The sequence below is a fragment of the Ursus arctos genome, unplaced genomic scaffold (assembly GCF_023065955.2).
Source record: "Ursus arctos isolate Adak ecotype North America unplaced genomic scaffold, UrsArc2.0 scaffold_12, whole genome shotgun sequence".
NCBI classification, from domain to species: domain Eukaryota; kingdom Metazoa; phylum Chordata; class Mammalia; order Carnivora; family Ursidae; genus Ursus; species Ursus arctos.
In genome coordinates this window covers 1,707,503-1,836,269 of record NW_026622786.1, presented here as the reverse complement: position 1 = coordinate 1,836,269, position 128,767 = coordinate 1,707,503, and the positions used below count along the sequence as shown (strand labels likewise).

General features: G+C 45.0%; 3 protein-coding genes across 10 annotated transcripts; 2 read left to right on the top strand and 1 right to left on the bottom strand.

Annotated features, from left to right (window-relative positions):
* The first annotated feature begins 21,982 nt into the window (after window positions 1–21,982).
* SNX27 (sorting nexin 27) lies at window positions 21,983–84,841 on the top strand. Of its 2 annotated transcripts, XM_057310266.1 has the most exons (13): window positions 21,983–22,479; window positions 44,343–44,574; window positions 59,721–59,913; window positions 61,489–61,553; window positions 63,452–63,556; window positions 69,009–69,087; window positions 70,881–71,044; window positions 73,240–73,329; window positions 78,739–78,795; window positions 79,093–79,242; window positions 79,516–79,644; window positions 80,035–80,094; window positions 80,989–84,841. In XM_057310266.1, exons 1-13 carry the CDS (start codon window positions 22,169–22,171, stop codon window positions 81,034–81,036), a joined length of 1,683 nt encoding a protein of 560 aa, XP_057166249.1. In that variant the 5' UTR covers window positions 21,983–22,168; the 3' UTR covers window positions 81,037–84,841. The 2 variants fall into 2 exon arrangements, with proteins under 2 accessions (XP_057166249.1, XP_026342525.1); XM_026486740.4 differs by lacking the exon at window positions 78,739–78,795 and having other exon boundaries at window positions 21,985–22,479.
* A 4,921-nt stretch (window positions 84,842–89,762) lies between these two features.
* Window positions 89,763–107,784, bottom strand: CELF3 (CUGBP Elav-like family member 3). Of its 4 annotated transcripts, XM_057310269.1 has the most exons (14): window positions 107,659–107,784; window positions 103,443–103,548; window positions 102,160–102,242; window positions 96,981–97,029; window positions 96,428–96,556; window positions 96,211–96,290; window positions 95,191–95,334; window positions 94,887–95,028; window positions 94,523–94,672; window positions 94,088–94,153; window positions 93,656–93,796; window positions 93,241–93,384; window positions 92,414–92,551; window positions 89,763–90,754 (listed from the first exon to the last, which is right to left on the bottom strand). In XM_057310269.1, exons 4-13 carry the CDS (start codon window positions 97,027–97,029, stop codon window positions 92,424–92,426), a joined length of 1,173 nt encoding a protein of 390 aa, XP_057166252.1. In that variant the 5' UTR covers window positions 102,160–102,242; window positions 103,443–103,548; window positions 107,659–107,784; the 3' UTR covers window positions 89,763–90,754; window positions 92,414–92,423. The 4 variants fall into 4 exon arrangements, with proteins under 4 accessions (XP_057166252.1, XP_026342360.1, XP_057166250.1 ...); XM_026486575.4 differs by lacking the exon at window positions 107,659–107,784 and having other exon boundaries at window positions 103,443–103,678; XM_057310267.1 differs by lacking the exon at window positions 107,659–107,784 and having other exon boundaries at window positions 90,008–90,754; window positions 96,428–96,553; window positions 103,443–103,678.
* Window positions 107,785–108,955: 1,171 nt separating this feature from the next.
* Window positions 108,956–116,073, top strand: RIIAD1 (regulatory subunit of type II PKA R-subunit domain containing 1). 4 transcript variants are annotated; one of them, XM_026486579.4, is made up of 5 exons: window positions 108,956–109,053; window positions 109,528–109,604; window positions 114,079–114,125; window positions 115,223–115,350; window positions 115,963–116,073. In XM_026486579.4, exons 1-4 carry the CDS (start codon window positions 108,970–108,972, stop codon window positions 115,291–115,293), a joined length of 279 nt encoding a protein of 92 aa, XP_026342364.1. In that variant the 5' UTR covers window positions 108,956–108,969; the 3' UTR covers window positions 115,294–115,350; window positions 115,963–116,073. The 4 variants fall into 4 exon arrangements, with proteins under 4 accessions (XP_026342364.1, XP_057166247.1, XP_057166248.1 ...); XM_057310264.1 differs by lacking the exon at window positions 115,223–115,350 and adding an exon at window positions 112,709–112,821; XM_057310265.1 differs by lacking the exon at window positions 115,963–116,073 and adding an exon at window positions 112,709–112,821 and having other exon boundaries at window positions 115,223–115,248.
* Window positions 116,074–128,767: the final 12,694 nt, after the last annotated feature.

Sequence of the window (128,767 nt, the reverse complement as noted above, 5' to 3'; positions counted from 1 at the left end):
AGGCCAAAGAAACTAGAAATGCAGCCCCCTTTATCCCTGGCCCCTTCTTTCTAGTTCCCCTTTCTCCTTCAATGGAAAGAATGGAAATTCTTCTCTTAGGACTTTTCTTCCCCCTTCTGCTTGTCAGCTAATTCACACCTGGGGTTTCAGAACGTATTGGAAACCTCCCATTCCAGACCTGCGTTTGTCTTCTGACAGCCCAGGGTTCTCGTCTTGCTCGGCATGGGTCTGTCTAGACTCTGCTTGTTCACAGAGTGTGAAGAGGGTGGAGGCGGGTGGGGTTGCCTGTGGTGCTGAGACGCAAGGCAAGGCTGGAAGGCGGCGCTGCCATACGGGAAAGGGAGGCTCTGGACCCAGGCCTCGAGGGCTTGGGGGGATGAGCAGAGACTCGAACTGGAGATAAGTAGTCTGCAGACTAGAACTGGGGCTTGGAGAGAGTCCTCGGACCAAAACACACCTCTGCTGTGTATTTGCCACAGTCTGGTTGTATCACCACTGAAAGGAGCAGGGGCTGGCCCCAGAGGCTGAGGAGGGACTACGGGAAGAGAAAGCGGTGGGGAAGCTCAGTTATATCTTAGCAACCTTTTCAATGGAGAGCGGAGACCGAGGAGCAGATAGAGCCCAGAGCCTGCGGAAGGGGCGGTGCGCGAGCCGCTCCTGGTCTCGGCAGCCGCCTTGCTGCCTGGGTTAGCGCGCTGGGAAGCCGACTCTTCCCGTGCTACTTGAATAGTTTGCGGAGGGAAGATTGAATCTGCCTGCCTGGGACCTTTGCCTCGAAGGCCTGTTTCTTTGAGCTGGGCGCTGAGAGCTGCCCTGACACGCAGCTCTCAGCAACCAGCTCCCGCAAACCTGGAGCATCAGCCCCAACGCGGGAAGAGCAGCTTGCAAGAGCACCGCTTGCCTCCTGAGCAAGGGCCCCCATTCCCGTATCCCTTCGTGTGGCCCCTTCTGCAAACAGAAAAAAGCCTGGGAGGGACATGGCATTTCAACCAAGAGGTGCATGGCAACTTTTTAAATGTTTACTTATTTTAGTTTCTATTTGAATTCCAGTTAGTTAACATACAGTATAATATTAGTTTCAGGTGTACAATTCAGCGATTCAATACGTCCATACAATACCCAGTGCTCCTCTTTGCACTTCTTAATCCCCATCACTCAACCCATCCCCCTACCCGCGGCAAGTTTTTTAAAAAAAAAACTAAATTTCTAAAGCCCAAAGTTGATACGCGCATCTTCATTTCTATTGAAAAGAATCTTTCACTATGAAGTGTTCCAAGATTTACCCTGGAAAGATGCTCTGATATGATATGGCTTAAAACAACTTAATTTGACCAAGGAGGGCAATGTCCCTTGGGGTGCCTGAGCAGCTTTTCCTCTTTAATGAGCTCTTCAGGACGCGGGGCTGTTTGGGTGGGGCTTCCTCATTCCTCGAGCCAGCGCTGCAGAGCTTGGGCCACAGCTTGTTCAGGCTCCCACCCAGCAGCAGATGGTAGCCTAGGGCCCTTGGCCTCTTTTCCATGCTTCGATTTAGCGCTCTGGCTTCACAAGGAGAGACTGTGTCCTATCTTCCCTGTCCCAGTTCTAAGCACCATGGCCTTGAAACTCAAAGTTGGAGACCTAAATATTCTCTAGACCCTCTTTCCCCAGGCTGAGGACAAAGGAGATGTTTTTTACAGGCACATAATTTCTAGCTCCACGTGCTCTGCGGGTTGGCAGCAGACTTCTTTGAACTTTAAAATGTGCGTGGCCTTTCTGCCGGAATCTCTCTTCCCCTGGAGCCTTTTGGGACATGGGACTGAGGGTGGACGGTGACAGGATAATGCATTTCCTGGGGCGCCTGGGTGGCTCAGTCGTTAAGCGTCTGCCTTCGGCTCAGGACGTGGTCCTGGCGTTGTGGGATCGAGCCCCACATCGGGCTCCTCCGCTATGAGCCTGCATCTTCCTCTCCCACTCCCCCTGCTTGTGTTCCCTCTCTCGCTGGCTGTCTCTTTCTGTCAAATAAATAAATAAATAAATAAATAAAATCTTAAAAAATAAAAAAGGATAATGCATTTCCTGATGAGCTGTTGGTCAGCAAGTTGTAGACCACAGGATCTGACCGCTGAGAGGGAAGGAAGCCATTCACACTCCTCACTTCATCGGCCAATGCAGTGCTGCTGACACACCTAGGGCTTTCCTCCCTCTCCCCAGTATTCTGGGTACTAGGTCTGCAGGAGTTTGGGGACCCTTACACCTGTTTTATGTCTATCTGTACGTGTTTGTGTGTGAGCCAGCCTGTCATCCGTGGGGGGAAAATGTGAAAAACACTGGTGTGCAGGAAAAACTCCGTTTCCTACCTATGTTTCCTCTGTGCTACCCCACCCGCGCAGGGCACTTCACTTCTGACACTCCTGGTCACTGACCAGGTAGGCTGTTCCCCACACCAAACCACTGAGGACACCCGCCGGGTGCCCTGCCATTTAACTCCATTCTGACACCATCTGCCTGGAGACAGCTTCCGATCCCCCAGGGTAAGGGCTCAGCCCATAAGACTGCCCCCACTTCAGACGCCAATAGCAAGTAGCAGGTCCCCAGGTTCCCACAACTTCTGACTTGGCTACAAATTGGAGGTTCCCACAACCCCCTCTTTAGGTCGATTAATTTGCAAGAGTGGATCACAGGACTCAGGGAAGCATTGAAGTTTACAGTTTATTACAGGACATAGTAAAAGATACAGATGGACAGCCAGATGAAGAGATATCTAGGGCGAGGTCTGGGAAGGTCCCGAGTGCAGAAGTCTCTGTCCCCTGGAGCTGGCGTGCGCCACCCTCCACATGTGCACGTGTTTGCCAGCCTGAAAGCTCTTGGAACCCCATACTGTTGGGAGTTTGGGAGGCTTTCTCAAACAGGCATGGTCAGTTATTAACTCCATTTCCAGGCCCTCCCTTCTCGGAAGAATGGGGGATGAGGCTGCAAATGGCAAGCTTTCAATCATGGCTTGATCTTTCTGAGGGCCAGCCCTCATCCAGGAGCTTGCCCAGAGTCGCCTCGCCAGAACAAAGATGCTCCTGGTGTTCTTTTATCACTTAGGAATTCACAAGGGTTACAGGAGCCCTGTGTTAGGAACCAGGGCCAAAAACCAAATATTAGAACAAGAAATGTTCCCAATGCTCTTATCACTCAGGATATTACAAGGGTTTTGGGAGATCTGTGCCAGGAACTGGGAGCTGAGACCAATATATATATCTATATCTGTATCTATATCTATCTATCTATCTATCTGTCAATCATCTATCTACCTATTCTCTCTTATCTCACACCTGGTCTATAGGACAGACCTCTCTCCTTCGATATACTGTAATCTCAGCGTCAGGAAGACAGAAATTGACTACCTTCCAAAATCTCTCCCTATTCTCTTTCTCTTTGTAAAAAGAGTCACTCTCCTCAGTGATTCAGGCGAGAGATCTTAAAGCCATCCCTGACTCCTCTTTCCATTCCTTTGTCCTTTGTGTCCAGTTGGTCAACATGTCCTGACGTTTCCTTGTTTGAAAAATCTCTCAGCCTCGCCTCTTCGTGCGTCCACAGCCTTGTCTCAGCCAGTCTTGAAGGCTGGATTGCCTCGGAAGCCAGTGCCTGCTGGTTCCCTACCTTTTAGTCTAACCTACCCCAAGCCCATCCCCCTTACCACCATCATGTGAATCTTTCCCAAATACTAGTTTCATCCTATCAGCCGGGGTTATTCAGCCAGGATGAAAAAAGGCTGATGGGAAGCAGGACAGTCTCTAAAGATGAAACTCTCTCCTGTAGGAGGAGGCGCAGGTTACTCTATCTGGCTCCAGCGGGCAGAACTCAGGTCTGTGGGCGGGTTTGTAGGAGACAGCCAAGAAACAAAAGACGCACTGACAGGGAGAGAGGCTACTGCACTGTCATGTCCGGTTGCCAAGTTTCCCTGCGGACACCAGTAGTAGCCCAATTAGAAAACACCCTGAAATATAAAATACCTAGAAATTGGGGCGCCTGTGTGGTGCAGTTGGTTCCGCGTCAGACTCTCGGCTTCGGCTCAGGTCACGATCTCAGGCTTGTGGGATCGAGCCCCGCAGCTCGCAGTGAGTCAGCCAGAGTTTCCCTCTCCCTCTCCCCCCCCGCCCCCGCTCACTTGCTCTCAAATAAATAAGTAAATCTTAAAAAAGATACCTAGAAATCACCTTTATTGGAAATGTCAGCGAGCGATGTGAGGACAATGACCAAATACGGGAAAAGTCAATGAAGAAAAATTTCCCTGGCTGGCAAAGTTAAAATTGTAAAGATGTCAATTATTTCTTAATTTATTTTCAGGCTTTGTGTAATTACAGTGAAAATCCCAACAGAGTCCTTTTAGAATTGGATATGATTATTTTAAAATTTATCTGAAAGAATAAACAGGGGAGATGGCAAAGAAAATGTCGAAGGCAGAGCTTAACCGGGAGGAGTATTAGTCTTGGCTGATAGTAAAACATATAGCTTACGCATCAATTTAACAGACTGGCTAGGCAAAAATCGACCCAATTTTATATTAGCATTTACAAAGAACAATGGGGGGATGCCTGTGTGGCTCAGTCAGTTGAGCGGCTGCCTTTGGCTCAGTTTGGGTCCTGATCCCAAGGTTCTGGGATTGAGCCCCGCAGGGGCTCCCTGCTCAGTGCGGAGCCTGCTCTGCCTTCCCCTCCCCTTGCTTGTGCCCTCTCTCTCTGACAAATAAATAAACAAAATCTTTAAAAAAAAAAAGAAAAAGAACAATGGGGAGAAAGGCATTTGAACAGTTGGTTAAAATTTGGGGTGTGGGGGAGGGAGTAGAGGGCTCTATCCTTAAACAGTACACCTAAATAAATTCCACTTAATTAAATATTACAAGTTAACTGTAGGAAAAAATAGAATAACTCTGGGAGGAGATCCATTTAGAATTTTAGCACTAAAGGTCATGAAGGTGTATGTCAATTATACCTCAATAAAAAAATTTAATTCACAAAAATGTGGAATTCTGAATTAAGCTAAAGGAGGCCAAAAGTGAATGAGGAATTATTAGTGACAAAGATGATGAAAATGTAGCATTTTTACTGAGAAGTGCAATGTAACATTTTTAGTGATGAGCGCAAATATAAAAATACGAAGATCGCCTTAGACCACTGGTCGGTGTACGAATGGGTAGTTCATACACACGTTTCCTAAGCTCCCACTCTGCCGCCACCTAGCCTCGGCCTGAGGATTCCAGTACGGTGACAGCAGTACGGGAGACAAGGGTGTCGGGGGATAACGTGGGCTGCAAGTCCAACCGGCTTAAGCAACACAGGATCAGTGTTCAGTCCAGGTGAAAGGCAAGTCAGCGGCGCCGCAGGCCCGGGCAGGTGCTCGCGGAGCACTCTGAAGTCTCGCTCAAGACCTGGGTTTGTTCTGTCTCCTCTCTGCGCAAGAGCTTTGTTGCAGTGCTTCTTGTCATAGAGTAAAACGGGCAGCACCACGAGTTCAACAACAGAGAAATGGGTCCAGTGCGTGAGGATGTGGCCTCCCTGGGATATTATGCATTCACTACGAATGGCCTTTATGAGGACTGTGTCACATCAGGGAACAGTGCTTAGCATGCCAAGTGACAAAAAGTAGGGCACATTTTATGGACACTTACTACAGCTTTGCAAAAGAAGGAATGTTTCTAAAAAGGCTAGAAATAAATACTCTGACCCACTCACCATGCTAGTGCAGCGTGGTTTGTTTTTCTGTTTGGTTTGTGTTATTATTATTTTTTTTTTAAAGAGAGAGACAGCCAGCGAGAGAGGGAACACAAGCAGGGGGAGTGGGAGAGGAAGAAGCAGGCTCATAGCGGAGGAGCCTGACTTGGGCTCGATCCCAGGACCTTGGGATCACGCCCTGAGCCGAAGGCAGACGCTTAACGCTTAAGGACTGAGCCACCCAGGCGCCCCTGGTTTGTGTTATCTTGACCCTTCCTTTTCCAAACTTCCTATGGCACTCATTTTTCTCTCTCCAGCAAGGCCGCTTCCCACACCGCCGTCGGCTCCTGTGGGGATCATTCCTGTCTTTGTACGTGTTCTGGTGTTATTTCCTTCACCTGGAGTGCCTTCTTCTTTTGACCCGTTAGCCTGTTAGATATTTACTGATCATCAACACAAGGATATTGTACAGCGTATGGAAGATAATGTACATGAAAACGCTTTGTAAAGTGCTTTACAGGTGTTAGTTTTTATTATTAGGAATTAAAAAGGAAGAGGAGGAGAAAGAGAAAGAAACCTATTACTTGCACAGTATTGTGCCAGGTGCTAAGGGAGATCAGAATGGAAAAATCCAGAAGCTTACCATCTCATCGGGTGGGTAGAGGAAAAATAACGACGTGTGGAATGCTAACATGAGAAAGGCAAGTAGTGCTGTGAGAGAAGGGTGGAGAGGATGTGGGGTTAGAAGCAGACCCTGAAGGATTCCGGCAGGTAGGTCCCAGGAGGAAGGGCAAAAAGAAAGCCCAAGTTAGAAATAATCAGCCTGTGTGGGGGATGGTGAGCACAGTTGAAGAGTCCTGCTGGAGGAGTAGTGGGGGACTAGCGGGCAGGGGAAGCAGCTAGGGTGGGCACTGCCCCCAGAGTCCGGACTCTAATCTTTACAGCAACAGGTCTCCGATGGAGACTTTTAAAACTAGTGTGTAGGTTTCAGGGGCACAGGGGTCTTCCTCACCTCTCTTGTTCAACACTGAATCCCTAGTGCATAGAAGCATGGTTCCTGGCACACAGTAGATGCTCAATAAATGTTAGTTGAAGGGAAGTGGGAATGAAGGCTAATCCCGAAGAGGTGGACGACGCAGACTGAAAAGGTAAAGGCTGCCGGCAGAGAGACAAGTTAACAGACTGTGAGGGCACCTCCAGGCATGAAGTAATGAGAGAAGGACCTGGGCTAATGGCCACGGAACTGCAAAGTAAGGGGCTGCTGTGAGAGCCATTTGGAAAGACGGGCTAGGTCCTGGTGACCGACCAACTGAACGCAGGACATGGAGAGAAAAGAATCAAAGATAACCTCAAGGAAATTCACTCCTACTTCAAGATGGCCTGGGTTCCTCTGCCAGGAAGGCTTCCCAGAATCCTCAAGCCTGTGCTGTGTGTTCCCTTTCTGAACGCAACACAAATAATCTGTACCACCCCGTTTTCGGGTGTAAACATTATAATCCAGACTTTGCTTATGTTTGTTTGCCCAACTAGACCACAAGCTCTTAAAGGTCAGGGCTATCTCCCGTCCCCGCAGCGCCTGCCTTTACGAAGTTGATGCTCAGTAAGTCTTCACTGGCTGAGAAGAAACCTGTATTCTCCTCTGTGCTGAAGAGGGTGTTCTACTTCTGTTTCTTTTCTTTTCTCTTCTTTTCCTTTTTTTTTTTTCTTTCTTTTTTTTAATTGCTTTCATCTTCTCTCTTGGTTGGTTCCTGGAAATGAGGAGGAGGCACATTCTGAATACTAATACTTTCTCCATGGAAAAGTCAAGTGCCAACGACTGGCATTGCCACCAGCAATGAAGAATTCCATTCATTCATTTGTTCTGATATTGGCTTAGTCGTAGGGGAGTAGTGTAGCACAGAGCCTAAGCTCGGCTTGGGCTTTGGATCTTGCTTATGATCTTATTTTTTTTAAAGATTGTATTTATTTGACAGAGAGAGAGAGAGACAGCCAGCAAGAGAGGAAACACAAGCAGGGGGAGTGGGAGAGGAAGAAGCAGGCTCCCAGCGGAGAAGCCCGATGCGGGGCTCGATCCCATTACGCCCGGATCACACCCTGAGCCGAAGGCAGACGCTTAACGACTGAGCCACCCAGGCGCCCCTGCTTATGATCTTAGATCTCTCATTTACTGGCCATGCTCATTTGGAAAACTTAGTGTCTCTTAGCTTAGATTTCCTCATCCGTAAAATTGAGATGATAATGTCTACCTAATAACATTTACTGCATGCTAACCATGTGCCAGGCACTGCCATTTAATTCCCATTTGACAGATGTGGACATGGATATGCAGAGAGAGTAAGGGTGCACAGGCAGGAAGTGTAGAACCAGGAGCCAGTCACAGGCCACCTGATCCCACAGCTCTCGTGCTTGGTGCTGTGCTTTCTAGCCTCACAGGTGTGGCGGTGCGCAGCGTAAAGCTGTGTGGAAGCATCACGTGCCATGGGTCTGGCACACAGCAGACCCTGGATATGTTAATTATTGTTAATATTTTTGAGCACCTAACACGTCAAAGGTAGAGGCTTAGGCTTTGGGGATGTGAACAGGAAGAGAGACGCTCTGCCCTCAAGTTGCTACCAGTTTGGTAGTGCCACCGCTGTTTGTGGGCCAAGGGGCAAACACACAATCATAAACGAACACCGCTAAAAGAAACCACAGAAAGCACAGAACTTCCTCACTTTACAGGTGAGAGCATTGAGGCCCAAATTGGGGGTGGGGGTGAGTCGCTCAAGGCGGAAGCTTGGATAAGAATCTAGATCTCCTACACTGGAATGCTGGGTCCTCGGCCGAAGAAAGTGCCCCCAAAAGGCAGGGGATGGTCCTTATCCAACACCTGTATGCACTTACAGAGCAGCTTTCCTTGGGGAGCAGAAGATGGGGTGGGGGTGCCACGGACAGGGGCAGAGAAGCCCGTCAGGTCGTCTCTGCTCACCTGGCTCACCAAGTCTGCAACTCCTTAGCATCATCGTGTCCTTCTAAGCTTCAAATGGCAACTCCCTCTTCCTTCCTTGTCTTCCAATGAGGATGGGAGTTCCATTCCAGGCTACTTCTCTAACTGGGATGCGTCCTTGGCCAAGTGACAGAACCTCTCTGATCCTTGGGTTCCTTCTCTTTAAAAAGAAAGCCAAAAAAAAAAAAAATGGGGGTTGGACTAAGGTCCCTTTCAGCTCTAAAATGGTGTGGGTCTCGTGGGGGAACGCTTTCAGAGCACGTTTACTCAGCAAACCTGAAAAATAGAGAAGAATTTTTTGTTTGCCAAGCAGAGGTGGCGCTGCACTGCACGTTGCAGCCACAAGAGGGCAGTAGGTCCTCGAGCACCTGGGCAGGTGGCCGTGGTGGGCCCCACAGGAAGAGAAGAGGCAGGCTCTCTCCCGGACCTTCCCTGGGGTCCCGGAGTTCTCCTGTTGTAAATGCCAAACTCACTTCTTTAGCAAAGGGCAGCCAGCAGGGTTGGGGTGAGACAAGGGAGCAATTTTGCAAATTAAGTCTAGCATCAAAAAGATGAAAGACCAGGGCTAAAAAGAAATTGGATTCTAGGAAAGTAAATATTTTATGAAAAATTGAAAATTTATCCCTGTCCTAGTTTAAGTTGCCTACAGCTCACATCATCAGAGGCAGAGCTTTGAGAAGAGCTGGGAGCATTTTACAGGCTGATAAAAAGTTTGGCAGGCTAAAAGGTGATTTTAAAACCTTGTTTGTGAGGCTCATGTGTTAGACCAGCGTTTCCTAAAGCTACTTGAGAAGTTTCAGTTTATTTTGCTCATGTTTAGTAAGCCCTTACTCAAGAAAGAATTAGTTCTGGAAGCTTCCAAAGAGCTCAGCCAAGCTACCACTATTTTTGTTTGTTTGTTTGAGATAGCGTAAAATAACCCAAACTATCATGTGTCATCGAATGAAGAGCACCAGCCTGGACACATTAATGTGTGGAAAGGAGAGGAAGCTCAGTGAGGATGTCGAGGAGGCCTGGGTACTGGCTTGGCTTATCCTCTTCCAGAATTCCAGTCAGCAATAATCACATTCCAGATCATCACAAAAGCCCATAGATTCCAGATGACCTGCCCAAGGGCCTTTTCAAGTATAAGAGACCTTGATTCCTTGAGAAGACAATTCCCATTGTAAATTACAATCTTGCAAAACTTCTACAGCACCCACACAACAAAAACTTAAGCCTGAGTCTTGTATAGAAAGGGAATCTTGCTTAATTATCAGCAGTAGAGTTACAGCTTCCATTCCTTTTTGCCTCCACACCCAGGGCCATGAAGGGGTGATGGTTGGGATTAAGCTGCTCGCTGCCTTACTCATCGAGCCTCATTTCTGCACCTCTATCACCTTGTGAGTTTCCAGAACAGACTGTGTCCTCCCCACCTCTCTGCTTTTGCTTTTGCTGTTCCCTCTGCCTGGCACTCTCTGCCTTGCCTTAGCTTTCTAACAAGCTTCTATTCAACCTTCAAAACCCCACTCAAATGACACGGTTTGGCAAAGTCTTCCCGACTCCCCAGAGAATCCCCAACAGTTAATCAGTGCTCCCATAGCAGCTGGTCCAAAACTTATCCCATTCTGCAATAATTGTTTGTTTTCATGTCTGCCTCTCCCCCCAGACCTGAGAATTCCTGCAGGGCAGAGCTAATGATTTATCCCTGTGTCTCCAGCCTTGGCCCAGTGCCTGGCCCGTTGTGGATACTCAGCCAATGCCAGCTGAACGGAAGTGGATTCTCTTTCCTGTAACCAGCACAGTGTCTTGCGAGGTGACTGACCAGGCTCACAGAACGAAACAAAATCCTTCTTGAAGGGAGCCCTGGAGCACTGCCTGGTATCAGGAGCTAAATGCAGAAAACTGCTAACATTCGATGTCTGTGCTTTGGAAGGCACACAGCATTCAAAGCTTTTAATGGAGGCTATTTGCCTAGAACCTATTTTAAGAATAAGATGACACGTAAGGAGAAATTTTCTGATCATGTGATTGAGCTCTGGGACATGCATTTAAGGGAGTGATGGGTGCTCCCTGTTGAAGATCTTCATAATCTAGATGTTTTGGAAAAGACTGTTTGGAGGGAGTAGGTTACATATGAACAGAGACTTCTGATTATAAGTTTATGTAACAGAAGCACTCAGCTCTGGGCACTGGACATGGGGTGCGGCTTTGCTAGCTTCCGGTGGAGTGACGTGGCCCTCCATGAATGGTTGTTGGGGTTGGATACACAACTCACTTCTCTGCACAGCTCCTCACAGCTTGGTCTCATTTGCAAACATCTGAGGGATTAGGAAATATTAGTAGATATGTGTTGTCAGTAAATAGGCTCTGTGAGCGCTGCCAGCACCCGCTGGTGCTAAGTGCCTGTGCCTTCCCTAGCCCCAGGTCTTCCTCTCTGCCTCCTTGGCCCAAAGGCTCTTGGCATGGGTGTGGGGAGCCCCAGCTGTACTGAGAGAGGACTAGGAGATGAAGGAAGGGGCAGGTAACCTTCAAGGGGAAAGGAAGTAGGTTTCATAGTTGGTTCCATTCTGTGTGTGGGGGTTCCCTTGCAGGGCACTTTTGGGGGATGGAATTTCTTCATCTGCACGCCAGTCAAGACGACAGCGGGTATGAGAAAAGAGGGAAAGATGAGACATGATGTGGAAAGTAGTGATTGCCGAGGCTAGGAAATGATTCTCACCCACAAATTAAAATGGGCAAAAGCTCAACATTAGGTTATCAGAGAGAACCATGAATTTGTATTATACGTTTGTACCTTTTTCAAGTTGAGTGAAGTTCCTTCATTGTATATCTTAAACAGCCTCACTATTTTATTAAATTTTTTATTGTGATAAAATAGACATAAAACTTATCATTCTAACGACTTTGAAGTGTATAATTCTGTGGCAATAAGTATATTTACATTGTTGTTCGACCGTCACCACCATCCACCTCCAGAACTTCTTCCTCTTCCCCAGCTGAAACTCCGTACCCATTAAACACTAACTCCCCACTTCCTCCTCCCCCAGCCACTGGCAACTACCATTCCACTTTCTGTATAAATTTGAATACTCTAGGAATCATATAAGTGGAATCATACAATATTTGTTCTTTTGTGACTGGCTGGTTTCACTTAGCCCATCTTTCAGATTCATCGGCGTTGTAGCATGTGCCTCATTGTTTTATTATTATTATTTTTTAGAGGCGGGGAGGGGCAGAGGGAGAGGGAGAGAGAGACTCTTAAGCAGGCTTCATGCCCAGCACATAGCCCCATGCGGGGCTTGATCTCACAACTCTGATATCACGACCTGAGCCGAAATCAAGAGTCAGATGCTTAACCGTCTGAGCCACACTGTTTTGTAAGTGTATCCTGCAAAATCTTATTTCTTTAAGTGTCTCCATGTATAGATTAAGTAGGCATCATCATCTCTAGTTTACAGTCGGAGAAACCAAGTTGAAGAGAAGATAAGAGCATCGATATGACAGGCTGCGTCTTCAAATCTATATCCCTCACACCCTTCTTTCTTTCGGCAGAGCCCCGATTTTGTTCTCCTATTTACTGGCAAGCTCTGCAGGGACTACTCTTAGCTCCATGAGTAAGTCTTGATTAGTTTGAATCAATCACAGTAATTTCGGTTCCTTTGCCAATGACTGGTTTAAGTGATACACTTTTGGCCAATGAGACATGAGAGAAAACCGATGCAAGACTTTTAGAAAGAGTTCCTTTGCTTTTACGAGTAGACACAAGAAGAAACTTCCTATTTTCTGCTTCTTAAAGTGGTCACGTGTGTGTGACGCTTGGAACTCAGCAGCCATCTTGCCACCATGGGAGGAGTCAGCCAAATGTTGAAGTTGCAGAGGAGAGAGATGGAAGGAATCTGATCCTTGACGATATGAATAAGCTGCTGAGTTAATCAACACTCGAACTCCCCACCTTAATCTTGCTATTTATGTGAGATCATAAATTTCCTTGTTGTTTAAAGCACTTTAAAATTTTCTGTACTTGCAGCCAAAAGCGTACTGAATGACATGTTAAGGATTACAGCTAAGCAGGAATGCAGAGGACACAAGTCTCACTCCCTTTTTCCACTGGATGATGCTAGTGACTCAGGACTGGTCTTTCTGCTATGCGATCTCCCAACCTATTGTATTATTTCTGAACTGTTGGCTCTGGGAAGTAATTTCTGGGAAAAAGGACCCATGGAAAATTAAGTTTGATTTTGAGGAAAAAGTGGGGGGCATTGGAGAAAACGAAGAGAGACCCAGATAACACAGTGACAACTGCCTTGGGAGTTACAACTGGAAGGACGGTGAAAAATGTTATTTGGGAATGACCCTCTGAAACAGAACAAGTGTGGTGAGAGGGGCTGATGGAAAAAAACCAGCCAGTGTGGCTGTAAGAGCCAGGGAGCTTTTCCTTCCAATAGAAGCCCAGCAAATCTTGGAGAGGTGGTATGTAGCAAAGTGGGAGACAAGGGCATGATATGAAGATGGCCAGGTGAAGGGCTCTGAAATATCACAACTACTGGTTGCTGCTAGAGAAGTAACATAATTATAACTACATACCAAGCTGACGCCAATGGTCACCTAAGTGAAGCCCATGGTAGATGGTACTGGCTACTTTGTATAGTTTACCCACAGCTTTCTTTTGGCTTGTGACGTGGGTGAGTGATCCAGGTTTGGACAATCCTAGTTCTCTGTCCAGGCAACTTTAATTGGTCCAGGTGATGGGCACATGAAAGGGTCAAAGTTCTTCCCTGAGAAATATTTGGATTTTGAGAAAAATAAGGTGTTTCTCACTAATAGATAAAGAGAAGAAGAGATGAACAAAAATGAAAGGCAGATGAGAAAGAATGAGGTGGCCCTGGGTTCTCTGTGTCTGTCCCTACGGCCGTGGTTCCCATAGTGCTTGGCTTAAATCAAGGAGCCATCCCAGTTTGGCAGATTGTATTTTTCAGAGTTGGCCACTTGCTACATCCCATCCCACATACTCTGATTATGTTGCAAAATTGACACTCTTCTCATCTAGTGGTTGTGTCTGTGTCCCCTCCTATTGTACCTGAGCAGACCTGTCTGACCACCAGGACCAAAGCAATATGGTGGAGTGATGTCATGTGACTTTCAATGCTGAGTCATAAAAATTCCATGCATTACTGCTTAATTCTTCCAGGACATTTGATTTTGGAACTCAGACACCACGCTTGAAGAAGCCAAGAAGAAGAAACCACATGAAGAGGCTATGTGTGGGGGTCAGGCCAACAGCCCCAGCTGAAGTCCCAGCAGACAGCCAGCCTCAACTGCCAGGAGTAAAACATTCCCAGATGACCTCAGCCATCCAGTCACCCTTAGCTTTTGAGTCTTCCCAGCTGAGGCCCCGGGCAGTATGGGCCAGAAACCAGTCATCTCTATGTGTCCTATCAGAATTCCTGACCCACAGGGTCATAAGCATAATAAAATGGTGGTTTCATGCCGCTAAGTTTTGGGATGGTTTGTTACACAGCTACAGTTAACATGAATACCCAGTGTCCTTCTTAGTTATGTGAACCCATAAATTCTCTTTGTTTTGCTTAAGCTAGTTTCGATTAAGTTTCTGTGACTTGCAACTAAAAGAAATTTGATTCATATACCCTTTATTCTGCAGGTATTATTCACTCTTGCAAATCAGTGACTCAATTTACCAAAAATAAATAAATAAATAATTTTTCATGTGGTCTTCATGGAGAAAGTACAGAAAAAATAGTGAGGAGGATAGAAGACTCAGAATTAGGAAAAGGGTGTAAAAAAAGGACTCTCTTTTTTGTTTTCTTCAACCCATGAGTCCATGGGTAATGACATGCTTTATTGCCTCATTTAAACCACTTCATTTTTCTTTCTTAGTGTTGAGTTCTGGCCACTGATGTGCTGAGGGACCTCTGACAAGACGTGATACATTGCTCAGTCTATTTGTTTTGTTAGAGAGTGGTAGTGGAGGGAGCTATTTCTTCATCAGCGAAATGAGGGAATGGGGCTAGATGTGGTATCTATTAGTATATATATTAATGATAACTATATGCTAAGCATTATGTTACGTGTTTTCCACATATCACTCATTTTACTCCCATACAGCAGCTGTTATTAGACACTTTCTGGTCCTTTTCTGGACTAAGATTCCATCAATACTCCTTCTCTTGTGCCTCTCACTCTCCCACTCTCTGAGGACACAAGTCACGTGTGACAAGTTCCTTGTTTTCCAGAAACTCACGTTCAGACTGGAAAGGTAAAGCCGGACTAGACGTTAAATGATCACCATTGAAACTGAGTGTCATAAATACACAGGAGTTACATTTGTTTTCTGCTGCCATGCAACAGATGACCACAAACGTAGCCCCTTAACACAACACACATGTATTATTTCATAGTTTCTGTGGGTCAGGAGTCTGGACTCAGCTGGGTCCTCTGTAGGGTCTCACAAGCCTGCCATCGAGGCGTTGGCTGGGCTATGTTCCTTAGGGGAGCCCAGGATCCCCTTCCAAGCTTATGTGGTCAGCGGCAGAACTTCTTGTAGGCACGGGACAGAGGGCCCCTACTTTCTTGCTGTCAGCTGGGGGCAAGTCTCCGTTCTTAGAGGCTCCTGCAGCTCCCTGCCGTGGGCCTTCTCCATAGGCAGGTCAGAACACAGCAGCTTTCTTCCTCAGAGCCAGCGGGAGACTCCTTCATCCTAGTTTGCTGGGAAGTGTTACATAACGTAACTGTTAGCATGGGAGTGACACACGTCACCTTTGCCACATTCTGTTGCGTAGAAGAAAGTCACAAGTCCTGCCCACAGGCAAGGGGAGGAGATTACACAAGCGTGTGACTCACCGGGAGGTGATGGTGGTGGGGGGTGCCCCTGCAAGGTGTGTCTGCCACAGGAATTTAGAAAAAAAGATAAGTCAGAGTGAACTGGAATCCTCAAGGCAGGCTCTATGGAGAGACTTAAGCTAGAGCTTAAAGGAGGAGTAGAATTTAGACTCACAAAAAGGGAAAGAGAAGAGGCAGATTATCTAGGATCAAAGGACCGTACACAGACGAGCAAAGGTGTGAAGGTGGGGTCTCACTTAAGTTAATGCCCACACAAAACCTAATGGAAACCTGCTGACTTTTTACATCACAAAGGGTAGGAGGAATTTCTTTCTTTCTTTCTTTCTTCCTTTCTTTCTTTCTTTCTTCCTTTCTTTCTTTCTTTTCTTTCTTTCTTTCTTTCTTTCTTTCTTTCTTTCTTTCTTTCTTTCTTCTTTCTTTCTTTCTTCTTTCTTTCTTTCTTTCTTCAAGATTTTACTTACTTATCTGAGAGAGAGAGCAAGCGCATGAGCAGGGGGGACGGGCAGATGGAGAGGGAGAAGCAGACTCCCTGCTAAGCAGGGAGCGACTCCAGGGTCAAGACCTGAGCCATAGGCAGACGCTTAACCCACTGAGCCACCTAGGCACCGCTCTTTTTTTTTTTTTAATTTTAAGATTTATTTATTTATTTGAGAGAGAGCTAGCAGAGGCGAGGGGCAGGAGAGGGAAAGAGAATCTTTTTTTTTTTTTTTAAAGATTTTATTTATTTATTCGACAGGATAGAGACAGCCAGCGAGAGAGGGAACACAAGCAGGGGGAGTGGGAGAGGAAGAAGCAGGCTCATAGCGGAGGAGCCTGATGTGGGGCTCGATCCCAGATCGCCGGGATCACGCCCTGAGCCGAAGGCAGGTGCTTAACCGCTGTGCCACCCAGGCGCCCCGGGAAAGAGAATCTTAACCAGACTATGCTGAGCACAGAGTCCCAGGCAGGGCTCCATATCATGACTCTGAGATCACCACCTGAGCCAAAATCAAGAGTGGGATGCTTAATCGATTTAGCCACCCAGGCACCCCAGAACCTTTTTCTCTCTTTAACCAAAAGGAAGCTGGGTAGTGAAGAGAGTCCTGGCTGTGATGTCAGAAAATTTGGGCTCATGGTTCAGTTTGCTATAAACTAGCAGTATGACTGGGGCCTGCTGCTTAGCTAAGCCTCATTTCCTCTGGATGCTTCTATTGACATGGCTATCGTGAGGACTATGGAAGCTCTTGGGTTGGAAGTGCTCTGCATACTTTCTGGGTCCCCTTTCCAAAGGCAGCTTCAGCGAGTTCCAAGACCCCACTCTCTCCAAGGACACCTTGCTCTTGCTCTCGGAATCCTCTTTCTCAGTGTCACCAGGTCTCTCTTGAAGTCTCCTGAACGGCTGGAGGGAGGCATTCTCCAGGTTCTGGCCTTGGCCCCCCTAATCACTTTGTTTCCCGCTCTGCCTGGTGCACTCCTCCAGCACCACGCACCACCCGGAGCCCACGCTCACCAACACATGCTCGGGCAGACCCTTTCCCCAGCACCAGACTCACGCATCCAACCAATTACTCATCTGTCCGTCCTGGATCTCCCCCAGACCCCTCAAATCCCTCGTACCCAGAACTAAACTCTTTGTCCTCCCCTCGAATCTCTTCTTCTTCTGCCTGGTCTTGGGAAATCACACCACCAAGTCTGGGCTCTTAGGCCATTCTTTCCCGCCTTGCCCCCACATCTGAGCTCCAAGTGGTGCCAAGTTCTCTCTGCCTGGTGAGGCCCTCTGGTCACCATGGCCTAAGCCTCCCTCTTGTCAGTTCTTGTGGGAATCAGGGCACCTAGTTCTCAACCGGTCCTCCTGGCTCACTTTGTTCTCCACACTTCCTGCAGGATGAACTTTCTCAAGCATGGATTTAATAATACGTCTGCTCTGCTCAAAACCATTCAGAGGCCCCTAAATACTTGGGAGTGAAATTCAAACTCCTGGACAAGATATTCAATATCTGAAATCCTCTCAGATGTGATTCTTGCCCACCTCCCCTCTTACACCTCCAGTCCTACTGACTGCTGTCAGTTCTCACACTGCACCATGTTCTTTCAGGTCTCTGCATTTCAGTGCACTGTTCCTCTTGTCAGAAACACCTGACCACACCATCCTTCTCTGCCTTGCTGACCCTTCTCATCCATGATTACTCAGCTTAGTGATTCCATTTTCAAGACCCCTCCTATGAGCACTCTTGCCAGCTCGTGCAGACCTCTAGCACAACTCTCATTACTCTGGAGACCCAAAGCCGGTGTTGTAATTGTTTTTTCTTTTGCTCTCTTCCTAGATTGTGAGTTCTCGTGAGCAGTATGGTGTCTTATTTTAGTTTCTTATTTTGATGCTCTGATCACTTTTTCTTCCAATCTGATCCTTTCGACATATTTTATGTATTTATTTTTTGAATAGGTAACACATTCATCTGTCTAAAATTTCAGAAGCTACAAAAAGCTGTATAATGAAAAGTTTCCCTCCAACCGCTGTCCCCACTCCAGCCGTCCCGTTCCCCTCTCCAGAGGCGATCAATATTATTAGTTTCTTGTGAATACTTCTAGGGATATAAATACTTCGAGAGATAAAAACATATCTATGGTTCCCCCTTTACACAAAAATGTCGTCACGTTCTCCAGCCTGTGCTGCGCCTTGTTTTCACTTACGCACTGTACCCAGGAGAACATTTAATTGCAGCACATAAAGAGCTTCTTATCCTTTATTTTCAGTTTTCAGCTTTCCATTGTGGTTGCATCCTAGTTAACCAATGAACATTAGGTTATTTCCAGTCTTTTGCAAATACAGATAAAACTGCAATGACTGTCTTCACAAAAATGTCACTTCACACATGTACAAGTGTGACAGTAGAACGAATTCCTAGAAGTGGAGCTGCCACATCAAGGAGTATGTGCATTTGCAAGTTTCACCATGTCATACTGCCCTTCATGGAGTTTGTAGATAACATCTTATTTATCTTTGTATCCCTAGCCACCATTGCTGAGTCTAGAACAGAGCAGGCATTCAGTACATTTTTTTGTCAAATAAACAAATGAAAAAAATAGCTCTTTCAGTGGAAGCTCCCTTTTTCCTTTCTTTAATGTCTTTAGTGGATAAATAAAAACATCCAGTGGAAAAAAGACAGTCTCTTCAATAAATGGTGCTGGGAAAATTGGACAGTTACATGCAAAAGAATGAAACTTGACCACTCTCTCACACCATACACAAAGATAAACTTCAAATGGATGAAAGACCTCTATGTGAGAGAGGAATCCATCAAAAACCTAGAGGAGAACATAGGCTGCAACCTCTTTGATATCGGCCACAGCAACTTTTTTCATGATACATCTCCAAAGGCAAGGGAAACAAAAGAAAAAAATGAACTTGTGGGACTTCATCAAGATAAAAAGCTTCTGCACAGCCAAGGAAACAGTCAAAAAAACTAAGAGGCAGCCCACGGAATGGGAGAAGATATTTGCAAACGACACTACAGATAAAAGATTGGTATCCAAGATCTACAAAGAACTTCTCAAACTCAATACACGGGAAACAAATAATCAAATCAAGAAATGCGCAGAAGATATGAACAGACACTTTTCCAATGAAGACATACAAATGGCTAACAGACACATGAAAAAATGTTCAAAATCATTAGCCACCAGGGAAATTCAAATCAAAACCACACTGAGATACCACCTTACGCCAGTTAGAATGCCAAAAATTGACAAGGGAAGAAACAACAAATGTTGGAGAGGATGCGGAGAAAGGGGATCCCTCTTCCACTGTTGGTGGGAATGCAAGTTGGTGCAGCCACTTTGGAAAACAGTGTGGAGGTCCTTCAAAAAGTTAAAAATTGAGCTACCCTATGATCCAGCAATTGCACTACTGGGTATTTACCCCAAAGATACAGACGTAGTGAAGAGAAGGGCCATATGCACCCCAATGTTCATAGCAGCATTGTCCACAATAGCTAAATCGTAGAAGGAGCCGAGATGCCCTTCAACAGATGATTGGATTAAGAAGATGTGGTCCATATATACAATGGAATATTACTCAGCCCTCAGAAAGAACGATTACACAACATTTGCAGCAACATGGACAGGACTGGAGGAGATTATGCTAAGTGAAATAAGTCAAGCAGAGAAAGACAATTATCATATGGTTTCACTCATTTATGGAACATAAGAAATAGCAGGAAGATCGGTAGGAGAAGGAAGGGAAAAATGAAGGTGGGGTAAACAGAAGGGGGAATGAACCATGAGAGACTGTGGACTCTGGGAAACAAACTGAGGGCTTCAGAGGGGAGGGGGGTGGGGGATTGGGATAGGCCAGTGATGGGTATTAAGGAGGGCACATATTGCATGGTGCACTGGGTGTTATACGCAAATAATGAATCATGGAACATTACATCAAAAACTAAGGATATACTATATGGTGACTAACATAATAAAAATTTATTATAAAAAAAATTCCTTCCCATTCAGAGCTCAGTTCAAACCAAATGATTGTACAGTATCATTGTAGAGCAAAATTCTTACTCCAACTTGTATTATTTCCCCTATTTGTGCAATTAATTGACTCCCTTCTTCATTAGGTTGGTTATAAAATAAGGTCATACTAACTTTTATGTTCTAACATAATAACTGAATCCTCATCCCACATTTTGTGAGATGTCTTAATTATTCTACTACTCTCCTCCCCCACATCCTGAGCAATTGCTGGAAACCCATACACAGCCCACAAATTCTTTCAGGGGGCTGCTTGTTGCTTTTATAAGTCATCAGACCTGTCTCTGCAACATAACTTTTACTTTGCTTTAAGATTTTATTTATTTATTTAGTTGAGAGAGAGAGAGAGAGAGGGAGAGCGAGCGAGCATGGGGGAGGCAGAGAGAGAGGGAGAGAGAATCTGAAGCGGACTCTGCACTGAGTGTGGAGCCCAACCAGAGGCTCCATCTAAGAACCTCAAAATCATGACCCTAGCTGAAACCCAGAGTCAGACACTCAACCGAATGAGCCACCCAGGTGCCCCACTTTTATTGTCTTTTTAAAACTATAAATCCCTGTTGCTTCTCCTGGATTATTTACTAGCTGTGTGGCTTCTCTATGCCTGTTTATTCATCTATAAGTAGGGCACATTATGGGATTGTGAACATTAAATAAAATTATAGATGGAAAGTCCTTAGAATATGTTTGGCACATAGTGATGTTGAAAGAAACAGTCCTTCATGGGTCTGTCATGCTTCTACTCATCTTCCTGAGTATGCCGAAAATGCAACACCCTGACTGCTGTTTACCAGGGTCAATTCTCAAGGTTGTGTTTATAGCGAGCAACTTTAAGAAATGAAGTAATGTCTCCCTCCAGGACGGAGAACAGGTTTGCTTACTACTTCCCATAGCATGGTAGGCTCCCCAAACTCAGTGTTCCCTCAACGGTGCTGTAAATCCACCAAGTAAGTGCACGGCATTCACGTGAGCCCTCACGTCAGCCCCATAAGACTTGCGGGGAGAGGAATTGTCATAAACGTGCTGAAGCTCATGTCCCTTCCTGTGTCCTAATAGTCCTTTGTCTCCGACCCAGGAATTCTGTGTCTTTTGTCGGCATCCACAAAACAGTAACAGACTAACTTACCAGCCAGTCAGTAGGGTAAAATAAAATACCAGACTCGAGTACTAAGTGCTTAAGTAAGCTATTTTCATTATTGTTGCTCTTGCTCTTTTTTCTGGCCTTTGCCGGGCATTCTGCACACTATCCGTGAGCGTACATTTGGGTAGGTAGCTGAAAAACAGCAACTGCTGCCAGTGGCAAAGAATTCTGCTGTGCTGTTGGGGGCAATAAAATAAATTAGAAAGAAAGGTAACTTCAAAATCATTGCCCAATTTAAAGTACTACTTGGCCCCTCTACCACCCAGGTCTCAATTGTTGAGACCCGAGTTCTCCCTGCAGACACTTTTCGTAGAGTTGGAGCCTAGCTTTTATGTAGTTGCAATACATGGAAGTTGCGAAAAGATAACCGGGCCTCAGTTCCTGTTACCTAACAGCTGGATGACTCTGGGCTCTCTACGGTTCAGTGTCCGAATAAGTGAAAGAGAGAAACAAATTCATGATCCAGTCAGCTCACAAGGCTGTTGGGGCTACAGAATAAAATAATATATGTGAACACAGAAGGTACTGAACAAATGAGTTGTTATAATTTAAGGTTGCAACTTAAGGCTGTCGAAACACAAACATCAGTTTATCCTAATATTATTACGAAATGAGTTATGAAATGAAAGAAGAAAAAACTTGCCCCACGTCAACAGCTGAATCAGTCCGCCGCGCTCGGTGCTGTGTAAGCTGCTCAAACTACAACTCCCGATAGGCTTTGTTCTCCAACTGCGTCACATAACCTCCGCTCCGGCCCGGGCCCTGCCCTCTCCCCTGCCCCCACAGTCCAGAAACTACAACTCCCAAGAGGCTCCACGGGGCCCAACCGTCCGTTTTTTTCCCCCCGCCCCCGGCCTCCCGTTTACCCCCGCCGGCAGCTCTGTGGCGGACTCTGGTCCCGCGGGCGGCGGAGCGGGCGCGCGCGTCGAGGGTCGCGCGGCTGCTGAGCAGGGCAAGCGCGCGCGAGGAGGGAGTGGAGGCGTAGGGGGGCGGGGGTACGGCTCGCTCGCTCGCAAGATGGCGGACGAGGACGGGGAAGGGATTCACCCCTCAGCCCCTCACAGAAACGGAGGTGGCGGCGGCGGTGGGGGATCCGGGCTCCACTGCGCCGGGAACGGCGGCGGGGGAGGCGGCGGCCCGCGGGTCGTGCGCATCGTCAAGTCCGAGTCCGGCTACGGCTTCAACGTGCGGGGCCAAGTGAGCGAGGGCGGGCAACTGCGGAGCATCAACGGCGAGCTGTACGCGCCGCTGCAGCATGTGAGCGCCGTGCTGCCCGGGGGGGCGGCCGACCGGGCCGGGGTGCGCAAGGGGGACCGCATCCTGGAGGTGTGAGTATCTGGGCTGCCCGCCGCCCCACCCCGCCCCACCCCCTCCGGCCGTCTCTGCATCTCCCTCTACCCCTGTCGCCTTCAGGCCGCACCGTCCCCCCTCCCCCCTCCAGCCCCTGAACCGGTGCTCGGGACTCTGTTCCTCTCAGGCCCCGCACCTTCTTGGGGTTGACCCTTTCACCTACCCGCGCCCTGGGTTTTCGTGACCCGCACCTCCCTCCTGTAACCAGTCTACGTCCCTGCGCCCCCGCTGTTTTTACCCCTGCCCCCATTCTTCTCCCTTCTTTCCTGCCCTTTTGCTTCCCCCCCCCCCCCCCCCCGGGCATGCCGCTTTCTGCACCTCCCTGCCCTCCTAATGGACTTCTGCCCCTCGCTGACAGCATCTCCTTTTCTGACCCGGCCCCTGCCGTGTCCTCCCCAAGTTCTCATCTTTAGCATCGTAGTTTGTTCTCCACTGCTGCCGTCAACCCCCATGGACCGTCCCTCTGTCCTCTAGACCGAGTAGGCAGGACCTGTGATCGGCTCCCACTTTTCCTCCGGGAATATCATCCCTCCACTACACTCCTTTTGCTTTCCTTAGTTACCCTCTCCTGTGGTTAAGCACCCCCTGCATTTTTCTATCCTGCCTTGTGTCCCTTTCCTCCCCTCCCTTTTGGATTCACACTCCCAAGAGTGTACCTCCTTCTCTGACCCCTGCTTGCTTGCTTTTGGTTTTGTTTTTCTTTGGTGTTCGGGGACGGTGTCTTGGACACTGGAGTTTCTTTACACTGTTGTCCCGTATTACACCAGGCTTTTGAACCTAGTGTCTCCCATCTCCACATCCCTCTGAAAGCATCCGTATTCGGCCCCCCCCCGCCCCCCGCCTTCACTTCTGCACCATACTCCTGCTTCTTTTTAGTCAGGATTATGGTGGAGCTCTCCTTCGTTCCTGCTTGCCCCCCAAACTATACCCCTCTTTTGGGTCTTTGACCTCTTTACTTTTTCCAGGCATGCCCTTTCCATTCTCTCTCTTAGTTTATCCTGTTGTGATCCCACGCTCGACCTTATCCTATTCTTTATCTCCTCCAGGCTGCTTTCCCTTCTCTTTTTAGGCTCCTGCTGCAACCCATTCTCTTCCCTACTGCAGCCCCTCCCCCTTCATACTCCTCGTCTTTACCTCCCCACTGCATCCCTTAAAGCTCCAGCAGGATGCTGCCCTGCCTTGCAGTTTCTGTGCAGACCTCTGCCACCACTCTCATCCAGGTTTTACCTTGGTGGCTTTGTACTTTTGTATTAAAATTTGTGTAGTGATTGCTGGTTGACTGGTAGGTGGTATGTGCTCTCATAACCTCCATTCTCCTCAGCAGTCTTCGGTCCTGTATCTCTTGCCTTTTTACTGAACCTTATTTTTTCACACTTTTGCCCTGTCCCTTGTACTTGGATTTGCCCTCATGACGTCTTTCTCATTTTTAATAAATGTTATTTTCATTATAATTTCCACAACCTTCAGTCTCTCCTTTAGTAAAACAGTAGGTTTGCTCAAGGTTTCAAAGAGGTTAGTATCTTGAGGGTCTGGCCTATAGAGGAGTCCATTCCTTTTAATTTACCTTATGTCCCTTGCTCTTATCCTTGACACTCTTACTCTGTGGAATTCACTCATTCTGTTGCCTCTTACCTTCCACCTGAAGAAAGAGTAGCTCACCAAAGTAACTGTTTGGAACTATTAAACCTTCCATGTATGCTTTCTTTTTCCATTAATGTTCTATGTGCTCTTTTCTTATTCTCTCGTGATACGTTCTTAATCTTTGGGGGCTAGGGCATTCAGATATAGAATGCAGTAGTGACCAAAATTTTGCTTCATACCTGGGCATCTAATTCTTTTCTTTCTAGATAACTCGGAATCTGTGGCTGATGTTTCCTTCTGATAGAAGCTCTTGGAATTGTCATTTTCCTTTCCCTTTGGAAGTTAACTTTGGATCCAGCTGTTTATTTTTAAATTTAAAATTGAAGTATTTATTTAAAATTATGAATTTATCATAAAGTTCTAAGTAGTTTACTCTTTATAAGAGCTAAAGGAACTAAACCAAAAATAATTCTGTAGATGACTACAGCTAACATGATCAACCATTTCAAATATATATGTATATATATATCAACTAACATTGTTGGTAGCTTCTTGCCTTTATTGTGATTTTGTAACAGAGTCTAGACATAAATTAGGTACTGTAAGGGAGACCTCCGATGATCCCCTAGGACAGGTGGAAGGACTTGCCTCAGGTCCGTGTTCCAGTCTATGCCCATTCCTCCTTCGACAGAGAAAACACTGATTTTGGAGCATACTTGGTGGTGAGCAGAGACTCTGTCTTTGAAATGACCAGAAAGTGGGCAGGACAAAAGAATGCTCTTTACTTAGAGAAACTTACTCTGAAAGGTTGTGATGATGAGACTTCTTCCTGGCAATGGTTTCTCACCTTCCAACTGTATTTCGATTTCCAAATTCTGTGAAGCTTCTTTGCAACTATTGTGGAAATGGTGATAGTTGCAACACAGAGTCAAGCAAGTTGGCAAATTCTCTGAGACCTCAGCTATACGGTCTCTTTCCTTCTTCCAAAGTCTGCATCTTCTCCTTAGGTTTTCAAGTGAGAGGAGGAAATTAGCAAACAGACATGATTCTTGAGGGATATCTGTGTCTGTTACTTGTTTTGATTTTGGTTAGGTTGATGCTAATTTCCCTAAGGCATTCTTCAGGCAGCACTCCTTAGAGCTTTTCTTTGTCTCCTACAAGTTCCTTAAGTCACCTCTCTGTTGTCCCAGGAAAGTTTTGCATGTTATTGAAGTGCCAAAGTGGGGTCAGGGTTAGGCATAGGTAGATTATTACTGTGTGGACATAGTTTGCGTGAAGACCTTGATGATTGCTGTTTAACTAAGACTTGTCCCTTTTTTAGACGCTTTCCTCCTATACACAAATTATTCCAATTTTCATATATTGTAGTCATTTGGACAACTGAGTTGTGGAAAGAACTGAGTAACTTTGAGATTTAAGGAATTAAAAGCTTGGACAAAAGTAAGAGCATTGGCTTCTCTCTATTTCTTTTAAAGTTTACCTTACAAACGCCCTGTCCTGATTGAATCTTAGAACAGTCATTAAACTAAATTCAGTATGGTTCAGTTTGTCCTTTCTCCCTTCAAAAGCAACTAGATTCTAACCGGTTTGGAAAGAGTCATGTTACAGGGCTTGGTAGTAGGTTGTGAACAAGCCCTCTGGGCTCTAAATTTTACTGCAGATGGAAAGTTTTGTACTAGCAATGTTAATCTCCACCTTGTAATTTTTCCCAGTGTAACATATATTGAATGTTTCCCTTTGATGTGTATATACCTGGAGGGATGCTTTCAATAAGTAGAACCAAAATAAATAGGTCTTTGCACTAATTATATAGTATGTGAAGTAACATTTGACTTCAGGTTAATTTTCTTAAGGTTAAAGTATTTCCAAGGGCTCTTGATTGATTTCTTGAGAGGTGCCTTTAGGAGGGTTATAGTTGTGGTACCATCTTTATTTTTAAGGGATTAGGTTTATCTGTTGACTAGTTTGTTTTATCTCTTTGGTATTTGGGTAGTGTGGTCTTTAATAAGCATGGACCCCTAATATTGACGTGAAGCATTTAAATTCATGATATATTTGTACTGGATAGAGTATATGCTTTCCCTCTTCATAGCTTCAAGATAATATACCCATCAACTTTCCTTTGTTAACGTTACACTTGATCTTAGCCAAAAGACCAAGAAGCGATTCCCTTGTTAAAGTTAAACCATAAGAAAAATTAAAGGTATATATATATATTTGTTTATTGGGTGTTCATTTTAATAACTTAGGAATATATCATGGGCATTCTTTTTTTTTTATTTTTTGACTTCATTTAATATTAAAGTTTGGACTAAAGAGGTTGCTGCCACAAGAAGTATTTTTATGAGTTAAGTGTGAGTCATTTAATGTTGACTGCCAGTACCTTCTCAGGAGCTGCTTTCTCAGTTGTAGGTGAATTCTCTTTGGCCAAGATTTTCCAGGTAGATTTTAGAAATGGTGTTTGAAATCATGGTTATTGATCAAAGGAAAATTTTATGGTAGTGATTCTTAAGCTTTAGTGAGAATAAAAATCACTGAGTATGTTTTTTAAAAGTGTGGATTCTTGGACTCACCCTTTAAGGGTTATGTATGATTCAGTAGGTCTTGCATGGGCTGTAGAAGTCTTTATTTTTCACTCCCTTTGCAACCCACATACCCAACCCATACCTGGAGCGACACTGCAGGTTCCAGGCCTTGAATTCTCAGTTCATCTTATCTTCGTGGTTATATTGAGAGTCATGAGCTAAGACTATACTAACAAATAGTGATTTGTTAGGCTCCTGAACTCCAGCCCTTAGAAAGTCAATTCAGTAAGACAGTGGACTATTATATCTGCTTATCTAGACTTTATTGAATCTTTCTAAATGTTGTAATAAAGGTATGTGGTGAAGAGTGAGGACAAGTTAATAAAATCATTATATCACTTTGCACTTTTTTTAAATTAAAGGTTTATTTATTTTAGAGGGGGGGCACGAGGAGGGGAGGGGCAGAGGGAGAGAGAACCTCAAGCTGACTCTCTGCTGAGCACAGATGCACGGCTTGATCTCAAGACCCTGAGATCATGACCTGAGTGGAAATCAGGAGTCAGACATTCAACATCAAGAGTTGGACATTGGGGCGCCTGGATGGCTCAGTTGTTAACTGTCTTCAGCTCAGGTCATGATCCTAAGACCCTGGGATCGAGCCCCGCACAGGGCTCCCTGCTCAGTGGGGAACCTGCTTCCCCCTCTCCTCCCTGCTCATGCTCTCTGTTGTTATCTCTGTCTCTCTCAAATAAATAAAATCTTAAGAAAAAAAAAAGAGTCGGACATTCAACCAACTGAGCCACTCAGGCACCCCTCACTTTGCACTTTATGTAGTGTTACAATTTGCATAGTATTTTTACATTTGATCTTCACAACAGCCTTGTGAGATAGGAAGAATATAAATTCCTTGAGGATAGGGACTATATACATCTGTGTTGTTTCCCTAGCCAAACGTCTAATGGCATATAGAAGGTATTATTCAAAAAATATTTGCTGAATGAATGTATGAGTATTTTTGTCCCTTTTTCATAAGAGAGGAAACTGGGTGTTGCGCTAACGAATATTAACCAGAATTAAACCTAGGACTTTGGATTCTAAATGCAGTGTATTTTCCATTTCTTTGTTTTCTCAGCTATTTTTGACTGTTAATATTCTTGACTGTTCTTGACTGAATACTCACTTAAAATTCTTAAAATTTAGTCACATCCCTATAAACTTGGAAAGCAGTTGAGCTTTGGTTCTGTTGTGAAATGTAACTGTCTTGTATCATTTTTTACCCTGTCTCTCTGATTGTTAAATTGGATGGGTGACAGGGAAAATGGCTGTTCGTTGCCCTTGTTTGTTGATATCTTTATTGGTTATCAGTGAGGAGAGCCTGACATAATCATAATTGCAGCCCCAGGAAGTACTTTTAATTCCCTAGGTAGTTGAGGTAGCAAACAAATAAAACTAAATTTGAAAATAGCATTTATCTTCCTCTTGGAAATCACTGCCACAACAGTGCTGTTATCACGAAAAGATCTGTTGTTAGTAACATGAAGATGTGTCCAGGTCATATAAATTATTGTGAAGAAGGCTTCTTTTCAGCCCCCACTGACTAGTTTGTTTCAGGTGAGGGTTTGTTACCATGCTCTCAAGGATAATTATTTTTTAAGATAAGTCCCATTGGGAGTAATTCTTTTTTTTTTTTTTTTTAAAGATTTTATTTATTTATTTGACAGAGACAGCCAGCGAGAGAGGGAACACAAGCAGGGAGAGTGGGAGAGGAAGAAGCAGGCTCCTAGCGGAGGAGCCTGATGTGGGGCTCGATCCCATAACGCTAGGATCACGCCCTGAGCCGAAGGCAGACGCCCAACCACTGCGCCACCCAGGCGCCCCCGGGAGTAATTCTTATGATAAGCAAAGAGACTCAATTGACAATCAGACACTTAAAATTTATGATTGCTGCCCTGTGCTTTGGGAGCATGATTTGTGGTGAGTTTATTTGTTAGATGATGGCATTACTGACACAGTGGATGTTGTAGGTTTAGGTTAGAGCCAGTTAGGATCATTCTTTTTGACTATCCACTATATAGATGATCTCTGTGCTTTACTTGGGCAGTTCTATAAAAGTGTATGTATGGGTGGTATACTTCTAGCCCCACATGTGGAAAAAAAATATTGAAGATTTTTTTTTTAAGTACGCTCCATGCCCAGTTGTAGGGCTTGAACTCACAACCCTGAGATTAAGAGTTGCATGCTCTACCAACTGAGCCAGCCAGGCGCCCCGAAAATATTTAGGTAGTTTTAAAATATTTTTTAAAAATTTGCAAGTCTCTGTAGGAGATATATTTTATATTAGAACCAATATAAATACAAAAACCCCACCTGAAGCAAGTTTCAGAAAACCATATTTAGTGTTACTGTGCTCCCTGGCATTTTTTAGTCTGTTCGGTATTTCAGAGTTTTTTGTTTTGTTTTTTGAATGCTGATGGTGAGCCACATTAATTTCATGACTATTAGGTTATGATCTACTGTTTGAGAAACAGTGATTTAGGGTATCACTTTTCTGGTGTTGGCCCACTGATATATCACCTAATCTGATTTTGCAATTAAGCGCAAACTATGTGTAAATTATTGTTAGGCCTGTATGAGTCACAGAGTCCCCACATCTCTGTCCTTGAGAAGCTTAAAACACTGTGGTGGGGAAAATGTATAGTTTACTGTGTGTAAAGCAAATGAATTAATGGAGATAAAGGAAAAACACTATGGAGTTTAAAGGAAAGAGTGAATATGGTTGAGATGATTGGTGGGTAGATCAGTCATAGAAGGCTTTTAAACTGTGATTGAAGGACAAGTGTAATTTCAGTAGAGAAGCGGGAAGGAATTTATAGGTTGAGGAAACTAAAGGGAGGAGGATATGAAAAGTTCTTGGGATAACAAGGAATCTAAAGTTGCTATTTGTAGACAGTTGTGCTTGAAGTTAGATCAAAAAGGTCTTTGAATGCAGTGCTACGAAGTTTGGATTCTTTTCTCTTTTTGAGGTCAGAATATAATTAAATGTGCATTAATACCTAGGACTCCCTGTGAATTTAGTTTTTATTTAATTATTTACCCGAAGAGGTTGAATAACTTCCAAGGCCAAGGAGGAAAATCACTATTAGAATTAGAAGAATTTCAGAGCATCTAGTCTCTTGGGCTGTCTTGTACTATATAAAGAAGGGAACTAAGAACAACTAAGCTCTAACACCCAGAGCTGGGAACAGCTGGTGAGGAGTTGGTTGCCTTTAATTTGTATGTGTTTTACCTCACATTCTAGTCCAGCTTGTCGAATATCCACTTCTCTTTCTAAGGTTTTTTTTTTTTTTTAATTTATTTATGTATTTGGGAGAGAGAGAGAGAAAAGAGAGGCAGGGTGAGAGGGGCAGAGGGAGAGATCTTCAAGCAGACTCCCTGCTGGGTGCGGGGCTCCATGCGGGTCTCCATGAGGATCTCACAACCCTGAGATTGTGACTGGAGCTGAAATCAAGAGTCGGATGCTTAACCCACTGAGCCACCCAGTTGCCACACTTTAAGTTTTAAATGAGTGTACTTAACTGTTGTGTTCACAGTTGATAAGTTTGATCCTTATATGCTGTAGGCCCACTGTGCTCTGCCCTATGATGTTCTGTTTTAGCTGTTCTAAGAATTCCTAGCTTGCTCCTCTGATTTGAAGATGCCTCCTTTAATTTAAATCTTTTGTTTCTGCATACAGCATATTGTTGGGAGTTGAGGGGACTGAAGACTGTAGACAGACAACTTTAAATAAACTAAGGTTTATACCTGCCGTCTACCTTCTGAATGAAAATCCATACAAAGATCCTTGAATAAGAATTGGTGATGACCACAAAGTAAATTTTTGCTTTCTGTCAGTAATGTGAAGGGTACTTCAGGATTAACTTGTGTGATATGGTTTTAGTCATATGCTAGGTAGTATGTATGTAGTCTCTTATTTTTACTTAGTGTGCTCCCTGCTAACCAAGTAAGGTTCTCATAATAGTTGAGGAAGTACACCTATTTGCAAGGTATTAAAGTTGCAGAGTAAGGAACTGTATTTTGTTCTTATGGGTACTTCCTTCCATGAACTTAAGTTATTATGAAAACATCTTTTAAAAAAATGATTTATTTTTGCTTAAGCTATCTAAAACTGTAGAGTCTTGCGTCAGACCTCAGAGCAAAACTAGAATGACAGATCTATGTATTCTGTGGACTTGAAGCACAATTAATTTACTTCTCTTTGGAAAAGTACAGAGTGTCTGCAGAGAGTCAGCTGCTTGTGTGGATATTCTCCCAGCTGTGTTCAAGCAGCTGATTACTCTTAGAGAACTGTTCAAGGAGATTAACCAGGAAGTTGTCTTTTTCCCCCCAAATACTGCAGTACTTTTATATTTATATGTCTATCTGGTTTTAGTTATGTTTATTTAGTGTGTTTTAAAAATTGAGAGATTGATTAAAATAATTTTTGGCTATCTTGGAAAATGTGAAGGTTTTGGAAACTTCTTCCACTTCTTTTACTGATCAGTTTAATCATCTATAAAATTTGTAATTTGTAAAGTGTGTCATTTGTCTACTGAATACATCATGGGTTACTTACTTTTTTTTTTTTTTACGCAATATTACTGTCATTTTGATTTTGGTAGGGTTAAAAACTACTTTTTGGATCTGATTTCTCAAGATATGTAACCTGCATCTATCTTTACTTGGAAACAGCGATGAGTTTTGTTCTCTAGCTGGTATTTTGAATCCAAGGAAATGTGACACTTTTATGAGTTATGTGCTGGTAGATTATTTTAGATTTCCCTGCCCTACCCAGTTATTCTTCATATTGCTGATTCAGGAAAGGTCTTATTGTACCTTTCTTCTTGTTCAATGTGTTGAAATAGACCACAGCTTACAGAAACTATAGTCTGTGTTCCTCAGCTTCTGAGAGTAATTGCCCACATTTAATTTGGATTAAAGGGTGGTATTTGACTGCTGAAGGACGTATCCCTTCAAAAGTATATCTGTTGTTAACTGATTTTTATTGTTACAGATTTTTAAAAGCCGTCTCTCATAAATGAAGATATTTGAGCTGATACATCTGTACTTCTTTCTTTTCTTTCTTTCTTTTTTTTTTTTTTAAGATTTTATTCATCCATTTGACACAGAGAGAGCGAGCACAGGCAGGGGAAGTGGCAGACAGAGGGAGAGGGAGAAGCAGGCTCCCCGCTGAGCAGGGAGCCTGATGCGGGGCTGATCCTAGGACTCTGGGGTGGTGACCTGAGCCAAAGGCAGGCACTTAACCGATGCCCAACCGACTGAGCCACCCAAGCGCCCCCTACATTTCTTTCTATACACTCGTGTATAGTACCTCTTGAGAGTAATTAAATATTTAGGAAATAGGTATTAGGATTCAGGGTGCAGGCCTAGAACAAACTTACCAGATCACAGGAGGAGCCATGCTTTTAATCACATGTAGCAGTCCAGAAATAGTAGTGAAATAGAACTTTAAAAAAATTAAGATTCGATGTTTGGTAACTTGTGTCACTTACAATCTAAGATTGTTGATAAAGCTGGTAGATTTTATTCTTTAATTAACTTTCGCTGTGATCAGTATACCAAATTAAAAACATTTGGGGGTTGCATTTAAATTGGCCATGTAGGCAGTGGTTCAAAATACAGCAGATCTCAAACTCTTTGAGTTGGTGTTGGGAAATGATTTAAAACTGAATATGTTTGTTTACTGGTCAATAACTGAGGGAGGGATTCTCAGCAATAGTAGTGTACGTAGGAAGCTATGTCAGCCTAGGGAAACCATAGTGGCTACTAGCAACTTTCTTACCCCTATCTAACATTCATTACCCCACAGTATAAAGGAGTAATCCAGTTTTCACATCCAGCCTTACATTTAAATAGAACCACACGTTACTACATGATGATCAAATGTTTAAAGGCAAAAATTGAAAAACAGTCCTATCAAAACAAAATAAGTCAGTGTTGTATATAGTTTTAGCATCAGAACTTTCTTTAAGACCTTACTGGTAATTCTTTAGCCTCTGTCATGTGAGGGAACCCATTGTGCTTTAATTTTTTCATACTAAGTGTGGTGCATTTTGTTTTCATGAGGTGAACAGTATAATTACAATAGATTTTTCCCAGAATTCACATGAAATAAAGACTTGCTTTTTAAATGTCAGCATGTTTATTTCTTACCTCATTTTGCTATCCTTGGAGTCAGTGTTTATATTTAAAAATTAATAACAACAATTCGTTAATTTTATTTGCAACACATTTGAGTAAAAGAAAACAGCCTCACTTTGAAATTGCTTACGTAATTGAATGCCGTATTTTACTCTTAAGCATTATTTCTACTACCTCCCATAATAGAAAGCAAGATGATCACTAATACTAAAGTTTGGAAAATGTAGAGCTTGCATAATGTATTTAGTACTTCCCCCTAAACAGTGAAACCAGTATAAAAGTTAAAAATAAGGATTGGAGTTATGGAAGTGCATGAAGGAAAACCATTATTTAATGTTTTTCCTGGTAGTCTTAATAATTTTTTCATTCATTCAGGGAGGATTTTTAAAAATTTTTTAAAAGATTTTATGTATTTGGCGGGGGGAGAACAAGCAGGGGGAGCAGCAGAGGGAGAGGGAGAAGCAAGCTCCCCCTGAGCAGGGAGCCTGTTGCGAGGCTCGATCCCAGGATCCTGGGAACATGACCTGAGCTGAAAGCAGATGCTTAACCAGGTGCCACCCAGGTGTCCTTCGGGGAAACATTTTAATGAGTGCTTACTACCTGATGAACATGGGATTAGACACGGGATAGAAAGTTGAATAACATGTAGTCCTTGCCCTTAGGAAATTAGCTGCATATCCATTCCTCTACTGAGGGACATTTGGTTGTTTTAAAGTTTTGGTAATAATAGATAAAGCTTCTTTTTTTTTTTTTTTAAAGATTTTATTTATTTATTTGACAGAGACAGAGACAGCCAGCGAGAGAGGGAACACAAACAGGGGGAGTGGGAGAGGAAGAAGCAGGCCCACAGCAGAGGAGTCTGATGTGGGGCTCGATCCCACAACGCCGGGATCACGCCCTGAGCTGAAGGCAGACGCCCAACCGCTGTGCCACCCAGGCGCCCCAATAGATAAAGCTTCTATAAACATCTGTGTGCAGGTTTTTGTGTAGACAAGTTTTCAGCTCCCTTGGGTAATACCAAGGAGGACAGTTGCTAGTTCAGGCGGTAAGAGTATGTTAGTTTTGTAAGAAGCTGCCAAACTGTCTTCCAAAGTGGCTGTACCATTTGGCATCCCCACCAGCAATGAAGGAGCGTTTCTGTTAATCCATATCCTTGCCATCGTTTGGTGTTGTCAGTGGTCTGGATTTTGTTCATTCTACTAGGTGTGTGGTATAAAATTCATTCTTTAAATTATAAAGTATTGTAATGTGTTAGAGAAAATTTGGAGACAAAGGAAAATAAAAATAATCCCCCATCCTATCATCCTAACGAAACTACTTTTGGTATTTTGGCTGTCTTTTTTTAAGGCATCTTATGTGAAGTTGATTTTTTAAAATTAATACTTTATTTTCCAGAACGTTTGATTTACAGAAAAATCAGACAGAGTTCACATATATCCTTCTTCCACCTTCACCATATACTTTGTTCTTTTATGAACATCTTACATGAGTGTGGTCCATTTGTTTAAATTAATGAACCAATATTGATATGTTATTACTAACTTAAGCCCATAGTTTGTTCACATTTCTTTAGTGTCTAGTCCTAATGTCTTTCTGTTCCAGAATCCCATCCAGGATAACACATTGCACTTAGTAGTTGTGTCTTTTTAAGCTCATTTTGGCTCAGTCTTTCTGTTTTTGATGACCTTGACAGTTTTGGGTATTGGTCAGGTGTAGTATAGGGTGCCTGACTATTGGAATTTGTCTGATCTTTTTTTTCACAATTAGACTGGGGTTTTGTTTTTGGGGGAGGAAAATTATAAAGTACCATTTTCATTCGTTCATATGAAGGGTATGTACCATCATTATGATTTGTGATGTTGATCATCTGGCAGAAGTGGTGTTTGTCAGGTTTCTACACTGTAAATTTATTCTCCTCAGCCCCTCTCCCCTACTGTACCCTTTGGATAGGAGTCACACTCTGTGTGGCCTACACTTGAGGAGTGGGGAGTTATGCTCCCCTCCTCTAGAGTGTAGTATCTGTATAATGTAGTTAGAATTGTTCTGCATAGGAGAAGGATGCCTCTTCTCCCCCATGTATTAATTTATTCAGTCATTTATATCATTATGGACTCATGGATACTTACTTTATAATATGGGTTATATAATCCAATACCGCTTTATTTTATTGCTCCAGTTGTTCCAGCTTTGACCACTGGTAGGTCTTTCAGTCGGCCCCTGTGCCTTTTGCCATACCCCCCATTAATGTTTGGCTTGTTTTGTTTTGTTTTTGAGTATTTCTTTACTCTCTGGCACTACCAAAAGCTCCAGGCTCATGTTGTGTATTTCATGCCCCAATCCTGGAATCAACCATTTCTCCAAAGGGTCCTAGTTCTTTTTATTGGGGAATAGTATTAGGAATCAAGATCTGGGTGCTAGATGTGGTGGCAGCTACTAGGGTATAACTTCTTTCAGGTCCTCTCAGCTGACGGCCAAAGAATATACGTGTGTGTATTAACCCCTGTATGTACAGATGTCTATAACCATTTCTGTATATGACCGTCTGTATATTACGGTACACATGAGTTCTTACTGAGCCTGTAGCGTCACTCCATTACCATATGCATTCTTTCTCGCCCTCCCTTGCAGATCTGTACGTTTCCACTCCAACAGTGAGAAATTTGGCTCCCCACGTTCATCATTCATTTACTTAATTGTTCAATTCCAGTATACACGTATAGCAGTTGGTAACTTGTACCCTGGGGAAGCAGTTTTATCGACTAGAGTACAGTGCAGTCCCTTTTGCCTTTGTCTTACAGAATTCATTCCAGTGTCTTAGGTCTGTACCTTTTCCCCCACTCCCTTCAGTGAGGTTGTTTGATATCCATTTGAAATACGGTTAAATGCTCTTGTCACAGTCTGGGATTCTCCCAACCTACTAGCTGATTTTTAAAAAATTTGCATACATTAAGGTTTATTCTTTGTGTTGTAAAGTTCCATAAGTTTTGACAAATGTATTATGTTATGTTTGTGCTGTTACAGTGTCATACAAAATAGTTTCACTGCCCTAAAAATCCCCTGTGCTTCACTTATTCATACTTCCCCTCCCTCCACGCCCCTGGCAACACACTGATCTTTGCGTTTTCCGGAATGTCATATAATTAGAATCATACAGTATATGGCCTTTTCAGATTATCTTCTTTCCCTCAGCATATGCATTTAAGGTCTCTCCCCCTACACCATGTCTTTCTGTGACTTGATAGCTCATTTCTTTTTGTAGCTGAATATTCCATTGTCTGGATGTACCACAGTTTGGTTTATCCATTCACTTACAAAGCATATCTTGATTGTTTTCAGGTTTTGACAATTATGAATAAAGCCAGTATAAACACTTGTGTGCGGGTTTTCACATAAATATAAGCTTTCAAGTCAATTGGGTGAATACCTAGTAGTGATTGCTGGATCTTATGGTTGAAACTGTTTGGCTTTTTAAGAAACTATCAGTTTGTATTCCAAAGTGTCCATACCGTTTTACATTCCCACCAACAGTGAATGAGTTGCTCTTGTTTCCACATCTTCACCAGCATTTGGTGTCATTAGTTTTTTTGGATTTTAGCTTTTCAAATAGGTGTGTAGTATCTTGTTTTGATTTGCAATTCTCTAATGATGAATGATGTTGAGTAAATTTTCATGTTCTTTTTTCCCCTAGATTTTCACTGAGCAGGGAGCCTGACATGGGGCTTGATCCCAGAACCCTAGGATCATGACCTGAGCTGAAGACAGACACTTAACCCACTGAGCCACCCAGGCGCCCCACTTTTCATATTCTTTTTTTTTTTTTTAAAGATTTTATTTATTTATTTAACACAGGTAGAGACAGCCAGCGAGAGAGGGAACACAAGCAGGGGGAGTGGGAGAGGAGGAAGCAGTCTCATAGCGGAGTAGCCTGATGTGGGGCTCGATCCCACAACGCTGGGATCATGCCCTGAGCCGAAGGCAGACGCCTAACCGCTGTGCCACCCAGGCGCCCCCACTTTTCATATTCTTATTTGTCATCTGTATATCTTCTTTGGGGAGATGTCTGTTCATATCTTTTGTCCAGTTTGTAATTGGGTTATTTGTTTTTTTATTGTTGAATTTTAAGAGTTCTTTCTATATTTTGAATACAAGTCCTTTATCAGATATGCATTTTCCATATTTTTTTTCTCCAGGCTGTGGCTTGTTTTTCATTCTCTTAACAGTATCTTTCACAGAGCAAAGTTCAGCCTAGCAATTTTTTTCTTTCATAGATCATGTTTTTGTTGTTATATCTAGAATCTCTTTGCCATACCCTAGATTATCTCCTGTTACCTTTTAGAAGTTGCATTTTATAATCCACTTTTTTTTAAAAAAAAGATTTTATTTATGTGTTTGACAGAGAGAGGTAGAGAGCACAAGCAGGGGGAGCAGCAGAGGGAAAGGGAGAAGCAGGCTCCCAGCTGAGCAGGGATCCTGATGCAGGGCTCAATCCAAGGATACTAGGATCATGACCTGAGCCGAAGGCAGACACTTAACTACTGAGCCACCCAGGCACCCCATAATTTTGTACTTTTTAAATTGTTGACAAGATTTGCTGTTTATTGGAAAAAGCTCAAACATTTTAGAAACCTTTGGCCATTTACATTCTCTAGTTATACTTCTCTTTTCCTATCAATAAATTAGGTGTTTTAAAATGTAAGATGCAAAATGTTATTATTTCTGAAACAAATTCCAAAAAATTTATTTAGTGGTCCGGAGTAGTAATTTTGTGTAGATGCATCCAAGCTTCACTTCTTTTGGCAATGTTCGGCTTACGCATGTTTGAATCTCTAATCTTGAGTTTAAGGGCAAAGTACAGCCTGATTGCTAAGACAATTAGTCAATAAAAATATTCTCTGACTTGATTGTTTGCCTGAGTAAGATAGCAAGGAGGCAGAGTTAGATGAAAAGGAGCCAATCTAAGCCAGTCAGTTGCTTTAACTGCAAACTTAGAAAGGACAGATCTTCACATTTCAAGAGAAATTCCTTGTTTTTATAGTCTGGTGTCTAGTATTGCTGTGTACCCACTAACTGGGCAATGAACCAGTGAAAAGTCAAAGGAAGTGTCTCTCTTCTGATGTGTTGGGGGTCTGTTTTTCTCCAACTTCTGAGTCTTCACCCAAATTCTAAGAAGATATATTGTGAAGAAAGTAGGGAGGTTGTTTAAAAAGCTTTGTGCAATTGAAGAAATAACAGATATGTAAAATTCTTAAAAACTACTCATAATTCTAGTCACCCTAATTCAACTATTTTCGTATTTTACACATTGTGCCTTTTCTTGGGCAAAAGTATTTTATGTGCTCATAATCACAATAGACAGTATTTTGCATTTAACGTAGTATAAGGACTTTTCCATGTTATGTTACATATAATCTTTGTAGATATTTTTTAAGAATAATTGGTCCAGGGCTGCCTGGGTAGCTTAGTCAAGTGTCTGACTCTTGGTTTTGGCTCAGGTTGTGATCTCAGGGTCGTGAGATTGAGCTCTGCATTGGGCTTGTGTTCAGTGCAGAGTCTGCTGGAGATTCTCTCTCCTTCTTCCTCTCTCCCTCCCGCTGTGCTCCATCCCATGCTCGCTCACTTGCTCTCAAATAAATCCTAAAAATAAAAATCCGGAAAAAGAATTGTATGGTCCATTTGCTAGATGTACTTCAATGTCTTTATTCAGAGTAATCTAAAAGTAGAATAGGGATTATGTTTCACTCTGATGAAGGACTACTATTTCACATTTATAAATGAGGATATTGTATAATAATTTTTTTTAAGATTTAATTTTTTTTTAAAGATTTTATTTATTTATTTGACAGAGATAGAGACAGCCAGCGAGAGAGGGAACACAAGCAGGGGGAGTGGGAGAGGAAGAAGCAGGCTCATAGCAGAGGAGCCTGATGTGGGGCTTGATCCCACAACGCAGGGATCACGCCCTGAGCCGAAGGCAGACGCTTAACCGCTGTGCCACCCAGGCGCCCCTAAGATTTAATTTTTAAGTAATCTCTTGATTACTTAAAATGTGGGGCTTGAACTCACGATCCTAGGAACAAAAATTGCGTGCTTAAAGGTTTTATTTTTTATTTTTTTAAAGATTTTATTTTTAAGTATCTATACCCAGCATGGGACTTGAACTCACAACCCTTAGATCAAGAGTCACATGCCCTGGGGCACCTGGGTGGCTCAGTCGTTAAGCATCTGCCTTCAGCTCAGGGCGTGATCCCGGCGTTCTGGGATCGAGCCCCACATCAGGCTCCTCTGCTGGGAGCCTGCTTCTTCCTCTCCCACTCCCCCTGCTTGTGTTCCCTCTCTCACTGGCTGTCTCTCTCTGTCAAATAAACAAATAAAATCTTAAAAAAAAAAAAAAAAAAAGAGTCACATGCCCCACCTACTGAGCCAGTCAGGTGCCCCAGTAATTTTTATTTTTAAATCAGCTGTATTGAGGTTTAATTTACGTATGATCAGATGCACACAGCTCAGGTGCACACAGCTTAAGTGCAGAGTTTGAGTTTTGACTAAGGTATAGACCCATTTAACCACCACCCCAATCAAGAGATAGAACACTTCCCTCATTTCCGAAAGCTTCCTTGTGTTCCTTTGCATTCGGTATTTACCTCTGCCCCCAGACAGCCACTGATCTGATTTTACCACTGTAGAATAGTTTTGCCTCTTCTGGTACTTCAAGTAGGTGATGGAATCAAATCAATCAGGCCCTTTTCTGTCTCACTTCTTTTGCTCATTGTGTTTTTGAGATTCATGCATGTTGTTGTGGATATCAGTAATTTGGTCCTTTTTATTGCTGAGTAACAGTCCATTGCATGAATATGCCACAATTTTTTTTTTAATCTGTTCACCTTTTGATATTGGGCTGTTTTTAGCTTTGGACTATTATGAATAAAGCCTCAGTGAACATTCAACAGCAATTGTTTGTGTGGATATGTTTTCATTTGTCTTGGATAAATACCTAGGAATGGCATTTATTAGGTCATATAGTAAATACGTGTTTAATTTTATAAGGAATTGCCAGATTGTTTTTGCTTTATGCTCCCATCAGCAATGTATGAGAATTCCAGTTCTTCTACATCTTTGGCAAAAGTTGGTTTTGTCCTCTTTTTTATTTTAACCATACTTGTGGGCATGTAGCCGCTGTGTTTTAATAGACATAATTGAAAACTATATCATATTGCTTGCAGTTATAGGAATTTATTGTCTATTTTTTTACAGGCTGCCTCTGAGGGACTAATTGCCCTTTAATTACTTTCTTAAATGTCACAGGGGGTCAAGATGATATTCTGCTTACCACACAGAATGGCTCCTTGCTATGGTGCATTTAGTGATTGGCTCCGTCATGTTTCCATCCATATTTAGTATATACTGAAACTTCCTTCACAGTATACAAACCCTGACTATTTAGAGCTTTTTTTCTTGCTTTTCAGAGTGTTTATATTAGCTTTACAATTTCCCCAGCTGGCTAACTTTAGTTGAACAAGAGTCTTATCTAAAGCCACTCTTATTAGCTAGCTGAAGGCCTCTGATTGGGCTAGATTTTGGTCTTATGTAAAAAATGAGAATTTTTAAAAAATTATTAGGTATATTTTTATAATGCTGAAAACACAGAGTAAGTTTTAGGTATTATCTAGTTACTTAAACAAAATTTTGGTCTTATTTGTGGATTGTTGCAGTTTTTTACTAGCCTTTTTTTTCCCCCTCACATTTTATTATGAAAAATTTCAAACATACAGAAAAGTTGAAGGAAATACACAGTGAATACCTGCATACCTACCACCTAGATTTTATAATTAACATTTGGTTGTATTTGTTTAATCACATATCTGCTGAAAATGTTTTGATAGTGTGTTTAAGCCGTTCCTTTTTTTTTTTTTTAAGATTTTATTTATTTGACAGAGATAGAGACAGCTAGCGGGAGAGGGAACACAAGCAGGGGGAGTGGGAGAGGAAGAAGCAGGCTCACAGCAGAGGAGCCTGATGTGGGGCTCGATCCCATAACGCCGGGATCACACCCTGAGCTGAAGGCAGACGCCCAACCGCTGTGCCACCCAAGCGCGCCAAGCCGTTCCCTTTCTTTATAGAAGAACATAGATGAGTAGGACGCATTGGGAAGTAGTTACTTTTGTGTGGTGTAGGACTAGGTGGTTCTCTGATGCAGTGGTCTTATGAAGATGATTCCCTTCTTGTGATGGGTCAGTGTAGGTTGAGAGCTTGATCATTTATTTTCAAATGAATTCCAGCTAGATTATATGACAAAGAAGAAAGGCAAGGGAGATCGGTGATGGAAAGGATTTGTGTCATCAGGAAGCCAATATGCTACTAACCTGCTTGCCCAACTGATAATACTATCACATGAATAGCTATCATTTATTGAATGGTTACCATGTTCTAAAGCTTTATCTCATTTTAGTTCTCATTCTGTTAGCTATAGGTATTATTAGCACCATTTTATGGATTAGGAAACTGAGGTTTAGTGAGATTGAATAATTTATCAACATCTCATCTGTTAAATGGCACAAATGGTACTCAAACCCAAGTCTGTCTGACTCTAGAACCCATGCTTTGAACCAGAAGTCTACTGCTGGAAGTTTCCTTTATTGCAGAATTTATAGTTTACATTTATGTCTTTAGAATTGTCCAAATTTGGGCCACACTTAATTAGAACTTGGTATAGTGGCATTCTTGTGGAAAAGAGGATATCATATAAACATTTTTATGATTGTGAAGGCCTCTTAATTCTTGAGGAGGGAAGGCCCTTTTTGAAATTAAACATCCTGGGGTTTTTACTGACCTCATTTCATTCTTTGAAGAATGAAGGAATTTCCAGCCTTGTATTAAATTGTGGAATGTATAGCATTCCTTTTATAGTTGAACCAAATAAACATTAGCACAAGTGTGTTTAGAATGTGACACTGGTAGTTCGTTCCTGTCTTTCTCTTTTCTTTCTTTCTTTCCCTTTCTCTCTTTCTTTCTTTCTTTCTTTCTTTCTTTCTTTCTTTCTTTCTTTCTTTCTTTCGGTTCTTGGGATGATAGTCAATTTGAAGCTTGGTCTTTCTGATAAAGAAGTGAAACTAAGCAAACTCCCTTGCTCCCTGGCTCTTGGAGTAAGCTTCAGTTAAGTTTCTCTGATGACTTTTGGGGCTTGTTTTTTAAGTGATCCAGGAACAGTGTAGTCTAACTTGAAAACTGAATGGGTGGAGAAGTGTGCATTGAAAGCAGTAGTTCTTAATCTTTCTGGTTAAGAACTTTTGAAGCCAGTGGAAGCTGTGGACCCCATACTCAGGGGGAAAAATACGTATATGCACAAATACAGTTATACAGACAAATGCTATAGGTGTTCAGCAACCCCTGGCCTATTGACAGAATACCCCAGATTAAAGATCTTTTAAAGGGGAAAAAACAGGGGAGCTGAAACATAAGATTTGAGCATAGTAGTTAAACTTTTTTTAATAAATGTGTACTTCATAAAATTGATTATACTAACATAAAAATCTTGTTCTAGTATCCAAGATTTTCAGTCTCTTAAAGTGAGTTTTCCCTACTTTGTTAAAAAGATTTTTTTAAGGGTATTCATGAGTAAGCTAAGATTCCTTGCGGTAGATGAAGTTCTCTATGTTGATTTCTAATTTTTGCTTTTTCAATTTTATTTCTTCTGCCAGCAAAACATTTTGTCAGAACTACTAATAAGACTAAAGATTTAGATGAAATCCTTTGGCAATCCCCAACTTCAGGTTTCCATTTCTTCTTCAGCCAACATTTTTTCAACAGCTACACACTACTTTCTTATTATACTTTCTAATGCAAGTGTTTAGGTATTATTCCCAGTGACTTACATGTTTCATTACATTAATCCTCACAACAATCCTTTTAGAGGCTTATTATTGTCCCCATTTTACAGATGCAGAAAACAATGCTAAGAAAGGTTAAATGACTTAGTTAAGACCAGTGCCTGTACCAAAGGCAGGGCCAAGATTTGAACCCATAGCTTTAAAGCCCATTTTTTCTCTGTTTTACTATCTAGCTGTGTGATCAGAGTTGAGCATTTTTTTTCTGATTACTAGTTTGACCTGATCCAAATTTTAAAAGCCCAAATTTCCATCAGTGGAAGGGGTGCTTTTATTTTTTTCTATAGCTAGTCAATTGTAAAATTACTGATTTTTTTGTGTGTATAAGTTAGATTTAGTTTGTGAAATGTCTAGAGTGCTGATTTTACTGATTAGATTGTTAAACCCAAAAGGAAGGAGGCTTAGCAGGGTGATCTCCTGCCTGTTCTGTTTATATAAATGGATGTTTCAGATACCAGAGTTTGACAGAAACAATTCCAGTGACTGAAAAGTTTGTGGAAGGCCTGTTACTAAACTTAGCATCATTTTCAGGAAGGAAAAATCCCTAATGGTTTGCAACTGAAAAAGAGCTTAACTCTAAAGGGTAGTAGATAAGCTTTTATCACATTGACTAAAGGCCAGCCAGGTGTGTGTTTCCTAACTCTCGGGGGATAGCCGTGGAGGGAACCTCCAGGTCAGCTAGCTGCCTAGTGGTTTTTGCTGAGACAGCAGGCAGGGTCAGCATTGTAGGAAGGTAGTTCAGTTTGCTGAGTGAATTTTGTGAAACTCAGCATCTTTCTTGACAAAATTATTGTTCTTCCAAACCTTGTACTTTTCCTAGTTGCAGCTTTTTTATCTAGTGAAACAGGGAAGAGAATGAGTAGGTTGATTTACTATATAACTTCAGATGTAGGTTTTTTTAGTTTGAACTGATGACACAGGGCTTTAAGTGAGATAGCACAGAACAGAAAGAATAGTAGATAGAATGCTAAGAGGGATTAATTGATATAATTGGGAGGACAAAGGAAGTTGGTTCACATAATGAAATTTCAAAATTGCCTTTTTAAGAACCAAGTGATAAAAGAAATTATTTGTATGAAGATATATACCACTTAACTCCCAAGGTGATGAAACTTGGTATAAAGGAAAATTAAATTGCCTGATTTGGAGATATGGGGTGAAATCAGTTATAGATGTGAAAATTACCTTGAGTCATACTTTCGAGTCTTTACAAATTAAAGGAATGCATTTTGTGAAAAATTTCTTCTAACAGAAATTTTAGGAGGTTTAAAAAGAACTAAGTAGAGTTCAAATGGCAGCATTGTTAGAAGACACTTTGATTGTATTGTATACATGCTTGGTTAGGATGAGGAAATTAGCTTTGAAAGCTTTGTTTCCTCTGCAACTTCCCCATGTGCTTTCCTGAAGCTGTGTGTGGGATTCTAGCATAGAGGAAGGGCAGGTTCTCTCACCTGTTTCCATTTTTTCTCCCTGCCATAAATTCACAAACACTTTTTCACGTTATGATCTATAAAAATATAAACAGCTTTTCTGGAACCAAATTAATCTTGATTTTATGGTTCATACTGCGTGACACTGGAGTCGGGGCAGGAGGGTGGAGATATAAGGTGTTTGGACCCTTCTGGTTTATGGGATTTCTTTTTCGCTTTTTCCCCTTAGGAACGGCGTGAATGTTGAGGGGGCGACACACAAGCAGGTGGTGGACCTGATCCGAGCAGGCGAGAAGGAATTGATCTTGACAGTGTTATCTGTACCTCCACATGAGGCAGATAACCTAGATCCCAGTGACGACTCGTTGGGACAATCATTTTATGATTACACAGAAAAGCAAGCAGTGCCCATATCGGTCCCCACATACAAACATGTGGAGCAGAATGGTGAGAAGTTTGTGGTGAGTGTCAGCCCAAATCAATCCTCAAAACATTTAGCTTTTATTTCCCCCCAGCCTCGTCATTTATGATATATATTAGAGCACTAGAAGTAATCACCGCAACCTAGATCAGTTTGTCTACCAGGAAGATGGGTTCACACATAAATAAAAGACACTGACCATAATTTTTTGCAGGGGGTGAAGTACAGTAATGAAGAGGATTTCTATTTCTGCTTAAGTATAATTCCATTTTCTTTCCAGACAGTTTTAAGTTTGCATTCTGGCCTGTTGTAAGCATGTGTTAAGTTGGTTTTATTTGTTTATTCTTTTATTGGTTGCCATATCTTTTTGCTAATAGCAGTCTCTTACTTACAATTGACTCTGTAGAGGTATAGAGGAAGATGAATTTCAGAAGGTGGTGTCTTCCAAAACATTTGGGTAATACAGAATTTGTCCACATCAGGACCTACAAATGCCTTACACTCCTCTCCACGTCTTGTTCTTTTTTGTTTTCTTTGGAGATATCTGCGTGAATTATTAACTTGGTTTTCCGCAGGGTCCTAGTTATACTCTGACTCCAGTTCACATGAACCATTCTGTGCATTTCCAGCCTGCTGCTGTTGTAGATGTGCAGGAAAGCCCACCCTGAGTTCTGGGTGACATGTGCCAGCCCTTTTTTGAGTACCTTTGCTTGTTCCTCAAAACCTAATAGCTGCTGGTAGCCCAGTCTACTTACTTTTTCTCTTGATTGAGGTGTGCTTTATTAGCCTTTGATTATTTGGGGAGTGTTGATATGAGAAATTCATTATTCTTTGTAGAAAGCGCAGTGAGTTGTGTTAGGTATCGGCAAACAGACTACACGTGTTTCAGGCAGCACTGCTGACTAAAGTTGCAGTCTCTGAAACTGGGATTTGTTCCCTGTATAGGAATGAGCCACAGGACATTTATGATAAATTCTTTTTAGTGGAGAGATGAGAAAAGCAAGCAAAGAATTCAGAAAAGTTCAGAAAGATCAAGTGATGTTCGACTGCATCTTTAATTTAGCTGATGATGATAGCACATAGCATAGTTTATGTCAGCTTGGTCTATGGATTCTCAGAGCCATTTACACAAAGTTTACAGTTCTGTGTTTCGAAGGTGCTATACTTTGAATCATAAGGCGTGTAAAAAGTAGAAATCAAGGTCAGCTCCTAAAAGTGGAGCAGATTGGAAGTTGAGACCTTTGGGAATTACCTGAGACCTTGGGGAACCTCTGTAGACTTCAGAAAAGGAATGAAACTACTGATTGTCCCTTTTACGAAAATCAACATTATTGAGCATAATTTACCTACATTAACATTCACCCATGTTGAATGTCCAGTTTCATGAGTTTGGATAAATGTACATAGTTTTATAATCACCATCATCACAATCAAGATACAGAACATTTTCACCACCCCAGAAAGTTCCCTTGTGACCCTTTGCAGTCAGTCCTCTCCTCATAACCCCATCCCTGTCGACCACTGATCAGCTTCCTGTTAGTATATTTTGTCTTTTCTAGGATGTCAAATCAACAGAATCATATAATAAGTAGTTTTTGGTGTCTGGCTTTGTTCATTTAGTGTAGTCTTTTTAAGAGTATACATGTTGCCTGTATCAGTAGTTTGTTCCTTTTGATTGCAATTAATTTTTAATTGGATAAATTTACTGCAATTTGTTTATCCAGTGACTTGTTGATGCATGTTTGGGTTGTTTGCAGTTTGGGGCTATTATGACTAAAGCTGCCATGAAATAACATTAATATATGGGGCTTTATGTAGATGTATGTTTTCATTTCTCCTGAGTAGCTAGAAGTGGAATTGCAAGGTCATATGGTAAATGAAAGTTTAACTTTTTTTTTTTTTTTAAAAAAAGATTTTATTTATTTGAGAGAGAGAGCATGAGCACGAGAGAAGAAGTAGGGCAGGGGCAGAGAAAGAGGGAGAAGTGGACTCCTTGCTGAGCATGGAGCTGATCACAGGGCTCGATTCCAGGACCCTGAGATCATGACCTGAGCCACCCAGGCGCCCCTCCCATTTTAAAACTTAAATTGCTTATCTTCTTATTTTGTTGTTAAGAGTTCTTTGTGTATTTGGAGTCCTTTATCAGAGAGGTGTTTTGTAAGGTATTTTTCCCAGGCTGTGGCTTGCCTTTTTATTTTATTTTTAATTTTTTATTATTATGTTCAATTAGCCAGCATATAGTACATCATGAATTTTTGATGTAGTGTTCAGTGATTCATTAGTTGGGTATAACACCCATTGCTCATCACCACACATGCCTTCCTTAATACTCATCACCCGATTATCCCATCCCCTCACCCTCCTCCCTTCTGTAACCCTCAGTTTGGTTCCCGGAGTCGAGAGTCTCTCATGGTTTGTCTCCCTCTCTGATTTCTTCCCATTCAGTTTTCCCTCCCTTCTCCTACAGTCCTCTGCGCTATTCCTTATGTTCCATGTGAGTCAAACCATATGATAATTGTCTTTCTCTGCTTGACTTATTTCACTTAGCAAATCCCCTCCAGTTCCATCCCTGTTGATGCAAATGGTGGGTAATCATCCTTTCTGATGGCTAAGTAATATTCCATTGCGTATATGAACCACATCTTCTTTATCCATTCATCTGTCGAAGGACATCCTTTTTATTTTATTTTTAACAGAGTCTTTCAAAGAACAAAATTTTAAATTTTGATGTCCAGTTTGTCTGTTTTGTTCATTTATGGGTAATTCATGTTCTAAGACATCTGCCTAACCCAAGGACACAGATCTTTTGTTTTCTTGTAAAAGTTTTATAGTTTTAACTCTCTGTACAAAAACTTTATTGAGGTGTGGTTCACATACCAGCAATTGTACACCTTAGGTATACATAATTCAGTGGTTTTTAGTTTGTTCCCAGAGTAGTGCAACCATTACCGCAGTCAATTTTAGAACATTTTTATCACCTCAGAAAGGCTATACCTTTTAGCCACCATCCTCCAAACCTCCCATCTGCTCCCTACAAATCTTTGTCTTTATAGATTTGTCTGTTCTGGATATTCCGTATAAATGAAATCATAATGTGTTCTAGGGTTTATCCATGTTGTAGCATGTATCAGCCTAGTAACATTCCATTGTCTGGATGTGCCTCATTTAGTTTCTCTCTTCTTCAGTTGATGGACATCTGGGTCATTTCTACTTTTTGGCTGTTAGGAATAATGCTGTTTTGAGTATGTATGTACAGTTTTTTATGTGGATATATGTTTTCGTTTCTCTTAGATATTACGTAGAAGTGGAATTACTGGGTCATATGGTAACTCTTATGTTTTAACCTTTTGAGGAAATGCCGAACTGTTCCCCAAAAAGTGGCTGTGTCATAGTTTTCACTCTTATGTTTAGGTCTGGGATCCATTCAGAGTTGATTCTTGTATCAACACTATGATATAGGGGTCAAGATTTTTTTTTTTTTAAGATTTTATTTTCATTTATTTGACAGAGAACACAAGCAGGGGGAGTAGGGAGAGGGAGAAGCAGGCTTACCGAGCAGGGAGCCGGATGTGGGGTTTGATCCCAGGACTCTGGGATCATGACCTGAGCTGACAGACGGTTAACGACTGAGCCACCCAGGCGCCCCAGGGTCAAGATTTTTCCCCCCATATAGATATCCAGCTGTTTCGGCAACCTGTGTTGAAAAAGAATATCTTTTCCCCATTGAAATACCTTGGCTTTATTAAATGTTGAAGATCAATTGAATATATATAGTTCTGTTTCTGTATTCTGTTCCATTGGTTATGTCTGAACATTTCAATATTTATGTGATTTTGAGGTTGTCCTCTGTTTAGTGTCTTTTCCCTTGAAAAGGGAATAGCCTCCTGGTTCTTTTATACAGTGAGTAATTTTGGATTGTATCTTGCATATTGTGAATGTTGCATTGTGTAGGCCCAGAGTTGTGTGATATTCCTCTGAAAAATGTTGATGTTTTGTTTTACCTGGCAATTAACTGTAAGCAGTGCCACCTGTGGGCTGTACTTCACGTGTCAGTTCAGTTCTTTCGGATGTTTCTATGCTAGTTGGAGTCTGTTCTCGATGTATATCATTCAGGGAAGGATCAGTATGAGAAGTATGTGGTCTTCATTCACAGAATTAAGGCATCCTTTTCTCTGTTTCTCTCTTCTGGAATTGTCCACTCATTCTGGTGGCAGCCATGGTTGCCTAGAATCTTTTCTCTCTTTCCTCCAGACAGCAAAACGTCAGAGTTTCTATTGGAATTTTAGTTGCCTAAGTCAGGCTGCTTTGTGACTGATGCCCACTATCAGAGCAGACCCCCCTAAAAGCAGGAACTCCTCCCAGCCCTGTGGGGTACTCCATGTTTTGACTCCCCTCTGCAGTCTCTTTCCATTTAAGTGTAGTATTCAGAATCCTTCAAGTAATTGGCTTTTGCATTTTGTCTAGAGTTTGTAGTTGTTATCACTGGAAGGTTGGTCTTTAGGGGAATCTTCAGTTCCATCAATTTTTTTTTTTAAGATTTTATTTATTTATTTGACAGAGACAGCCAGCAAGAGAGGGAACACAAGCAGGGGGAGTGGGAGAGGAAGAAGCAGGCTCCTAGCAGAGGAGCCTGATGTGGGGCTCGATCCCAGAACGCTGGGATCACGCCCTGAGCCGAAGGCAGACACTTAACGAATGCGCCACCCAGGTGCCCCTCAATTTTTTTTTTTTTAATATATAATGAAGCTGTTGCCTTCTTGATGAATTGGCTCCTTTGAGAATGAAATATCTCTTTATTTTCTATAATACTCTTTGTTCTGAAGTCTTTCTCTGATATTATCATATAGCCACTAATAGCTGCTTCACCTTTTATTTTTCTTTTTAAGATTTATTATTTGAGAAATTGTGCACGTGGGGTGGCGGGGAGGGGCAGAGTGAGAGGGAGAATTCCCCCCCCCCCCCCGCAGCAGAGTCCCCACTGAGCGGGGAGCCCAACATAGGGCTTGATCCCAGAACTCCAAGATCATGACCTTAGCCAAAATCAAGAGTCCGCTGCTTAACTGACTGAGCCACCTAGGTGCCCCCCACCTTTCTTTTGATTATTGTTTTCATTGGATATCTTTTCCATCCGTTTACTTACGTATATAGCATACTTAAGGTGAGTGTCTTATAGACAACATATACTTGTGTCTTGCTTTTTTTTTTTTTTAAAGATTTTATTTTTTTATTCGACAGAGATAGAGACAGCCAGAGAGAGAGGGAACACAAGCAGGGGGAGTGGGAGAGGAAGAAGCAGGCTTCTAGCGGAGGAGCTTGATGTGGGCCTCGATCTCATAACACTGGGATCATGCCCTGAGCCGAAGGCAGACGCTTAACCTCTGTGCCACCCAGGCGCCCCTGTGTCTTGCTTTTTTATCCAATTTGGCAATTTTAGTCTTTTATTTGGAGTCTGTAGTCTACTTATATTTCATTTGATTTATTGATATAGTTAGGTTTATAACTACCATATTATTCTTTGTTAACTGTATCTCATCTGTTCTCTATTCCTTTTTTCCTCCTTTCCTGCCTTCTTTTTGATTAATGGAGTATTTTTTTAGATTTTGTTTTATTTTTTAAGTAATCTTACCTTGGGTCTTGAATTTATAACCCTGAGAGCAAGGTCGCATGCTCTACCAACTGAGCCAGCCAGTCGCCCCAATGGAGTTGTTGCTGTTGTTGTTGTTGTTGTTGTTGTTGTTGTTGTTTTGAGAGAGAGAGAGGGCATGAGTGAAGAGGGGCAGAGGAAGAGAGAATCCCAAGCAGCACAGAGCCTGATATGGGGCTCAATTTCACAACCCTGAGTTGATGACCTGAGCCAAAATCAAGAGTCAGGATATCTGCTCAACTGACTCAACAACCCAGGAGCCCCTGGGGTGTTTTTTTAATGATCCTATTTTATCTCCACTATTGTATTATTAGATATAATTTACTGTTTTATTTTCTTAGTGGTTGTTCCAGGTTTGTAGTATACATCTTTATAAATATTACCTTTAAATAATATAGTATACTTCTCATATAATAAAAGGCTTTTACAACAGTATATATCATTTCCTTCCCTCGTCCTTTGTGCTGTTGTCATACATTTACTTCTGTATGTGTTATAAATTCCATGTTACTTTGTTGTTATCTTTGCTTTAAACAATATAAGAGATTAAAATTGAGGAAGGGGTTCTTTTATATTTAATCACATATTTACCATTTCTGGTGTCCTTCATTCCTTTGTGTAAATTCAGTTTCCATCTGGATTCCTGTTGCTTCTGCCTGAAGAATTTCCGTTAATGTTCTTATAGTGCAGATCTGTGGGCAATGAATTCTCTTAGCTTTTGTTGGTCTGAAAAAGTCTATTTCGCCTTTATGTTTGAAAGATATTTTTACCTGGTAGAAGATTCTGAGTTGATGATTTTTTTCTTTCAGTACTTTAAAAATGTGACTCTAGTCTACTGGCCTGCATAGTGTCTGGTGAGAAGTGAGAGGCCTGCTTATTTTAGTTTTGTTCCTCTCTATGTAGTTTTAACCCTTTATAGTGACCTTCAAAGTTTTTAAACTTCAAAGCTAGGTCTTTTTTAGTCTTTATCCTGCTTGGGGTTTTCTAAATTTTATAGCTCTGTGGTTTGGTATCATTATTTTTCAAAAATTCTCGGCCAGTATGTCATCAAATATTTCTTAGCTATGTTCTTTTTCTCTTGTCCTTCTGAGATTCCAATTACATGTATGTTAGACTGTTTGATATTGTCCTACAGCTTTTGGATGCTCTATTCTGGTTTGTCTGTCTTTCTTTCTTCCTTCCTTCCTTCCTTCCTTCCTTCCTTTCTTTCTTCCTCCCTTTCTTTCTTTCTTTCTTTCTTTTTCTTTCCTTCTTTCTTTCTTTCTTTCTTTCTTTCTTTCTTTCTTTCTTTCTTTCTTTCTTTCTTTCTTTCTTTCTTTCTGTAATATTTATAACCCTGTTTTCAAGTTCACTGATTATTTCCTTAGCTGTGTCCAGCCTACTGTTAACTTGTCAGAGAAATTCTTCATCTCTGATATCATGTTTTTTATTTCTATCATTTCCCCTGAAATTCTCCATCTGTTTACACATGTTGTCTACCTTTTCCATTAGATCTTTTAATGTATGAATCATAGTTATTTAAGGTCCCTGCCTGATAGTTTTGACACTTAGCTATCTCTGAGATTGCCTTACCTCTTGACATAAGTGGTTTTTCTTTGTCTTACTTTTTTGTCCTGTAATATATGATTGAGTGCCAGGCATCATGTGTAGAAAAGTAGAGACTGAAGTAAATAGTATTTGAACCTGAAAATATGCACATGTCTTCTTCTTTCGGGGATCTGGGTGTTGTTTTGGCTTTGGTATCTTTATTGTGTCATAGGCTTCAAATTCCTCTAGGCAGCTTTGTGCTTAGAGTGGGGGCTGGGGTCAGAGGCTCTGTTTTTCTGTGTTTTGCTCTCCCCTCCCTCTCAACTTTTAGCTGCCCCTGCATTGCCTGTACCACAGACAAGTTCTCTCCACCTTTGCCTATCCCCCATTGGTGGACTGCTCTTGTTTTTTTATTTAGGCTAGATTTGTAGTGGGAGTTCTCTGTTATCTGGTCCAGCTTCCATCTTAGACAGGGTCCACACAGACCCTGTGCCTGTGTCTTGGGAGTGAGACTTTTTTTTAGTTTTTCTGCCCTTCTTCCTTATCACAGCTAAACTCTGCCTTGTATCTGTGGTTAGTCTTGGAAGAGTTTCTTGTCCCTCCTCTAGCTGTAGTATCAGTATAGGAACTTGGGCCTGGGGCGCCTGGGTGGCTCAGTAGTTAAGCGGCTGCCTTCGGCTCAGGGCGTGATCCTGGCGTTCTGGGATCGAGCCCCACGTCAGGCTCCTCTGCTGGGAGCCTGCTTCTTCCTCTTCCACTCCCCCTGCTTGTATTCCCTCTCTCACTGGCTGTCTCTCTCTCTGTCGAATGAATAAATAAATCTTAAAAAAAAAAAAAGGAACTTGGGCCTAAGATGATTTCCTGCCTCTCACCAGGAGTAAGGAGTAGAGGGTTTTTGCTTTTAGTTTTTCCCCAGAAGCAGTGGATCTTTGCCAGTGCCCTCTGAATGAGAGGATTTGCTGCCCATCCCCCCAAGGGCTTAAGGCTGTTGCTTAATAGAAGAGAAGGGTCTAGGGGAGGTAGGTGGGGCATTGTCTCTCTCCCCCAACAATTGCCAAGCACCTCTCTAATGCCTGCACTGCCACAGTAGCCCATTTCTAGTGTCCTGCTCTGTCTCTAGTTTTCTTGTGAACACAAGACGCCCATGGGGAAGACTTATAAGTGCATGGGAAATCTCTTATCTCTGGAGTGGGATTACTTTTCTTGCAGCTTCCTAAATCCTAAACAGAAGCAGTCAGTGAGAGCTGCTTAATGTATTTGTCTGCTACTACTTTTGTTTCTGTCATTTCTGAGTCTCCTACTGACTGAGTTTTCTTGAGGTTATAGGTCAAATTTTCATGTTCTTTATATGTCTAGTAATTTTTGATGGGGTATTGCACCCTGTTAATTTAATGTTACTGTGTGTTAGATTTGGTTATATTCCTTTAAAGAATGTTAGATTTTTTTCTTTTTCTCTTTTTTTTTTTTTCTTTTTCTTTTTTGCTGGCATGCAGCTAAGTTACTTATAGATTACTTTGATCCTTTTTCAGGTTTGTCTTTAAGCTCTTTTAAGGTGAGCATAGAGTAGCCTTTACTCTTAGAGCTAATTTAGCTCTACTCCTAAAGCATGGCACTTTTGAGTTCTTTTGAATGCCGTGGAGATTCAAGGGAGAGCTCTATTCTGGCTGTAGGGAAGTCAAATGACTCCAGATGCTCTTTGAACTCCAGTAATTGTTATTTACAGCTCACTCTGGTAATAGTTCTTTCCTCAAATTGCTGTTCAGCCAGAATTCACGGGGATCCTATGCAAATTTCTGGAGCACTGTCTCTCTTTCGCTCCCCACCTCTTGTGTACTCTGTCCAAATTCTAGCTGCTTTGGCCTCCCTGAGCTCTAGTCTCTGTCTCCACACTCAGTGAAGTTGCCATGCTGTTTGGATGCCCTGTCCGAGGTGCAGTTCAGGAGCCACCTCTAGACAGAAACCCTAGGTTATGGTAGGGCTCATCTTTTTTGTTTCCCTTTTCTCAGGGATCACAGTTCTTACTTGCCTGTTGTCCAGTGTCCAAAAAATAGTTGTTTCCTATGTTTTGCCCAGTTTTCTAGGTGTTTAGTGTGGGAGGTTAATTCCAGACCATTCAGAAGTTCCCAGATTATCCTATAAAAACAGAATATTTTTATTTATAGGTAATTCAATTAAAATTTCATTTTCAATATTCATGATTTTAAAAGAAATACCAGTGGAACCCTGCTTCATACTTTTTATAAAATCTGATTCCAGGTGGATTAAGGACTTAAATGACAAAATAAAAAAATTAAAAGCTCTTAGTAGAAAGTATGGGTAAATAGGTTTTTGATCCTGGGTATAGCAAAGAGTTTAACACAGAAAGCATTGGTTATAAAAATATTGATAAATTGGACTCCGTAAAACTGAGAAATTTTTAAAAATTAAGTTACATAATAAAGTGAGAAGACAAATGACCCAGTAGAAGATGCAGTATATAATGAAAAAGATTGTCAAGAACTTATAATGAACTCTACAAATCAATGAGAAAAGCACAAAAACTCAATGTAACACTGAACAAAATATATGAATGTGTATTTTATAGAAGAGGACACTCACATGGCCAATAAATATGTGAAGAGATGATCAACATTATTAGATGAAACAGTAGAGAAATGTAAAGTAGGACCACAGTGAGAAATCTTTTCACACCCGTTCCCCATTGGCAAGAAATTAGAGGATCTTTTTATGTTTTACTGAAAGGAGTATAAATTGATGTTATCTCTTTAGGTTGATTATTCCCATACCTTATAACCTTGCAGTTCTACTCTTAGTAAACCTAAGAGAATCTCTTATATATGTACAACAGAGGGCATGTATACAAGCTCATAGCAGTATTTGTTCATGATAGCAAAAACCCAGTAGCAACCCAAGTGCCCATCAACAGGATAACAGATATTTTAAAAGCAAAACAACAAACTGTTATATACAACAGAATAAACCACAAAGGTACGTAACATTGTGGTTGAGACTAAGGGAAAAAAATAAGCCATGAAAGGTCTCACTCTGCATGATAACCTTTTTATAAAACTAAAATACTCCCCCCCACCCTTTTTTTTATTAGTTTCAGAGGTAGAATTTAGTGATTCATCAGTTGCATATAACTACCCAGTGGTCATTACATGAAGTGTCCTCCTTAATGCCCATCGCCCAATTATCCCTTCCCCCCCATCCACCTCCCCTCCAGCAACCCTCATTTGTTTCCTAGAGTTCAGTGTCTTTTATTTTGCCTCCTTTTCAATTTTCATCTTATTTTTCCTTCCCTTCCCCCACGTGCATCTGTTTTGTTTCTTAAATTCTGCATATGAGTGAATTCATATGGTATTTATCTTTCTCCGATTGACTTATTTCCCTTAGCGTAATACCCTCTAGTCCCACATCCATTCACATCTTTGCAAATGGCAAGATTTTTTTCTTTTTGTAATATTCCATTAAAACTAAAATACTCTTTAAAAATTAAAATAAAAAATAAAAATTTAAGGATTACTTATACATACAGAAAAATACCATAAAAAGAAAAGCAAGGGAATGATGAACATGATTGAATATGTTAATTTTGGGGGTCAGGGAAGCAGGGAGAGGGCATCAAGGTGGCGGACTATGGTTAGAAATTATTGTCAGGTGGGGCGCCTGGGTGGCGCAGTCGTTAAGCGGCTGGCTTCGGCTCAGGGCGTGATCCCGGTGATCTGGGATCGAGCCCCACATCAGGCTTCTCCGCAGGGAGCCTGCTTCTTCCTCTCCCACTCCCCTGCTTGTGTTCCCTCTCTCGTTGGCTGTCTCTCTCTGTCAAATAAATAAATAAAATCTATAATAAAAAAAAAAGAAATTATTGTTAGGGTCTTAGCTTATAGTGTACTTTTTGCAAGGTGAAAAATACTGATTAAATATCCAAACAAAGAGCTTGCCATAATGAGACTGTGTTGTGAACCAAGGATTATGATTAATCCAGTTCTGTACACCTGAGGTCCAAATAAAGAAAAAAAAGTAACAGAGACCATATATGATCCATCTTAGGGAAAATACACATATGCGTGCATGCACGCACACACAAGAAACCTAAGTTATTTAAGAGCATATTGTGGCTTTTATGCATTTTAGTTTCAAGAAAAAGCCTAAATACTTCAGCATTTGGGAAAAATCCTGGAGTTAAGGATCACACACATTTTACCCAGAAATCAACTAAGAGTGCTGTATCTCCTTTTACTTTATAAGCAGCTTGTGAATGGCAAATAATGTAGTTTTTTTAAGATGAATTTTCAGCTAAACATAAGATTAAATAGGGTGGTGTTGGAAACAATTTGTTGGTCATAATGTACATTGAAGATTCATCCAGAGCAATAGCGGGAACCAGGACAGCATCTATTTGACTTTTGGAAGTTGAACTTGGGTGATATTGCCAAAATGTCATCATTCTATTTTTTTTCTAATCACTTTTGCATTATGTAAGGAGATTCTCTTCTGTGTGTTTAATAGCACAACTCCTGTCACTTACTAGAGATTTGAGAAAATGAGAACTTTTTAGTATTCAGATCCTACATAGGATGAGACATTACCATTTCAAAGCCTTAAGAAATCTATAGGTGGGGGGTCTAAGGAACCAACAAAATGGAGATCTCTGATATCTGGAATTTCAGTTTTGCTACTGAATACAGAGCCCAAATGTTAATAGAATTGCTTTCCCTGCAGTGCGTTGTACTCATTGTAAGATTTTCTCAGTTACAGGGCGCCTGGCTGACTTAGTAGAGCACAAGACTTAATCTCAGGGTTGTGAGTTCAAGCTCCACATTGGGCATGGAGCCTATTTAAAAAAAAAGCGAAAGAAAAGAATTTGTCAGTCACCATCTTCTGGCATTCATTACATAGAATTAAGTCATGAGGCTAGAGAGAGAAATGGCATGGCGTGGATTTTCAGCATTTACATACTAGAAATTATTTCGAAGCTGAATTTTAGTGAAACTTTGACCTGCAGAATCCAGAGAAACAAAATTAGATCACTGAGAGATAAGTTTTATACTTTCCCCACCCATATTTTTTCCCTGTTGAACTCTACTCTCCTCTATCAGGAGAAGTAACTGAAATTAATGAAACTCTTGCAGAAAATCCAAGACTTGTCAACAAATCCTTTACGAAGATGGTTGGCTGATCAAGGTAACACTCAGTAATCCTTCAGAATTGGATACAATAATGAGTGAAGAAGCATATGATAAATACATACAATCTATTGAGGAGTGAAAATGGAAGCCCTCAATAACCCCCCCAGTATGAAACAAAAGAAAGAGAGGAAGGAAGGGAAGAAAGAAGGAAAGGAAGGAATGGAAAGAAAGGAAAGAAACTTGTTACCTCAGACAACTGGCTTTGCAGTCTGAACATTCCAACTTGAAGTCTTTTGGGATATGGTCAGTTGGAGAAGAAAGTGACCAGTGATCATAAAATTTAGTGTACTATTGCAAGCTAGACTAACTTCATCTAATTCTATTGAGGAGCCAGCCAGTTGTAGGGTTTAAATTAAGGTAGAAAGATCCTAGAAGCACTGCCTGCCTGTGTATTTCTTTAGTTCCTATTTGATTATGTTCCTCTTCAAGTCCAGAGAATATATTTTTTGATAGACATTCTCGTTTGTAATGAGACTATGGGCATTTTTTTAAAAGATTTTATTTATTTATTTATTAGAGACCACACAAATAGGGGAAGCGGCAGGCAGAGGGAGAAGCAGGCTCCCTGCTGAGCAAGGAGCCTGATGCAGGACTCGATCCCAGAACCCTGGGATCATGACCTGAGCCAAAGGCAGACGCTTAACTGACTGAGCCACATAGGCATCCCGAGACTATGGGCATTTCTCATAGACTGTGGACATTCTTGAGTTTTAGGCAGAAGACCTCAGCATGCACTCAGTGAATCAGTCATTTTTTTTTGCGGACAAGTGTGTCCAAACCAGGGAAATATGAATACTAGTAGACCTTGGTTAATTTTAAGGACCAGTGAAGAACAAAACAATCTTTGGTGATCTTTTTGTATGTTTCTCATTTGCTAAACACGGTAATTTAAAAATGGTTTGGCTCTTGTGGAAGCCATTCCGACCTGCATTGAAGTATTACAGAACTGTCAAGCATCCGGATTATTTGTATTTCTGTTGCCTTGACGCCACATTTAAATTGGGAGAGGTGGGGAGGTAGATGAGAGGCTAGTTGATATTGCTCTTCTCACTTTATAAAGAAACTGAAAGTTGAATCAACTTTTCAGGTTTCTTGTTGAAATTATCACAAAAGCCTCTCAGGCTGTAGCATTCTTTTTACCCTAGGAAATGTTTTACTGGACTTGAGGTCACTCAAGTGATCACCTTGGGAGAAAGCAGTCGTAGTCTTCATGTGCATTATCAAAGACCTACTCTGCTCTTCCTTGGAAAAAGACATTGGGGAATATCTTTGAACCAGCAGTGTCACCAGCTAGTTTTACCTCCCTCCCTTCCTTCCTACCTAGTATGAGGAACTCAGGCTGATATGTATCACCCAGTGTTATGGACTTGCTTTTTAAGCAACGGAATGGTGATGTTATTGAGAAATTTGGATAGTTTAGTTTGAGAAGGAAGTATACAAGACCAGATTGACTGAATAAGACTTCATAAGACTGCCTGCCCTGAAGAGAACTGGGGTCTTGTCTAAGGGGAATGCTGTTCTCTGTTTTATGCATTTGTACTTCAGGAGGCAGTGATGGGAATACTTGCTAATATATGTGATTCATTACAACTTTGAGTGATAATCACAGGAAGAAAGCTCATTGATCAGGATCATAGACATCCTTGGAGACTGTTTCATAGTGATTAGTGGCTTTGCTTTTAATTGGGGAGGAAACAGGTGGAGAGTTATGGGAGAGAAGTCTTGAATGAATAAATTATTTTATTTTTGCATTTAATTCATACGTCCTAAATCACAGAAGCATGGGAAAGATACTTCTTGAGCTTTGAAGGAAAGGTTTTGGCCTATACAGTCTCAGTGATTAACTCTTGATTCCTTGAGTAGATGATCTGTTTTGTGCACAATTAAAATTTGGAATGATTTTTGCAAAACCAGTAAATGTGATTTGGGGCCAGTTTTTCCATCTCTGCCTCATTTGTTATATTCTGAGAATACAAAGTAACTTGGATTATTAGATGTTTTTGGATTGTACGTTCTGTCACTTTCCTTTATGAGGGTACATATTCAAGAATTTCACATATATCCATTTATTTCTTCATCAGATATTTACTGAGTACCTGCTATGTTCCACACCCTGTTCTAGAAGCTTGGCATGTATCTGTGACCAACAGACAAAAATCTAACCATTTCTTCTTGAGGAGTATTAACTCTGTAATTACAGGGTCGTCCTTAGAATACATTTATTCTTCAACTTTTTGTTAACCCTGTTTTAATGATGGAAGGAAGAACAAAACTAAAGATATCTGACTTCAGGAAAGGAGTTTTTGCAACGAAAACATTTTGCTAACAAAATGATACTATTACATCATTTTTAGAACTTCCTTTGAGGTTTGGGCCACGCACAGATATCAGTCACATTGCTTTCTAGTCAACCCTCACTTTGTACATCTCTAAGTTTGCTTGCTTGCTCATTCACTAGATTTACCACGTTGGCTTTGAATGACTTAAATTTCTGAAAATAAAATCCACTCTTAAAAGCTGATAATTGCCTTTGAAGATATTTGAAACAACGTGTTGGAGGTAATTTTAATAGCAAAAATAAAATCATGGGCCACTTGAAAGGAGGAACACTCTGTTGTACATATCATTTTTCGCATGTTTATTAAAAGTAAGTCTTATTTTACAGTGACCATGAACACAATCTCTGTTAAGTACATAGCAGATACTTTACCAGTATTTGAGCTTGACTTTAGATGATTCTGTGATTTAATTTGTAGTAAGTAGGTTTTTTTGTGTTTCTTTTCTTTCTTTCTTTTTTTTTTTTTTGTTCTTTCCCCTCACCAGGTATACAATGTTTATATGGCAGGGAGGCAGCTGTGTTCTAAGCGGTACCGGGAGTTTGCCATCCTACACCAGAACCTGAAGAGAGAGTTTGCCAACTTTACATTTCCCCGACTTCCAGGAAAGTGGCCGTTCTCTTTATCAGAACAGCAACTAGATGCCCGACGTCGGGGGTTGGAAGAATATCTAGAAAAAGGTAAGCTGGCCTATTAAACTCTACTATCTTAAGTAGACATGGAGTCTAGGTATGTGCTACAACTCTTAAACTCCGTAGCTAAGTTTCCTTAAACTCAATAGTGAAAGTAAATCACATTTCTCTGACCGTTGATGTTGAATGATCTGAGCTTTGAAGCCGAGACTGAAATGTCCAGGGATTAATAGTCTATTTCATTGACTTGGTGAGCACTTAACAACAGAAAAGTGTGTAGTTTTTGATGCATTAGGGACCTTTATTTATAGGGTTGTATTATTTGCCAGCAAACACATACAGACAGACACATCAACATGCTGCATTGATTTGGAAACTAAGTGGACATTATTTAAAACATTTTTGTTAAAATGATTCTCAGTTCACTGGCATATCCTACTTGAAAACTCCTTTTTCCTCTTACAGGTGCCAAGTTGTAGGTAATCTAAGGTGCTGTTGATCTAAGCAGATTATAGGTTGAAGTATTGAAACATGCTTGTTATCTCAGGACTTCCAAATAGTATATCAGAAATCTGGGATGTGGATGTTGAAACATTTGCTTATTGGAAAGGCAAGGAGAAATGACCTGGATCTTCAGAATAAGATGGTTCATTTTGTGGCTCAGAGAAGAGATCTGGCTTCACTACATTGTGGAGTTATGTAATTTGCCAGCTGTGCAACAGGCTTTTTTTAAAAAAAAATACTAATTTAATAGAATAATGGTCTTACGTGATATTTATTAATTCTTTGTCCTTGTATAGGAACTAATTGACCTAGTTGAATTTTTTTTTAACTTTAGTATAGAGCCCTATCCCTGAAGAAAAAAGTATTTCCCTTGTAGAAGTTAGTGAGACTTCCTCATCTGTTTTTAGCTTTTTTCTAACATGGAATGGCCTCTAAACACAGCCCTTGGGAAATGAAAAAGGGCATAAATTTTTTTTGATGAAATGAAGTAAAATCATCAGTATAACTTAACATTCTCATGAGTGTCAGGAAATTAACTTTCTTAGATTTAGACAAGTAGCTACTTACCTGCTTTCCTTCCTCCCTTCCTTTTTTTCTTTTTCGTTTTTTTGGTTTTCTTGAAGCTAAAGTTAGTGAGGTGAGAAGATGTGCTGAGCTTAATACTTAATTACCTACACATTTTTTCCAAAGTGGTTTTAACTGCTTGTGGTTCTCTGACTGGACTGATTCCTAAGCCAAGCAGACATTTTCCCTTTTGTATTTCATTTTGTGTTTGCTTTATTCCTAATTGACTGTATCCTTGCTCTGTTGTCTGACTTGGTCTTAGTTCACATGAGATTGCAAAGTTAAATTTACTGAACTTTCTCTTTTTTGGGGTGACTTCCTTTGGCTATGTTTAATATTTTTAGCAAGCTACATCTTTGAACATCCTATCATTCCTCTGTTCTAGTTCATATGTATGTGAATGTTTGTTGTGCCTTAACATGTCATATGTCAGGAATGGCATATCACCTCTGCATTGCCTGCTACTGAAGATTTACACTTAAAACTCGATATGTTCTTGACTTTAAAGTCTTGATTTTAGGGCCTCATGCCAGATTCTATTTTTGCTTTCTACAGTGTGCTCAATACGAGTCATTGGTGAGAGTGACATCATGCAGGAGTTCCTATCAGAATCAGATGAGGTATGTGAATACTCCCTTCAGTGACTGTTTACCTCTTGGCTCCTTGTGGGGGAAAATAAAGATATCGATTATAGATTGAATTGCCATGAATTCCCCAAATGACTAGTTTTTCAATTTCCCTTTCTTCTGTACGCTGCTTATCTTTCAAGACCTAGTGCTAGGTTCACCTTCTCTTTGACGCTTTCCCTGATACTCAGGGCATTGGTTTTTCATTCCACTAAGAACTTTCGCAGTCAGGACCACCCAGTCATCACCTTGTTGCTCTCTCATTCTCTAATTTTTTATACATATCATCAAATTATCACTAGACTGTGAACTACCTATAAGTAAGAGCTAAGTCTTTTTTTTTTTTTCAGTCTTATTGAGATAGAATTGCCAAATAAGATCCGTCTGTATTTCAAGTATACTACTTGATGTTTTGATACATGTATACATGGTGGAAGATCACCACAGTCAAGCTAATGAATGTATCTGTTACCTCATAGTTACCATTTTCTTTCTTTCTTTCCTTTTGTGTGCGTGTGTGTGTGTGGCGAGAACACTTAAGATCTACCCTCCTAGCAAAATTCAAATATACAATATAGTATTGTTAAGTCTGATCACCATGCTATTATACATTAGAACTCCAGAACAAGGGCTAAATCTTGATCATCTTTATATTCCCAGTGCCTTACCATAATGTCAAGCATATTGTAGGTGCTTAATAAATGTTAATGGAGTAGAAGAATGAATATGTAATGCTGCTGTATTAAATAGTGCATTATCTACTAATTATTTTATATGTGTATATCTATTTTCCCAACTAGATTATAAGTTTCTTGCAGACAAGGGCTTATAATGAAGTAATGCTTAGGATGGTTTTAGATGATGAATATTTTTTAAGTGGTAAATGAAAGTTGACTTGCTCTTAAATAGTTGTTTCTCTCTAATAAAACTTAGAATGTCAAGAATCTCTTAGAGGAGGGGCACCTGGGTGGGTCAGTTGGTTAAGCATCCAACTCTTGATCTCAGCTCAGGTTTTGTTTTGTTTTTTTTTTTTTTAAGATTTTATTTATTTATTTGACAGACAGCCAGCGAGAGAGGGAACACAAGCAGGGGGAGTGGGAGAGGAAGAAGCAGGCTCATAGCGGAGGAGCCTGATGCGGGGCTCGATCCCAGAATGCCGGGATCAGGCCCTGAGCCGAAGGCAGACGCTTAACGACTGAGCCACCCAGGCGCCCCTCAGCTCAGGTCTTGAACTCAGGGTGATGAGTTCAAGCTTCGAGTTGGGCTCCACGCTGGGCATGGTGCCTACTTTAAAAAAAAAAAAATCTGTTAGAGGAATATATTAATCATGAAAAGCAATAAGAAAGAAGGATCTTTTGAATTAAGGGGTAAGAATTGTTTACTCTTCTCTAGAAGAAAATTGGGCATTATACTAACTCAGATTCCTGCATTTCATCCATTTTTCCTGTCAGAGGTATCATGATTACTTCAGGGTTTACAAAAGAATTTAGGGTACCACTTGAGCCAATCTAGCGTGCCTAACCAGAGAATGTTTCTCAAAACTACTGCCTTCAGTTGTTTTGTTTTCTCATTTGCAAGTTCTGAATGTTTGGAAGTAAGCCAAAAATCTCATCTGTGTTTGACCTAGACTGCTTCACACAAGTGTTCTGTTTTGAAATGTGAACACATTGGCTTTAACTTGTTTCTTTCCTCCCTGTTCATCTTAAAGGTTAACTTCAGCTGCAGCCTGAAGTCAGCTTTCTGACTTGTAAAATGTATTGACTTTAATTTTTTTACCCCTTTTCATTGGAACTTGTTTTCTATTGCGTTTAGGTTGTTGTTTAGCTAGCACGTTACAAGGAGAGTGAGGATATGCTGGGTCATAAATTCTGTCTCTGTGTCTTTTCCCCCAGAACTACAATGGTGTCTCCGACGTAGAGCTGAGAGTAGCACTACCAGATGGAACAGCAGTTACAGTCAGGGTTAAAAAGAACAGTACTACAGACCAAGTATATCAGGTAAATTAAACTTGAACAAGTAGACTCAATGTTGGATTGTATAAAGCGAAGGAAGATTAAATGAGTTAATACATATAAAGTGCTTGGACTATCTGGCATATAATAAGTTTATTAAATTTTAGCTACTCTTGTTGATGTTACTATTAATGTGAAAGTACTTTGCCCTCCTTGAAAGAAAGGTACAGTATATAGCCTGGGTCATAGTGGTTGTGATTAGCCCCCTTCTTTTTAATTGTAAAAGACTTTAACATACCTGAAAACAGAACAGTACAGTGAACCTCCATTTTTCCATCACTCATATTTAATAATCATCAAGATATTGCCACATTTGTATTACCTATCCTTTTTTCCTTTTCCTTTGTTTAATTTTTTAAAAAAGATTTTATTTGAGACAGAGAGAGAGAGAACATGAGCAGGGGGAGAGGGGCAGAGGGAGAAGAAGGGCAAGAAGCAGACTCCCCACTGAGCAGGGAGTCTGATATGGGGCCTTATCCCAGGACCCTGGGATCATGACCTGAGCGGAAAGCAGACCCTTAACCGACTGAGCCACCCAGGCGCCTCTTAGTTTAAATATTTTAAAGCAAACTCCATTTTATTGGACCTGTGTACTTTTGGGATTTATATTGATAAATCTCTAAAAAAATGACATTCTTCTTATATAAACACAAAGCCATTATAAGACCTGAAAAATTAACAGTATTTTCTACGCATTAACTAATATCAAATCCATAGTCAAATTTTCCCAACTGTCTGAAAATGATTTTTTATAGTTGGTTTGTTAAAATCTGGATCTAAACCAGGTTTGGTTTTTATGTTTGTTTTAATATAAAGCAGTCTTCCTTCCCCAACTTTTTATTTCCATGTTATTGGTTTGTTGCCGAAATTGGGTCTGTGTTATACAGTGTCCCACATTCTGAATTTATCTGTTTATTTGTGTCATTTCTTATGTCCATCTTCTCCTTATATTTTGCATAAATGGAAGTTTGCTCTAGAGCCTCAATTAGTTTCAGGTTCAGCTTTTTTTTTTTTTTTTAATAAGAATACTTCATAAGTGGGGCGCCTGGGTGGCTCAGTCGTTAAGCGTCTGCCCTCAGCTCAGGGCATGATCCCAGAGTCCTGGGATTGAGCCTCACATCAGGCTCCTCTGCTATGAGCCTGCTGCTTCCTCTCCCACTCCCCCCTGCTTGTGTTCCCTCTCTCGCTGGCTGTCTCTCTCTCTGTCAAATAAATAAATCTTTAAAAAAAAAAAAAAAAGAATACTTCATAAGTGGTGATATATATATCCATCCTATTGCTTCTCAACAGAAGTTACAGAGTATCTGGTTATCCCACTTTTAGTGATACTAATAGTAATCAGTGGGTTTAGGTGGTGATAATCTGGGCTTTCTATTGTCAGGTTTTCCATTGATGTATAATCAGATGAGTGTATGTATCATCGATGATTGCTGCCTTAACCATTGATTTCTTTAAGGGTTGCAAAGTACTGGTTTTCTGAATCTGTCATTTCTTCATATTTGTTAGGTAGAATTCTTCTGTAAAGAACTTTTCCTTATTAACTAGGGCTATGTAGTTACATAGGTTTCCTACAAACCTAAAATAGAGTTTGTAGGAAAGGGAGGATAAATATTGGATTTTTTTATTGCCAATTTTCAGAGTAAAGAATTGGTGTCCTAGTTGATTCCAGTGATGTCCAATGAGATAATTATTTTATTTTATTTTATTTTATTTTATTTTAGTATCATGGGCTTTTAGGTATTTAATGTGATTTAATCATATATTATCTTTGATGCTCAGATTATTCCATTTTTGGCCAGGGAAGCTCCTTCGTGTCTGCTTCTGTATTCTTTTGATGCTACTTATTTGTGATAGCATTGTTGCTTTTTGGTACAACAAGATGTTCTGGCCTCATCTTTGTATATTTCTCATCCTAGATCTAGAATCAGCCACTTCCCTCAAGGAGTCCTGGTTTCTTTCAGTGAGAAATTATATATATATATTTTAATTTAATTTAATTTAAATTCAGTTAATTAACATATGGTGTATTAGGTGTATTATTAGTTTCAGAGGTAGTGTTTAGTGATTCATCAGTTGTATGTAACACCCAGTGCTCATTACATTACGTGCCCTCCTTAATGCCCATCACCCAGTTACCCCATCGGCCCACCCTTCTCCCCTCCAGCACCCTCAGTTTGTTTCCGTAGTTAAGAGTTTCTTATGGTTTATCTCCCTCTCTGATTTCATCTTATTTTATTTTTCCCTCCCTTCCCCTATGAGCCTCTGTTTTGTTTCTTAAATTCCACATATAAGTGAAATCATATGATAATTGTCTTTCTCTGACTGACTTATTTTGTTTAGTGTAATAATTCCATCCATGTCGTTGCAAATGGTAAGATTTCATTCTGTTTGATGGCTCAGTAATATTCCATTTATATGTATATCACATCTTTTTTATCCATCGATCTGTTGATGGATGTCTGGGCTCTTTCCACAGTTTGGCTTATTGTGGACATTGCTGCTCTAAACATGGGGGTGCAGGTGCCCCTCTGGATCACTACATTTGTATCTTTTGGGTAAATACCTAGAAGTGCAATTGCTGGGTTATAGGGTAGCTTTTGAAGACCCTCCATACTGTTTTCCAGAGTGGCTGTACCAGCTTGCATTCCCACCAACAGTGTAAGGTTAGGTTTCCCTTTCTCTGCATCCTTGCCAACATTTGTTGTTCCCTGCCTTGTTAATTCTAGCCATTCTGACTGGTGTGAGGTGGTACCTCATTGTGGTTTTGATTTGAATTTCCCTGATGCCGAGTGATGTTGAGCATTTTTTCATGTGTCTGTTGGCCATTTGTATGTCTTCTTTGGAGAAATGTCTGTTCGTGTCTTCTGCCCATTTCTTGACTGGATTATTTGTTTTTTGGGTGTTGAGTTTGATAAGTTCTTTATGGATTTTGGATACTAGCCTTTTATCTGATAAAATATTTGCAAATGTCTTCTCCCATTCTGTCGGTTGTCTTTTGTCTTTTGGGTTTGTCAACTGTTTTCTTTGCTCTGCAAAAAGCTTTTTATCTTGATGAAGTCCTAATAGTTCATTTTGGTTTTTGTTTCCCTTGCCTTTGGAGGCATGTGTAGCAAGAAGTTGCTGTGGCCGAGTTCAAAGAGGTTGCTGCTTGTGTTCTTCTCTAGAATTTTGATGGATTCCTGTCTCACATTTAGGTCGTTCATCCATTTTGAGTTTATCTTTGCGTATGGTGTGAGAAAGTGGTCCAGTTTTATTCTTCTGCATGTGCTGTGCAATTTTCCCAACACCCCAACACCATTTGTTGAGGAGACTTGTCTTTTTTCCATTGGATATTCTTTCCTGCTTTGTTGAAGATTAGTTGACCATAGAGTTTGTTTTGTTTGTTTTGTTTTTTTTTAAACAGACAGCACAAGCAGGGGGAGCAGCAGGCAGAGGGAGAGGGAGAAGCAGACTCCCCGCCGAGCAGGGAGCCCAATGCGGGACTAAATTCCAGGACCCTGGGATCATGACCTGAGCCAGAGGCAGACGTTTAACTGACTGAGCCACCCAGGCGCCCCTAGTTGACCATAGAGTTGAGGGTCCATTTCTGGGTTCTCTGTTCTGAGAAATTATATTTAAAGGTCATGATCTGGGTGCTAGATCTAATCCTTACTTTTAGGCCTTTTTGTTTATCTTTAATCCTGATTTGATCAAGACTTTCGGAGGCAGATTTCTGGATATTAATGTTTATTTTTCTTTTGTAGCAAAGAAACAAATCTGTTGCCCATAATTTACTCATGTACTATATACCATGGCAAAGGGTATGTGCAGAATTTGAGGTATTTCTGAAATTACAAAACGGTGCAATGATTGCAAGGAAAATGTTAATTTTATAAGTTGCTCATGTTTTGTATTCTTTGTTTTTTTGGTTTTTTTCCCAGTGTTTCCCTAGCAAGGCCAATTACTTATTTATTTCTTTGGCACTTTTCTCCTCATCCTGAGATTTGTAGCTATAAGCCATTTTCCAAACCTTGAAAGCATTTCAGTTTCTGTTCAGTACAGTATAGAATGGTGACTTAGAACATTTATAATCTCCAGTTTCTGTTTCACATTAGCGATGAACTTAGTTTTGATATGTGAGTAGATCTGGGAAGAAGGATATAATTATATTTGGTTTACTGAGACACTAATATTTAACAATTTTATCTTGTTCAGTTACTACCTTATTTATATTGGGATTGATCTTGAAAAAGAATTGTGGTACTATTTTGTGTTTTTTGAGTTTTGTTGTCCTCTATAATTTCAGTTTTCATTTATTTGCACATGGAGTCTTTCAGTTGTTTTTTGTCATATGAGCTCCTAGAAAGAAGGACTAATACTTTTTTTTTTGTTTGTTTTTGTTTTGTTTCTTTTTAAAAGATTTTATTTGCCAGAGAGAGAGAGAGCACAAGCAGGGGGAGTGGCAGGCAGAGGGAGAAGCAGGCTCCCCACTGAGCAAGGAGCCGGATGCCGGACTCAATCCCAGAACCCTGGGATCATGACTCGAGCTGAAGGCAGATGCCTAACCGACTGAGCCACCCAGGCACCCTCTAATATTTGTTTAATATGCTTCTGTTGTCCCAACATTTTACTGTCTTCATGTGGATATTCATGGTGATAATTCTTAGGAAATGGAAGTCCCCAGCCCGAGGCATGGATCATCCAAAAAATAAATAAGAATAATTTTGAAGCATGAACAAAACTGACAACCTATTTTAAGCTCAAGAACCAAAGATAAAGATTTTGTATGTTAACAGCCCGTATTAAATATAGTTAAATGTGTAAGAGTGGATATTTAAGAATTTATTTTCTTCTTAAGATCTGTTCTTATCAAGCACATGACTTCTAAGTGGTGTTAAAAAAGACCTTCGTCGGGGCGCCTGGGTGGCACAGCGGTTAAGCGCCTGCCTTCGGCTCAGGGCGTGATCCCGGCGTTATGGGATCGAGCCCCACATCAGGCTCCTCCGCTATGAGCCTGCTTCTTCCTCTCCCACTCCCCCTGCTTGTGTTCCCTCTCTCGCTGGCTATCTCTGTCAAATAAATAAATAAAAATAAAATCTTTAAAAAAAAAAAAAAGACCTTCGTGGAATGAAGTCATATTTTAGAGAGAAAAGATGATATTTAAGGAGAGATTATTACCAGCTTGAATTGAAGGGGGAAACTCATATTTAGAGATCATAACTGTTTGGGTCAAATACTACAGGTATTTTTCCCCTTTTATTTTATATATATGTGTGCGTGAGTGCATGTACACATACATACAAAGAAGAATAGCTGTAGACCATGAATTTAGTTCATGTGAAACCAAGATGGCAAAACTCCTCCCTTCTCTCCCCTTGCACACGCACACACCCATCTCTTCCCATAGTATTGTCTGATTTAGTTACCCTAAAATGAATCTGTCCTGTTTACACTATAGGCTATTGCAGCAAAAGTTGGCATGGACAGTACGACGGTGAATTACTTTGCCTTATTTGAAGTGATCAATCATTCCTTTGGTAAGTGCCAGTCAGCTGATTTAAGTTTTGTTTGTGGGTATTTTATTCTAATACTATCAAACTGAAGCCCCCAGAAGCTGTCAGACTGAAAATATTTGCCTAGAATATAAGAGCTTGCAGAGGGGGAGAACCCACTCATTAGGACTGTCTCCTACAAGCAGACCAGGCAAATCCTATTAAGCCCAAGTAAAAAGGGTGTCTGATCACTGTCAATCCTTTTTCCTCTTTCGTAAGTATAATTTACTTAGACCTAGCACTGATACTTCATAACATTTTTTAAAATCAGAGTTTCAAAATTAATATATTCCAATGAAGTAGCCAAAAAGAGGGATATTCGATTTAGCCACACTTGTTTTAGTGTGCTTTTATGTTTTTTGTAGATAATTAAGAATAGCTTTTTATTTTCAGGAGTTAGAAAGAGATACTTTGCTTAAAAGCCTTTGCTTTTATGCATGTATTTAAGTTTCCACGTAAATAGATATTCTCTTTCTAAGAAATTCTATTGCATGGTGACAGGAAGTTTCTCATATGTTATTTTATAAAAACTAGGGATGGTGGTCACACTGGTTGCATTGAGATCAGAAAGGGAAGGAAGTCTGAGTGCTTGCTGTTAATGCCATAGGTTTCCTATAGTTGATGGGTCTTTTCCACATCATATATATATATATATATATATATATATATATATATATATATAGGCTAAGGCCAGAAATGACAGATAATATTGATTGATCCCACCTTTCTTATCTGGAAAGGGGGAGAGTTTGGTAGGTTTGGGTCACCTCGCCGTCCCTGGTAAGGTAGAACAAGGTTGATTCCTCCTGAAGCAGCTGTCTCCTTATTACTCTACATCTTCCCAACTCCCTATGGTCTAACTAGACAGATATAAATGTTAGAGGATTGCTAGGGAACCAGCGCACTTGGAGTCTAATCTTACCCTTTTTTCCTAAGCTTTAGTTAACAAATAAAATGGGAAATATTAAATCTGTCTTTTGCAGTATTACAAAGTCAAGTAAACATTGAGAAGAAAACTCTGAGCCTTTCCAAAGAAAAGTAACATAGAAATTAAACGTGATAGTTTAATGCTGTGCATTGTTAGGAAGAGGAAGAAACATTACTGGGAAGATACTTTTCACCTTGATGAATGTCTTAGAGTTGGGGGTGGGGGGTGGGGAGAGCCTTTTAGCTCTTAACAAGAGAAGCAGTTCATTGAGAATTGCCACGTGAGAGACTCTGAATGCACCATAGGTGGGTGGGTAAGAGGAGAGGCTTGCTTTAAAGATGTTCAGTGGACATTGCTGATGGATAAGGTATTTTAATTGACTTTGGAATAGATGCTGTCTGCACAGTCAACATGTTAGCTGAAGGGTGTGTCATACAGGTGATAGATTTCCATCAGTTTGACGCTCGATTGCCATAGTCATAGTTAGAAGGATAGATTTGATGGGTAATAAGGAGGGCACGTATTGCATGGTGCACTGGGTGTTATACACAACTAATGAATCATCGAACTTTACATCGGAAACCGGGGATGTACTGTATGGTGACTAACATAATATAATAAAAAAACATTTAAAAAAAAAAAGAAGAAGGATAGATTTGGCTAGAGAAATGGTTATTCTGTGGTCCCATAGGAGAGCTCCCTGATGGTTCTAAGACAATGTTCTGGTTAAGGATAGACTGCCATACTTGATCTGTCTTACACAGTTTGTGCTGAGGAAATTCGTTATATATCTTTTCACTTTAGCTTTCTTTCTTTCTTTCTTTTTTTTTTTTTTTGGCCTTCTCTTCAGTACGTAAACTGGCACCTAATGAATTTCCTCATAAACTCTACGTCCAGAATTACACATCAGCTGTGCCAGGCACCTGCCTAACCATTCGAAAGTGGCTTTTTACCACAGAAGAAGAAATCCTCTTAAATGACAATGATCTTGCTGTTACCTACTTTTTTCATCAGGTAGGTGAATTGATCTTCCTGGAAAGGCCTGATTTCTTTTTCTGCTTATATGTAGTATGTAATTTACAATCCAGGGTGAGTCCTTGGATAAACTGCTTTGCCTCCTATATCTTAGTTAAGTTACATTTTTAAAATGTTCTGTCATGGGGCAACTGGTTGGTTCAGTCAGTAGAATATGCAACTCTTGATATTTGGGTTGTGAGTTCCAGCCCCATGTTGGGTGTAGAGATAACTTAAAAATAAAATCTTTTAAAAAATAAAATAAAATAAAATAGAATGTTCTGTCCCACTTAACGGAAGATAAGTAAGTTTAAGAAGTAAAGATTTTTTTTTTTTTAAAGATTTTATTTATTTATTTGACAGAGACAGCCAGCTAGAGAGGGAACACAAGCAGGGGGAGTGGGAGAGGAAGAAGCAGGCTCCCAGCAGAGGAGCCTGATGTGGGGCTGAATCCCAGAGCACCGGGATCACGCCCTGAGCCGAAGGCAGACGCTTAACGCCTGTGCTACCCAGGCGCCCTGAGATGTTGTTTTTTTAAACAACAGGAAATGAGCATATGGCTATGTACCTATTAAAAAACTTTTCATCAAAATTTACATACATAGAGTTTAAAGCATCAAATAGTTCTACACAGGTTATGAAAAATGTTAGTTACTCCACTTATCTTTATCTCCACTCCTCTTAGACAGCCATTTTCACCCCCTTTAGCTTTGGTTTGTTGTTGTTTATTTTGTTTTGTTTTATATTTACTCCCATGTCTCTGTCATGACTTGGTTATATTGCTCCTACTTGAATTTTCAGATTCAAGTGGTATCTCTTAATTTCCTACTATAGATGATGAGATTCTAGCTCCATTTCCTCCTGCATTCGCACCCCATACCATGCCTGGACCCATACTCAAGCGTACCTTGCTAGGTGACAGAGCTAGAAGTTGAACTAGTTTCTTGACTTCAACTCTGAACTCATTGTGTTATGTAAATATTTTCCCTTAAAACGCTATGGGGAATAATTTTTACTTTAAAGAAATCAGCCATCTTCCATTAAAGGTTCAAGTGGCCCCAACCTGGTGCCTGCAAAAGTCATCCTTGTAGCAGATCACTGAGGTTGGGTTCTGAGTACCCTGGACAAATGATTCTGTTTGTTCTTTTCCTTCCTTTTTTTCCTCTCCCAAAGATGAGTTTTCCCTTCTATTCGATTTTTAAAGTTTTTCTTGGGGTAGAGTGAGGTTGGGAAGGAGATGCACGTTTCATATAGCTGAACCAGGCGTAGTTGAGAATAAGAATAAGCGTATTATATCTATAGGTACCTTCATGCCTGTATCAAGTGCTGTTGGGGATTTTTGTCCATGTACCATCTCAGATTGATCACTTCCTGTCTTCCAGTTGCTACCACCCTAGCTTACAGTCTTGTTTCACTTCATGCTTAAAGCACCATAACATCATCAGTCTCCCTTATTTCATTCTCTCTGTACCTTGGTTCATTTGGCACTCATATACAAATCAGTCTGTCTTTTAAAAATAACACAAATTTTTATTGCTTATTTTAGCTCCAGTAGTCCTTAGTGCTGTCCTTAAATCTAAATTTCTGTGCCTGTTTTCTGGGATCCTTCATAATCTGTTAACTTACCCATCCAGTGTTCTATTTTGTTGTCCCCTGACACGTACCCTTTATTTAAATCAGGCAGATCTGTCTCCCAACTGTATTTAAGCTCAGATGCATTCCTGTTTCCTGACTTCCGTTTGTAGTTTTCTCTGTTCAGCCTAACCTTTGGGGTCCAGCCAGGCTTCCCTGATAACTATGATTAGCCAAAAACTCTGCTGTTCTTACTGTGTATCTCTCAGTATCTAAACCATACATCTTTGCTACCTCATTGTTACCTTTAACAATTATATAGTGTCTTTCAGTGTTCTCTAATTGCTTCAACCTGTATAAATTAACTGGAACTTAAATCTCTTAACAGGAGAAACAAGATCCCTCTTGTGCCTACAATTCTTGAGCACATACTGGGCCCTCGGTAAACGCTACTTATTCCAGTAAATACATCCTTGTGGCAGAGTTCACTGGTGATGATGATGGTGGTCTAAATGGATAAGAATTTTTCTGAAAATGAAGCTGCGTCTCCTTATTTTTATCAAGAATATGCTCGATAATGACTTTGATGTTCCTTTCTTCCCTGCCCTTGTTTGTGGTGACAGGCTGTTGATGATGTGAAAAAAGGTTACATCAAAGCAGAGGAAAAGTCCTACCAATTACAGAAGCTATATGAACAAAGGAAAATGGTCATGGTAGGTTTATGTTCCCATAATCTCTTTATAACGTTCCCCTTCTTATCTCTTAAACCTGTTGTTCTAGCGATTTTTGAAAGATGTTACAACTGTTCAGTGGCTTGATTAATTAAAAAAAAAGGAGGGGGATATAGATCTTCATGTAAAGCCCATTATGTTCCTCCATTTAGCATATAAGAAGATATTTTGCCACGTGTGGGTATTTAACTTTATTATTGACAATAACCAAACAGTATTTACTTTGATAAAAAGTTCTAAAACAAAAGATGTGCAAAACATTTAATATGTAAATATCAATTCTTTTGAAGTTGAATTTTTATTTTTAACGTTAGAAATTATTTTATTTTGGCTCAGGTCGTGATCTCAGGGTCGTGAGATCAAGCCCCGCCCAGGGCTCCACACTCAGAGGGGAGTCTGCTTGAGATTCTTTCTCCCTCTCCCTCTGCCCCTGCTTCTCACTCTCCCTCTGCCCCTACATCTGCCCTGCTCGTTTGCTCTCTCTCTCAAATAAATATTTGAAAAAAAAGTATTTTATTTGTGATTTAGCAATTGCAAAATTATTTGTTTTTATGACTTCCTTCTCTGCAGTTGCTTAAAACATGTGTGCTCGGTGGTGCCTTTGGTTAGTGTGGTATCTTAGAGCTGTGCTGTTTGATTCAATAGCTGCTAGCCTCATGTAGCTATTTACATTTAATTTTAAACTCATTTAAATAAAATTCAATGCCTCAGGTGCACTAGCCTCATTTCAGGTGTCTAATAGCCACATATGGCTAGTACCTGCCGTGTTGGACAGCCCAGATACAGAACATTTTCATCATCACAGAAAGTTCTGTTGGAGAGGGGCTGCCTACAAAATTCCTTAAATGTTTTAAAATGAGTTTTTGGTTTGCACCTGCCATAAATACAGGGATGGAAATTGTCAAAAGTAAAATTTGTAAAGAACACTTACATAAACTTTCACTCATAGCATTTTAAAATTTCTTTCTTGGCAAATTCACATATAGTTGGAAGTTTTCCAATTACAGTTTTTCATGATTTCACACAAGACAGTTATTGCATTGGTGATGATGCTGATAGGTCACTAACTTTCTTTTGTACCCTCTATGTGTGCACTTTTTATGAGGGAATATTCTCTTTCTAAACTAATTGGGTTGGAGTAAGAATACAAACAAGTCAACCATTGAACGCAGCCCATAATCTTATAGCTGGGATAGTTATTTTATCGCTTATATGACAAAAGTAATAAATCTGTTTGTCTTAGAAAACTGCCAGAGATCAGGGAACCATTTACCAATGTTCTGCATATCAACAGGCTAAAATAGACAAAAATCTTTTAAACAGAATTAATTCTTGGCAGAATTTTGGTAAAGGGAATTTTACTATGTGAGGAACTGGATTTTAAAACTCGATTTTGGGACACCTGGGTGGCTCAGTCGGTTGAGCATCTGATTTCCGCTCAGGTCCTGGTCTTGGGGTCCTGGGGTCAGGCCTCCCCGCATTGTTGGGCTCCACACTCAGTGGGGAGTCTGCTTCTCCCTCTCCTTCTGACCCTCGCCCTGCTCTCTCTCTCAAATAAATAAAATCTTAAAAAGAACACAAAACTCGATTTCCACTTGTTCTTTAAGATCATGGCATTGTCTTCTGTATATCAATGCGTGATTCTGACGAGCACATTTGCATCTTTTTGGTGAAAAGGACCAAATACTAAAGGGACCATCAGCCTCTGGAATACTTCTTTGCCTTTGCCAAAGGCAGCAAGTCAAAGTAATTTCATAAGGGCTTCTAATAATTCCAATATGGAATACATATTGTTTCTTCGCACATGTAGTACTCTGTACACACTGTCTTCCATTTATGCATTCATCAACAAATATTTGTTGAGTACCAGGTGTATGCCAGGCACAGTAGAAGGTGCTGAAAATATATAAATAGGTTTGGGTTGTCCTATGGCAAAATATATAAGATCTGAATTTAACAGCTTGGTAATCTATTACAAAATTACTTTTAGACTCAAATTTGTATCTCGTAATCACTCAAGTTAAGAACTCTAGTACAGGGGCAGTTGGGTTGTGCAGTTGGTTAAGCATCTAACTCTTTGTTTCAGCTCAGGTTGTGATCTTAGGGTCATGAAATCAAGCCCTGCGTAGGTGCCTCTGTTTAGGACTCTCACTCCCTCTCCGTCTGCCCCTCCCCCCCCAAGCTCACCTGTGTGTCCTGTCTCTCAAATAAAGAAATGAATCTTAAACAACAACAACAACAACAAACCTTAAGTACAGTTGATGTTTCCCCCTTGGATCATTGGAATTGAGTGTAAGATATGCTTAAACATTTATGGAATTCTGTTGTCTTGAAAACCTAGTGCCACAAAGAAATGTGTACTAGCCCTATAATATTACAATTAGATTTTAAATAAAATCCCACCAAAGTTTGAAAAGCGTGAATTTTATTTAAGTATAATTTCATGTATTCAAGTATTAGTGTTCAAGGACATTAGCCTACCCAGTGGTCATGTTCAATACATTGAAACTTCCAACTCAGATGGACCCTTCTGAGCCCATGCATCTTGATAGCAACTAAATATTGTTGATAGGCCTAAGATTAGGTCAAATCACTGCTGTTAGTTGCCAAATCACTGTGAGACCTTCAACAATTCACAAACTTCTCAGTTTTAGTCTCTTTTCTATAAAATGGGAATATTCAGATTGCCAGCTATCAAGTAGGCTCTTGACAAAATACTCCAAAATTCTTAAACAGTCTGTAAGTTCCCTGGTTTTCCAACTACAGAGGACAGCTCGTATCTTTATGCTTTGTGCAAATCTAGGCATGTAGAGATTTACCTAAAGCTGAGAAATACTACCTGACCTGAGAATCTTTGAAAACGTTGCATTTCCCATGTCACACCGAGGCCACCGGTGCCCTTAGTTTCCACTCAGGCTATTTTTGGAACTTAACACTATTAGAAAGTCCCCTAGAGGTTCTTTGCTTTCAAGGACTAAATTCTTGAATATGTAGGGATAAATCAGCATTTTGATTCAGAGGTGAGAAGAAGGGGCACATGTAGTGTGCCTGGTACTGTCCGAGGCACAGTATGTACATTCTCATTTCCTCCTTCTAACAACCATGCAGGTGTGCGGGGAAGTGGAGTCTGAGAGATGAAGATTCTTAACTAATATCACTTAGCTTGTCAGAAGTGGAACTAGAATTTGAACCTATTTCTGTCTGACTTCAAAGCATGTTTTTCCCTATAGCGGGGCAAAGCTTTATTTCCAGATGGCAGAGAGGAAGCCCCCGGGCAGAGTAACTTAAACAAGGTCACAGAGAGAGAGTTCAAGGTATGCATAGCTCCATGCCTCATCTGATGTCTTTTCCTAATCCCTCCCATTGTCTACGTGTTTCTCTTCTGAAGAAATAAAGCTCCCTATTAGGAATATGGCAGAAATATTCTTAAAACGGTAGTGGTGCCTCTCAAAGAGGAGAAGTCTCAGCAAATGTGTTACATGTAATGCTTTCTTGGTAAAGGACGTGAACAGAACCAGTCCCAAGGCTGCGTGACACGTTCCAGCATTTGCAGAGGTTCTAAGCATCTTTGAGCAGAATTTGCTGCTTACTGAGCATGCAGACTTTCCCATGACTGTTAGGAGGATGCCGTGGATTGAGCACTGGGAGGCCTGCTTACAGGGCACTCTTCTTTTTCCCTTCAGTATCTTATTGTAGAAAATTTCAAATAAGTAAAGAAGTTGGAAGAATAGTACATTTAACCCCCATGTATTCATTACCCAGTTTCAGCAAAGTTCCACTTTTCTGCCGTTCATGCTTTATCTGTCTCACACATGTGCTTTTTTCCCCTGCAGTTTTTAAGAGTAATTTCCATATACATGATTTCACAGGGCATTCCTGAAAGAGGAAATAGTTGAGCCCTCTGGCTGAGGATAATGGAGTCCTTAAAATTACTTTTTTAAGCTGTCATTTATTGAATACCTAATTATGTACTAAGTACTATGCTAAATACTTTAATGGTCACAAATAACTGTGTGATGTAGGTGCTATTACTATTATCCTTTTCACAGGAGAGGAAACTAAGGCTCCTGGGGTTTAGCAATTTATCTTGAGTGCAAGTACCTTGCCCAAGGTGACGGAGCCAGGATTCAAGCCTAGGGTAGTCTGGGCCCAGGCTTGTGGCCACTCTTCGTCCTGCTTCCTGTCCCAACCTTTGTTTCTGCTTATAACCGCAGAAGAGTTTTATTCCATGGCACTGCCTGTCCTATATACCAAAGTTTAGAGGCCAGAGATAGCTTTTTGGTCATAGTGCTAATGGCAGGGCCAAGCAATATCTACTTTTATCCCTAGTACAGGAAGGATGATGAGATAGGCGGATGGAGTAGGGTGATGAAGGAGAAATGAGAAAGGAAAAGTGACGCGAATCAGGTATTGTGGCACTTTTGAATTGACCCTGTCGCTGTGTTCTTGGTGTCATTTTATAATTTTTCCCCTTTGAAGTTGCCATTATTTTACCTAAACAGAAATAAATACAAAGTAGGGAAGGGCACATGTGGTGTGACTTTTTTCCATGGGCCTTTGAGTCCTTCCAGAGAGTCTCTGGGGCAGTAGCGACGGTCTTGGGTGCCGTTCCTGGGTACCAGAGCTACAGTTGCGCAGGGTCCTTTTTGTGCCTACATCCCTTTGTCTCTTCTCTCTTAGGCAGAAGGTGACTCTGCAGTGTGTTCCATTTCCTGCCATCTAGTGCAGATAGCTAGTGTGCCGTGCCTTTGTTTTCCTTCCAGCAGTCCCTGCATGTCCCCAGTGTGCTCTGTTCTCCTGTGTGCGGGGACTCAGGGCTCTTTGCTTATTTCCTGGTCAGTCCCTGAAAGGAAACTGGGTCAGAGTCCATGCATCTTTGTTTTTTAAGTCATCTTTTCCCTATTTCTCTTCTGTTCTCTTTCCCACTCATCTTTTACTCTCTGTTCTCAACTCAGAATAGTGAGTTGAGTGAAAGAGAGGCCAGTTTTCATTGTAGAGGGGAAAGGACAAAACTGAGTTGGAGTCCTTTCTGAATCAGTCTTACACCACCATACTTCTGAGGGTTGTATATGCCACTCCGTTTGGGCCATGTGCTTTTTAAGGAGGCATAGGTACTGGAGACCAGGGGAGGGTGGCACTGATTTGGGGACTAGTTGGCAATGGAGAAAGGACCAGTGGCCAAGAAATTAAATCTGGCTTCTAATCTTGACTGTGCCACCTGTGACCTTAAGCAGGTCTCCTGTGGGAGACTCTGGGTCTAGCTTTAACAGTCTCTTTCAGCTTAAACATGTTACGAGTATGAGATTTGGGGTCGCTTACTTCTCCTCACGGAGATCCTTATTATAACTTGATTTGGGAGGAGACCTGAGATCCCTTTCCTTAATCATGCAGATCGGTTTGATTCCCACCCCGGAGGCAAGTGAAAGGAGAGGCAGGCACCCTGGCATTGTGAGTTCCCCTGTGGACAGAGCACCTCTTCTGGCTCGTTTGTGTTCTTACGAGGTGGAGAAAGGAGGTGGGGTTGGAAGTACAGAGGTGGCCCCTGGAAGTGGAACGAAGGATCGGCTCCAAGCCACGGCTCTTCTCAGGGCTGGGTGTGAGACCAGGGCATGGTCTTCAGGTTGCTGGGTGAGAGGATTCCTTTCGTTCTTCCTGTGGCGCCACACCAGCAGCCCTTCATGGTGGTTTAGTACCACAGTGAACCACAGTAACACTGTTTTCACTCCCCCCCCCCCTTTTTTTTAGTACCTCAACATGCTAAGGACTTGTGAGGGCTACAATGAAATCATCTTCCCCCACTGTGCCTGTGACTCCAGGAGGAAGGGACACGTCATCACAGCCATCAGCATCACGCACTTTAAACTGCATGCCTGCACTGAAGAAGGACAGCTGGAGGTGACAGTTCAGCGTGGGGCTGGGACTGGGAGCGCTAGGGACACTGCTGCTCACTCGCGTGCTGGGAGGGGAGGTGAAATCAGAGCTCTTTGGGCGGGGCAGGTAAATCGGCACTGGGTCCGCACCAATCCTTCCCTTCCTGGCTACTCACGTGGACTCGTACTCTTCTGTCAAAGCCTTTTCTTTGAATCATTTCACTTCTGTCTGGTTCAGAACCATCCTAGCTAAGCTCCTCAGCATTCTCAGACTTACACTCTTGTTTCGGTTGTTTAGAACCAAGTAATAGCGTTTGAATGGGACGAGATGCAGCGATGGGATACAGATGAAGAAGGAATGGCATTCTGCTTTGAATATGCCCGAGGAGAGAAGAAGCCTCGATGGGTTAAAATCTTCACACCATACGTGAGTGGTAGACAGGGAAACAGTCTTGGGGAAAGTAGATTGGGTTTGAGGTTCTCAAGCTGAAGGCATAAATGGGGAGAGCTATAGAGGTAGCAGTTGTGTTCTGAACCCTAGAGCCCCCGGCATCTTCCTGTCTCTCCTGGAGGGCTGACTAGGATTGGCAGTTTCACGTCCCGTTTGACTCAAAACTACCACTAGAAGGAGCCAGAGAATAGTAGATGAACCCAGGCCTGGGTGTTTTTTTTTTGTGTGTGGTGCTTGTCAGGGTTTTTCTCTAGGCTGAGCCACATTTGGGAGGTGGGGTGACAGAGGGCAGGAGTTCAAAGGCATGGCCCTGTGGTGTGTCTTGAGAAGTCAGTGTTGCTATGTTGCTTTGTTTTTGTTTTTCAGTTTAATTATATGCATGAATGCTTCGAGAGGGTGTTCTGTGAACTCAAGTGGAGAAAAGAGGTAATTCTAAACAATCTTGAATTGACTTTTTCATCTTTTTGTATATTGAAAATGATATGGCCAGATAGATACCTGGGACCTTCAGTTCCATCTGAGTCTTTATAGGAATATTAGTTAGAGACTTTATTCTAGGGAGGTTATTTTCCAGCCTTTGGATGCTGAACAGACTGCAGAAGCAGCCCTGCTTCTCCCCTGGTCCCTTGGGTAGCCCGGCTGTAGGCTGTTCCATCTCCCATGACTTCATGGACCCTCCTCTGCTATGGTTTGTTTTGTTTTGCTTTTGTTTTTTTAATACAATCACTGCCTGTTCCTGACCCAAAAGGGCAGCTGTCCTCAGTTTTAGCTGTTCTGACGAGACGAGTCGTGACAGAACCTGTCTGGGCTAACCACTAATGCGTATGTGTGGGAAGGTTTCTGCTCCTGTTTCACTGCTGTCCGTATATGCTAGTGCTGGAGCAGAATTTGGAAGATTCTGAATAATTAGCTACTGATTCTCAAAGACAATGTTTTTGAAGTTCAGCAGATAAAGTCAGGGTTATAGAAATTTATATTTTTGGTATAGTAGAAAGAATACTGGGCTCTGAGAATCAAATCAGGATTTTTTTTCCAGCTTTTTTCCTCCCTGCAACGTTGGACAAATGAGTCTCCCTAGATCTCAGTTTTCTTGTCTTCTCTCATCTATAAAATGGGAAGGCTGAACCAGATAATATCCAAGCTCCTTTCTGGGTCTAAAAGGCTGTGCTTCTAGATGGGAAGTTATAGCAGAGGTGGAGGCCAATCAGATTGAGACATCTAGCCATACATATTTCTGTTTCTGTCTGAGGGTGGCTTCCAGGTGGGAGGAGACGCAGACACCTCAGGCTTCCCAGTAACTGGTCTCTGTTTTCCTTTCAGAACATTTTCCAGATGGCGAGGTCACAGCAGAGGGATGTGGCCACCTAGCCTTTCCTCACCCCCTCCTCTTCACCCTCATCCTCTCACCCCTTTCGTCTCCTGTGTCAGACAGAGTAACCATTAACACAAAAGAAGAGAAAAAGGAAAAAAGTCATTATGTTCAAAAGCCCTAAACTAAATACTATTAATAGTCCCTCTGAATTTCATGTCTCTGGAATTGAGCTGGTAGAGAACAACAGGTTGGTCAGCACCAGGAGTCAGCTGAGTTAAGACAGGAAAATAAGCCCAACAATGCGCCAAAGGTATCTTTGTCCTTTCACCTGGGCCTCATACCAACAGACTCTCCTTGTACTATATTTTTAAAACTGGAACTATGAACTCCATCCATTTGCACTGTTCAGACATATATATGTATGTATGTAAAAATTATATATACACAAATTAGCTGCACGTATATACATATATATATTTCTTTTTAAATTTCATATTGATGGCAGTACCTTTTTTAGCTTGTGTTTTTACACACCTTTCACTAGAATTCATGACTTCTCTCTTGCTCTCTTTATTTTGAAACAAACTTTAAAAAGGAAAAAAAATATTTTACCAGGAAAATACCTCTCCTCGTGAAGGACTCGAAAAGTTTACAACCTGCTTGGGTTTTTTCCCCCCTTTTTTGTATTGAGTGAAGATTCTGGCTCATGGGTTGCCATAGAGTCTGAGGAGCAAGGAGCATAGTTTCTTTATCTTCCAAGAGGCTGCTGGGGAGGAGAAAGAGATGTGTTTCTCAAGGGCAGCAAGGCTTGCAGATCTGCAGGGAGAGTCTAAAGACTTGGTGTGGTCCTTGATTCCAAGACAACTTTCCTGGTCCATCTCTCTCTCTTTCCACTCATGGCTTTCTAGCCACATTCCACATCTCCTTCTCACTTCCCGAGGGCCCCTCGAATGCTCTCCCTCCACTGGCCTAGAATGGAGGGGAGGGTCAGCTCAGGAGGTTGATGCCGCAGGAACCTGAAATACTTTGTGGTTGTAATTTCCCATTTCCCTGCTGTTTCTGAAGCAGACAGAGTACTAGGGACCAGAGTTGAAGCCAATACCTTTAGGCACAAAGATTGGACTTAGGTAGGGGGAAAAGAAGGAAGAAATGCCCTAAGTATCTAAGCTTTTCCCTACCCATTCCTGACCAATAACCACCCATAACCAGTTACATTCTCTGCAACTTCCTTAAAGAGCCGTATTGGGGAGGGATCTGACAATATCCCCAAGGCCTTGGGGAAACTTGGAATGAGTCAGTGGTCTGTGCCAACCAAACCAGTGCCCATCCAAGCCAGCTTAGGACCCAGGAAGGACCAGTAGGAATATGGTTGATTTGAGTTGGATCTCAACTTTTAATGAAAAGGAGACTGAAGGAAAACCTTTTTGTCCCTCAAAGAGCTCCTCATCTCACCTTGCACTTTGAGCTTTTGTGACCTGAGAGCTGCATCTCAGGACGTAGGGGCCGGGCCGACCAGGTGGGGCGACACTCTCAACCCCAGGTTCTAAGATACTGTATTGGGAGCTCAAAGTTGGGCTCTGATGCAACTAAAACACTTCTGTGAGCCTTCTTTTCTTTTTCCCTTCTCTACCTTCTAAACAAAAACCTCCATTAGGTGGCATCTTTTGCTTTGTCTAACTGGGAGGCAACCATATTTGGTTTAGTCACTCTACTGAGCAGTGGTGGGGTGGTTTAAAGTTTCTTTTTTGGTGACTTGTTTTTGCAGATCGTTGTGAGGCCACTTTTCCTTCTCTCTCACTCTGTTATCCTGGCAACTGCTTGCCCCAGGACAGTGTGGGATCATACAGGACACTTGTCTCCCCTCCCCTTCTCCAAATCTAGGTGGAATCAGAGAATACAGAACGTAGGGATGCTGAATGTTTTACGTTATAGAGAGTGATCCCTGGTTTGAAAGTTTTGATACAGGATTAACTACTTTTGGCTTAAATGAATTTAATAATGAGCCAAAGGACCCTAGAAGGAAAATATGCTGATTCCCCGCTCCAAGATGCTAAAGAGGCTTTCGGCGCCAGCTTTGCTCAGACTGTAAACATAGCAGCAGTTTGCCCATATTCCCTCAGAGTGGGAGAGGAATGAACAAATCTGGAGTCCGTGCAATATCCCAAATCCTGACCTCACGTTGTGAGATGTATCCCCCCCCCCCCCCCACGGGGGATACCTGTAGCAGGGAGGCCCCTTGGACTGGGTGGATGCTGCTCTGGTCCCTTCGTGGCAGAGCTTTCATTCCCTTGGTGCTCTGGAGACTGGGCGAGGGCTCCATGGGTGTTGGCCTGTGGGCAGAATCTGTTTAGGGACAGCCCCCACTTGTGGCTGTACCACTAACAAAGCACCCTGTTGTAGCAAGGAGGGGGAAGGAGGGAGCCCATGGAGGACGGAACCTTCCCCTCTTCCACCCACGGCGGCCTCCTGGACCAGGGCAAGGGTCACTGTGGCTCCATAGGATCAAGCTCTTTTTTGCATGAAGCAGTGTTAGTGTGACACTCCTTTCCCCCCTTGCTCTGTACTTCCTCTCCCTAATCCCTGCTCTCTTTCTTAGTCCTGGGTTCTGCCCAGGGAGCCTTTCTGCTCAGTCTTCTTTTGCAGTTTGTTTCTGGGAAATGGAGGGGCTCTCCCTCCCCTCTGCTTTGCCCCAGCAGAGCCAGCAGGATCTTCCTGATCTCCTGTTGTCCTCCCCTCTGTACTCAGTTTCTGTCCTCTTTGGTAAAAGCTCAGAGTTTTATATAGATCAGGAGAAAATGCAGGCCCTGAGAAACCTGTCCCTGCAGAAGGGTTTCCTTGGGCCATGCTTTGGGCTCTCTGCTCTCTGTATTTTTACTTTACTCTTCCATTTTCCTACCCTCCCCTTGCCCTCAGCCTAAGCTCAGCCCAGATATGTGCTCAGGGCAGCTCCTAGGCCTGGCCTGCCTGGTTTCATCCTGTCATCACCCGGGCCGGTAGCTTTGGTTATCCCCTCTTGTAGCTCCAGACCTAGTGCTTGGAGCAGCAGTACAGGGCATTGACAGGAGGGGACATCTCTCTCTCCTCTCAGAATTTGCCAACTTACGGCCTGGCTCCTAGGAGGCAGTTTTCCTTGCGGAGACTGCATCCTGGTTGACCTGAAGTCTCCAGACCTGGAGGGACTACTGTGCCCCCCCTTCTCTCCATTGTGCTCTCTGGCTGGATCAGTTCAGTCTAGAGACCATTTGGACTGTTGGAGCCCAGCATACTGCTAGGTTCCCTCACCAGATTGATTGTGTCCCATTAGCTTCCTTTTGAAGGGAGGACAACATGGTTGATAGAAGAGAGGCAGTGGATTTGCTTCTTCGACTCCTGTCTTCCAGTTTCACCTCCTGCCTTCCTTTCCCCCTAACCCTGAGCACGTCATGCCAGGCCTCACTCATACCAGGACAGCAGCTCACTCCTCAGCAATAATCTTGAGTGTGGGGAATGTTTAGGGTTCCAGGGAAGGGCAGGAGCAAAGAGGGGAGTGCTGCAGGCTGGAGGCACTTGGCCAACTGCTAAATTGGACACCAGTTTTATATCATGCCCCCTTTTTAAGCCAGTGAGCTGGGCTTCAGTTTTCCCCAAGCCATGCATACTTTTAATTTATTTGAGAAACTCTAATTGTATTTTCACTGCAGTATCTTGTATTTTTTATTTGTGATTTAAGAAATGTGAAGAGAAAATACACAGACACATAATGGCTAACAGTGTTTCTTTCATTCCTTGTTCTAGAGCTAACCACTCTAAAATTGTTTGGTTATGTCACTTAGTGTAATTAATTGTAACATATTCTTTTAAATAAATTGATTTATTGATGAATCTAGTCTATGCCTTCCTAGACTACACATCCTTTGGGTTGCATGGGAAGAAGTGAAGAGGGACCTTTGAGATTGGAGTTAGAAAGGTCAGTCTGAAAATGGGAAGGAACACCTGCCTGGTTCTCCCAAGTAGCTAGTGGGGCAGTCTTTTGAGGGCAGGAGCTAGAGAAGGGCAAGAGAATGAGAAGCTGGAAGGCCCCTCACCTAAAGTTCTGCTTCCAGTGGCTCCATTAAATGCCTCCTCCTCTTTCAGAGGTCGGAGTTGATTATGCCAGCCCCCTGCCCCTCCACCCCCCCCCCCCCCCGCCGCAATCCATGGTAAGACTCACAGGACTCCTCTCCCTCAGCCTTACTCAGATGGAGCCTAGCAGAGCCCTTGGGACACATCTTAGCACTGTCCCCCTACCCCAGCAACATGACATATACTATTTGATTTTACAAATACCTCGGGAGACTGATCTCCTGAATGTGAACCTAATGAATAATAATAATAATAATAGGGGCGCCTGGGTGGCACAGCGGTTAGGCGTCTGCCTTCAGCTCAGGGCGTGATCCCGGCGTTATGGGATCGAGCCCCACATCGGGCTCCTCCGCTATGAGCCTGCTTCTTCCTCTCCCACTCCCCCTGCTTGTGTTCCCTCTCTCGCTAGCTGTCTCTCTCTCTGTCAAATAAATAAATAAAATCTTAAAATAATAATAATAATAATACATAATAATAGGCAATAATATTCCCTCCTCTGCCCACAGCCCTGAGAATAAAGGTGGTCCTGGGTGAACTTTGTTTTTACAGAGGAATCCGGTGCCGTGGCCTAATGACCTACTCCAAAGAGTACCTGCTTCTCTCTGTACATTAATTCATGGGCTGAATCTGCTCTGAAAAGCTCAGCATTTGTGTTAGGTCAGATATTTTTGTTATTTTTGTAAACCTTTTTTTATTTTTATAACCCCTGACCATATGCTTTTGCTCCTTGATTGAAGACTATAAAAGCAAAAACTAGTTTGACATTTCTTATGTAGTTTGGGGAGAGACATTGGTTCAGGGTTTCATTCACTCAGCCATCGGCATTAAATAATTGGAATCTGATAAATCTGATAATGGGGAAATAATTTTTTTCTTTAACAAGGAAAGAATCTGTAGAGAAATAGAAAGTGGAATCCCAGAGTTGAATGACAAAAATTTAAGTCAACAAACACTGATTGGCTCTCTGCCACGCTCAGGGCACCCTGTTCCATACCACAGCAGGTACGAAGGCAAAGTAAGAGCCTCATCCCCGCTTTCAGCCCAGCGGAGAACTGAGAGATTTACGAATGACATAATACGTGGCAGTGGAAGGTTGAAGTGCCATAAGGACTAGGAAGAAGGGGGAAAGAAGACCTCTGGATGAAAGCAACTAAGGACATCTTCGTGAAGAAAGTGGCATTTAAGGTGAACCGTGTAGGACGAGCAGGATTTCAACAACAACGTTTTCCGCAAACCTTATTGAGCTGTTATGTGCCTGACACTTATAATTGGGAATGAAAAGCCTTGGGGGGAGGGGAAGGATCAAACTTGTCCAGATGAACAATGAGTAGTCCTATTTGATTAGAACATCGGGATGTGTAGGAATAAGATGGATGATGATGTTTGAAGAGCCTTGAATGCCAGGATAAAGTGTTCTACATTAAAAAAAAAAAAAAGTTTTGTTTTTTGGCGCTCCAGAATACATATAGAAGGCTCAATTAGGACACTGCTATGATTAGTTGGGAAGTGAAGGCAGTGATAATTGAAAGGGACATGGATGTGAGAAAAAAATTGTGGAAGTAAAATCTTTTGTAATAACATTAGTGCATGTGTCAGGAGTAAAGACTCCTGAGGTTTCATGTCTAGGTGGCTAGAAAATAGAAATGTTTTAGCTTTGGACCTATTATGATTTAGGCATGGGTGAGAAATCTAGATATATAGACATCCAGTAGTTACTTTTTAATTATTTGTTGAGCACTTTCTAATGTTCTGGGCACTGTTGAGGGTGATGGGAATAGAGTGGTAAAAAAGGCAGAAGACAGACTCAGCATCTGTCTGTGAATGGATTTGTAGAAGGCTTCTATGGAGAACAGGTTGTAGGAGGGCACGAAGGGAACCGTAGAGACAGATGAGGCTACCAGAGGGCTCTGGTGGTACGAGGGTGACTTCGGACTTTGTGACCATGGAGACGGAGAGACAGATGTGCGAAGGTCAACAATGTATTTGAGAGAGAGGACAAGTAAGGCTTTGCAGTTGGATTGGATAGGAGGTGTGAGACGAATAGTGGTGCTAGATACTTGTGAGGAAGACTGAGGGAGGAAGGCACTACCCAGACTGAGTTCAGGACAAAAGTTCATTTAGAAACAACCAACTGGGAGTCATTCTCATCGAGTGGATGAGAGGATGCAGTATATTGGAGGGAAACCCGATTTGTGGGGGGCAAGAGGAAGCTGCCCGATTACTCAGGGAAGTAGACCCAGAGAATGGGAATCTTCGAAGGACCAGACACTTGGCTCAGGGCGACTGAAGTTGTCAGACTCGGAGAAGAGATGTCTTGGCCACAAGTGGAAATGCCCGCAGTCACAAATACTAGAAGCCAAGATCGCGAAGGTCTTGACATTTTAGCAGGAGAGTGAAAAGACAAAGGAAACCCTGCAAGTCAGAACGGGCTCTGAGGGGTCTACACTGAGGAAATGAAAATACCTTGCCTGACGTTTGTGCGTTTCTAAGCTCTCAAAATATGGCCAGGGCGTGGGGGATGCGTTGGAGGAATTATCCAGGGCTTTTCCCGGCCACACTCTCATCCCTGGAGCCCCCTAACTGAGGATATTTTTCTAAATGTCTGTTTTCGTTTCTATAAATGGAAGACTTCTCCCAATCCTGCTATTAATCTGTCAGCCCCACTCTTCTGCCTTAAGAAGTTCTTTTCCTTTTCCCTTCTCTTTAGGCTGCCATTACCATTGAAACAGTAACTTGATCATTTTAGGAGAAGCAGCTGAGTTTCATCCTGCTTGGTCTGAATTAGGGGATCCTATTGTCCTCATTTCTTATTTCTTCCGCTTTCCCATTTTAGTACTGCTCAGGCCTCTCCTGCTCAGAAGAGGTGGTAGTGACCTTCGGGAGCTAACAGAACTACCCTTCTTTATACCCTTTTTACTATATTTGAAGCTCATGTGATGCCTAAGAAATCAGTTTATACAAGATACAAGTTCGGAGCTGCTGCTTCTGTCTCCGAGTGTCCTACGTTTTGCCATCAAAGTATGTGGAGATAATGAGTACTGGGTGATGTACAGAATTATTGAATCACTATATTGTACACTAGAAGCTAATATAACACTAACTATACTGGGGTTAAAAGCATTTTTAAAAAGGACATGGAGAATCCCTGCCCCCAAAATATTTTGTTTCCCCCAGAAGACCCCTCCGTGTCTCCCTCTTCATCATTCAACTTCTATCTACTGCTTCTGTGGAGAAAATGTGGCGGCAGCCTTGCAGGGAGGGGCACAGCAATGAGCAGTGACAATAAATACTCTTCAGTGTTTGGTGAGGGGCTGCCTGAGATCAGGGAAGATACCAGGAGGAGGAAACTTCCAAGTCCTTTTGCCTCCCAACTCCCACATCCCAGGAGAACCCACCAGTCAGTATGTCACCCTGGGAGATGCTCTTGGGTCGAAAATTCACCTTCCATCTCTCTGTCCTGACCCAGAAACTGTGGTGAGGCCACAGCGAGACAGTTCAAGGGAAAATTCCTAGTGTTGATACCAACTCCTGCTATCCTTACACACACGCATACACGCACACACACACCTATATATTTGAGATTTCAGATGCTCCTGGCTGGATTCTCTTCCTTCTGAATAAGGCCCCATCTCTGATATCTGCCCATCTAAGAGACTTTCTTCCCTGAAACAATATCCACAGATATGTTTCTATGGTACTTCACATGTTGCTTCTCTTTTTACTACTCTCAGTTTGGGGCAGTTTAAGAGAAGGCCAAAGTATGGGGCTGAGCTGGGGGTGGGTGGTAAGGATTCATGCATCCTGGTGGGACAGCTCGGCCTAAGGCTGGCTGGGCTGGAAGTTATGTAAGCAAGTTTAAAGTGGGGGGCATAATGAGGGTGAGGTAGCAGGTTGCTGCTGAAAGCAAGTGGCCCAGATGCTGTGAAGTCACACACTACCCCTGTGTGGGCCCCCTGAACCGATCCCCAAAGTAGTTCACAGAGAAGAATCTAAGGACTGAACCGGAGGGACCTCAGGGCTTTTGCAGTCCACCTTCTGCGTGATGGGAATCGCTGCCACAGCCTGCTTGGTACTTGTTGGGATCTTTGCCTTGGGTCAAAGAACAGGTAGTTGAGCCTGCTAGACGAGAGAATCACGGGCTTTGGAGTCTGACATATTGGGCCTCCTTCCTGCAGCCATCCCTTAGTAGCTTTGTGACTCTGGGTAAGTCAGTTACCCTCCCAAGCCCTTTTTAACCTGTCTGTAAAATTCTATCCTGCCTCACAGAGTTGTTGGGAGGTTAAAGGAGGAAATATACATTAAGGGCCTACAACAGAATCACAGCAAAGCTTAGCTCCCTGTGTCCCCACTGGTGGGTGCAGGGACAGCTCACCCCCATGAACAAGGGAGAAATGGAGATCAGGAACATGAGACTCAAGTCCCCAGCCTTCAGAGTGACAGGGCTGGATACAAGAGGCCTGCGGGCCTGCTTGCTTCCCTCTTTGCCTAGTGCTGCAGAGCACTCCAGGATGAAGCCCCAAGGAAGGGTGGGAGAATGGGATCATGAAGCCATGGTCAAGGCCTGGACCTGCTCAAAGGTCTTGGACCCTCCCAACAGGTCTCTCTCCCAAACCTCCCTCCCTTCCTCCCCTCCCCAGTGCGCAAAATGCCCTACCCTCAATTTTCCAAGACTCTCATTTGATGCTTTTAAACTTTCTTCTTTATTTAGACAGAAAAGACCAACTCTTTAAAAGTAAAATGCAATAAATAAATAAGTTAAGCATAGAGAAGTGTCTGAAATGGACCCGCAGTCTCCCTTACCATTCCCACCCCCACCCCTTTCCCCTAAAACCTCTTCCTAAAGAAAATGATCAGGTAATAAACCCCTGTAACCCTCCCCACACCCCTCCTCCCAAATACCCAATCACCCCCAAAGCAAAGGGAGAAATCAAGAGAGAGAAAAAATCCAAGGGAAACATTGTCTAAACTCCCAGAAAGAGAGATGGCAGCGTCCGGGCCGGGCCGGGCCGGATAACGCACGGGTGGTAGTGGTATTTACACGGAGGGGACCAGCAGAGACTGTAAACATTTTTAGGGGTTGGGGGAGGTCTTTTCCTCTTGAAAGGAGGAGGGTCTCTGTGGCTGACTGGTGGAGAGGCAGCCCTCAGGGCTCCCCCACACCCTCCTAAGAGGGGGCCCATGGGGGAGGCAGTGAGTTTTAGGGCTGGGAGCCCAAGGTTCAGGGATATCCTACCTCTAGCTGAGGGTGGCAAGGAGTGTGAGAGCCAGCTTCTGAGAAACCCCTAATGTGGGGAAGAGGCTGGGGTGAGGGTGAGGTGGGGAGCTTGTGGGAGGCCCCTCTGCCCTCCCGGGGGCCACAGGCCCGCTGGTGGGGGAGGCAAGTGCGAAAGCTGGGCACAGAAGGTCAGCACAGGAGCCCCAGCAGAAGGCAGATACCCCGGAGCCTTTGAGCCTGTCCCTTGCTCCCTCACAAAGGCCAAAAGGGCACCTGGGAAGAAACAGGCCCTTCAGGAGGGGCGGGGTGGTGGGAATGGGCCGGTGTCCTGTTCCCCCAGGGCTGTGAAGCAGCTTTTGCCCCAGAGCCCCATTGAGGCCCCGGGCAGGTGTGCAGAGAGGGCTGGGACCAGACGTGGGGAGAGGCGTGTGGTGCCCCTTCCTCTGGTGTCTCCAGACCTGTGAAGGAAGGAGACATGGGTGAAGCTGTGGGGAAGACACAGCCAATGCAGGTCACAGGCCCTGCCAGGGAAGAGGTAGCTGGGTTGGCTGATGCAGGATAGGATGGGGCCACCTGGGGAAGGCAGGTCATCGGAAAGGCCTCAGTCCAGATGGAGCCCCCCAGCTGTTGGACAAGGGGCAATGATGGAGGAGACGGGAGGGAGAGGCCCCATGACATAAGAAACCAAAGGATATTCAGAAGGAGATATTCACATAGCCCGTGAGAGAAAGAAAGGCTGGAAGATATGGTGACAGGGACTGGAGGGGACAAAGCAAAGGAGTGAGACAACAGGCAGGCAGGCAGAGATAGCTAAGAGAAAGGAGGAGAAGGGGCAGTGGACAGACAGACACCTGGAGGAAGAGCAAGGCGGCCAGACTAGGACCTGGGGCTGGGCTTAGGGCTGCAGACTTGAGGGCTGAGAACCCCAGCCCCTAGAGTGCTCTCATTCCTTTTCAGAAAGGAACAAAGAAAGCAAGAGAGAAATGCACAGACACAGACCACAGTCACCAACCACTGTTGACCAAGCACATCCCGCGAGCTGCCCCCGGCCCTGACCCTGGGCTGCGGGGCGCTTCCCTCCGCGGCCCCCTCCCCAAATAACAAACAATCGGCTCCAAAGACAACACGCTCGTTCCATGCAACTTACAGGGGCCCGGAGCAGGGGTCCGGGGATGGGGGCTTCGGCCGACAATGGACACGGGCCCTGGGCTGGGGGGCCCCCAGGGTGGGGGGAGTTAAGCAGCCAGGATTGGGGGGAAAGGGGGAGAAACAGAAGATGTGGGTATTGTTCTTGGGTTGTGTTTTTTTCAGGGGTTTGGTCCAAAGGAGATTAAACAAACACAAAAGTCACCAAAGCTCACAGCTCTGTGGCCATGAGGCTAGGGTAGTGGTGGCAAAGGGGTGGAGAGGACCCATTTAGTGAAATTCAGGCAGTCCAGCATTTTGGCCTCCTCCACCTAAACCGAAGCTGCTCCTGGGAGGCCTGAAGCTTGGACTCCCCCCAGTCTGTTCTATGCACGCTCCACTGTCCCACGGGTCTATACTACATAACAGTCCAGGGTCTATACTACCTGGAGTCCAGGGCACTGAGGATCTGATGTCCCCACCTCTCAGAAGGATAGTTATTCCAGGAGCCATGATTCTAGAACCCTCCAGTACCTTATACCAGTCCCCTTACTTCCCCAACTCTACTCCCCTAATTCCACTCCGACCCAGAGGAAAACCAAAAAGAGAGAGACACACAAACACATGGACACAGACAAATGAGACCAGATACTGAGGAAGACCGGGGAGGGGACACAGATCTAGACAGACCTGGCTCTCTCTGGGGTCACGTGTGTGTGTTTGTGTGTGTGTGTGTGTGTGTGTGTGCGCGCACGCACACGTGGATGTATGTGTGTGTGAGAGAGAGAGAGAGAGAGAGAGAGAATGACTCGGGAGACTGAAACACAGCAGAAGGAGCTATACCAGATCCCTGCTTCAAGTGCCCAGAGTTGGGGTGGAGGTGGGGTGGGCATCCCTGAGGCTGGGGGAGCAAGGGTGGGGGCGGTCCGAGTGAGGGCCCTGGCTTCAGTGTGAGGGAGCTGAAGAGGTCACAGGATGGGAGCAGGACCCACCTGGGGGCCCTCAGTAGGGCCGGTTGGCATCCTTAGGCCGCTTTAGCTGGACTTTGAGGCGCTTCATGCCGATCTGGAAACCGTTCATGGCCTGGATCGCAGCCTGGGCACTGGCCGGATTGTCGAAACTCACAAAGCCTGAGGTGAGAGGGGCGTAAGGCCCAGCCCAACTGCACCTCACCTGCCTGTGCTGAGGGCCAGAGCCTGCTCTTTGGCTCCCCGGCACCACCCTACTTCCTCCTGGGATCCTGAATGCCTGGCGCACAGTAGGCATTCGACGGGTAGCTGCTGATTGATAGGGTGAGTAAATGAATGTGGTCCAGCCACTCACATGCACTAGGACATTCTTTCCGGCACTCTTTGAAGGGCAGCCCCTTCCTCAGCCCGGATAACTCTGACCTGCCTTTTGAGAACACCACTTGTGGCCCTTCATGACTTCTCAAGTGCAGAGGACAGGGCTCCTTCTCCCCTGAAGCAACTTTTCAAAGACACAAAGGCAAAAAACTCCACTCCCTAAGAGTTCTCCCTTTTGAGAACCAAACACCCCGTTCCCGAGCCTCTTCCAGTCGTCATGGAGCATGAATCTGACCAGGGCTCAAGGAGAAAAGGTGAAGCTGCAGTTTTTGGAGGAAGAGCTGGGCCTGGACAGCAGCCGGTACGGGCTGCCGAGGGTGTAAGAAAGGCTCTTTCCGACTCTGGGACAATCTGGATTTCAAAGTGTGGGCCCGCTGTGACCATAAATGCCTTCAGCTGTCTCGGACCTTGTCCACGCTGGGACTTTGGCAAGAATGTGCCATATTTTATCTTTTGGATCGTCATATTCTTACCAAAACACTTGCTCTGATTGGTGGCCCGGTCAACAAAGACTTTGGCTGAGATAACGTGGCCAAAGGGGACAAACATCTGGAGGATCTCCGAGTCCGTGAACTCCTGGGGCAGGTGGTAGATGAAGATGTTGCAGCCGTCAGGGCCTGGGTGGCAGCAGAGACAAGAGGAAAAGCTCAGCAACTGGGAAACACTCAGGGGGCAAGGGCCCCATAGAAAGCAGGCCCTGAGAGGACCCTCCAGTCCCAGCCCCCAGCATGCGGGCCAGGGCGCCAGACACCTCTTCCCCACTTGCTTTCTTCCCACACACGGGGCCAGAGTCAGGCTTGGAGCAGGCGACAGGGAGGCCCTGGCCCAGGACAAGGGCGCTCCTATCCCCGAAGTCTCTGGGCTGGGAGGAGCGCGCCCAGGCCGCACCTTCCCGCTGCTGCTGCTGCGGTTGCTGCTGCGGCTGCTGCGGCTGCTGCTGCTGGGGCGGAGGTGGGGGCTGCTGGGCGACCAGGGCGGGAGGCTGCGGGAACGCGGGCGCGACCAGGCTGTAGGCTGCTGGGTAGGCTGCTGCGGTGGGAGAACGGAGAGCTAGTGGACGTCCCCAGATCCCCCCCGCCCCCGGCTCCCGGGGACCTCTGGCCAGCCCCGTCTCCCTCCCCCCAGCCCAGGCCAGTGCGGTGGACAGGGCTGAAAGGTGTCCGAGAAGGCGCCACCTGGGACTCTGGGAGCACCGCCCCTAACGGTAGGGCCCGTAGGAGCTGTCAGGAAGCGCGAGGAGGTGGCTGGCAGGGCGGGGCGCCCGGCAGCCCAGCCTCTGTCCCCCACTGCCCCTCCCGTCGGGGGGCCTGGGCTCCTCACCTGTGTAGTGCTGCATCCCCGCGTAGGCCTGCTGCAGGGGGTCCACGGGGGCCGCGGGGCTCTGGGCTGGGAAGAGCAGCGCTGACTGTGAGGGTGGGGCAGGACGCAGGGCGAAGGCCAGGTGCGGGGGGGGGGGGGGGGAGCGGACAGCCTCACAGGGCACGGGGTGTGGCAGGAGCGCGCGCAAAGGCACAGAGCCGCGGGCAGAGGGCAGAGCGTGGTCTGTGACTGGCCGTGCAGCCCTGCGCTCCTCCAAGCCTCAGCTGCCCTGGCTGAACGGCCAGGAGCATCCCTGCCCCAGCCGGACAGAGCAGGAGAAAGCCCCTAATCACCCCGAGGCCTGGAGAGGGACGTGTGCCACGGCCGTCTGCCGCCCATGGGAGCCGTGGCTTTGACAGTGGCCGGGGAGAGAGGGGGACAGGCAGAGACCCCCACCTGGGTAGGGGTGAACCCCGTTGGGATACAGAGCGTCAGGGGCAGGCTGCCCGGTGGGCTGCGTGGGCACTGGGCTGTAGCCGTTGACGCCCAGGGCAGCAGGGATTGCAGAGACGGGCGTGGCAGCGATGGCAGGAGGGGTGCTGGTTCCTAGGGAGGAGAAAGCGACAGAGACAGAGCGGAGAGGCGCGTGTGCACGCACAAACGCGGAGAACCCGTCAGCACGTCTGCAGGCAGAGGGAGGAAGCAGGCCACTGAGCAGTGCCCTGGGTCCCACCCCCCGGCCTCCGACACACGGCGGGGTGGCGGCTCCTCTGACGGGTCCCATTCACGCCCAGCCCAACCAGTCCCGCCTGGGCCTTACCTGAGGATGGGGTGATGGGAGTGGCGATGAGGCCATTGGCATTGATGGCGGCCATGTGCTGCATCTGCACGGCAGCCATGGTGGCCATGGGGCTGAGGTAGGCGCTGTGAGCCGCTACCAGGGCTGCCTGCTGCTGCATCAGCTGGGGGAAGGGCAAGAGAGGAGAGTGGGAGCAAGTCCCCTGGGCCCAGCCTGGTTCCCCTCCTAGCCCTGGGCCTCGGCACTGGAAGGGTGGGGACCGGTCCTGGAAGCCAGGAGGAGACAGGGAGGGGCCAGGCCCGGTACACAGGGGTCGGGTGCTCACGGCCTGGGTGTAGGCGCTGTAGGCTCCAAACTGCAGGGCGATGGGGCTGAACATGCCCAGCTGGGTAGCCACCTGCTGCATTCGGCGGAGACCTCGCTCCTTCTCCGTGTCAGCAAACTTCACCACCAGGCTGGATGAGGCACCCTGGGCAGGGGCCATGCGTGTGGTTAGAGGGACAGAGTCGGGATCTCTCCTCCCCAGAGCCCTCAGGGCCCGGCCTCAGTTCCACCCCGCAGGCTTAGCCTCTTTGGGAGGGCAGACATCATTGCGCCTCTCTCAAAGGCGAAGGTTTTAATCCCAGCCTCCCCCTGTGCCAGGATGTGCAAGGACTAGAAAAAGTTGAGGAACTCGAAGGCATGTGCTTGAAAAGGGAAAGGCCTACTGGAATCCGAAGGGCATCGCTGGCTTCTCCGTGAGGATTCTGAGCCAGAAATTATCTCCAGGGTGGATCAGCCACAGCCAATAGTTAATCTCAGGATGGTTGTGGCAGCTAGCTGCCCCAGCCCCCGTACTGCGACTCCTACCCCGCACCCCAAACCTCATCGTGTGTTCAGAGGACGAAGCCTCAAGTTTTAATACCACCTTGGACTAAATAAAAAGCCAACCCAAGAACATTTGCAGAGATTGTTGTAGAACCCTGGAATCTAGAATGCAGTTCTCTATTTAGTGTTGTATCCTCTTGACCAAGTTCCTACTAAATGCTTGCCCAGCCTCTGCTGAGGGACCCTCAGAGTCAGCTAGTATCGTTTGAGAAATTTGCTCTGCTGGAGAGCCCTCCACGAGTGCAGTCAGTCTGCTAATGTACAGAGGGCACGGGGGGCCTCTAAACAAGCGTTCCAATGCCCAACCAGTGAGGGTGGGGGGTACGGGAAGGTGGGGGAAGAGACAGGAGATGCAGAGGCTGAGGGGGGGAGGAGGCCAGAGAGGAGGGCAAGGCATGTGGACTGGAGGTGAGGGACACGGGTAGGGGTCAGAGGTGGGGAGATGCCATCTAAAATGTGAATGTGAGAGGGGGCTCACCGGCAGGGTCCGGCTGCTGTGAAGGGTGTTGATGGCCGCCTGGGCCTCGGCGTGGGTCTGGAACTTCACAAAGGCGCAGCCTACAGCGTCCAAGAGCAGGGAGGAAAGGGCGAGTGCTCACCCCCAAGGGCCCCCACTGTCCCCGTTGCTGGGAAGCCAGGGGACATGCGCAGGAAGGCCAGAGGGCCCCGTTGGGGAAGGGGTAGCGACTGGATACCTTTGCTGGTGCCATCCGGCCCCCGGAGCACAGTGCACTCGTCTATGGTCCCAAAAGGCTCGAACATCTTCCTGACGTCCTCATCTGTCTGCTGCTTCCCTAGCATCCCCACAAAGAGCTTCCGGTCTTCTGGGGGGTAAGGCACAGGAGGAGGGGCCTGTTCAGGGCACCCTGGCTGCTTTCCCAACTCTACTCTGGCTTGGGACAGGCAGGAATCCTGCCCTTCACCTTCAACAATGCCCTGGAGCTCCAGGCACTGCCCTCGCCCTAGGACTAAGGCTTCTAGCATGTGAAACCGGTGATGTTTGGGGAAATGGGGTACAGTTACAGAGAACGCTCAGCCCAGTTCTGAAGGACTTGCACTTTACTCTGGGCTGCAGTTTTGCCATCTCTACAATGGGCTGGATGACATCCCCTCTGACCACACTGACTTCAATCCCCACCTTGACCGGGAACCCTATGGAATTCTCAGATTTTCTTCCTCAAGAGAGGCTGCCCCTCAGCTACTCCAAGCCCTGGGCCTGAGTCCAGAGTCCAAAGGTACAGCACCTACCTCCTCGGCTCTCGCTGTCGGCCGGCTTGACCTGGATTGGCCTGTTCATCTAAAGGAGAGAAGAGAAGGCAACTGCTGGGGACCTCCTCTGAACCCCCCAGGAGCCCTCCCCAGGCCAGGACCTGCAGAAAGGCTAGAGGGAGTGAACCCCAGGCCCTGAACTGCTGATGGGAAGGAAGGGATGGGCCTAATCTGGTTTAGGATTAGGAGCCGAGGGGATTAGAGGCAGTGGAAGGTGAGGATGTAGACTGAGGATGCTCCTGGGGCCAGCTCTGGCTCCCTCGAGGCCCCGGTGACTTGGCCAGGGGTAAGTGACGCTGTCTTTAGGGGGAGAATGGAACTTCCCGTAGGACCTGGGTCCTGAGACAGAGCCCAACCAAGGGGCTATTCAGCAAGAGCTGCCTCAGTTTTACAAAGTAGGGGCAACAGAGGCCACTCCAAATAAGCAGCCCCAAGGAAGACTATCGACCCGGAGACACCCCACAGATGCCACGATTTCCTTCTGACCCCTAGAGGTGTGTCTGCTTCTCTATCTGCCCCCCTACACCCCTTGACCCCAGGGGGAAGGCACTCGGGCAGCACAAAGGGAGCAGATGCCCAGTCTCCGTGGCAACGGGAGAATGCGCGCCATGGCAACAGCCCACTCAGCCTGATTTATCCCTCCCGTCGCCCTGGCGACCATGGTGACGTCATCACTTCTGCTGCTCCACACACCCGGAGAAGGAGTGTGGGGGGGTGAGAACAGGGTAGGCTGGGGGCGGAGGATTTGGTGGGGGCTGGGCGGTGGGGGAAGGGCCCAGGACAAGCTTCCTGACTCGCGCTGAGCAGAGGCCCTGCAGGAGCCACCCTGTCCCTTCCTCTGCCTTCCTTGGCCAAATCAAATCCTTGGTGTCTCACAGCTGAGAGGGCTCCAAAGGAGGAACTGCTGTCCTGCGCTCTTTTGACATTCTCCCTGTACCCTGAAGTCCTCTAGAGCTCTCCTTCTCTTCACTCCTGCAGCACCTCCCTTTGTTCAGTCTCCAGTGGAAATGCAGACACCCCCCCCCCCCGCCCGGGTTCCACTCTCCACGTTCTTGTCTGGTGAGGGGACTTAGCAATGACTTCTGCAGGTTGATTTCCTTAACTGGTGGGGAGCATCTTCGGAACTGGAGGGAGGGGATGGACTCAATATTTCGTGTCTGAAAATATTTTGCTATTGAGGGGCAGTCCTAGCTCCAGTGACCAAAAATAGATATTAAACAAAAGAAACCATTTATCTACAATCCGAGGGGGGGGCTATGGGTATCCTCATGAAAGGCACTGGACTGGGAGTCAGGAGGCCTGGGTTCAGGGACTGGCCCTACCACTCACTAGCTGGGTGACCTTGGACAAGTCACTTCCCTCCTCAGGGCCTCAGTGTTCTCATCTGTAAAACAGTGGGGCAGACCAGGTGGTGGTGAGTCAGGTTCCCCTTAGCTCCCATGTTCCAGCCTTTGGGAATCTTGCGTGTCGTCACTTCACACAGAGAAGCGCAGGACTGATAGTTACCCCTTGCCCCTGCTCACACCAGAGCCTCCTCCCTGGCATCAGGCCATTCCAGTCAGTCTGACAGGACTCTGCTTGTGAGGTATCCTCAGCCCTGGATCAAACCTAAGCCCCACCTCAGCTGACACTCCTGTCCTGCCACCCCCATTTATGGATCTGAGAGCAGCTGGCTGGGGGGAGGTGGGTAACAGTCACCCAAATCCTGCAGCCAATGTGCCCCCAGCTTTATCTTCCACCAATCTGGGATTATCCCATCGAGGTTCAATCCCCTCAGGAGCCTGTGTGTGTGTGTGTGTGTGTGTGTGTGTGTGTGTGTGTGTGTGAGAGAGAGAGAGAGGGAGAGAGAGAGAGGTGTGTGTGTGCGGGTGGGGGTTCCATGCCCAGCGCTCTCAGTCTTGCACCCACCTCCTCTCTGTAAAGCAATCAGGAAGTGCCCCACAGGCACCTCAGCACCAGCCACACCCCCTCCAGAAGAGGCAGAATCCGAATCAGGGTCTTTCCACAGCATCAGGGAATGCTTCAGTTGACACCAACCCCTGCCCAAAATGCCCCTAGGGATTGCAGTTCTAGTCAAGGGTGGGGAACCTGAGACCCAGAGAGGAAGGATGCCATCCCTTGCTGCACGGACTCCCAGGCTCAAAAATAGCACCTCAGTAAATATCCACAGCTGATAGGGGTTCACACAAAGACACACGCAAGCGCACAGGCCGCGGGCAGACCACGTTGACAGAAGGCTCCCCTCACTCCCCCACAGATAGACAGCCTCCCTCGGTGGCCCCCAGTGACCCGCGCCCGGGCTCTCCTTCTTGGCCTGGCACTTCCTGTGGGAAGCCTGGTCTTTGTTAGCTCAGCTCGGGCACACCTGCCCCCTCCCCTGAGTCCAGCTGGGCCCTGTTTACCTGGCAACCCGGAGTCAGGCGCCTCTCTTCCCTAGCCACCACCAGCCAGGTGATAAGCCCTCCCGAGGGCCTCCCAAAGAAGAAGAGGTTATTTATACTCTATCACTCAGACCGCTCCCCCACCGACTTGGTCACTCATAAGGCCCTCATCCTTCTCACCAACAGCAAAGACCCCACTTCCAGGAAAAGATCATATTTCCAGAAAAATCTCATTCTCCTGAGGACACAGGCCTGCTGCTCTACCACCCCTGGCTCCGGACTTCCTTCCACCCGGTGTCCCAGACCACATATGGGTCCTTTCCATGGGGCCAGAATTCACTGGCTCAACAGCAAGCCGACAGGGAGGGCCCATGTCCCCAGAGTGCAATTTTGGAGAGGGCGTAGGGCAGGCTAGGCAGAAGTCCCTCCCCCCACCATCTCCAGGAGGCCACACCCTCCGGGCGGGAAGAATCCAGGGGCCTGTAGCCAAGCCCCTCCTGGGAACACTCAGGGGACAGAAAAGGAAATGGGGCTTGACAGCCATAGGCCCAGCCTCCATTCTTCCTCTCTGCAGCAGAAGCATCACCCTAATAACGGTGGCACCTTGCAGATTCCGGGTGACAGAGGTGGGGAGAAAGGAGAGAGGGCTAAATGCCCCCATTAAAAAAAAGCCTATATTGGGACACCTGGCTGGCTCAGTTGGTGGTACATGTGACTCTCGATCTCAGGGTTGTGAGTTCAAGCCCCATGTTGGGTGTAGAGATTACTTAAAAATAAAATCTTAAAAAATAAAGAAGACTGTATTAGGAGGGTGTGGAGGGAGATTAGACAGCAGGAAGAACTTCCCACAGAGCCAGCACACTAAACAGGTGTCCATGCGCGCGCGCACACACATTGAATGACTAAGGAAACAACACTTCCAGGAAGGCAGGTGGTGGAGAAAAGACTTGGGCGATACAAAGGGTCAGGCAGAGCCTGGCCACAGACATCTGCTCCCCTAGACTGCCCTGATTTCCTCCCCCAACTCCCAGCACACGGGTCCCTTGGACGATGGGACCCCTAATTTCCTACTAGAGGCTCTGTCAGGCCAATCTGGATCCTGTCCCCTGAGACAAGGGCCAAAGCAGAGGCCTCAGCGTCACCCGGGAGCTCACTCAGGAGCAGGGCTAGACAATCATTAACCAGGTGCCCTTCTCCCTCACCTCCCACCCTGGGCCTATTTTTCTTCAGGAAGGGGAGGCAGAGCCTTTCTACATGCAGACAGTTGGAGCCCCGTCTGAGCACGCAGGCAGCTGGAGGGGCTGACCCAGGGCAGGCGCCTGGCTAGCAAGACAGCAAGAAAAGAGGACATGTGGCAATGGAGATGGGAACTACTGATTTGTCAGGGGTCTCCACAGAGAAAAGGAAAGAAAGGCAAGTGGAGATGTGACATGATGGAAACCAGGCTTCCCAGGGATGCGTGTACCCACACCCACACAGCCAGGCTGGCGGGCACACGTGCACACATGTGCACACGCATGCGTGCACACACAGACTCCCTGGATCCCAAGCCCTCTCTCACACACACGCACGCACGCGCACAGATCCTTAATTCCATGGGCCGGGGCTGTTCTGGCCGCCTTGCCACCAACTAGGACAAGACAGAGGGGTGAAAGCCAGGCGGGCTGTGGGATTTGCTCTCCTAGCCGTACTCAAGGGTTGAGGGCCACAGAGGGGGTGGGTCACAGACCTACTGAAGGTTTGAAGTTGGGAGTTGTTGAAGCGGTTCTGATTTTCCTGGATGCCCCCACCCTCTTTGCCCATCTGTTTTGTCTGTTCCCCTCCCAAGACAGGATGGAGAATCAGCCTTTTTCCCAATTTCCCACGTGGGGGCAGGGGTAGAGGCTGTGGCACGTGTGTCTCCAGCACCCAGGCTGTGCTCAGCAAATGCTTGCTGAAGGGATGGACGGGGTTAGCTCTCACTACTCCTTCCTGGGGCTCTGGGGGTGGGAGACAACAGAAGCACACAGACAGTGGAACAGAACAGCGCATCCTTTCCCCCAGGCTGCATGGCTGGAGGCATCCTGAGATTCTCTATCCCTGCCAGGCCAGGCCTGGAGCAATCTGCAAGGCTGTCTCAGAAGAAAAGAAAAAGAGCTCTGACTTTTCAGGAGAGATGCCATGTCGGAGGGCATCCCTGCCGCCCTGGGCACATTTTGGGGGTCAGGCCTGATCCTCTGCAGTGATGTCTTCCCCTGCTCTTGCTTGCCCCCCAGCCCAGGCCCACCCAGGCCCTGCTCCACCCTGATGCCCAAAGCTCTTCCTAGGAGACACGAGGTGAGTCTGTCAGAGCTCAGAAGCCAGCACAGGGATGCTGGGCCAGCGTGCACCAGCTGTCCGTGTCACAGCCAGACATCCCACCTCAGAGCCGCCAAAGAGTACCTGGGTGCCTCCTGCTTGCTTTGCCACACACTTGGTGTCCAGAGTCTGTCCCCACACCTCCCAACCAGCTAAGTTCTCTCCCTAAGTGTTGCCCCATGAGCAGGTTGGGAAGTGGGGAAGGGGCGGCATTCGCTCCTTGCAAAGTCACATTTGCTCTGCTAATTGCTCTCTTCCTTCTCTCCAGGTAGAAGAAATGAATGCATCTCCAGCAAGAAAGAGGGGTATTAGAAGGAGAGGGAGTCTTCCTGGTGATGAGAGGAGGTAGAAAATGTGCTCCATGTCTCAGGAAGGTGGAGAGCCCCCTGCACCTTCTAGGGCCCTTCTCAGCCCTCTGGCCCTACAAATATGGGACTCACCCCTGGAAGCGTCTTCTGTTCGTGCAGGGCGCTCTGGGCCTTCAGGGCTGAATCGCGGGCACAGTATGTCAGGAAGGCACATCCTGAGGAGGGGCAGGGGCAGAGAGACCGGGTGGGGATGAGTCCCTGATCTCCCCTCCCTAAAAGGCTCCCCCCAACCACGAGACGGAGGACTGGGAGACTTGTCTCTGCTTGCCACCTTCTGGCCGCTGGATTGGGAAGGTGTCTGAGAGGGGCCAGACATTTTGCCCCAGGGAGTCTCTGGGCTGCTGAGCTGGGGACAGAGACCCAGGGCCTGGGAGGTTTCTGTGATGGTGGCATTGGGAGAAGGAACTGTTGGGAGGGGGGCTTTGTGTGGGGGGGAGAAGGGGCATGTGGTTGCCAGACAAGTGTGTACAGTGTGGTTTCTCTCTTCCTTCACTGGCCTCTTTTCCCCTTCTCCTTCGCCTGTACCTCCTTCCATCTTGGTCCGCATCACCCCTCTCCTCTCCCATTTTCCCTATTTCCTCATCTCTCTCCAACTCCGCGGGAGGCAGGGGGAGGGTGGAGAGTGGGATAGAGGAGAAGGAAAGGGGAGAGCAGTTCACTGCCAGTCCCTAGGCCAGTGGAGGAGGAGGCAGTGGGCCCCTCACACCCACCCCCAGTACCTGGAGCTCTCCAAGTCCTGACTGGGACCTGACCCTGCTTAGCAAGAGTGCACAGCCCTGGACAGGCCCAAGGAGTGCCTCTTGGCCGGGCCCTCTTAACTTCCGGCCCCCACACTTCCCAGATCTATTCTAGTCTCTGTCCTCCACACCCTGCTTCTCAGGTCCCTCTCTTGGGTCCTGGAGCTGCCCTGCCCAGTCCATGTCGACTCTTGCCAGGTTGACCCCCACCCCAATAGTGTCTGAGGCTACTAAGATTCTCAGGCGCACGCGCGCGCACACACACACACACACACACACACACACGCACACACACCCCTGCCCTGCTCCTTATCTCCCAAACCAGATCCTCCATCCTCCTTTGAGTTCATCCACGACATCACCCCCTCATCTCTGGGATCCACATCTCTGCATCCCCTGGACAACTCTTCCCCCAAAGAGGCCGTCCTTAGGCCTGCATCAGAGTCCCCTGCTCACCCTGGCTGTTCTCTTCCAGCTCCTCCATCCCCTCCTTAGCCCCTGAACTCTTTCCATCCATATTGGCCCTTTCCAGCCCCTCTAGCCCTCCAGGCTGGCTTCTCCTCCTCCCAGCCTCCCCTCCCACCCCTGACACCTCTCCAGCCTGGCCTGACCCCTCACCCTTGTGCAGCCCGGTGTACTTGTCCTTGATGACAGTCAGCTCGAAGATCCGACCAAACTGTTCGAAGATGGGCTTCAGGTCCTTTTCCTCCAGATGCCTCGGGATCTGCCCCACAAACAGCTTGATGGCATCCGGCTCCTTCATTGGGGCGGCCCAGGAGGAGGGGCCGAGGGGAGCAGGGAGAGGCCCACAGGCCAGGGGGAGCTGCCCAGCAAGGAGGCAAGTGGTGGGGGCCGGGGCCCAGCCGGGGCTGGCTTTCCCTTTGGCCCCCAACCACAGTGCTGAGCAAAGCGGCAGCTCTTCACACAAAGGAGGCCCAGGGAGTTGAGGGCTAGGGGGTCAGGGGTCTAGGCAGACACTGTCATGCCACCAGGGGGCATAGCCCAAACAAATGATCTCCCTCCCAGAGATTTGGCAAATATCCCAGGATGGGGGGCAATGTGCTCAAGATCTGGAGGATTAGGGTGGTATCAGGGGTGCTGGGAACTGGGGGTTAAGAGTTGGAGTTGGGGAAAGGGCCTGAGGAGGGTGATGGAGAAGGAGGCTTAGGGGTTAGGGGCCTGGTAGGTTGCCAGCAGCGTCGGGGTGGGGGGGCACTCCTGATGTGGGGCAGGTGGAGCTCTCGTTGGCTTTCCCGGGAGGACACCTCCCCTGTGGCTGATCCTTCTGCTGGGTCCGAAGATCCCTGATGCCAGATGCTTGATCTCTGATGGCGGCAGGGCTCCGGGGGTCCCTTTTGCCCTGCCGCCCCCCTTCAGGTCCTCCCCTCAGCCCCCCTCCCACCCCCACCCTGGTCCCCGGGCCTGGGATGTTGCTGGCTGCTCCCGCTGCTGGGGCTGCCTGCTTTCCCGGTCACCTGGGTCCCGGAGCTCTGCTCTCCGGCCGCGCTCTCCTCAACAAAAACCTCCCCCCTCCACACCCCCCTCCCCACTCCCACCTCCTTTCCCCTGACATCAGTGATGTCAGTCTCAGGGGTAGAATACAAATTCTCTACCCTGGAGAGGGACGCACAATCCAGACAAGAGCCACGCCCTCTTTCTATCTCCTTCCTTCCTGACTCCCTTCCCACTCCCAGAAGAGCAGCTGGTCCTGTTGATAATAACCCTTCCCCCATCTTACTCCCCAATCACGAGTTGGGCAAGACACTAAGATGGAGAATTTATAGAGGAGCCCTAAGGTGGGGTCCATTGTTCCGGGGGCTGGAGCTGTCCCCGGTGCTGGAAGCAAAGACCCAGGAGAGGGGAGCAGGGGGGAGGAGGAGAGGGGAGCCGGCATCTGGGGACACTGAGTGTGGGGAGCCAAGGAAAGAATCCAGGGAAAAGAAAATGGCATAGGAACAGTTGGGCAGGTTGGGAGTGGGGGAGGAGGGAGGTGTAGATGGGGTGGGAAGCAGGTCTCAGAGCCTGGGGGAAAGGGCAGAAGGGGACCCAGAAAGGAAAGATGGAAAGGGGGGGCAGGGAAGAAGATAGCGGGGTGAAATGAGCGCAAAGAGAGAACTGTGTATTTTCCAGAAAAGGATCCAAGAAAAACTATGTCTTTCTGGCATTTGCCAACGCCCCCTTCTCTCCCTCTGGGTGGTTTGTGTGTGTAAGTGCGTGGGCAGGGAGGCGGCAGTGGTGACGACTGTGAGAGCTATCGCTTGTAAGCTCCTTGAAGACCAGGGCACGGTTTAATTCAGCATTTTACTGTTTGGGGTCTAGCACAGTGTCTTGCTCATACGTAGTTGCTTAACAATTATTTTTTGAATAAACAGTTGATGCAAAGAACCTCTGACAAGAGCACTCTGATTTCTGATTCCTTTAGGGGGAAGAACCACAGCTGGCAAGCTCCCCAATTTCTCCTCCCTTTGCCCCCCTCTCCCAGTTAGGTTCCTTGGGACTAGGACTCTCAAAGTGAGTCAGGTAGCAAAAAGGGATGGGGGGAGCACATTTGGGGGCCATTACTCTCCTAAACAACTCTTCTTCTACAGGTGAGCTAGTTCCCCTATAATCTCAAGGGAGCTTAATTAACTTTTCCATGCATTGGGCCCACTCACGGCACCCTTCAGTGCAGGGAGTACCTGCTGACATCAACTCTCCGGGACAGGGCAGCCCTTGCTTGCAGCCCTTGTGGAACACCCTGTCTCCTGTCATTCCCTTCTTCATCCCAGAGTGGAGCTGATGTCTCCATAGTGGCACTGGTGTCTCTGAAATACATCCCAACCAAATCCTGGCCGCCCCCATTCCTCGGCTGTCACAGCAGGCAAACCTATCTTCAGGAAGGGAAGTAATAGGAATGGCGCTTAGATGACATGGTGTCCCAGGCATTGTTCCAAGTGCTTTGTATTTACTAATTTGTTTAATCTTCCGCACTACCCTATGGTGTAGGTTCTACCATTACCTCCAAATAAAGATGAGGGAACCAAGGCACCAAGAGATAAAATGACTTGCCTTATGTCACAGAGCTAGAAAGAGGCCTCAGTGAGGGTGGAGCCCAGGCAGTCTGGTTCCTGAGTCCTGAGTTTAAGCCCCACATCAAATGCTCCCCATGGGAATGGAAGGAGTTGTTAAGCTTGGCTTTCTTCCTCTTGTGTCTTTAATTGAGCTCTGTGTGAGAGAAGGTCTTCTTCCTACTGCTTGATTCTCTGTTGACCACCTTCCATCCTTCCTTAGCCTGTGTTTGAGTGTGTGTGTATGTGTGTGTGTGTGTGTGTAAATATGATTACACTTCATCAATGGATGCCCAGGTCCTCCCAGTTGGGCTCCTAAGATGGACACAGGGGGAGAGGGTGGAGGACCCAGTACTGGGTGGTCAGAACATATGATGGCAGTGCCAGGGAACCAAGAGTGCAAACACATCTGGAAAGTAACTTTCCACTCCTTACTCCACCCTCACTGCTCCTTTTCTTGCCTCCTAATCTGATCTCAGTATTTATGGAGATGCTAAACAGATCACACCCTCTGAGGATGGAGCCTAGGAAGACCCCATGGCCCTGTTGATCTGGTTACTCTGTGTCTTGTCAGCAGATCTGCCGCCCTGCTGCTCATTCAGGCTTGGGGCTAATCACATTAATTGAAATATTAAACATTTACAAAAATGAATTATAATGAACTCCCCTTACTCCTCCTCCCAGTCAGCAATGGGGGAGACAGCTGCAGGCAGCAAAATGCCTCCATCCCTTTGCTTAGTTTGTGGTCCCCGGACGGAAGGTTTCCATCTGAAAGGAGAGGCAGGGTTAAGGGGAGAAGAGCTGGGAGGTTGCATCAGGCCATCCTTGCTGGGTGGCTGTGGGCACATCTCTGCCTTGTGAGGTAAATCTAGGGCGTTAACCCTACGGCTCAGAGGCTCATTCTGGGGAGTTGCTCTCCAGGAAGAAATGAGGCTTCCAAACCTTACTTCCTCCAAGGTCCTTTCTCTTTCCACCATCCCCAAGATCCCCCTCTTTCTTATTCTTCTACATTCAATGCTAAGCTGCCCTACATAAAAAGATTATTGACTTTATAAAGGAAGAACTCTACTCCTGATTTTAGATTCTTAGGGAATGAATAATTGGGATATATTTCAGAAAGGGGAAAATGTAGTGGTGGTATATGTGGCAAAGTGGCCAGTCACCAAGTACAGGGTGAAGCCACCTGCAGCAGAAACCATGACACTGGACAAAGAATCTATTATATGATCTTCCTTCCCTCAAGTGGCTTCTACCTCAGATGGAGAGGTAAGACAGGCCAGCGCCGTGTGCAATAGTGAGCACCGAGGTGCTGTAAAAACAAAAGTAAGTAGAAGTAGCCTCTCTTATTTACACAGAGTGGTATTTGGGCCATGCGAAGTGCTCAGTCAAGAAAGACTTGGTTGATTCTCAAAGTACGAGAAGACCACAGACTAGCAGAAGGAGGACATTACTTATTTTGCGCACAGGCTGGGAAGATGGAGAAATTTTGCATACTTGTGCATGCATGTGTGTGCGTGTGTCGATTTGCCAGTCCAGTTCCAGCACTGTTTAATAGAAGGCAAGCCATATACATAATTTAAATTTCTAGTAGCCCATTAAAAAAGTTAAAGAAATAGTGAAATTACTTTTAATAGATTTTAACTGATATATCCCAAATATTATTCACGGTGCTTATGAATCCAAAATATTCAACATATCCTCAATATAAAGTTATTAATAAGATACTTTACTTTTTTTAAAACTACATGTTCAAAATCCAATGTGTATTTTACACTTAATATACTTACAGCAACATTCGAGTGCTCGATAGCCACAGGTGGCTCGTGGTGACCGTATTGGATAGTGCAGCTTAAGAGCTTCCTCCACGAGCTTTTCTGGGGGTGGAGGGGTGGGAAGAAACAGGTCTTGGCCAACAGGAACTATCACCTCTGGTTAACGTCCACTCCTGCCTGAAAAAATCACCGGTGACAGATGGCAGCTTATCTATCTCTCTACTAACCCTTTCTCCTAAAAGCCAGACAAACAGCTGCAATGATTACTAACCTGGACGAGCTTCCTGGGAAGACCTGTAGCTGACTGCCTCATCTATCTTCCGTGGTTTTTTCCTGGCTTGGGAACTGCCAACATTTTCATTTCTTCTCCTCAGTCTTTGCTGAGAAGGATAGAGGTAGACCACTGAGAGACCCCCTCCATGGCCATGGTCTAAATGCTGGGCTTGTTTTTCCTTGGGCAGTTGTCCACAAATCTGAAAGACCAGCCTCCCTTCTGAGATCTTTTCTCAGTCCCCCAGGAGGCCTCTGCTGGGCATGATCTCCGGGAATGTAAAACTCAGCACCCTATATATGGACAGACAGGCTCCTGCCCTTTCCAGGCCTATTTTCAGCTCTTTGGCTTTATGTTTCACTTTCCTTTCTTCATTAGATACTAAAAGAGCACGCCTTGAAGACCAACTGCCTTTCCCCTCCTCTGTTCAACTGGGAATGGGAGAGATGATTTAGGATTTATGAGGGGCAACTTAATCTACACAAGAAAGTCAGTCCAAGAGGGGAAACCTCGGGCAGGATGTGCCCCAGGTCCTTTCCAGTATCTTTAGTGTGAGAATGTCCCTTCCTTTACAGCACTCTGTTCACTCCATCCTGTGGGATGCCTTCGTGTTGTTAAGTGTCAAGTGTCTACAGGGCTGATGGAGGGGTTTGGCTTCGGACCTGCGGAAGGGGAAGAAGATTGAATTCTCTCTCTCTACTACTCGGTTTCAACAGCTGCCAAACAAGGCAGAGGGTCAGGAACCAGATTCTGGGAAACTCTGCCTTAGGAATCCCTTTTCCAGTTTTTCTCTAGAGCCAAGGGAAAAAAAAAACCTATTTGAAGTTGAGTGAGGTCAAGAAGAAGGGCTCATTCCACATACTACCAAGCCGGGAAATTAGTCCCCCAATCTGGGGCAGGAGATCCCTTGGAGCCCCTCCCGAGTTTACTCGTCTTCAGAGTGGCCCCGGTATTCCTTCCCCCAGCCCCTCCCCGCTTGCTGGTGAGGGCCGGACTTGGGGGGTGGGGCGGGGCCTCGCCGCCGCGTGGTCCGTCGCCTTGACGACCCGGGCAAGATGGCGACGCTGCAGGGCGGGCTTCTGGGGCCGGACCCAGGGGCGCTGAGCCCCGCGCAGCAGGAGCAGCTGCGCAACTTCAAGGTGGGTGCGCCCCCGACTTCCGCCTCCATTAAAGTCAGCCCCCCTAGGACAAGGGCTGCAGACCGGGAGGGCGTCCGGGAGGAGGGCCGCGGGAGCCTGTTCCCAGATGAACTGGCGGAAGGCTGGGGGAGACCCCAGGCGGAACCCTGGCTTCCGGAGCCCTGAACCGAGCCTGACAGGCGCCTGAAAGTGCAGGAAGAACGACCACAGGGATCTGGCCGGTGAAACGGACCGAAACTACTGCCGGAGACAGTAACTTAGATACAGACAAGAACTTCCGGACGGTGGAGACCCTGAGCCCCACTGAGCAACTGTTGGTCTGTCATAAAACAGGCGGCTTAAAATTTCAAACATCCCGGGAAAAGACCCAGGTCAAATGCACACCTAGGTTCCCCAAGGCCTTCACACCCCCAGGGCTTGAACCCTGAAATCGGCCTCCTCATGGAGCGTGACCTTTTGCTCTCATCCCGCTAGATTCAGACTCGGATTGCTAACGAAAAATACCTGAGGACCCACAAGGAAGTGGAGTTGCTCCTAAGTGGTTTCTTCAGGTAGGTGGTTTTCCCAACCGGCCTTGACAGCTAGTGGAAACTATTACCAAATCTTGGTTGGGAGAGATGAGTGACTGCTGCCTTTAGGGTCAGAAAGGTAGGAAAAAATAAAATAAAATAAAATAAAATAAAATAAAATAAAATAAAATAAAATAAAATAAAATAATGCATGTACATACATATATGTTAAACTACATAAATTAAAATATATATATATATTTAATTTTTTTTAGGTAGACAATTTTTTAAGATTGAGTTTTTCTTTTTCTTTTTTTTTTAAAGATTTTTATTTATTTATTCAACAGAGATAGAGACAGCCAGCGAGAGAGGGAACACAAGCAGGGGGAGTGGGAGAGGAAGAAGCAGGCTCATAGCGGAGGAGCCTGATGTGGGGCTCGATCCCACAACGCCAGGATCACGCCCTGAGCCGAAGACAGACGCTTAACCGCTGTGCCACCCAGGCGCCCCTAAGATTGAGTTTTTCTAACTCTGAGATTTGTGGCACCCAGGGTGTTCTTGAGTTATTTCTAGAGGTTTTCTTAAATTATCTCTAAATTCTCAAAAATATTAATCGTCAGACATTTTAGCTGTAAGGATAAATGCATATCTCCTGACACTTGGAAGAGGTAATCTGGCATTGAGAAATTCCACAGGCAGCCATTGGGTGTAGAACACTATTTCTCCATCAGAGGAGCTTAACAAGATCACTAGAACTTAAAAAAAATTCAGGTGTCTGGCCCTTCTCTCCCTGAGAGACTTGTTGTGGAAAGACTCCAGTGGCTGAAAGCCATTCCCCTGTTAAGTCTTGGGGAAGAGACTATTTTCCACCATATCCTGGAGCATGTGTTTCTTTCCCGTACATTGCCCTGCAGCGTGGCGTTTGTTTGAATGGGAACGTTCTGCTAATGGGATGAAAGGCAAAGAACTGTCACAAAAAAAAAAAAAACAACCTCGGAGCAACAGTGGATGAAAACAATAGAGCTATCTCAAATACTGTTTGGCTACAGACAAATAGGCAAGGTTTAAATAATAAGAATGGCTTCCATTTCCAGGCACTGTGTTGGTTTCCTACGTTAGCCTTTATCACCCTGAATTGGAATTTCAGTGTCCATCTTATGTTTCTGTCCCTGGACCAAAACCCCAAGCTGGCACAGCCATGTTTAGGTCTCCGGTGCCTGCACATTGTATGATGTCTTGGTACTTGTGCTGAGCCTTCCAGCAACCACAAAACATAGCTTATCACTTCCATGTTGCAGCGGGAGAGGTGAGGTTCCTTCCCCAAGATGCTGAACCAGGATCCAAACCCCTGGTGTTTCCACTGTGTTGGGTTGAAAGCTCATAGGAGCTGGGGAGCCAGAGGTGGGGCTCTTCTTTGTCTTATCAAAAGTAGACCTGGAGCAGCGTCTTTTTTCCAGGCTCTTTTGTCTTTCCAGGATCTCACTATTCTTCATATCCTGGTCATTTCTCCAATGGCAGCAGATTCTCACAGGGCAGATAGGGGATGGAGAAAGGGAAAATAGAAATTTCTCTATGAAGTTTGGTTTTATTTGACCCTGGGGTAAGGCTTAGGCAAAAGATAGTTTAGGGGTCTTCTGTCAATGTCAGTCCTGGGAATCAGGTCATCATTTTTTGTACTTTTTCTTCTAAAGGGAAATAAAGGTTGACCTCATTCCTATCCTGGGGAGTTTGCTGTCCAAGTGAGGGATGATTCCAGCAGTCAGGTTGGGGATAGATGTTAAAAGCCTGAATTAAATCACCATTTACATTGTTCACAAACACAAGGAATGAGTGGTGGTGGGAGGCGGTGGTGAATGAAGAGGGTGGTGTTTTTAGTCACGAGTCAGAGGTAGCCCAGCTTCTCTGTCCAGGAGAAATTTCCAGGAGGAACTGGATGTCTGTGCCTGGCTGCTGTGAGAACAGCCCCTTCCCTTCCTTGTCATCCCCACCTCGGGGGCCAGGTAGGCCACCAGGCTCTTCCCTTTGCTGTCCCTGAAATTACCTACAGGAAATGCTCCTGGCCCCTTTTAGGCCTCTTTCTGAGGTGGGGGTGGGAGGGGGAGAAGAAGTGTTTAAAGTTTGAGGGTTTGCTTTTGTTGTTTTTGGTGTTACTGTTCCTTCCTTTGGAAGATACCGGGATGAACTAGAATCAGCCCCTCATCTGTACTGGATACTTCGGATGGTTTTTCCCTTGGGAAAAGAGGAATGGAGAAGAGGGGACAGAATCCTGGGCGGCATGCTTGCCCTCACGTCTTCTGCAGGTCTCTGCTCTCGACTTACCACAACCCATGAGAAGCTCTAAAGTGGTTTTGTTGGGAAGCGAGCTCCCCACTTGGGTTTTCCAGATCGTGATGACTTATAGTGATTCAGTCACAGCTCTCCAGGGCATACTTGTATATACAGTGTACGGAACTCTTAATACCTTGAATTTTGGACCTGAAGACTAAAAAGAATAGGGATCTAGATTATTTTAGGCCTCCGGAGATCTAGGGTTTTAGGCTGGAGATATGACAGCAGAGTGTGAAACTGTAGAAAGGCTTTATTAGATATTTTTGTAAGTAGCCAGCAGATGAATCTTCCCAAAATTTAGAACTGATTATGTCATTCCTTGGCCGGAAAAATCTGCGGTGGCTCCACAACATTGCCCCCCCCCCAACTTTTTTTAACATTCCATTGAAATATAATGAAAACTGGCCTAACCTAAACTGGGTGAACTTTCACAAGATGAAAATATACATGGTTCTAGGGTCCAGGTCAAGAAATAGAACCTGACTAGCATCTCAGACCTGCTGAGACCCTTCCAAGCACTTCCCCTCACAAGGTAGCCAGTATCCTGACTTCTCATAGCACGGATTTGTTTGGCCTTTTTGCACTTTATATATGTGGAACTCTCCAGTACATGCTCTGTTGTGCCTGACTTCCGTTGCTCAACTGTGTCTCATCGACCCTCCGTCCTCATGGCTGCGTATGTTCCGCTGTGAGACTCGTCTGAGCTTTAGGCACCCATTCCCCTTGTCCTTTGAATTGAGTATAAATGTCTCTCCCTGGCCTTCCAGGCTCTCCGTAATAGGGCTCCTTTGCTCCTGACTACTCTCTGTGTCTCCCAGCCATCCCAGCCAGATGGAACCTCTGATCATTCCACTGACCTCCCCACCGACGTCATCAGGAGGCACTGACACTCCCAGGGGTCCTGACACTTCTGGACCCTGGGGATACAAAGGTGGATATTCCAGTTCCTCCTCTTGAGGAGTTCACCATCTGTAGGACATGGGCTCTCTCCTTTCATTTCTGGGCCTTTACTTTTGCTGCTTCCCTGGGTCTGGGATGCCCTTGTCCTGTCTACTGAAATCAAGTGGCGCCAGCTGCTCTGTGAAGATTTCTGGGGCCCTGCTCTCAGTAACCTTTCTCCATGTCCACAGCACACTATTAACACCCTCTTATAGCACTTCTTGCAGGGTGCTTGGCCTTTCGGACATTTGGGAACTTACCTGTTCTCTTTTGCTTGACTAATCTCTTTGAGGTGGTGCTGTATTTTATCTTAAAAAAAAAAAAAAAGCAATCCCTCATATCTCGTATAGTTACTTACACAGGATTTGTGCTCAATAATTATCAAATGGAATTCAAGGAGAAGGGAAGTGAAATTCTTAAAGCTTGGGAGGCAGGGTCTTTCTGGGCTGGCAGGGCCTTTCTCCAGGCTGGTGGGCAGGCAGCCACGGCCAGGGGGATATGTTGTAGAGAGCACTGGCCTTGGAACCGCAAGACCTGGGCTCCCTGCCCTTTGTTTACTCGCTTTGTGAACTTGGGCAAATGATTAACCCATTGAAGGTTTGATTTCTTCATATGTAAAATGGGGCGCGGTCATTGCTGTTTCACAGGGTTGTTGTAAAGTGAGATGATATTTGAGAACATTCTTTATTACCATGAAACTCTCTGTGAGATACGGCATGTTCCCTGCCCCAGCAGCAGCGGCGCTGCAGGCCTTGTCAGTGCCCGTGGTCAGACCAGCAGCGGGAGCCTGTCCTCTCCGCTTTGTTGATTGCATCGTGCCCCGACTGCTGTGGGCACTCATGGTTAAATGTAGTCACCAGGCCGTGGGGTTGCGTATATGTCCCACCACACAAGAAGCCCTCAAGGACTAGGCAGGGTGTCCTTCATCTTCACCACCTGTCCCTGGCTTGGTCTCTGGTTCTGTGAAAATGTTTGTTAAATGAATGACAAGCTTCGACTGGCTGGGGCACAGCTGTCTTGTGAGGTGAGCTTAGTGTCATTTAGAATGTTTTGCTTCTTGCCTCAGGGCCTGAGCCTAAGGAAAATATCGAATGGAAGGGTCTTTGTCAGGAGTCCTCTGCTGACTCCCAGATGGGTGTGTCTTGGGTCACTCTGCTCCCTGAAAGGTGGGACCAGCCGCCGACGACACTGAGCGCAGCCTGCCTTCAAGCCTGCTTTACTCCTATCCTTGTCCCTTCTTGTTTTCCAGAGAAATGTTTTTGAAAAGACCAGGCAACATCCAAGAATTTGCTGCAGGTGAGTAAGGCAATGGCTGTTTGGGCTGTTTGAGAAACCAGCCGGAGGAGTATTGTTGCAAATTTAGACTCGGACAAGGCCATGATTCTCCCTGCAGAGTCCGGGGTACTTCTTTACTTGATGTCCCTCTGGGGAGCTTTTTTCAGAAGGCTCTTTCCTCCATTGTCATTTCCTCAAAATGAGGACAGATAAGAAATGAGGCAGAGCTTCCTTGTGGTGAGGATTAAGAATTCTTGAGATTCCCAAAGGAACATACTGGCAGCTCTTTCCCTGGGAACCCTAAAGCAGGGTTCTCCGCCCTGGCTGCACATTGGAATCACCTGGGGAGCTTTTAAGACACGCTGAGGCCTGGGCCCACCCCCAGAGGTCGGTATTTAGTTAGCCCAGGCTGGGGCCCAGCCCCACAGTTGTAAAGGCCCCCAGGTGATCCTCATGGGCCCCACTGCGCCAGCTGGCTTACGGTCAACGGTATTTAGAGGGAAGGGCCGGGTGGAGGCTTTCTTGGGGCCTGTGAGCTCAGGGAGTCGGTGATGGCCTCACACCGTTTCTAACTGAATCTAGTGCGTCTTTGCTGCCACAGCAGATGCTGTCTCTGATTCACATTATGCTGGGTGTATAAAAACCCTCCTCTGTCGTCATCGTGCAAGAGCCTGGCTCTCCTCTGAGAGGATATTCTCAGAGCGGAGAGGGCGTGGTATCTCAGAGACAAGCTGGCAAGCTGAACTGAGACAAGAATAACACTTGGCATTTATTTGGGCCCCAGGATGGGCCGGGAGCAGAAAACCCAGAGATCCCTCAGCCCTCTGAGGGCTCCCTGTGCGTCAGCAAGCTGATGAACTGCAGGGCAGTGTGGAAGGGACGGGAGCCATCCTGTGTGAGCCCCTCCTGGGAACGCTGAGCTGCGAGACTCAGCACTCCTCCAGCCAGGGACGGTGACCACGGGATCTGCTGTGACTTGTGTTACGTTGGCAAGCAGGGCCGCCAGGAGCAGCCCTGCTGAGGCCGGGCCGTCCTCGCTTTTGGGCGGAGTAAGCGGTCTCCCTCCCCGCCTTTTCCCCTGGGGTTTAGATCATTTCTTCTTTGCATTCTTATCCCAGACTATTTCACGGATCCAAGACTTCCCAACAAGATTCACATGCAGCTAATTAAGGAGAAGAAAGCAGCTTAATTAGCAGAATCATGATGCTCAGCTGTTGAGAGAGACCAGAAAGAATCCAGCCTCAGGGTGGGTGTTAACCTCACTTAGAGACAGAGGCTTCTTCATTCTTGTCAAAATAAGCACTGGCTTCTCGGCCCAGGGTGTGAAAGAAACCAAAGGGAGAAGCTGCAGAGAAGTTTCATGCAAGTGTTTCGTTTTCTTGACACTATTTTGGGGAATTAGGGGCTGTGAAGAGCAGCCCAGGGTTTGTCTGGCATGTCCGTGGCAGGAAGACATCTGTCTTCTGAGCCTAGTGAAACAGAGTCGGAGAGGCGGCGCAATCCTGTGGGAGAGAAGACTGGCGGGGAAACGCGGGTGGGGCTCCTAGTATCCAGACCCCGCTGTCAGACTGCAAAATATCCAGTGCTTCTGCTGGTGGCCTTTTCCTTCTGTCCCCAGCGCTGGGAGCAGACGGGGTTCCCATTGCTCCTGGAAGGGGCGGGAATGGTTTCCCTCGTGGCTTCTTGGACTAGGGACGTTCCTGCTCCCCACCCTCTTCAAACCAGGCTCTGCCGTGAGAGCCATCTCCCATTTTTCAGGCAGGATGATTTCTGAAAGGATTTTGCAGGTTGGGATTTTTTCATGTGAGGAGGGAGAAAGCCACGTTCCTGATGTCACAGTGCCGTTTGTATTTTGCAGGGTCACCGGAAGCAAGGGAGCCCTGGTGCTATCAGGATGGGGTTCCGAGCTGTCTTGGGCTGTTGTAAAGGCTTTTAAAGATATTCATTAAAAACAGATCATTCCACTCTCTCTGCTGTGTTTCACTCCAAAGGAGGAAGCCATCCTGCAGGGAGAGCTGTTGCACCCCTCCTTTGACCTGCCAGGTGGCAGGGCTGTCTGTCTGCGGCAGCCGGTGGGCCTCCGCTAGGTCGGCGGGCTGCTCCCACGTGTGCCTCACACTGTGTCCTCCCTCCCCTCCAGGCCTCTTGCTCTCAGAGCCAAGGCTGGATGAAAGAACAGGGTTGGGGACCCTGTGAGGACCACAGCTGATCGGGGTGGCCCGGAAGCCACGTCCACGTTTTAGCACGGCTCTTTTTTTCTTTTTTCTTTTTTTTCCCCAGCTTCCCTCCCAGGTTACCGTATGGCATGTACAGGTGGTGGTTTAACTTTTTTCTAACGGGTCTGGAAGGACAGTGAGAAAATGAGCTTGGATAAAGAAGACCAGGGTCCTGCATCTTGTGAAATATGAATCTAACGGGTGACTCAGAGGTGGTAGACTTCGTTCTTGAGGATTTTTAGCAACAAGCAACGAGCTGCCCATCCATTTGGCTAACAGGCAGGGGAGGGGGCCAGTTGGCCTTTTGACATCCTTTCCAGGCCCAGAAGGCATTGGATGTCTTTTGTGTTTATGCCCCACCTCTCTGGCCTCCACCAGCCACAATCCACTGTATGAAGGACCTCTCACCTGGGTGTCTGGGGTCCATGTCACCATGGCAACAGAGGCATAGCCCAAAGCAGGGACTGTGTTTTCTTTCTTTCACTTGTCTCTGTCCATCTTGTTCCCGGCTACCAGCCCCTCCATCGTGGAAGGGCACCAAAGTCGGGCGTGGAGAGGACTAGTAAAGCTATGCATAATAAGTTATGCAGCAGGAACTTGAAGAGTTATTTCAAGTGCTTTCAGAATCACGCTTCAGCAGCTAGGGCTCTGACAGTGAGGTATCCCTGCTTAGAAAATCCAGATGACGCCTTCAGCAGAAAACCCACGTGTATTAGGACCTCCGATGTGAAGTGTTAAATTAGACTCTCTTGAAAGCTTTCCTGGGAAGAGAGGCCTGCTACAAGGTGGGGAGAGGGCAAAGTGGTTTTCAGATGCTTGAGTGCATGGTGTGATACTGCAGGAGGACAGTGGTTCTTTCTTGGGGGGTTCCTGGCAGAAATAAGAAATGCATTTCACTGAGAATATATTTCAAAGCCAAGGAAAGAATGCATTTGGCATGTGGTCCTAGTGCATCTGCTCTGTGTGACGTCATGTGCTGGGGTCTGACGGCAAGGTGGGGAGGTCATCCTGCCGCGCGGTGCTTGATGGTCTGGGAGGAGATGTGCAGCTTTTCTCCACAAACTTTAACTGTCCGGATAGCTCACCTTTTAGACTGAAAGCTCCATCAGAGCAGGGACCAAATCTAAAAATCGGACTTGCTCCCTATTGCGTTCCTGACTGCTGGCCCCGTGTCTGGCTTGTAGTGTTCAGTAAGCATCTGTGGAGAGAGAGTGCTTGTGTAATTGAGTGAGCCGTCATGTTCTATCAGCCACTATAAAGACTATGAAGTCAGACAGCTGTGGTAGATGGGGGTACACCTAGAGGAGGAGGAAGACAGAGCTCCTGCGCTACCTGCAGGAGTGAGGGAGGCCTCAGGGAAACTGGCGTGTGATGGGTGGGGCAGGATTTGCCTGGCAGCTGTGGAGAGCGGCTTGGGGGAGCCAGGGCACCGCAAGCGCCTCCGTTTTGCTGAGCAGGGTGGTGGTAGCAGACCCTGTGTGTCGCCTGCCCATCCCCCTTACCCCTTTCTTCCTTGCTGACCAAACACCAGCTTCGTTGAGGGCAGCCATGGGCTCAGCCCCAAGTGCTAGATGATATTTCTTCTAAGCCAACCACAGCAACCACGTTCCCTGGTTTCCCAGCCTGCCTTGCAGTGAGGGGCAGTGCTGGTAAGTGTCCTGCGGGTTTCTAGGAAAGCTTTTGCTTTCTTAACAAGAATTGGGGCGGGGGGGGGGATGACAGAGTAAGTCGGTGTCGCCTTCCCTTTTCCCATGAGCCTGAATGTGACGTCTAGAGCCGAGCGGCCACGGTAAGGCCGTGAAGTGACAAGCAGGAGGGTGCCCGAGCCAGTCCTCCAAAGTATCAGAGAGGAAAGATCAGAAGACTGAGGTCCTGGTGGCATCTTTGAGCACTTAAACAACCCAGCAAAATGCCTGCCTTCAGACTTCTTGACAAGTGAGGAAAATACATCCCTAATTTGTTTTGAAAGCATAACAGAGTTTAATCCTGACCCACCACTTACTAGATGTGGGGTCTTGGCCAAGCCACTGAACTTTCTTGAGGTTAGGTTTCTCATCTATAAACCAAGACGTGTAATTAGCAGCTCTCCAGGCTGCTGGCTTAGGAGTAAGGAAGGGACAGTGCCTGGCACCTGGGCAGGGTTGGCAAGGGGGTCCGATTGGAGGCGGGCATGATGCAGGGACAAGATGCCGCACAGAGCGTCGCACACAAGGCTCAGGGGGCTGATCTTTGTCATCCAGGCAATGGCGAGCTGGCCAAAAATTTTAAGCCAAGAGGGGTTCATGAAGAGATTTACATTTAGGAAGTGCTGGCGTGTGGAAGTCAGACTAGAGGAAGCTGAGACTATAAGTGGAAAGACCTGTAGTCCCCACCGCCTCCCAGGGCATGGCTCACTCATGTCTTGGCAGGCCCGCGGCCAGCTGTCCCCTGTCCCCTAGAGCGACTGTGCCCGGTGCAACGGAAAGCCCCATTTACAGTGGCTGACGCAAATAAAGCCTTGTTTTTCTCCCCCAGTAGGATGTCTGGCTGTAGGTGAGATTCAAAGTTCAGTGGTATCCACAAGGACCCAGACCAGGCTTCCATCCCTTCCACTCTCGGCTTTAGCCCGTGGCCCCACCAGCGTGACGGGCTGCCTCTGCACTCTGGCGGGGACAGGCAGCAGAGCCACGCCAGCCAGGTCCGTCCGTTTGGTCAGGAAAGCAGTTTCCCAGAAAGTCCTTTCTGCCTGCGTCTCACAGGCCAGACCAGGGTCCTGTGGGCCACCCAAGTGCTCCCAAGACCGGACAAGAGAACATTTAACTCTAGCTTCTAGAGAAGACGGTGTCCAGAGATGAGTGGGAATTGCTGTTGGGTTAGCCCCAAAGCAGTGTCGGCGCTCACCAGTTCCTTCTCCCTGTCCCGGCTAGAATGACCTTTCAAGAAAGCTAAACCAGGGGCGCCTGGGTGGCTCAGCTGGTTCAGCATCCGCGTCTTGGTTTCAGCTCAGGCCTTGATCATATGGGTCCTGGGATGGGCTGTGTTGGGCTCCACGCTCGCTCGTCAGGGAGTCTACTGGAAGATTCTCTCCTCCCCCTCCCCCCACTTGCGTGCCCCTTCGTGCCCTCTCAAGTTAAGAAAACTTAAAAAAAAAAAAAAAAGAAAGAAAGAAAGAAAGAAAGAAAGAAAGAAAGGAAAGAAACCTAAATCAAAGTATGTCACTCTCCCGCCTAAAACCCTTCCATGGTCTTCCAGGCACTTAAATCCAGACGGCTTTCCAGGGGCCTCAAAGCTTTGCGAGACCCCCTCTATCCCTCAGACTTTTTCTGCCCCCTACCTCCCACCTGTCTGTGTTCCAGACACAGGTCTTTTCTCCCTTCCTCAGACATGCCAGGGGAGTTCTGAAGTTAGGGCCTTTGAACTCTGCCTGGATTGTTCTTCCCCAGGTCTTCACAGGGCTGGGGGTCCCAGCTGGGACGCTCTGCTCCGAAAGGAAGCCTCTGCTAAGGGAGCAGGCCTTTCTCTTCTCACAGGGCAATCTGGAGTGTTGGTTTAGGGCCTGCCTCTTCAGTTCCCTCTTTCTCCCTCATGGTTGAAGGACGAGCAGGAAGGGACTATACCAGCGATACTGGTCTTTCTTTTCTGGAAAGCAGGTCTTCCCCAGTACACCCCCTCCACCTCTGCCAGCTCCCACTAACATCTCATTGACCAGAACTGTGCACATGGGCCCCTTTAAGGGAGGCTGGGAAGTTGACTATTTAGCCAGACAACAGTGCCCTAGAGAGCTTCTTGTCACTTTCTCTGAGTCCTTTCCTATGGATCCAGGCATTTTTAATATTTAATTTAAACACCCATCCCCCGCCATCTTCTTTCTTATCACTCTATCTTCTTCACAACACCAGTCGCTGTCGAATATGATCTTGTTTGCTTGTTTTCCTATGACTGTGGCCTGGAGCTGTGGCGAGAGCTGGCTTGGTCCGCCATGTTGGTCACTGGGGTCCTGGCACCCGTGGCTGAATGAAGGCTGAGCTGCAGCACCCAGGCCCGATCTGCACAGGGACGTGGCAACAGGAAATAGAGTCTCATATTTAGGAAGAGAGCTGGCAGGATTGTGGTTTGAATGGGGTAGAGTTATAAGAGTGGGTATAGATTCTAGAATGACTTCTAGGTTTCCTGCATGGGCAAAGGGAGATGTGATGGGATCGTTCACTAACACAGAAGGGAAGTAGATGGGAGCAGGGGAGATGGGGAGATAGATTTAGACCCAAAGATGTCTACGGGTTTGTAATTGGGGTGTGGGTGAAATTAGTATGAATCACTGCGGGGGGGGGGTCAATGGGAGCTGGACGGAGTGGAATTCCTAGCCGTGGTGAGGTGGGGATGTGGGTGTGGGTGCACACGCCTTTCTAGAAGCATGGGCGTGACAGGAGATGGAGGAAAGGCAGTAGTGAGAAGGGGAAGTCGGGTCAAGGATGGGCTTTTGTAAGGGGAGATGCTTGAGCGTGCAGGGATCTGGCATTTTTCATCTCTTGAGATCTTTCAGGCTAAAAACGATAGGAACTTCTTAGAAATGTGGCACAGATTGGACCTGGTATTGGAGGTAATGGGGACTAACAGGCGGGCCTAGCCGTGCCACCGTGTGACCAAGAGTGAGCTGCGTCTGCTGCGGCTCCTCACAGTTGGGGCAGTGGCTCTCACGGGCCTGCAGTAGGGATCGCCCCAGTCTTGGAGCATAGGGTGGCGAGGAAGAAGGGCAACATTTAGAAAGTGAGGTGCCCTCCTTCTAGCCAAACAGGCTTCTACTGCCCTCTCCTGGGCATGGCTGCAGAGCTGGAGAAGCCGCTGGAGACCGCCTGGTCTGGGGCGAGTGACACCCCGAGTGAAACCGGCAGCAGGAGGGGAGAAACAAGGCTGAGGAAGGGGAAAGAATCACAGATTCCTTCCTTCTCGTAGAAGGAAGTTTCTTCTGAAGTTAAAACATCCAGGGCCTTGTCTCTGGCAGTTCTGCCCCATGAGTTCACTAGATGTGTCCTTCTTAAAAGTGAGGGAAAAAAGAAACCTTGCAAGGTTGATCATTCATTCATTCATTCATTCATTCATTCACTTACTTGCCCACTCATTTATTCAACAAATATTACGGTACATTATGTACCCAGGACACAAAATTTTGGGAAAAAGATACTCTTTCCTTAAGGAACTCACAGTCTAGTGACTGAAGACAGATACATAATTATAATACAGTTTAAAAAGGTGAAGTAAGAGAAACATGCAAGGCCTGATGGGCATGCAGAGGAGGTGGCCAGGCAATGTCCCCTAACGTGGGAGCAGGATGCTAACAGTTGGATCGGGATTGGAGGCCTGTCTAACACCGTGTCTCCCCACTGTCAACTCTAAGGGGCAATTCTCATTTCCTCCAAGGAAAGTTCTTTCTGAAGTCTTCCCTCACTTTTTTTTTAATAAAGATTTTATTTATTTATCAGAGAGAGCAAGCACAAGCAGGGGGAGCAGCAGACAGAGGGAGAAGCAGGCTCCCCGCTGAGCAAGGAGCCCGATGCAGGACTCCATCCCAGGACCCTGGGACCATGACCTGAGCCGAAGGCAAACGCTTAACCAACTGAGCCCCCAGGCGCCCCAGTAGTCACACTTCTGACCCCGACTCTCACAAGCCTCAGGTGGGCTGGAATCTGAGGTCCTTCAAAAGCAGGACTTCACAAAGTACCCTATTCTTTGGTCATCAGGGCGGAGAGGTGACAGCACAGATTCCTCAAAGAGTTACAGTGATGAGAGAATCTCTGGGGGCTGGGAGAACAAAATGCCAGTAGTCGTCTGGTAGCCATAGGGTAGCTTCATTGTCCAATTAACAAGGACCTGAAAACAAAATCTGATGAAAAGAGGCTAAATCGATTACTGTTTCATTTCCACACTTTATGACTAGAGAGAAGAAAACCAAATGCCAAAGAGCACTGAACTGTAGAATTTCTCCAAGTGGAAATTACTTTAGATCACCAAGTCCAATCCTAGTGATAGATGAAGAAACTTGCCCACAGATGACCGAGTGGTCGAGGGGCTGGCACTCTCCTGATTTCCATTCTCATGTGATTCCAGTATTTCATGCTAGAAAAAAAAAATACCTAGACTTATGAAGCTTGGAGGACAAGATGTGGCTAGGGGACAGTTCAGGAGCATGGAAGTATTATACCTCTGGGTAGTTAGCTTAGTCTTAGAGCTCGCTGCACATGAGGACAAAATTGGGTCATTCATTCAACTAGCATGTGAAAGCTAACTCTCTCACTCGAGGTCATTTCCAGCTACACGAGTTTCATGAATTCACTGTTCTGTACGTCGTCTTGAACAAGACGGTATGGGAACATGTACTGAGTGTGAGGAAGGGAAATGCTGCCCTTGAGGAAGGCAAGCTGCCCAGTGTAGTCTTTTTTTTTTTTTTTAAGATTTTATTTATTTATTCAACAGAGATAGAGACAGCCAGCGAGAGAAGGAACACAAACAGGGGGAGTGGGAGAGGAAGAAGCAGGCTCATAGCGGAGGAGCCTGATGTGGGACCCGATCCCACAACGCCAGGATCACGCCCTGAGCCGAAGGCAGACGCTTAGCCGCTGTGCCACCCAGGCGCCCCAGCCCGGTGTATTCTTGCTCACATGTATTCAATAGATCATAGCAGGGTTTGGAATATGCTACTTTCTGCCTTTTTTCCCCTCAGCTGATGACCCTTCCAATAGTGAAACAACAGACCGAACCATGGAGAAGAGAAAAGTTGTCTCTAGCTGTCCTAGGCATGCCACTCCTCATACTTCAGGGGCTGTATGGACTCCATGGTGCACCGTCCAGATGCTTCCCTGCAGGACAGAAGCACTCACCCTGTGTCCTCGCTCCTGCCTGCACTGCTGGGAATTTTGGCGGCTAACGGTTCTCAGCTGAGACCCCTTTATGGTCCTTCACTGAAAAATCATCGAAGTTATGCCCCCTCCTGAGACAGCCAGTAACCATTGCTCAGTGTGGGAGTATAGAGGTCTGATTCCCTTGCCCCTGTGGGGGACAACTCTGAAGGGTCGCAACAGCTCCAGAGTCCCTCTGTCTGGAGCTGTGGCTTCGGGCTCTTGCAGGTGTGTCGGTCCTGACATAAACCTTCACTCAGATTTCCATCTCAAAAAATGTTTCCCAGGGAATACAACCTGGCAAGAATCAGGGCCAAGACTACTGAGGAAAGCAGATTCTAAGCTGAGATTTTAGTTTATTATATATATGTGCTTATTTGAGGTGGTTGACATCTTTATTGCTTTGGAGTGGGGGGGCTTCCTCTTCATCATCACAGGCTTCTGGCAGCCCTGTGCAGATCTGGGTGGCATTGTTCTCGCGGGTCCTGTGTCTGACGCCGCTGAGGGAGGCCCCGGGGCGTTCTTGTCGATGGTCGTCTCTACATAGGAGGTGGCGGGTGTTTGCTGGCTTGATCTCCGCTTCCCGACCACCACTGCGCCTCTGCCATTGGCCATGGGCCCCACGCCCACAGTCTTGTGGGGCATCAGCCAGTTGTAGTGGAAGGAGCTGCGAGCTGGCAGTTTACTGGGCTCAGTGGTGTTTGTCTGTTTGTTCCTCTTGATCAGGAAGCTGGAGCTGTTCAGCATGACCGTCCAGTGCAGGTGGGCGGACGTGGCAGCAGCTGCTCTCACTGCCGCCGCCGGAGACAGAAAGACCAAACTGGGATTTTAAAGCTGAATCACCTGTGGGCCAACTGGTGGAGAGGACCCCATCACTGGTGGTAGGTAGAGCATGCATGGCCCTGGGACGCTGGCTCAGTGCAATTGTTAAAACCCTCACTAGCTGTGAACTAGGATGGGATCCTGGGGGAAGGGAACACATTGGTGGGGGAAAGATATCAGGTTTGAGGAGTTACAACGACAATGGAATTGGATGGCTGCTGCTGGAGGCTCTGAATGCATTGGAGAAAGACAATGAAAGGCTGAGGGTAATTCATCACCAACTAAAGGCCAACTGTAAAGCCTGAGGTCCTCCTTGGCAACTTAAGAAGAGACTTTTGTCTCTTGTATCTAGAGGACCCAAAAAGCTTAGAAGAAGGTCCAGCATTTACCTGTAAGAGTAGGAGAGCTCTGGAGAAGTTTGAATTCTTACCTCTGGCAGGTCTGTTGGGAAGGAGTGAGGCCCTGACACATGGGGTGGGACATCTGGGTTGATGCTTTAAAAAATCTTGAATCCCCCATTCTCCTGCATCCCTTGGAACTGCAAAAGTACCCACTTCTTCCTGTTACGCAGGAAGTACCTCCCTTACGCAGCTGAGTACCCCCTTACGGAAGACTGCCTGGTGGCCCCAGTGGGCCTGGCCGGCACGTACTGGCTGGAGATGGTTGAAGATGTGTCAGGCTGGATTCTGAGGGTGTTGAACCAAGGAGAGTGGGACATAAGGGTGAGTAGCTGGGTATGGAAGCACTTTCCCATGATACAGGACTTAATACTCTGACAAGGACCCCAAGAGATACTGTTAATATTGCCTCTTAGGAACTTGGAGGAAGCCATGGCCCACAGTAAGTGAAGCAGAAATGCCAGAACAGCCATGGTAGGTGGTGGAAGAAGGCATCAACCGAGTGGGCATGTTAGAGTAAATATGCTATGTAAAGCCAGAAAGCTCCAAATGATTGTGCTCCATCAGAGGGCCCAAGGGGCGGTCTGTCTACTGAAGGGGTACAGTGAGCCCTGGTGAGACAGGCACCAGGCTCACCGAGGAGCTTAGGGATGGCCTTGCTCTACAGGCCGGCGGTGAGCTGTCACAGACCTGCACTCCCTGCTAGCAAGGGGGATGGCCGGACGCCGAAACGGGCAGGTGGTGGGTGCCAACCAACAGGGATCAAAGTGACTGAATTACCACACTGAGCAGGAAGGTTGGAGAGGCAGCCAGGGTCTTTCTCTTGTGTGCAGTGTTGGACTGGAGCCAACTTACACCATCTAGTGAGATCCAGTTGTTACTAGCATCTCTTCCATACCCAGTGTTCAGTGATGTCACACTGGGTATGTGAAATCGTCAGTGGAAGAGGTATTTATATCACAGAAATTGGCAAATGTGGGGCACCTGGGTGGCTCAGTCAGTTAAGCGTCCGACTCTTGGTTCTCAAGTTCGTGAGATCGAGCCCCGCATCAGGCTCTGCACTGACCATGGAGCCTAAGATTCTCTCTCTCCCTCTCCCTCTGCAACCCCCACCCTGTGCTCTCACATGTTCTCTCTCTCTCCCTCTCTAAAAAAATAAATAATAAAATCTATATATCTATATAGAAATTGGCAAATGCTACAAACCAGGGCTTCCTTCCCACTGAAAGCTGGTTGTCAAACACAGCCCATCACTGCTGTGGTCCCTTTGCAGTCCAATCCCCATCCAAAATTCTGGCTCCTAGCCACTGCTAAATGCTTTATCACAAGAGTTTCACATAAATGGATTCATATAGCATGTAGTCCTTTGTGTCCAACCTCTTTCACTGAGCACATTTTTAGATTTTTCAGTGTGGTGGGTATCATTAGTTCCTTCATCTTGCTGAGTAGTATTCCACTGTTTATGTAACACTGATGGCCACTTGGGTTGTTTCCATTTGGGCTCATGAAGTTCCTATGAACATTAATACCTCATTAGTAACGTTTCATTTCTCTTTAGTAAATGCCTGGCAACGGGACGGCTGAGTTCAATGGTAAGGGTATTCCTTTGTAAGAAATTGCCAAACTCTTTTCCAAAGCAACTATCCCAGCCTGTATTCCTACCAGCAGTATCTGACCAGGTTTTGTGCATCCTCACAAGCTTTCGGTGTTGTCACAATTTTTAATTTTAGCCATATTGATGGGTGTATTGTAATATCTCATTGTGGTTTTAGTATTTATTTTTTTTAAAGATTTTATTTATTTATTTAACAGAGAAACAGTGAGAGAGGGAACACAAGCAGGAGGAGCAGGACAGGGAGAAGCAGGCTCCCCAGGGAGCCCGATGCCGGGTTTGAGCCCAGGACCCCGGGGACCATGACCCTAGCCGAAGGCAGACACTTAACGACTGAGCGACCCAGGCGTCCCACTCACTGTGGTTTTAATTTGCATCTCTCTCATGGCTAATTGTGTTGAATATCTTTTCATGTGCTTATCTTCCCTCTATATATCCTTTTTGGTAAAATATATGTTCAGGTCTTCTGCCATTTTCTGATCCGATTGTAGTTTTTTTCACTTTGAGTTTGAGAATTCTTTTTATACTCAAGATACTGCTCCTTTGTTAGATCTATGAAACCATAGATCTAACAAATATTGTTTCCCAGTAGCTTGTCTTTTCATACTCTTCACATGGGCTTTCTAGGAGCATAATATTTAAATTTTAATGATGTCTAAATTCTTGATTTTCCCTCTTATGGATCATTTGGTGTCAAATTTAAGAGCTCTTTGGGGGTGCTTGGCTGGCTCAGTCAGTAGAACGTGTGACTCTTAATCTTGGGGTTGTTAAGTTCGAGTCCCATGTTGGGTTTAAGATTACTTAAAAATCTTTAGGGGTACCTGGGTGGCTCAGTTGGTTAAGTGTCTAGGTTCGGCTCAGGTCATGATGTCAGGGTCCTGGGATTGAGCCCCGCATTGGGCTCCCTGCTCAGCGGGGAGTCTGCTTCTCCCTCTCCCTCTGCACCACCCCCTTGCATGCGCGTGCTCTCTCTCAAATAAATAAATAGAATCTTAAGAAAACAAAACTGATGAGCTTGTTTTGAAAAAAAATCCTAAAAAAACCTCTTTGTTTCTTCATAGGTCTTGAAATTTTTCTACTTTTTAAAAAAAGTTTTAGAGTTTTAGTTTATTTTTAGGTCCATGGCCATTCTGAGTTAATTTCTGTATAAGGTGTTAGACGTAGGTTAAGTTTCATTTTGTGCCGATGGCTGTCCAGCTGCTCTAGCATTTGTTGAAAAGGCTACCTTTTCTCCATTGAATCACTTTGGTAACTTTGTCCAAAAAAAAAAAAAAAAAAAAGTTCGGGCATATTTGTGAGTCTGTTCCTGGGACTGTATTCTGTTCCATTGATCTGTGTGTCTATCCCTCCACCTGTAGTTACGCACAGAACTGATTACTGTAGCTGTGTTAATAAATCTAAAAACCGGGCAGACTTGATATCCCACACTTTTTTCTTTCTCAAAATTCTTGAAGCTATTCTAGTTCCTTTGCCTTCCATATAAATTTTAGGACAATCTTGTAAATGTTTACAAAAAATTTTGGGATTTTGATAGTAATTACATTAAACCTATCTATTTGGGGAAGAAGTGACGTCTTTACTATATTGTCTTTTGATCCATGAACACAGTATGTCTGTCCATTTATTTAGATCTATGATTTTTTTCATCAATGTTGTGTAATTTTCAGCACATAAGTCCGTGTGTTTTATTAGATTTATACCTACATAGTTTCGAGCAATTTTAAAGAGTGTTATATTTTTAATTTTGGTGTCCATGTGGGGGGTGTGTGTGTGTGTGTGTGTGTGTGTGTGTGCGCATATTATTTTTAGTTTCCTGTAGACTCCTTGAGATTTTCTACATAGACAATCATGTCATCAGTAAATGGGGAGTTTCTTCTTTTGCCTGTATGCTTTTTGCTTCTCTTTCTTGCGTTATTGCACTGTCTAGAACTGCTAGCATTATGCTGAAGAAGAGGGGTGAGAGCGGATATACTTGCCTGGTTCCTGATCTTAGAAAAGCACTCAGACTTTCACCATTAACTATAATCTTAACTGTAGACTTTTTGTAGTTGTTCTTGTTAAGTTGAAGAAGTTTCCCTATATTCCTATTTTTCTGAGAAAATTAAAAAACAGACTTTTTGTCAAATGATTCTTCATCAATTGATGTGATCATGTGATTTTCTTCTTTAGAGTGGTAATATGGTAGATTACATGGATTGATTTTTGAATATTGAGCCAGATTTACATCCCTGGAATAAACCCCACTTGAGCATGGTATATTAATCTCACCATAATTTGATAAAATCTATTTGCTGATACTTTGTTAAGGATTTTTGTATTTATATGCATGAGAGATATTGGACTGTATTTCTTTTGTACTGTTGGGGGTTTGTTTTCATGGTAATCCTAGCTTCACAAAATGAATTGGGAAGTATCCCCCCTATTGTGTGGAAGAAATGATATAGAATTAGTGTTACTTCCTCTTTAAACATTGGCAGAATTCTCCAGAGAAACCACCTGGGCCTGAGAGTTTTATGAGGGGAGGAAAAGAGGGGAGCTTTAAAATATGAATTAATTCTCCATACTTGTTACAGGGCTATTCAAACGATCTATTTAACATTGGGTCAGTTATGGTAGTTTGTGTTTTTCAAGGATTTTGTCAAATTTATGCATATAGAGTTCATAGTGTTCCCTTACCATCTTTTTGATAACTGTGAAGTTTCTAGTGATATGCTGTTTCATTCCTGATATTTGTAGTTTGTCTTTT

Coding starts and splice junctions, on each gene's coding strand:
- SNX27 (XM_057310266.1), top strand. CDS start 22,169: ATGGCGGACGAGGACGGGGAAGGGATTCACCCCTCAGCCCCTCACAGA. Junction 71,045..73,239: donor TTACCTACTTTTTTCATCAG/GTAGGTGAATTG, acceptor TTGTGGTGACAG/GCTGTTGATGATGTGAAAAA. Junction 80,095..80,988: donor AACTCAAGTGGAGAAAAGAG/GTAATTCTAAAC, acceptor TTTTCCTTTCAG/AACATTTTCCAGATGGCGAG.
- CELF3 (XM_026486575.4), bottom strand. CDS start 103,587: ATGAAGGAGCCGGATGCCATCAAGCTGTTTGTGGGGCAGATCCCGAGG. Junction 96,557..96,980: donor CGACAGCGAGAGCCGAGGAG/GTAGGTGCTGTA, acceptor CTTACCCCCCAG/AAGACCGGAAGCTCTTTGTG. Junction 96,291..96,427: donor GCCGGATGGCACCAGCAAAG/GTATCCAGTCGC, acceptor TGGACGCTGTAG/GCTGCGCCTTTGTGAAGTTC.
- RIIAD1 (XM_057310264.1), top strand. CDS start 108,970: ATGGCGACGCTGCAGGGCGGGCTTCTGGGGCCGGACCCAGGGGCGCTG. Junction 109,054..109,527: donor AGCAGCTGCGCAACTTCAAG/GTGGGTGCGCCC, acceptor TCATCCCGCTAG/ATTCAGACTCGGATTGCTAA. Junction 109,605..112,708: donor CTCCTAAGTGGTTTCTTCAG/GTAGGTGGTTTT, acceptor TGTGTCTCCCAG/CCATCCCAGCCAGATGGAAC.